Genomic DNA, 112825 nt, shown 5'->3' with positions numbered 1-112825 from the left:
ATCCTGGCAAAACTTGGTACTTTAAATAATGCCTCCTTGTACTAAATCAGTACTTATTAGTTTGTTAACCCTAAGGACTAGGGGTGGTGAAAATAAATCTTTATTTTTCAAAAAACTGAATATTCAGTTTTATAAACTGCAATAAAGACGAGATGATACCTTCTAATGTGAATATTTTAATTTCACTACAATATTGATGCTGTGGTGTTACTCAAAATAGAAGTCCAATAAATTAGCAGCTTACTGTTGTTAAATGGAAGATCAATAATTAAAATTTGAATCCATACCAACCTTAAACTAAAGAGCAGCTTTATCCTGTATTAGCATGATCTCTTAATAATAGGTTTATTAAAACAAATAAACATGTTACTAAATGTATATTTTGTTTAATGTCAAAATATATTGTATGAATAATAATAAAAATTAAGACCACAAAGATCCATCTTTTTTTCCACCATGATATGAGATATATACAATATCTCCCCGTTCAATTAATTAATGGAATTAACACATTCAGCCTAATTTTAATTTGTCCAGTTGAATATATTCCACATAAAACACGTACAATAAAAAAATTAAAAAAAATTTTTTTTAATCATAATTGAGAACTATTTAATTGTCAATTATAACAGCATATATCGCCTTTTCAATTCTGCAGTCGGTTTATTAAAGTACATGAGTGGCAGGAAAGAGCTGGTGACTAAGATCTGTCAAGATCCACAGAAGAAGAAAGTATCCGCCCCCCCTGTCTACTATCACGTCCTCAGTTCAGAGCTAAATTCCTTTGCTGATATAGCTGAGTCACATTCGTCTAGAATATTCTCTATAGTAACAATGAGCGGTCGTGGTAAAGGTGGAAAAGGACTCGGTAAAGGAGGCGCTAAGCGTCACCGTAAAGTCCTCCGTGACAACATCCAGGGAATCACCAAACCTGCGATCCGCCGTCTGGCTCGTCGCGGTGGAGTGAAGCGTATCTCCGGTCTGATCTACGAGGAGACCCGCGGTGTGTTGAAGGTGTTCCTGGAGAACGTGATCCGTGATGCTGTGACCTACACTGAGCATGCAAAGAGGAAGACTGTGACCGCCATGGATGTGGTTTATGCTCTGAAGAGACAGGGACGCACTCTGTACGGATTTGGAGGATAAACTAACATTATTATCAACAACAAACAACGGTCCTTTTAAGGACCACCCACATCTACATAAGAGCAGTAATCCTAAATATGGATTTATAGCCATGTTCTAAAGAAATTAAATGTCTTAATAAATTGATGAAACTGAATAAATATGTACACACAATGCCATTAATAAACTATTATTACCAACAACAAATAACGGTCTTTATAATGGCCACCTAAAAGCTTTAATATTAAACAAATAACAGAACCCATAAGTTCTGGTTACATTTAAATGCATCTAAAGGTGAAAAAGTCTATACAAAAAGTAAACTTCTAATGCTTGAGAAAATCTACATTAGCTACTTTATCTCAAAATCCTAAATGATTTTAATAGTTACTGGTGTTAATTTTATGTATTTAAAAAGCCTTCTCTGACACAATTTTGCCATTACAGCGAATAAACTTCTGCCCTGAATGAACATCGATGACATTCTAATTACACGTGGTTTTTTCTCACTTGCAAAGTTTAAAGTTTGATTTATTTATCTAAATCTCAACACTTTAAAGAGCAGATCTATCACAAATATCCTGTGAAAAGTGATTCAGAAAGACTGAAATTAGGATCACATGTTTAGTTCCTCGTTTTATTCCTGTTTCTATTTTTTTTTTTTTTGTGATTCTTTGTTCTTGCTTTGAGCACGCGCTAGTCTGCGCGCCATTTTGAACAAATACAGGCTTCAGCTGAAGGAAGGAGAAACACACACACACACACACACACACATATATATTAACTGTTTACCTTCAATATGATACAGGCCAACGATTTGTAAGGAATTTAACTGCATGATAATTCATTAAATGGGCATCAATGGATAAAGTTCAATGAAAATTAGAATAGAAATAAAAATAGAAACATTTGTGTACAGGATTACAAAACCCTGAAGAAATCACACCAAATAGTCCAAAAAATAGATTTACAATAACTTCGGAGATGTTTTTATGAAATGGCAGTCATAGACTCAGTACCCTAGATGCAGGACTTAATTCATGATGGTATTGGTCATGAATGGTTTAAAAAATATATTTATTCAATTTCCTAGAAAAGAATTAAAAATCTATTTCAAATTTTGGTACTACATATATGGAATATTTTCTTATGCATTTAATTATAAATTAAGGCATCACGTAATTGACCCATAAGCTTAAAAAGGTGCCATTTGCCACTTTTTAATTTTCATAAAACTGTCTCCTCACATGTGAATAATTAAGTAAATAAGACCATGAAAGCAAAGACTGAATTTGATCTCTTGTCCTGACAAGAGTGATGGTGGTTATTCACAGTCAAGTAGGCAGGTTTAGACATTAACAATAACGTTACTTTAAGTAACACATTGCCTATCACTGTTAAACATGTTTGGGAAAGTTTCTATTTCATCATATTTATGTAGTTTTGTTTTTGTGTAAAAGAATGTGTGAGTAAGGCACAGTTTAAACAGTACAGATGTAAAAAACAAAACAAAAAAAGCCAACACCCCCTATCTCTGAGCCAGCCAATCACAGACAGAGACCAGCACAGCATGTTCTGCATAGAGGGTGTATAAGAGCAATGGTTATATGAGTGTATCTTCACATTCGTCAGTTGGGAACAACCGAGGAACAACCATGCCAGAACCCGCCAAGTCAGCGCCCAAGAAGGGCTCCAAGAAAGCAGTGAGTAAGACCGCTGCCGGTAAGGGAGGAAAGAAGAGGAGAAAGACCAGGAAGGAGAGTTACGCCATCTACGTCTACAAGGTGCTGAAACAGGTCCATCCCGACACCGGTATCTCTTCCAAGGCCATGAGCATCATGAACTCCTTTGTCAACGACATCTTTGAACGCATCGGAGGTGAAGCTTCTCGTCTGGCTCACTACAACAAACGCTCCACCATCACCTCCAGGGAGATCCAGACTGCTGTGCGTCTGCTGCTGCCCGGAGAGCTGGCCAAGCACGCTGTGTCTGAGGGCACCAAGGCTGTGACCAAGTACACCAGCTCCAAGTAAACCTGATACCCTACTAAACAACACAACGGCTCTTTTAAGAGCCACCCACTACTACTACAGAGCATTACTATCTTTTGATGATATAATGATAAATTTATAATCTACTCTTGCAATGATAGCACAAGTCCTCTTTGATGGACCATTAATGATTGTTATTTGCTGTGCTTGTTGACTAAGTGTGTGATAACCATGTTAATCAGAATCACTATAGTGATCCCAGAGGGAAATAAATTTTTCTACATTTATTACATATTTTGATTGAAAAAAATACTAAAACGTGGAAAACTAACAAAAACTCTGACTTAAGCAATGATTAAATACAAGTGTACAGAAAAATGGAAGGATGAAGTCAGCCAACTACACTGTGAAAATCAAGAAGCTGCCATGATAAACCCATTTCATGTGCAAGCCAATCACAGACAGCGACCAGCACAGCCTGCTTTGCATAGAGAGTGTATAAGATCAGTGGTTGTGAGCCGGAAGTAACAGTTGCTTCCTGAAGTCTAGAAGATAAACTAATCCACAATGAGCGGCAGAGGAAAGACCGGAGGTAAGACCAGAGCAAAGGCAAAGACCCGTTCATCCAGGGCTGGTCTTCAGTTCCCCGTGGGTCGTGTCCACAGACTGCTCCGGAAAGGCAACTATGCTCAGCGTGTCGGTGCCGGTGCCCCCGTCTATCTGGCGGCCGTGCTGGAGTATCTGACCGCTGAGATCCTGGAGCTGGCTGGAAACGCTGCCCGCGACAACAAGAAGACCCGTATCATCCCCCGTCACCTGCAGCTGGCTGTCCGCAACGATGAGGAGCTCAACAAGCTGCTGGGTGGAGTGACCATCGCTCAGGGTGGTGTGCTGCCTAACATCCAGGCTGTGTTGCTGCCCAAGAAGACTGAGAAAGCTGCCAAGGCCAAGTAAAGATCCACCATTTATTGTAACAACGCAACGGCTCTTTTAAGAGCCACCCACTCTGACAAGAAAAAGCAACTATCCTATCAGATATATTCTGCAATAATGATCATACAGCCAACAACATTGCTTTCTAACACACACTACTAAAAAAAGACGTCATGTGACCTATGTGTTCCTTTTGCTTATTATCATTCTATATTTACATCAATAATTTGACCATCTCAGTAAATGCTTTAAGGTAAAGATCATATTATTGGAGATCAATTACTTTACAGCAGGGTTTCTCAACTGGTGGGACTCTCGTTTTGCCATGAAATCCACTTTCTTTTTTTTTTTTTTAGAATTTAACCAACCACATTTAGCTTTTAAAAAATAGCAGTCAATTACGCATGTATATAACCTAAAAAAGAAAAAACTTTTCTGTGCAGCACGCCTGTCAAAATAACTTTTTAAATAAAAAATAAATGCATATTTAATGTATATTTTGGACCAGCTGACTGACCAAGAGTCACTGCTTTACAGGACAAAAAAGAAAACATCAGTTTACAGGAACTTTGGGGCCTGTGCCCCAACCTTGTAGGGGAATCTATAGACATGACATCTCTGTGATAAATAAAGGATTTTACAACTACTTTGTATTGTCTTGTTTTAACATAACAAAAAGGCAAGTCACTAATTCCCTTCTTCAAATTACACTCCGTGCTTTCTTCAGCCACGTGGCACCTCATCTACAGCCAAATACTACAATATTTATTTAAAAAGATATTTTGTATTTAATCAAACAATCTCTTTTATAGCCTCTCTTTAGGCTTGTTGCACCAAAAGGCTGGTCGTGAAAACCCATAGAAAAATATGTTAAACAGAATAGCATACATAATCTTAAGTTGTTTATAAGATGGTTACTCAAACACGCACATATGCAATTGCATTTGTTTTGTTTACTGCTGTATTAATGCAAAAAGTATGCCAGATTAATGATTTAAAATAAACACCTGTCTTTGTTGAATAATTGGATTGGTTTGGTTTACAGCTGCACTTTGTAATTTATACATAAACACACAACTATTGAACACAACTTATAATGATTGTTAGGTTTAAACATTATTTTGTGATGCAGGATCATGGTGAGAAGTGGAATGGGGCTTATTCTGCTTCAAACTGATGACTCCATTGGTTTCCTTCTATAAAACTACAAAAAACAACATTGAGGCCAGGCTTTTGTTGGGAAAATTGTGATTATTTGGCTATCTGTGTCAGAGTTGAATGGTTTGCTTACTGTATTTTGGCCTTCCTCCAAGTCTCTCCCCCGTCATTCTCCGCACACGCAACTTCCTCCTCCTCCTGGACATGCCGAGCACACATGCTCTGGTCGAGTGGGAGCTGCTGGGAACTTCAGCATCAACTCTCATAGCGCCATTTTCTGTCTCGTAAACTCTTTTCCTCTTCCTCTGAGTTCTGCCCATCACGGGTGATCTCTCATCCAAAGGTGCGCTGCTGCCACCTACCTGGCACCAGATGGTCACTACACCATGATACAAGTTAATGTGAGGAAGCTCCCCTGTGAATATCTGTCTCCTAGCAACCCCAGCCAAAAAATACAATTGACGTCTATAGAGATGAATGGCACTCAATGAGTTAAGGATGAAGTGTTTTGAAAAAGTCCAATTATGTTCACATTAGTTTCAGAATTCTGTTGAAACTTGGTGCATTTCTATAATGCCTCCTTGCACTAAACCATTACTCATTAGTTTGTTTCCACTAAGGACTAGGGCTGGTGAAAAAAATCTTTAATCATGATTTAATTATTGCCGATTAGGAATTGATTCTTAATGTTCAAAAAATCGATTATTCAATTTTATAAATTGCAATAAAGACCAGATGGTTCCTGCAAATTTGGGTATTTTAATTACACTATACAATATTGATGGTGCTGAGGTGATACTCAAAACAAAAGCCCTATAATTAATTATCTTACTTTGTCAAATGGAAGAGTAATAACAACAAATCAAGTCCACATTTCTTAATAATCAAAAATCAGTTTGTAGTAGAATTGTGAGAAATCGTGTTTCTAAATTGAGAAGAAAATAATTGTATGGAGTGCAGTTACCAGTAAAAAAAAAAAAATCCTTAAATGTACATTATATAATGCAGAAAGCTCATGGAGTGAAGTGGCATATTCACATCAAAGCTTTCTGTGAGTTAAGGCTTTCATAAGACCTAAAAACTAGTGGAAATATGATAAGCACACTTAAACTGAGATGAAAATGCAGTAAGGCATGAAAAATGAGGGGAAAAAAGTGGAAAAGGAGAAAAAAAAAGTGCCTTACTGCATTTTCACCCGTTCACATTTTTTCCCACTAATAGATATATTGCCACCAGGGGGCAGCAGAGTGTTAAAACATAAGCTCAGCCTTCGTGTTACCAGTACAGTTACACAATGAAAATTATGAAAAGATTGTGGCTTATATTCAAAACTTTCCTTCCTTCATTCAGTTTCATCAATTATTTTGCTCAAAGGGTCGCATAAAGAAATACTATATTCTACAGTAAAAAGAAAAAAACACCTAACCTTTCAGGAATGATATTCTCAAATTAAAGACAGTAGGATAAATAAGCTTTCATTTAGAATAAGTTGTGTAGAGATTTTTTTCTTCATATAAATAACGGATGGTCGGACTAGGTTCTTAAAGCTTAACAATAAAATCCTAAGTGACCTTCAGGTCATTGTGTTTTGTTATATCCAGTCATCAACAAAACCGAGCACTGTAGCAGCTTTTTTATGACCTCCACATCAGTTGTCTCAGTTTTACAGATAAGTTGCCATGCTTCAGTTAGCTCTCATGCACAGGGCATAGTGTTTCTGTACAACAATGTCATTCATTAAAACACAAAGCTGCCTCGTGAGAGCATAAACTCAAACATCCGGTAAACGAATATACACAATAAAAGAGGAAACATCCAGATACATGACGCTCTCCATAAGTAGAAACACCAAGGCAGAAAACCAAATCTTACCACACGTCAAAAGCTTTACCAGTAGAAAAAAAACACATAATATCCTAACAATAAGAACAGGGAATGGTACAGGTCATTTCATCAGTTCGTTGACGTAGATACTTTATAGGTGGCAAAAACTGGGCAAGAAAGAAGTGAAAAGTGACAAACATGGGCCAAATGACAAACAAGAAGAGGTGGTATGTAATGGAAAAAGGTTGCTTAAATGAGCAAAATGTGGTGTTATTTATTGGACAGAATTAGCTTATTTTGATGAAAAGTGGTTAAACAATCAACAAAAATTGGATAAAAGTGTCAAAAAGAACTTGTGAAAATGGACAAAAATGAGGAAAAACAGATATTTATTGGCAAAAGGAAGCTAAAGTCTGAAAAAGTTTCAATTTTTTTTAAAAAAGGAAGTTGCAAAATGACTTAGTAACAACTTTAAAATGGTTTTAATCAATTAATTTAATCAACTAAATTGGGACTCGACGGTTGCAACATCCTTAGAAAACCATCACTTTTAAAATTGCTGCTCAGCCCCTGGCTACAGAAGTAGCTTACCTCCACATGGCATTGTCATAAATGTATATCTCTAAAGTGCGTTTTTTCAGTTTTTCAATTGGATTGCTAATCTTTTTACCTCCTTATTTCTGATGCTTGATTGTAGATAATATTATATGGGCATGACTTCCTGTGTGAGAAGAGATAGCGATTGGCTAATCATATTTAGTTTTTTGCCAAAAACATGTAGTGAGTTGTTAAGCTACTATTTTTCAGTTATGTATATATCTTTAACTTGTGTAAATATGTATCCTATATTGCAGGCTCTTATTTTGAAAGGCCCAAACTAGATGTAGGCGTTCTGTTTGTGCAGCAATGCAGAGAAATGCCTTCTCTGATGAACAGACAAGGATATTTAATATAGATGATGAATTACAGAGGCTTTGAATAAAATAACAAACAGGAAATCTCTCTTTTCTCATGCAAAGACTAAATTCACTGTAATATTTGACTGTACGAGAAATGTACTCTACAAGACTATACACAGGGGTGCACATAACTTCATTTTTGTTTCAGAACAAAACACTATTCGTGTTAATGTCACTGATGGATGACTGCTATCATGTGTCTGTGCAGGTTGTTTGTGGAACCTGTGTGATGTGAAATGTTTACATGGCTTGGGCTACACTCTGCACTGGAACTGTTAATTACATTTAAAAGACTTCCAATCTTTGCTCTGTTTTCTTTTACTCATTTCCCTCACCTCCAATATGTGGGCCAATACTCTCTGTGTCCGAGTATCTCCATCTTCTTGTGTCTCTCTCCATCTTCCATGTATAGTGATCCATGTCTGTAGCCCCTCCCCTTTCCAAGACACAGACGTTGTGGCTGTGAAATAAATAAAAAGAAAATACAGCTCCCCCTCAGGAGACGACAACCGTTGTTTACTTCTATCAACCCAAAAATCTATATTTGATTTAGTGCGCATTGGTTATTTTAGCCATACATGCACACCTGCATACAACTTATGTGCATCCCTGCTTATGCATGCAAATGTAGACTTTTACATTTGTAGTCAGTTGCATAGCTAGAAATCACAGCGCTGTTTGCTAGGGTGGAATGTTAGGACTCAAGAACACACAGCTGTGTCCAAAATTAAGGCTCTCTCTCAGCTGGTGAGAGTAAACTGGTCCTGTTCAATGGGTTTCTTCACCCAGGCACCCAGGCCAGCCTTGTGAAAAGCTCTGAACAGCATTTGTTTGGCAAAGTGGTACTCCAGCGCCGCCTGCTTGGCCTCGTGGTAGCTACTGGGCCCTCCCGTTTTGATTCGAAGGATAGGGGAAAGCTAGAGACAAAGACACAGATTGAAAGACAACATTCTCTGATGTCAGGCTGATCAGAAGTGCTTAGAAAGTGACACCTAAGATAAAGCCAAGCGCTACCTTGCAGTGCAGGCGCATCCATCGGCTGTAGAGGGCATGTTTGCAAAGCCTGGAGGGTCGGCTCAGATCGTCCTTCCCTGTGGTTGCATTGATCACCTCCAAACCCTGGTCACCAACACCCCAGTTCACGCTGAAGTTTGGTGCTTTCCCTGGCTGGCGAGCCTCCGTGTTGCTTATCCCTGTTGCAGGCAAAGGAATCATGTTTTATTGAAGAATAACTTGAAATTCCAATTGCACAAAAAAATGGAATTATAAGGAGGAATTGATTTATTTAACTGTTGACAATCTTGGTGGTTTCCGAATTCCTGCCCCCAAAATCATAAAACTATCAACGTGAGAAAGTAGCTGTTATATTTCTATTGTTGTAGTCTTAAATGGGTGTTTTTGGGCCACCAAGTACATCACTGACCTTAAAAACATTTTGGACGACATTTGGAGTGTACAAAGTTGGACGTCACAAGTATTACAGTAGCCTTAACTGGCTTTATTCAGCTTTAGTCCAAGTAGTTTTTTCCTGGCATTGTAGTACCCCAAAAGTAAAAGAGTGTACCATTATGTCAAGATATTGTATCAGAAGGAAAATGTCTATCATTTACCACTGAGCAGAGGTTTGTTCAGACTAAAGGACTTTGGTAGATCCTCGATCTCAGTAATCCTCTGGTACATGGCTCTGGACAGGTGGTCGGCATGGTACAAGCTTCCCAGGATGATACTGGAGAAGTAGATAGGCTCGGTGAAGTAGCTCATCAGAGAGCCCTGGAACCCAACCACATTCCACCTGAGGGGTTAAACACTGAAGGTTAGCCATGCTCTGATCAGGGTTTTTATGGCCAATCACTAACTGGAGGCTTTAAAGTAAGTGGAGAAAGACTGTGTATGCCAATGTGCTTATACAAAGAACTTAAATGGCACGGTATTGTTATAAATTAGCTACTGTTAGGGGACTGTCTCCAATTGAGACATGCTAACTTTGTACATTAGCTACTTTCCGTAAAACTTCTCCAGGTTCTCTAACCCTCTGTAAAACCTGGGGTATTCATCAAAGTATGAGAGCGTAGACAGTTGTTCTGCACCTATCCTTGGATCTGTTATGGTTTTTGGGGCTTACCTGAAAGTGTGAGCAAACGGCAAGACCTCTGAATGGATCAAACAAACCTGGCAATCTTGTCACTGCAGGACATGGTGAGCAGCCTCTCTCCCTGAAGAACCCCGTCCCATGTTTGGATGGTATTACTGGAGCGCACGGGGATGGTTCCTTCACCAGATTCAATCTTGGTGCGCAGCTGCCCACGGGCCTTCCTGTTTGGGTGTCGGTCTCCCTGATCTGACACAGCATTGTTGATTGACAACATGTTAAACAGCATTATGATGTATGGATAGTTTATTAAGCAAAGAGTGCAAAGCTGAGCTAGCTCTTGGCCACCACACTCCATAAACTCACCCTCCACAGCGGCTTCATGAGGGGAGAAGATGCGGGCATCTCCACAGGGCGAGGTACTGATGTACAGGTGGAACTGGATGTTCTCTTTCAGCCGGAACCCGTGTTTGCTATCACTGCGCAAGAAGATGGACTTCTGCTGCTCTTCGTTGTTGTTGTCACTAAATGCAGATGATTGGTTGATAAGTGACAAGCAACATTAGCTTGATAATCTTTTTTGACTCCTGTTTAATTACCTGAGAAAGAGCTCCAGCTGAGAGTACAGGAACCTGAGGAGGGACCGACGAGCCACAATCTCAGCGTGGCAGTCATTGAGGGCCAAACCTCTGTCACTCATGTATTCACCGTTGATACATTTAGTACCAGTGGACACACATATCACCTGAGCCCCCTTCACATCTGAGCCTGGAGAGAAGAATAAAATCTTTTAGCCGCTAAACTATTGGGCCTCTGCACTATGGTTTAACAAACTATGAATTAGAGCCCAAATAACATCAACAGTAAGTTAAAAAAAATTCAGAGCATTGTGATTTTCCCATTTGCATTGATTGAATGTATACAAACACACACAAAAAACATATTATTATAGCACTAATATAACAAATTAGGGACTTGTTTCATTGGGAGAAACAACATGTGTTGTTGTGAAATTGATTTATTTTGAAAATTAAACATTAAAAATGTTTTTAGTACAGTTTGATTTCATTTTGTTTGACATTATCTTTTGGGACTCACTGCTTAACACTATGTTGCTATTATCTCCATCAAACACCTGCATTATTATTTATTTTATTTTGTAACCTATTTATTGACCGTGTTTCAGTTCCTCGTTCTGTAAACAAGTGCTAAATTTAACAAAGCAAATCTAATGTCATTTTGGTGAATTTTTGGACAGGCAATACAGGGTAGACTATCTAATGCCTGAGTAAAATGGGAGTTAAGCATCTCATTGCTAATCTAATTTAAAAAGTTTGCTTTTGAAATAATAGAAAAAATTAAATTGTGTTTGAAAGATTGAAAAATAAATGCATATTTGGGAATAGCAGAAACTTTTGGAGCCACCAAATTAGAGCAATTGTCCAAAAGTAATTGAAAAATGATTATAGCAATTTCTGCTTGCATATTTGCGGCAAAATAGGAATTGAATTGGTTATTTGAATTTCAAACATACATTAAACAGCAAAGTAATGCTTAGTGGCTAATAATTGGGTGCTAGTTAGCTAGTTAGTTAATTGCAGCACATCCTGTGCCATTAGCAGCCAATGTTTGAACACATTTATCCACTTCTGCTCATTGTTACGAGTGAGAACTGAAGCCTGTTGTCACCAAAATGAATCCTGGAGATTTGAAACAAATACCTGTTGTCATGACGACACCTGCTAAAACTTTTCTTCGAGCGTGCGGAGAGGTGAAGTTGTCCGTCAGATCACTGAACTTGTCAACAACTAGCCGGGAAACAGTGTCTGCAAGGAACTGGGAAACCAAGAAAATCTTGTGTGTGTCATAAACAACTAAGTTAACAATGCTAGCAACATAAGTTGCTTGCTAATTTGAGGGATGGACAATAATTTCTCTGCAGGGATTCATTTGTGCCTCAAAGATGCACTATCATGATATTATTTCTTTAGATTGAGTCTTTGGTTTGGTGATAAAGGTAGAGTTACCTGTGGCAGGTGAAGCTGCAGTCCATCTCTGGGGATTGGCTGCTGGGACGCGACCTGGTCCAGTTGCATGTTAAAGAGAGCAGATAATGCAGCCTGGGCGGCTCGGGCCTTGGCCAGCTTCTTATTCCTTCCAGAACCTTGGAAGTTCTGATCATCCACAATTACTGACATGACAAAGTTTTTGGCGTGGCTCTCCCCACTTTCTGACACAAATTCATACTTCAAGCCTGGACGCAGCTCATTGAGGATCATGATGGGGTTCTTTCCTCTTGTCGGAGAGAGGATGGCAGGAGACAAAGGCGGTAAAGGTGACTGGGCCAAGTTTGGGATAAGGGAGGGGATAAATGGTAACTCATGTCTAAAGGAGTTGCCATGGGAATCAAGGCAAAAAGGGTCAACTACCTGGTTGGATGGCTCAAAAGCATTAAAGAGCATGTCTGGAAAGTCAGCTTGGTCTGACGTGAAGTCTGTGTGGACAGACAGAGTCCGGCCCATGACCATGTGGGCTTCAGATGCATTGGGGAACTGAACAAATGAGCGTAGTGCCTTCTCTGCCACGTCCAGCTTTGCTTTCTTCTTCGTTGAGCCCAAACCCTCAAAGAACTGCCCGTTGACCTCAACAGTCATAACAAAGACAGGAGCATGAACAGGTCCAGTCTGAGAAAGCAGCTTGTACTGCAGCCCAGGCTTAATCTCATTTAGTTGCATTAGGGCATTCTTGGGTAGGGTCGGCCCAGGGGCTTTCTTTCTCTTCTTGGGCTTGTAGCTGGTCTGCGTGTGCCCATTATTGCCTTCTTCTAAGGGACGTTTCCTCCCTCGCCCGGCACTCCAGTTGGGGGGCTGTGGAGCATGAGCTGCAATACCCTTTTGGGAGAAGAGGTGATCCAAGTTGCGATTTTCCTTAATATCTGTGCTGCATGAACCTGCGGTGCCCAGAAAGAGTAACTCACATGCCTTCGTTGCAGGATCTTGTAAATGTAAAATTTAAATAGTCCATTATCTCTCTTTGCAACTGAACAAGTGATGTGTGTTGACTCTATAAATACACATCTACTTCTCAAAGTACTATTGAGACATTTTGGAAAAACTTACAATTGTTGATATAATGTAAAATTGCTGATAATGCATTTCACCTTATAAGAACACATCACAGGGTCCTGTTCACAAAGCTGATGAAACTGAGGGTAAATTTTCATTTATAGCATCCTCCAGCAAAAGCCTGATAGGTTACTCCTTTAGGGTGCTCAGGACACAAAACACTCCTTTGAAATGCAGGTTTAAAGGGGGGGGAGTGTGACAAAGGGTGTCCGTTTTTTCAAAGTGAGCCTAAGGGAAAATGCAAGAGGTTAAGTGTGATTTTCTTAACAAGGCACAAATCTTAGATGGATTACCATGATAATGTTTGCCATGTGATAGCAGTGTGGTTCTTTGATTAGCTTACGGCTATACCAGGTGCGCTTTTAAGACTTCCTTAGACAGTAAAGAGTTACTTTGTACAAGAGTTCAAAAACCCTCCAGGAAAGTAGCAATATTGACACACAGTTGCTGCCAGTTGAACAAACCGTTCCCCTTGCCGTTACTGCAGAGATTTCAAAACAAGTTCAATGATGACCAAGTAGTAAGATTTACAAGAGTTACAATAAACAATCAACATGTTTTTTTGTTCTTTTTTAAATCTTTCAGTAACAACGAATGGGTCTGATGTCAGTGGGAGTGGTAAAAGCCAACCCTTTCAAAAAGGCGCTGGGTCAGAACACCTGACTGTTTTGTGAGTTGCAGAATAGCTTTACAAATGTCTGTGGTATATTTCTGTATTTTTAATATATTTTTAATGTTTACCAAATCTGAGTTAAAAGACTTTTGGAAATCCACAAGTTTTCATTTAAAATTATATCTCTAAAGTTTATCTCTATACTTAATTTAAGTTGTTCGTAATTACAAGTTGAACACCTGAAAGATGTGTACCATTTTAAAGGGTCAAAAGCATTGTCAGTACACTTATCAGTGGAGGTTAAAGCACATCAATGTATACTGCACACAGTGGGTGAGTGCCCCAGCATCTTAAGAAGTTTGGGCCAAGTATCATTAAAATGTAATTACTGTAGGCGGAACAATCCAAAATACACTTGCAAAGTCTTGAAGGAACACATTTAACACAACAATTAATTGTTGAAAAATACAACATGCTGAAGTGTTTCAACAACTCACACACATCATTGTGTGGTTTATATTTGAAAGCAGAAAGTGACTCACTCATGCTGTCTCTGCAGTAACCCTTCAAACCGAGCAGATTTCCCTCCAGACCTGAAAAAAAAGTGTGTGAACGTGGTTAAACTCTAGAGTCATGGCACATTTCATTCATTGAAAAAAACTCTCTGGAAAATCTTGGCGTCAGCATGTGTGCTTTGATGTGGATAGGTTGGCTTTGAAGATGATGCCACAGGGTGTAGCCTCGCCTGTACCCATGGAACTTATTGTGAAAGCTTAAAAAAAGAAAATGTCTGCGTATGCTTTAAGAGAATTGAGACACCTGTTTGACTTTACAAAACATGTATTTGTTTATTTGTATTTGATCGACCTATATATCTTTTTACACACATATGTATAGCTTTTTTCTGCGCGGGTGTGTATAATTATTATTATTAGTGTTGTTTTCATTCATTATTATTGTTTCTTTAAATGCCGCTCTTTGCCTTTCTAACTGCCCCTTGGGGATAAATAAAGTTTTTTCTGATTCAGATTCTGATATAACACAGGAAGTGTTAATTATAACCAGGTAGTAGTGTCTCTAAGAAACTGCTACAAGTTTATCCTTCTGAGACCTTCTTTGGCACATTGGACATCAACCTTTTCTTGATTCCAATGCTTTAAAATCCAATATTAAACGGTGATAACCAGGTACATTGAACCAGGGAAGGAAGTTTAACATTGGATTTAAAGGAGTTCTTCTTTTAGTCAGTGATTTGATGCTATATAGTTTAAAAAAAAAAAAGGGTGAACTGACTCAATGAATACCCTGTCAAAGTCCAGTTAACCGTCCTCATCTATTGCTAGGTCCACTTTGTTACATAACTGCAAAAAACTCTTAATACTGGTCAATTACAACCATTAGCACCATGATCTAAAGATACATAGTTAAACTCTTTGTACAAGCTATGAATATTTTAAAAACAAAAAATAACTCTCAGAGAGAGAAAATCAATCTGAAAACTCTGGGGATGTTTGATGTTTAAGCTGAAACATGCTAAACCAATGAATCTCATTTAGTGGGCAGATAATGGGCTCTCACTGGGAGGGAAATAAGAGATGCAGAGGCAGAAATGAGACTTCAGAGACACAGACAGGAACCAGAGGCCGAGCCTATAGAGATAAATGATTTCTGGGGTTTTCTTTGCACTGCACACAAACTTATTAGCAACCAACTGTCAAAGAGCTATGTTAGTGTCCTAATGCAGAGAGATCAATCTACATGATAAGCTCTTAGTGAGATGGAGAAAAATGACTTGCCCTAAACATGTGACCAAAATAAAAAGCAATAAATAACAGCCAATTGGGCATCCTAAGGTGTATGGGAGGGAGTTATGTCCACCTTCTATAGGTATTCTTACATACCTTTTTTTCCCATTTTGTCAGGCCACAGAATTTGTCACAACATCTGCTACAACTTCTATGAGAATAAGGGGGCTCACTGTTTCTCTCAAACCGGTCGATTTCTTCTCTTCCTGGCTGTTCTACAAGACTGTTTCTGTATCAGGCTGCCTTTTGATGGTCTAAGTTTAAAATGCAACTTGTGTAATTTCTATCTCATGATCAAGAACCTGTATATCTTAAAGACCCGTTAGTGCCCTATCGTCTGGGCAGAACACGCCGCTCTCAGTTTGCTCGTCTATTGGAAGTTCCAAACGTGTCTAGAAGTAGAACAGGAGGCAGTACGGGAGGCTGCTACTCTCTCCACCTTTAAGGCTAAACTCAAAACCTACTTATTCGCAAAAGCATATATCGTATAATATCGTTAACCTAACCACTAACAACAAAACCCTAAACATAAAAATAGGAAATAAAAATTCAGATTATATAGTACAACCAATATTACATTCAAACACAATCCACCATCTACACATAACAGACACTGTCCAGAAAGACACAGTCGTAGTTAATTCCTGATTCTTTCTGTCCACTAACCCTAATTTGTTTTATACCCACTGCTGCAGTTTGATTTGTTTCAATAAATTGCTTGATTTGAGGAAATCTCAATTGCATTCTTTTATTTAAATGTCCAGTTGAGTATTGCATGAACTTTACATTCCCATAAATAAATCAAAATAAAAAATACAAACCTTACCCCCAATTTCCACTGGCTGCGGCTCCGCTGCGTTACGTCACCGCCGCTGATAGGTCTCACTTTAGTCTAATAGTGTGTGCTGCAGCAGGGCAGGTTATGTTTCTATCTTGGGGAAAAAAAATAACACAGGCTAATGTTTGAAACTCAATGTGTGAACGTGTGTGCTTACAAGTAGGCATTAAACAATGAACAAAGTCCTTGTAGAATACAGAATAAATAACTTTACACAAACTAAAAATAGATTTACAAACCAACTAATTATAAATAAACATTTATTTAAAAAAGGGCTTTAGGTTTTCTACTGCAAAGGGCCAAAGCCTGCCTCTATCTGCTCCAGAATCAACACCTGCATGGAAGATTCAAAATAATATTAGTTCTTAGTGATAGTTTCATTTATCCATAAACAAATTTAAATTCAAGTAAATAGTGTATAATGATATTTCAGGATGGACCAACAGACAACATTGTTCATGTTGATGTTTGCAAAGAATGAATAAATCTTACTGGATTTGTTCTGAGATGATGACGAGCTGACCTACAGATGAAACAATGGCTCCAAATCCACGACAACAACTCTGAAATGAGCAAAAAACGTTCTTACCATATTTTTCAGTAATAATATTACCGGTACGTGGCTACTGTGTAAAAACTAGGGAAGTTCCGAATACAAGTCAATTAAATATTACTGCAACTGCTGTCAGGATTGTTATGGTTTCATAGCTTACCAGCGGCTAACTGGCTTGTCTGCACCACTTTAGATGTAACGTTTATAATATTGATGATGGAATTTTGTAGCAAGCGTATCGTAGTAGACTAACAACAGGGTGAAATAAAACTTACAAGTAACGGAGTTCTACAGGACGAGTTCCTCGGTGGCAGAAGTTCTGTTCGGTCAGCGGGGCTCCGTCCACTTCCCCTGAGTCTCCCCTTTTGAATAGTAAAAGTTGGTCCTTTATCCCACCAAATAGCCTGAACCCATTTTCACCTAGCTTCAACAATAACAGGGAAGGAGTGGAACGATAGATAAGGCTGCTTTTGGGCGTTACAAGAACAGCCCGGTACGCTACTGTTGTTTACCCGTTGTCCTGACCGCAACAGGAAGTAGGTTTCCGCAACGACTGCGTATTTCCGGTACAAAGTAGGTAAAAAGTGAAAAAGGTCTATTGAGCAAAGACAAATGGTGACATTTTTAAGGGAAGAGGTAACCTTCAACTACCATTACAGCGTTTACAACCTCTACTTCTGCCATGATCACGAGTCTCATTTATGATTCTCCCTCCTCTCGTTTGATGCTTTTATCGGACGAGCCACTCGAATGAACGAGTCCCAGGAGTGTGGTTGGATCCTCAGCACAGAGCCCGTTCGATCGGCTGTCGCTGTCTCTTACTGTATTGGAAAATGTCTGTCCCGATGGAAACGGTCGTGACCTGGGGGACACTTTGCTGACAGGGGGTGAAACTGGAGACCCACACATTATTGGCCATTGGGTCACCGCTCGTTGTAGCCGGCTTTATTGACACTACGATGAAAGCAAAGGTGGAGGAACCCCACGAGGGACACAGCACTGCATCGAAGGGTCGAATAAGTATAACCTTTGACCCATATATGCAAAGAAAATATTCCATCCTAACATGTAATCCTGGTTACACATACAGATAGATAGCTGCAGTGACAAGGACAATAGAGAAGCATTACTGCATAGCAGGGCTTGCCGTTAGCTGTTTACAAATGTAACTAGTAGTTTTTTAGTTAGTGAATCTGAATGGACTAAAATCTATGACAAGGCATTCCTTCCATGTATCCTATGATATATTTACATGCTCGTGGAAAACATTAAAATAATAATGTAAATATGATGAAACTGTGATAAACTGGGGTTAGTTGGTTGTTTTTATTCTTATTTTTCATATTTAAGTTTAGTTTAAATCAGTTTTCAGTGTTTTTTTTTTTTTATGTTTATGTTCAGTTGGTTTATTTAGAGTCTTGTCACCATTCAGGTTGTGAGTGTAACTCCCACTGGTGTTATTTTACAGTAGTTTTTTTTTTTTTTTGTTTGATTTGTTGGTTTGGTTTGGGTAAAACGATGTTACTGTTCAATTACTATTGCATCAACACATCATCAGGAGAGTAAAAGTTAAGTAACTTTCCCCTCGCTCTTGTCTGCAATCAGGTGTTCCCCAAATCCTCATTACCTTCCTTTACTATTTAAAGGAGTATTTGTACACAGAGTGGTCTGTGGATCATTGGCTATTGTGAAGCCTCTCCAAACAACCTGTCTGCATCTGTGTGTTGCAGAATTACACCACAAGTTCTGCCTTCTCCTCTATGCGACAGCAACTCACCACGCCACAGAAACGACCCACTCAGATCACATTGTATGCTATTAAAAATTACGCCAATCACCTTGTTGAAATAGCGCCTTTTCAGATAAACATTCATTCAGAAATTCAATGAAAGAAAGAATGCATTTAAAAAAAAAAACAACTAATGCACACATTTCCCTTCATTTGTACATTTCTGAACTATACTGATTAAATGCTGAGAGTGGATTTGAAGACTATCTTCACCTTGGATACAATCATGAACCTTCTTTTGTATTCAAAATCGATTGAAAATGGGGAAAAATTTGAAAGACTGGAGATTGTATAGACAGGTTCCATAAACGCGACACACACTCTTGAACCACAGTTTCTTTTGATGAAGGTCATTGTTAATTGACACTAGAAGCACTTGACTATCGTTACATGCCCGAATCTGACCTTTGTTGTGAAAGGTCTTTGTGTTCTACGACACAACAGTCAGAATGTCACCTTGTCCTTCTGAAACAGCAGCATTAGTACCCAGAAATTCAAGCAATCGCTCCCCCCCCCGCCCTTTTCCAGTATGTCTCCGGCTGGACCGCACCATGACGTGATGACACGTGCGCGGACAATGACATGCCTTTAAAGAGACAACACTCGAAATAAGATTTAAAACTGTTTAGCGGCGAAAACGGCCTCTATAGCCAAACCAGGCAGCTGAAAGAAACCACTACCTTTTGTGACCACAGCGACATTAAAGTCAGTCTGACCCCTATGGACCAGAACACTGACAACACACCCACATTTTGGATGGCTTGTAAGGATGGATTAATAGGAGGTAAAATGTGGCTTCTCTCTGCAGTGGTTGTATAATCTGCCTGACAGCATCATCAGTTAACCTCAGTCGTATCTCACTCCGCACTGGTAAAATATATCGCCAGGCACTTAAACTAAAGCCAGCTGTGGCTCAAGGTCACATCAGTGGCCATAACTGACCTACGGAAGCCTCATAACCACACAAGAATGCAATACTCGATACCTAAGACAACTGTTTCATATCACACTATTTTTCTTCAGGAATGGGGAGCGAATCACAAAAACACAGATACACAGAATGGTTAACAATATAGACACACCCAGCTTGAGTGGGTGTAACATTCATTCAACTCAAAATTCTGCTAATAATCTTCACAGGATGATTAATGCATGTATTAATCTCGGGCGACTTAATTTTGCGTGATTTCACTGTGTGTTTTCGGGCGCACTTATGTATTGTATAAATAAAATATTAATATGTATAATTTAACTGCATTAACCACTAGACTGACTTATTGAAACGATAAGTCGGTGGCTCTACATTTTATTTCTACATTATATTATGTAAACACAAAGTGGTGCAATTTAATTATCTGCATCCACAATGTTATAGGCTAATGGGAAACAAAAAATGCGGGAGAAGAATGCAAAAGAAATTAATAACGTGGTGCAAACAATGATGAACTGATTGTAATTTAAAAAAACTGCCACAAAATGGTAGTGGAAATGGAAAGTAAATTAGATAAAAGTAAAATCTCATTAAATGATGTCAATGAGATAAATAGTTGAAGGGTACTTGCAAATGGGAATGAAAACAACTTTTACAGATAAAAAAAAAATCGTCAGTTGCCATGGAAACAGAACAAACTCCCGTTTAGCGGCTGAGGAGGAGTAATAACATCAAAGAAATTGGCTTTGAAGTTGATCAACTAATGAGGAGACCCTCTCAAAGGGAACCAATTGGAAGTCAGAAGTTATAAATAGAGTTGCTAAGAACATCTCATTAAGGGCATCGGAGCGACCTTTACAGACTGTGTTTGAAAAGCAAGGAGGAGGTTCTCTGAGGCCAAAGGACCATCCATTGGAGGGTGGCTCTCTTTTGGATAGATTGTGGGTGTGGGGGCAACTCGAGCATTGCGTGTGGTCAAAAGTCTTTGTTACAGTTTTCCAAAATTTATTAAAAAAAATACAATTCTTAATATAATGTACATAATATAGTAAGTAAGTAAGTAATATTTATTTATATAGCACCTTTTACAGACAGGAGTCACAAAGTGCTTCACAATACATACAGTGCATACAATACAATACAAATTACAGTTACAGTCACAAAAATATGATGGTCATAAAACAACCCTTTATCACTGAAATTTTAAAATGCTTTCTGAAACAAATAGGTTTTCAGTTGGCTCTTAAAAGCATCAACGGAATCAAGCAAACGCAAGGAAAATGGAAGATTGTTATATATATATATATATATATATATATATATATAAATATACAAATATTTTAAGTGCCACAAAACACAGTGACTGTACAAAATAGATATGAATTCATTTGTTGTTCTTTTAAAAATACTAGCATAAGTTTTCAGTGAAATGGTCAATAACTTTTGAGACTTTAGGTTGGTTCTTCTTCTGTTGCACAATTCTTCTTCACAGTGTTAATTGTGAAGCAAAACGATGCATCGACGCTTATTTTTGTAGTCAACGTTTCCAATTATGTTACTTATCATTTTTGCATTATTGTTTATGTTACACACATTGAGGGTGGCATGAATCTCGAGGCAGTCTATACATTCAGTTCTCTTTTTTCTTTTGGCAAAAATCTCTCCTTTAGTGTAAATGCCAAATGATTACAGTGGGGGAAAAAACCCTTCCTGGTCTAACATTAGTACAACGAATGGAGGCAATTTTCTAATACATGTGAACATTCAGTTGTAATAAACGAGTGTGGACAGAATAGCCGTATATAAATTTGAGCATAAATATACTCCGAGTAATAAAAGATTACTGCGCCAGGCCTTACAGCTCCCATTAACACGGCTCAGTGTTTTCCCAGCTTCATCAAAGCAGCAACCCATGAAATATTAAAGCCAGTTCCACATCGCACTGTACACTGGGCTGGGCCTGACCTCGTGCACGAGAGGAAAGGAAGCCATGGCGGTGGGAGAGAAGACAGGAAAAACAAGGATTAGCGCTGACTCGGTAAAGGATTGAGGGAATACTCACATAGCGTATAGTCTCAGAAGTGAGAAAAACATAAAACAGGATTTTGTTTCTGGACTTGAATGTCATTTTACTTTTATCATCATCATCATATTGAGACTTCTTTCATTTAAAAATCTTTCACTCTCAGCAACCGAAGTGACAAAACCAGATTTCTTCTTCATGGTGTAGCCTTTAGCTGTTTAAGATATACGTGGCTAAACTAGGAAAGAACTAACTTATGTATGTGATATTCTTGATCTTTAATTGTGATTTCTTTTTTTTAAGGTAATGAAATTTTATTTGTTTTGAAGCCCCTCAAGCATGTGTTGCAAAATCTAAGACGTGGAGGAGCGTAGTAAATGCTACATTGTCTGTCGGTTAATCACAGAATAATTCGATTGCACTCTTTCGGCACTTTTCAACAGTTTTAAAGTAAAATTATATATTATTATTGCCAAACAAGAACATTTTCTACATAGGTTTCCAGCAGGAAATTATCAAAGAGAAGAAGAAAAAAAAGTCCTTCTATTGCTGAAGCGGCTAAACACACATACAACTTGTATTTTGGCCTTCATCCAATTAAGATTTAAACATTTTTCTTGCTGATTTTCAAAAACAACTGTTAAAATAACCATGTCATGATCTGGTGGTATAGGGTACATATATCAATATGGAACATGCATTCTGCCATCCTTCCATTCGCCTTTCTATGTTTATTTCTGTGCATGTGGGCTGGACAGCGTAAATTCAGCCTGAGGAGATTTGAGCCAAGCCATGCAGAGGCCAAAAGTAAATGAAGCACTAATAAATGTGTACTGTACATTCTGCTGCAGACCTTGGAGATATTACTGGAAAACTAGCCGTATGCAAAGAGCTCATGCTATTTAATATAATCCCACTGCATTCAGAAAGCGTCTGTAGTCAGAAAAGGCCAACACGAGTTTTCTTTTAGAATGGACAATTGATATATGAAGTTTTAACTTACTTAATTAACTATTTTATTAAGTATTACTAGGGATGGGACATGATTTTGTGCAACGAGTTCTTGTGATATTGAAACGTCACAAAATTTCTTGTCGAGGGTTGTATCGTTGTATCGCAAAGGGTAAGGAGGGGGGTAAAAAAATATTTTATTTTATATTTTATCATATTTTTAATATTCAGATTAACCTTGGAAACTCATACTGAGTTCAGAGTTAAAATAAGCATGCCGATTTGCAATTTTTTTTTTACTATTTGTTAAATGTATTGATCTTGTGAGACTCATATCGCGTATCGTATCGTCCCACCCTTAGTTATTACTGTTTGCACATGATCTCGTAAGGTTGCACTGTCGTAAAATAAGAAATTTAGATGTGACTATTAATTGACTGGACATACTGTGACAATAGCATTTCCCCATCAGAATTTTTGTCAAAATAAAAGCCCAGAATATTATGTTGTATATTGAACCATAAGCTTGATCTGACCCTGGGCTTCAAGATTTGCTGATTTAGCAGTTTGATATTGACAATCAGGCTATCGTTGACGACATAGCATTATAGTGATAAATTTATTCATAATGATGATAATGATAACAAGGTTCGATTAAAAAAAAATTAATTGACAGACCATGCTACAGAGGAGAAATTTGGTTTGCTAAAGCAATAAGAAGAGTAAAAGAAAAAAAGCATTTTTCGCAACATTTTTTACATTTCGCCAATGACAATTAAGAGATAATAGTTTTTCTGACTTTTCAAATTGATCCAAAAATCAAGTATATTGATCTGGATTCCCTCCAAAATTTAATGGGATCTTCCATGGCATAAGGTCTATTTGGGCAAAATGACTTTGGATGTAATCCTGCCAAAAGGTAAATAAAATAAATAAATAAATAAGCACCAGCGTAGGAAATAAATTAATACTATAATAACAATAATAATATTAATGATCGTGTAACAAAAACACCTGGAACAACTTATGGGCAGTATTCGGAATAGTTACACATAGACAAACAAAAATATTAATAACATATGATAAAATAATAATGTTGATGATGACGTTGAAAAGAAGACTGCTGATGCTGCAAATAATGTGTTGATTGTGTGTGTGTGTGTGTGTGTGTGTGTGTGTGTGTGTGTGTGTGTGTGTGTGTGTGTGTGTGTGTGTGTGTGTGTGTGTGTGTGTGTGTGTGCGTGTGTGTGTGTGCGTGTGCGTGTGTGTGTGTGTGTGTGTGTTCCTCTGATGTGTAAACGAACCGAGTGGTCGCCAGTACTCACCGTTCACGCGCTGCGCTTCGCGGACTGACTGGAATGCACGCACCGAGCGCCGCAGATGACAGACACCGCTGCACTCTGTCCTTTTTTTTTTTTTTTTTTTTATTGCACAGTAGCGGAGGAGGCGGGCGCGGGGAGACGAGGCCACGCGCCGATTGGCCACACGCTCAAGCCCGAGCACTGCGCTGTGTGTAACGACACGGTTTCCAAGGCAACGCAAATCATGCATTACCCACATTGCTACACACAGCTGAAGGCTCGGCTGCTTAAAAATCAATCACTGACTGTGTATTCGTCTTATTCCTGGAGCTGCTACTTCTTTATTATTGGTGTCATCGATGTGAAATTAATAAATAAATGTTTAAAAAAAATTGCAAGAACGTAAAATCACCTATTGGAATAAAACAAGACTAATACAAATATTTTCTTCTTTACTAAAAAATGTGCCATAGTTTTGTCAACTATATTTTCTTTTGACTGACAATAAGACCATCATTTCTCAACTGGTGGGTCAGGACCCAAAAGTGGGTCGTGGACAGCTGGTCAAAAATAAATACATGCTTAATGTCTTAATGTCAAGAAAACATCACACTCCATGTAGTGTCCACCTAAGACAACAAATGCTGACATGGGGGGTAGGGTGGAATTGGGGAAATCAGGGAAGTCGCAGGAAAAAAAACCAACACCAATGTCAAGTAATATTACATTTTATGTCAAATATTGGTCAATCACATCATTGGGGCCAATGTAATCGTAAATCTCGACTTCTGATCAGACCTTGGTAATATCTTCCAAGCAAGCTAAATGACATAAATGCTTAATCTTTCTCTAACGTGCATAGATTTATGTATAAGTCGAGGAAAGAAGACACCGGCATGTGGGAACCAAAGTTATTTTCAAGTTTCGGATCTAATCAAGGTAGAGACGGAACAGGAGAAGTAAAGCAGTGCTACATGCTAAATGGACTTGATTTATTATCACATTTTAAATACCACCTTTTTTAGTCCAAAAGCTTGACAAAATCAGCTCTATTCACACACCAATGGGGACAGAGATGCCTTGCAAGATGCTAATCTACCATCGGGAGAAATTTAGGGTCAAGCGTAATATCCTAGACACTTCGATACATAGGTTTGAAATCAAACCCTTACCTCTTGATCAGGAGACACCTCCCTACCATCTTATCCACAGATGCCCAAAACATTCCAGACATTTCTGAAATAACTGGTTTACTGGTGCCAGGTGTGTGCCAGGTGGCAGAGGGTTAAAACGGAATGAACCTTTTATTATGTGGAAAAGAAACGGATCTGTGTGTGTTTGTGTATGGCCTCGTCCATTCACGCCACATTGTTTAAAAGGTGGAATTTGTTTTGGGTTATTTATATATAGTTCAGAACAATCACATTCGATAGCCTTTTACAGCTTTTAGATAAAAAATTTGGCCATATCTTGTTCTTTTGAAGATGGGTGACATCACAGATTCTTGATAATTTGGCAGTAATCCAGCAAGTGGTCTAAAAAATATAACAGCTAATCGAAGGATATCATCTGGAATAACATCATGGCAGCTGAGCCCGAATTTTTGTGATATTGTACATATCAAAAGATAATGTATAGGTTTAGTCAGGTAAAGTCCTTGTTAAGCAGCCATGGGTAAAGAATGGTTGGTGCTATCTTACCTCCTTCACAGGCTGGTAGTGACACACCATCATTGTTTTGGATCTGGTCGAATTCTCCTCCTCTGAATCACTAGAATATCCACTCCCTCTCAGTCTCTACTGCCGGACGTCTGGTCTCTCTCTCTTGCTCGTGAGCATGCGTCAGAAGTTGCAACAACAACCCCAGACACTGAAGAGTGGCTCCAACGTTTCTCCTGATGTCAGTAACAAATAAAAAAAAAACATGAAATAAAATGCCTCAAAGTCACAAACAGTCACAAATGGCTGCTCATAATTTTGGAAAGTACTTTCACGGTGGGGTTTTTTTTTCAATGGCTTTAGTTTAAATCACACAAAACACAATTGATGATGATGGCATGACTAGTGCTGGTACTCTCAAACGGAAAAACACTTGTTCTTGCTACCATTCAGCTTGTGGTTGTAAATACATAACATCGCATTCCTTGTTGCCGGATATCTTATACTTGAGTTGTATCTGCTTGAATGATCTGGTCCATTCAGGAGACTTGTTGCAGCACGGCCTTTTAGCTTGTTTACTTTGGGTCATCCGTTGCTGACAGCGGGTATAAAATGTGTGATGAGCCTTTGGGTTTTTGCTGCTTTTTCTTCAACGATTAAATCTGTCATTTAGCAATCTGGTCAAAGAAAACAAGAGAAAAACAGCAATGAGTCAAGACCTGTCTGAGACGACCCGGTTCATATATTTAGCAAGTGTGGGCCACTGCTAACAGCAAGATCTGATTACTTTTAATTTGACACTGTGCTCTTTTCATTGGATGCATTATTAATGAGTCCTAATAGTGCAGATCAGTGCTGTAGCTTGTATTGATTAGGTTTATCATAGCGCTAATTATAGCTTAGCATGCAGAGGAATGAAATGAACGGTTTAACACTTGGTTGCCGGCATCTTCTGATACATTGTTTAGAATAAATTATCCTTGACAAAAGATCCTAGCGATAAAGCACTTCAAAACCTGTCAATAGCAAGAATTCAAAGTAATTTGAACAACACCAGGATTGTAAATAATAGTTTTGTACATCATTTCTGATTGGAATGGAAGAGCACATGAATGCACTTTAGTTAATATTGTCTTTAGAGTCATTTATCTCAACGTTAAGCCTCAAAAACAGATTATATAATTTCATTTGTGAGAAGTGTCATTTTGAAGATCTTAGCCAATCGGCATTTGAATATAGTGAAGTTATCACGTCAGGAAAACTCTTTGCATTTCCGCTCAAGTTAGAAATTATTATTATTTTTAAAAAATTAAATCTTCAGGAATTGGAGTGGATTAGAGCTGTCGTCCAGCACTTTTGGACAGAAATAATATGGTTAAAACTTGTGAACTTGGAAGCCAAACTAACACCAAAGTGAAACTGCGGCAAAATGCGCAAAACTTTGGATTTTACATACATCACATTTAAGCACATTTACTCAAGCAACACGTATGGCTACCCAACAACTACGGTTATCAATGAGGCCTATTGGTAAAAATAATAGATAACTTGGGTTGTGCAGGAATTTTATAGCTTTTAAAAACATGACTGTTTATTGCTTTCGGTGTGACATTTTCTCGGAATGCATTTTGTCGACAAGATGCTTATTGACATGTTTCAGAGGAGAAGCGACTGTTTCACCACACGCAGCAAAAGGAAACAAGTAAGAAAAAACACACTTTATAATTTAAAAAAGCTCTGGGTTTGATTTATTGGTGAACAGAAGTAATCCAAGGTACACTCATTATCATCATCAAGTTCCTCAGGTTCAGTCCTTAACAAAAGATGGATTGTTAACTGGGTCCTTCCTCTTCCTCCTGCCTCATCCTTTTCCTCAGCTGCTCCCCGATCTCAGCGAGTGGGTTCATCTTAGCCGAGAGCGTCTTAACCGTGTCGCAGAACCGACTGCTCTCGGTTTCTCTGTGAGAAGAGTGAAAATGGGTTCTTTGTGGTTTTGACAAATGAAGGACCATAATTATAACCTGAAATGCAGCTTACAGGAGTTTGCGCTTCTGGGCCTGTTTCATCTGACTGAAATCTGCCGGCTCGGCTCTCTTCATTGGTCTGCATAGAGAAGAGAAAAAGGTACAGTACATACTGTAACTGTTGAAGGTCGGAACAGCTTGTGAAACCAACCGGGTGGGAAGGCCGTTAGCTGCTGATCATCCTTGAGGACGTCTCTGTTCATTCCCTTAGCTTTGCTCTTTTATTATAACCAGAGTCGGTCCTAAAGAAATTATCATTGGCTTATTGAAAATGATCATTTATGAATACATTTAAAATCAGGCTTTAACCTTTTGTTGCATTTATTTATCTTCCATTAGAGTGGCTTTACATACATGTTAGTTTACCCTCAAGGTTGAAGTGTTTCATTAGAGTCGATGTTTGACACTGCGGATCCTTTCGACAGTAGCGGAGCCGCCATCATGGCCATCATGTTCATAGAGGGAAAAAATTAATTATTTTGGTTTGTAATAGAATACAGTATCGGCTTTTGTGTTCCTTAACTGTCCATAGTTGGCAGTGTGGGGCCCCTAAAAGATACACCGCTTAGGGCCCCGAGATGTGTGTAATCACCTCAGAGTTTGAGGATAGCAATGAACGGTTTGGTTCTAGGAAGTCTTGCTTCTTTCTGCTCAGTCAGAACCAATGCAATAAAAATGACTGTTTTCTGGTTGAAGCACAAACCCAACGTTGGCACGCTGCCACACTTGATATTTGCGGTCGCCTCGGCACTTACGCTTTGTTCTTCCGACTCCTGTGGCGACCAGCAGTGGATGTGACGGCAGGAGAAATGAGCTGAAAGAGCTCCGGCAGAGCGTCGGCGAGTGGCCTCATGTCACCGACGACCGGGGTGGCCTGTCTTCGAGCCTCGGCTGCCTGGCGCTCTTTGTTCTGCTTGATGATGCTGATCTCTGAGAGAAAATGGCAGAAACTCCTGATCATTGTCGGATCCCGATTCCCTACCGCCTGAATTTAGATCTAACCGCACATCAGATGCCCGAAAATATGTATTGGTTTAAAGTTCCTGTAAAGAGTCAGCCTTTGGAGCCAGGCTCAGGTTTCAGCAGGACAGAGACGCGTAGCCATTAGCACCTAATTATGTGTCTGGAGACGATGAGTTGAGTTACTGAGAATTGATTAGCCTAGCACATGGCTACTGTTACAGTTTTTTTCCGATAGCAAGGAGCTACAGCAGTCGTACGCCCCAAGTCACACAGAACTCGTCCCACAATAACCTATCCCCACTCAGAAATCTGAATCTATTGGTTTTGTCTAGACATGATTAGCGGTTTGCTGATATCGATATGTTAATTTATCGTCCAGCACTTAATTTTTTATCTTAACCGATACCGATATTCTTAGGTCACATTGCCATTAAAATTCAATAAAAATGGTCAATTATAACAATACAAAACTGAAAACCGTGTTACACTTAAATACAGTACAGTTCTATATTAAATATGAAATTAAATATTAAAATATTAAATTAAAAAATTTAAACCTACATTTTCATTGATTAGGAAGCCTAACAAGCTAATGAATAAAAAGGAAATAAATTAGATGATAGATATTTACAAAATATGAAAATAAATAAATTGGCAAAAAACAAAGCTAAACTGATATCGATGTCAACCTATACTACATTTTATGGCCAGATTACAGTAAAAAAAAAAAAAAATATATATATATATATATATATCAAATATTAAAAAGCTATAAATGGATTGATACGCAGACATGGAACAGTGAGGAAGAGTAGGCGTTTGTAGAAAACAGTTAGAACAGTTAACGTGTGTTTATCATGGAGGATACGCAGACAAGTCGTACATTTCATGACCTATAATCAAGGAAGTACGGTACATTGATATGAACTCATTTTTCCTGCAGTTAAAACCATTACACAACAGAGTCCAGCTGTAAATTTAGTATCAATATACGTAATTACAGTCAAGTACAATCTGTATAAATGTGAGTAACTCAGACCCAAAATGACCCAGTAGTGATAATCTGGGACATTTCAGTAGAACAGATGTTGAACAGTCTAAGGAATGAGAGTACTAAACATCTGCAGTAAAACCTGCATCGTCCTGTTATGAGCGTGTTGACAAAAACTCACTGTTAAGCCATCTCTCCCTCCTCTCCTTCATCTTCTCTCTCTTCGTCTTGGTTCTTTTGTCCTCAGGGTCTGTGGGACGCGCACACACGTACACACGCAATTTAGTTTTGTAGCATAAACACCATTTAGTCATGAAATACCAGATCCTCCACTCACAGTCACCTGCCTGTTGTTGGTCTGAGCGTGTTTTGTTCCTTTAACTATGTAAAACACTCTGAGTTGTATGTTCTTTGTCTGAAAAGTGCTTTATAAATAAAATGTATTATGATTATTTGAGCAATGCTAGCTTCTCTGTTAGATTTGCCAACATTGTCCTTCATCAGAGGTGTTTTAAAACAGTTTTTTCAAATGCTGGGTCGTGACCAGTTTGGAGCGAGCGAGTATTTACACTGGACTAAAGTGAGAGAGACTCACCATTACTTTATCGTTGGGTCAATCGCCATCTTTCCCCGTTTAGATGACTTTACTGGCTATTAAACTTCACAAAACTGTACCAATTTTAATAATTAGGGTTTATAGACTTAACTACTGTTAATCGTAGCTTTAATATAATTTAGTGACCGTGAATACCACTTTTTTCTGTCCATTTTCTGCGATCACACAAAATCAGAGACCCTACAAAGGCTGAGGGCTGATTAGGCAGATTACGCCCCACCTCAGGATCCTTATCTTCTGAATCCACACACTCTAAAGATCTTGGCAAGCCTTTATCTGCACCGCAGAAGTAGATGACAGCAGTGTTTCTGCTGCTGTTTGCAATGAGTGAACAGCAAAGATAGGCATCGGCTGCTGACAACGAATGTGGGCAGGGGCGCAGAAACCTAATCGCCCGTGATGAGACTTGGTGGGGGTGTCTGCGGAATGGAAGGTTGTCTTACCCCCATCCCTGTCCCACTGGGAGACTCAGCTTTCCTTTGTTAGGAGATGAAATAGATAGCAGTGATTAGCGTTTGGGTGGAGATGACACCCTCAGCCCTACATCCAACACCTTTTTTCAACATCCTTTCTTCGTTTTGACTTTGACGATAAATTATAAAAGTGCACACCCTGAACGAGGAACCTCACGGAATGAACGCATTAAGTCTTGTTGGGTTTTTACATAGAGACAGGATTTGTTAATGTAAGTAAATAAGTTTTCTATTTTGGTGATACAGAAAATTACAATATGGATATATTGTAATTTTATGGCTCATTTTGGATTAAAATACTTGTTTAAGGAGTCGCTGCTTTCGTTACTTCTAAGAACCCAGACCTTCCTCTAAACAAGCCACATTAAAAAACACACTCACACGTGCTGTCCCTTAGAGAAGAAAAAGACTAAATACAAAGCGTAAAAAATTAAAAAAAAAAAAAAAATACTCCAAACATACTCCAATAACACACAAAATGAAAAAAAAACTACTTTAAAAATTCATAAAATGTCTTAAAAGAAATGACACAAAACCCTTTGTTCTTTTTTGTATTATTAATCTTTAGAATGGTCATTATTCTAAATACTGAGACTACATTCTAATAATAATAAAATAATAAAATCACCTTTGTTGTGGCCCACAGGGTGATTAGAGTTGCCCATCCCTGCTTTAAAGTATGAATGATCAGAATCACTGATCCAGTGTTCTGATTAATCCTTTATTACGACGTAAACAAAGCTGAATTTAATGTCTTAATTCATCCAAGCTGGGATATTCAGAACTGTGTGAAGTAATTCAAACAAATGTGAACATTCTTTTCCTTACATACTGTAGGCCATGAAAGCATCAGTTAGTAGGAACAATGTGTGTACATGTAATCCACTGCTTACGCAGCCTCTGATGCAGCTAAACCTTGATTTCATGCATGAACTAAATTTACACCTTTCTATAAATAGCAGCAAAGGAGTTTGACGTGCTTCTTAGCAACCGGGCCTCACATCATCCCTCGCACGTCTTCAGACACAGACAGCATCGTATCAGTCCAGGAGATGAAGCAGCGTTAGATTTCTGTCTCAGAGCTCAAAAAACTGGGACAGAAGTGTGTGTTAAGAAGCCCAGAGAAAGTTCTGTGTCTAAGAACCTAAAGATACAATTCATGCACCATCTACTGGCCAAGGCTGGTACCACATCAACAAAGAGTGAGCCAGTGTGGTCCAATTTGACTTCTGATGGAGCAGAAAAATGATAATTAATTACAGTACCTTTGATTTTCCGTTTCAAATTCTCCCAAAGTCCATTTTTTTCTCCCCTTCTTGTTTTATCGTCTTTCCCGAATTTCACGTTAATTATCGACAAAATTGAACATCATATTTCACAAATCTGTTTGTTTATAAAATCAGTAGAAATCTCTCAAGTATGAAAAATGTAAGCGAATTTTAATCGTGATCATGATTTTAGTTGCCACGGTTAAATTAAACTGATTGTCGGCAATATTTACATTTAAAATACAGACTCTGCACTTTATAACATTCAGTTAACCTTTGGGAAAAATCTTGGGCTAATTTTTTTTAGTTACATTTCCATTTTAAAGCTCAAATTTACACTGCAAACCGTTCACATATTGTTTGTTCAAAAGCAGTGTAATAAAAACACAGATTTCCCCCTAATATGATAAATAATTGTGACTATAATCATGGTGACAATACTGATCAAAAATAGTCATGATTATAATTTTGGCCATAATCGTGCAGCCCTAGTTGTGAGGGTGTATTCCTTTTCATTGAACTTGTTTCATTTTGGATGTTAATTCCGCAATTTCTGTCCATTTTCCATAAATGTAAAATGGCCCTAGTGGGTATTCTTACTCATCTCCAATAGTCTCTCTCCAGTTATTTAACCATACACACTGTACACTCTGTGACCAATGGACTGTGGGTCTTTTTACTTCTATTTTATTTATTTATTTTTGACTGAATTAAATGGAATTTACAATATCACACAGAATATACCCTCGCATGGCATGTTTTGGGACCATTTCAGGCATTTCCACACTATTTTTCGCAGTAAAACGAGAGGCCTCAGAGGCGATGGTGTCAAATTTCACGCAAAATCTGGTAACACTCCTGTAGCAAAGCCATATAGAATTAACAACAATAGATAACTGGGGGGAAAGAATATATAATTTGACACCTTTTGTCTCACAATGTTCGTCTCACAAAACATAAACGAGGTGAGAAAAGCACCAACGCGTCTCCACGTACAGTAGGTACCTTTATTAGGGGGTGTTGGTGCTGGTACTTCTGGGGGTTCCTCCAATTTCAGCCTTTGGACCAAAGCCTCTGGAGTGATTTTAGTGCTGGAGAATATTCCAGAGGGAAAGGAACTCACCTGTGGTGCAAAGAAACATAAATGGATAGTTAGCAGTGAATTATGTTGACTGCAGTCTATTTCAATACAGCATGATAACACATGGACTGTAATTTAAGCTACAAAACTGTTGATCTTTTGCTTGTTTTTTATTTTACATATGAGCACAAATACTGTTTGGATTTTATTATTGGTACCTTACACCAGTGTTTCTCAAATGGGGGAACACGATGGCACTGCAGGGGCATACTTAAATAAAGGCATTAAAGATGTTAGGATTTTAAAATGTGTATTTTTGGTTTTAAAAAAAACATGATCATAAAAATAATAATGATGAAAATGAAATTAAAATCTATTTAGGAAGCACCAAATACTAGGGGTGTCCTGAGCCGATATCGATATCGGTCCGATATCAGCCTGAAAACGATTATCGGATTCAAATTTCCGATTTTTTTCCCCTTTTTTTTGCCATTCATTTTTTATTTATTTTATTCAATTGTAGAATACTGTAGATATTATGTTGATGGTTAAAATGTATGTAACCAATTGGTTAATAATAAATATTTAGTCAGTTTTTCTCATATCTACGATTGTTGACTATTGTTCTCTGAGTAACATCACTTGATCAAGCCTTTTCTAACGTTCCACACTACTAAATAAGTATATATTGCTTATTAAAAATAATAACAAACAATATATAAGTATGTATGATCGATATCAAAATGGAAAAGTTATATCAGGACATCCCTACTAAATGCTGTTTCTTTCCTATTATTTAACAAATTAGATTCTTTAAAATGTGTTATCACTCATTTGTTCCATCATTATGATCTACAGTAGTTTAAAAAAAAAAAAAAAATAGCATTCTGAGATTGGTTTAAAAAAAAAAGAATAAAAGTAATGTTTTTTTGTTTTTTTTTTCACAACTCCATCATATTTTTGGCAATATTATTTTATTCATAAATGTAAATGTTTTGTTTATTCTAAACCTGCTGTTAGGATTTCTCAAATTATTGGGATTTCTTTCTTTTTCTGTTTAATTCTTGTTTGTCAATGTTGCGTCATGTGTTTTGATCCGCTTTTGTATATTTTTTTAATGTAGCCGAATTACTTAAAACATTTGTTGTTGTTGTTGTTGTTGCTTTTTTTAAATGAATAAATATATGTGCACTTATATGTAGATTATGGGTGATATATTGAACGCATTTTATGTTGTACTTATAGAACAAAGGGCTCTTTGTGGATTGCTCACGGTACCGACCTGTGATTCGGTCCGCGGACCATCGCTTGTCTCTTCTTCCCGTGGAGGATTCACCGTCAGGGCTTTTGTGAGCTTCAGTCCGATGTCAGGCAACTCCAAACCGGGAGCTCGGCTCGGTGCCTCCAGTCTGACGGCCTCCTGATGGAGCTTCTGACGGACATGTTTGATTTTACCGACCATTTTTGCTTTTCTGAAAAAAGTTTAAGTGGAATATTCCTCACGCGGAACAGCCTGAGCCTCTCGTGCTAACGGCGGGTCTAGTTTGAGGTTGCACCACAAAAACCACACCAGACTTGCCTTCAAAATAAAAGCTGTTGACTTTTTTTTTTTTTTAAATTCTTTTTCTTTTGTTTGTTTTTCTTGTGTCATGTTTCATTCCACGGAATAAAAACAAAGTCTAAGCAATGGGGTTTGTGCATTAAAGTCAAGACAATCAATGTTTGTGTTGAATTTTAAAAGAATTGTATGATATATTATTAGCATCCGAAAGACTGATGACAAAAAATAAAAAAAATACATATAAGACAAATACTGAAAAAATAACCAGTTCCATTGTATTTAATACAAGGGTTGAAATAAAATATTTGTTTGCTTTTGCCACACTAGCATTTTTTTCTTCTAGAAATTTGATTTACTTGCAAAAAAAAACTTTTAAACATTGATTTTATACCTGCACAATGGCTAAAACAAATACAAAAATAAAAATGTGCAATTTGTTTAATGATAGCAAACAAATTATGAAAATATACAGAATGGGTTTGACAACCACTTCAGTCGGAATCCTGCAATGATCTTTAACATCGTGCAAGTGAATTAATAACTATTTAATAGTTTTGTTTATATGATTTTGGTGTATTGGTTATTTTATAAAGCAAAAAAGCAAAATGGTACCACAGTGATGTTTACCTTATATATGATATTAGATGTTACAATATTTTGATATCATCAAATATCACATAATAATAATGTATTATATTATATTATATAAACATTTTTATTTTATTTGATTTACATTTAATCATATAACAATCCGTCATCATAAACGTGTCAGTAGCATCTGATTTGTTTGATCTGGTTACAGTTACACAGTGAAACATCAATGTTTTTGATGCACTTTTTCCTAATAATAGATAAATATTGATGTAAACAAAACTACTAGACATTCTTTCATATACTGCCACGCTTAGGTCTTAAATATTGTTAAATGTGACAGAATATTTCTTGGACAAACGCTCTGGGCAGTCAGCGCTTAGATGGTTTTATTTTGAAATTCACAGCAGACGCTTACTGCATCATTTCCGATAACAGACAGGAAGCTTGGTTGTTGCTCAGGTTTAGAGGTCCGGTGGAAAACGGCGCTAGAAAAACATTCTGCTTTTTGTCCTCATCTAATGTATATATGGAACACATATACAAATACAAAACAGAGGCGATTTATTTATACACGAAAAAATAAAATTATTCAGTACATTTATTTATTTCTCCCTTTTTCTTTTTTTTTTTTTTAATAGCTCTACCAAAACATACGTAAAGTATGGTGTGTATATAGGAATAACATAAACAACACATGATATTATCTTAAAAACAATCATCTTTGAAATTGATATGATCTTTGATAACATTGTAACACAAACGGCACAATTTTGCAACATAATATTTCCTAATAACCTTTGAGCTTTGTATCACAGAAGCTGGTAGGAATAGGATTAGCTTTGGGGAATTTGAATTATCAATCGAACGGTTCATAACAATTACGTACTAATTATACTAGTATCTTTCAACAAACTGCTGCTGATATTTATCATATTTTAAAAGTAAACTGTCCCGTGATTTATCCAAAACACTTGTTGTAAGAGGTCTAGGATGACTTTGTTCTGCAATAGGGGGTAAAAAATAAATAAATTTAAAAAACTGAGCCTCATAGGATTATTTTCCGAATGAACCTTTATTTACAATTCTTATTCTATGTATTTGTTACACAGGAAGTTGCACCCACAATCAGGGAACACTGGTTCCACTGATGATGTGGATGACCTGGAAACAGCTCCTATTTTACTAAAATTCATGTAAACAAAAGAAACTATTGGTGAGATTTTTACTCCAACTTCTAAACAGAATATAACTCATCAGTAGTTGTAATCAGACGCCGTTATTTTCCACTTCGTTAACATAACGTCACGTAAAATTGAAATATTCCCACGATCTACTTCCTGTTTGTTTCAGCATGATAAAAAAACAAGAAACTCATTCTAAAAAAAAAAAGCTTTGGGAAGTTAAACAATACATCAAATTATATTGACTAAAGCATGACCAGGGGTCCAGATGTTAGCGTTGATTCACGGGTAAAATTTAAGCTTAAACATAGACAAATAAAAATACTGACGGAACAATCAAGCCTACGTCTTGACTGAAGCATACGGTGGCACGTTCTCATCCGAGCATTTCAACCTGAAATAACTCGTTGGACTAAAAAAATAAAACCACGACACCTTTGGCCAAACATGCACTCACAATAAATACAGGAACATTTAAAAGCTTTTATAAAAGAAAAAGGTAACGCTTTGCTGTTTATTCCAGCTCGCTGATCCTAATGTGGACAAACAAAGAGGCGGGGGGAATACTGGTCCCATCTTTGGACAGGAGGTGAATGTGACGATAACCTGAGAACAGAAAAAGCAAACGTAAGTAGTGCATTACTTTCCAAGCTACAATTAAGTTTATTTCAACAGAGGGCGCCAGTCATAATAATCATTGAGTCATAGAAAAGACAAAGGGTGCTGACTCAGCAAAAAAGAACCATCGGTTTCCTCCTGCAACTGTGCCTGCAGCCATCTGCGAGTAAAGCTGTGACGGTTAAAACCTGCCTGTTAAACCACACAGCAGTCAGCTCTAGCATTGTTAAGTCACAGTGTGTATGCAAAATTGGTGTTTTTACGTATTCATTAGAGGCAAGTTTACACGTTAAATAGATAGCTGGTGTTATTTTGACTGTTAGCGCGCGCTAGCTCACATTTTTACACATGCAAACGTTTAAAAAATCAGCCTCTGAAAGTAAAGATCATGTACAGTATAGGTTCTAAACTGGTCTGGTATCAGGACTGAACGTCCTTTCTAATTATTTCTAAACTATTTTCTAATGACGAAACTCAAAATATTTTATTTTTTATTTAATTAGTGAATAAATAATTGTGCTTTTAAAATAAATATCAACAATTTGTCTACACAACCACCAAATGAAAACTGGTGTACACACAATAATAATAATAATAATAATAATAATAATGCATTGGATTTATATACCACTTTTTCTTAGACATTCAAAGTGCTTTACATTGCATTATTCTTTTACTTTCACTCCACAGACAGTGGTGGTAAGCTACTTTTGTTGCCCTGGGGCTTTACTTTGTAAATTACCCCCAACCAATGAGTCTCTTGCTGGTCCCTCATTATAAATGTATTTCATCTACGCCACTGAACAGAAAAATGTCCGTTTTCACCTGTTTATATCCTACCTTGCTGCATACAGCTGAGGGGCAGCGTGTACTGGCCCACAAAGTCATTTTTAGACGTCTTGTCATAGTCCTCCACCACAATGCGCACCATGGCCAGCTCCGGCGAGTGGATGGTGAAGCGCAGCATGTCGTACCACACGGGATTGAACCCTACAAAAAGACACAATAACTCACTGGTAAAGACAATTAGAATCTGAGCTAGTTGTGATGTGAAGTTTGTGTTTTACCATTGTTCTCAATGTATCTGGTCTCCTGCTTGGCTTGGTCCAGAGGAACTCCATGGATTTCCACTCTAACCAGAGGATCCACAATGGAGTCCTCTTTGATGTTGACTTTAGGCAGCTGTTGGCCGCTAATCACCTTTATTGAGCACAATTTAAAAAAAAAAAAAAACCAGAACATCAGTCATTTCCTTACATTAAACCAAGGGTTCTCAATTTTGGGGTTGCAAAGACGCTGGGAGGGGGTCGCCAGATGCCTTTTGTTTATTTTTTACCCTATTTCTCCAACTACACCAAACTTGCCATATTTAAACCTATTTTCACAAGTTTTTCTTGTCATTTTTTTGTTCCTTTTAATGCATTTTTGGTACATTACTCCCATTTCTGCCACTTTTCCATTTAATTTCAATGCTTTTTCTACACATTCTTTCCACTTTCAAGACATTTTCACCTAATGTCACGTATGTTGACCCATTATTATCACTTTTATCCTCTTTTCAGGAAATTTTCACCAAATTCAGGATTTGTCATGCCCATTCTTTGCCAGTTTAAACTGATTGTTCCTATTTTCTCTGTTGACACTTTTTGAGTCCGTTTTTGTCCACTTCAATTTGCAACTTTTAATCAATTTGAGTGTTTTTCAAAAACCCATTTCACACCTTTTCCACCATTTTTGGTCACTTTTAATCAATTTTTTTTCTGATTAAAACAAGGATTTACATCTACATTTTACAATGGCTCGAATAATAATAAACTTCCTGTATAACAGTGGATAATGTTCAGATGAATAAATAAATGTTCACGTCTGTGTTTAACCACCTTCCCCGGTCTCTGGAACCTTACTTTGGGGGTCGTGTGCTGAAAAGTATGAGAACCACTGCATTAAACGATGACAATATGCATGAATCCTGCTCTGCACCTGTACGGTGAGGACGACCGGCTGGTAACCGTCCCGTCGCTGAGGTGTCTCAGGGTTGAACCTTTTCTCAGGTTCTCTCATGAAGCTAGGCTTTAAAACGTAGCCACAGCGGCCGTTCTGACTGAACAGCCCATCATTCAGATCCATTCCCTCTCCCGCCGTCTGGAAGTTCAATGCAACTGTATGCAGAAGTAACACACATTATCGTTATCACTCCTAATTTCATCCACTCGTACTTTTTTTGTATTTTTTTTTTTTTCAATGATTAAAAACTAGCTTGACTTAAATGCTAACAATGCGCAATGACGACAACTTGCAAAATTCTCGTCAAGTCATAAAAAGTAATCGAAAATTAGCTCAAAGACAATAAAAATTAAAAACAAAGGTTGGGGTCATTTATAATTGAAATCACATAATTGATAAACAATTACAATAATGGTGTCATTTTAATTGTAATTTTAAAAATCTCTTGCTGTCATAATCATAATTAAATTGTCAGTGAGTTTACATAATTGATTTTTTGTTCTATAAAAATTGTCAAATACAATTTAACGCAAAACTGCGGAACCGTATTACAGTTCTACACATACTGTATGTAGTTAACAATTATTAAAATGTGTTTCATATCAAGCTTTCCCACATTTTACCATTTTCAAAAAATTGAAATCGACAGCTATACTGACACAAAAAAGGCTCCGACGCACACACCAGAAATATTAAAACCTATATTTTCATTGATTAGGAAGCCTGACAAGGTAACCAATAGATTAGTGTTTTTTTTTACAGCTTATTTAGGACCAATTATTATAAGAGATGCTAACAAAAAGCTAACACAAGAGGAAGTTAACTTTTTCAAGCTCAGTAATTGTGAACTTTTGTAATCGCATGTAATTGTTATTGATTTTCTGAGTATAAAAAAAAACCCTGGGTTCGACACCCCTTTACCCTCTGAAGCTACATAGCCAAGCTAGCAAAACGTAAGCATCTGTAATGCATGTAAATAGACAGACGTAGGCTATTATTAGCCCTAAAAGCTCATTGGAAATGAAAGATTAAACCAAAAATAATGAAAAAGTCTACTCATAAATTCCCACTAATTTTACTTCTGAAGGTGAGTAAAAGGATAAGACATGAGAGCATGGATGCTAAAGCTAAGGTGTTTTGATGAGCCACAGTTGTGTTTCCATTGGTATAAACCAATAGAAATTGATTTGTATAACTAATCAACATGTTTTAACCCCTCGATTATTTTTTGTCTCAAGGAATGGTTGTAATTCACTGGTGAGTCGTCTGACAGTCAACGGTGTTAATGACGTGTCAACTGAAAAGCTTTTTTTAACTTGTGCAGTAGATTATTTAGAAGTCATGGGGTTAATGAGGAATGAGAGAACAAGCAAAAATAATAATTTAATGACTACGGCTGAAATGATTTAACTTGAACATATTTCACATTTAGTCACCGATTTGGCAGCCAGCGTTCCACATCTCCTGAGGGTTGAAGTTAGACGAGTCTGTCCTAAACCCCGTGGGGTAAACTCTGGTCAGCTGCCTCGAGTTGTGATGGACAAACTCAGCACCTGAAAAAAAGGATGATGGCATGAAACTAAGGCTAAGCTTTTTAATAATGCACATCAAAAAAACACAACTGAAATCCGACCGACTGACTCACGGTGGACTCACCAGCCTCTCGCAGGTGTTTCCGAGCCTTGGACTCTGTAAAGGAGGCCACCTCGTAGAACTTGGAGTGGATGCGTGAGTGTTTGAAGCTGCTGAAATGAACGCTTTTGCAGTAAACCACACAGTCTGACAGTTCCTTTGAGAGACGCTGCTTGGATCTCTGTGGAAGTCAGAATGTGGAATAATAAATAAGTGGTGTACAACGCGGTCGCAAGACAGAAAGACCATCTTCGTGTAAATAAATAAATAAAATTGGACGTCTCCTGAGTTTCCAAAAATGTCACTGTATGGTTTTATCAACGAGCAAGTGTCATCAATATACGCTACAAGTTCATGGATATAGTCATTTAAAAGAATATGCTAACAAGTCTAACAAAAAGTATTTTGTATGATGGCTGAGAAGGGAAAAAAGGTTTTTCAAACTGCACAACAAATTTACATTTTTGAAAACAAATTTACATAAATAGCTAAAAAAAATAGAAAGTGTCTGTTCGTACGGTTGCCGTACGGACAACCCCCGGTGCTATTGGTACGTTTACCGAAGTACACGTACTTAGGGTTACGGTTAGGTTATATAACCTTATATCGCAACAATTATTAGGGTTAGGGTTACGATTAGGTTTAGTCTTAGTCACATGACCTAAACTGCCCAATGAGGGGCGCTGCGTACATAATGTCGGTATATTGATACAGCAACCATACGGATAGTTACTGCCAAAAAAATACAAGTAGCAAAACACTTTTACAAATGCTGAAACAGATTTACAATAGCACATTTGTCAATTTCTTTTGACCTTTTGTAAAAATGTTCATTTGTTAATTTGTTGCGTGAAATCATATAAAAAAGGGAGGGTCTGAGACGCTGGAAGTAGTTGCAGAAAGCTGTAAAGTTGCCATTGTGAATCTCTTTCAACATTTGTAAAAGTGTTTTGCTATTGTCATTTTCTTTTAGCTAATTATGTAAATTTGTTTTCAAAATTATGAACTTGTTGTGGAATTGGAAGAAGTGTTTTGCTAATTGTATTTCTTTTAGATATTTTTTTTTTGGTAAATCCATCAGAGTTTGATGGTAACGCAGTCAGCGAGAATGGACCAGACTATTGTTTACATTCCGTAGGTAGTTTGCAGTGAGTCAACTTTCTCTTTCACATGCTTTGCACAAACCATTAAACTCAACATGAACAAAAGTTATAGCAGTAGAGCACAAGTGTCAAACTCATGGCCCGTGGGCCAAATCCGGCCCTTTGGAGCATCCAATTCGGCCCGTGGGAGAAAAGATGAATCGTGTATCTTACAAAATCTATTAATTTTCCTGAAATTATTGCATAATATTTCCATTAATTAAAAAGAAATTGGTCACAAAATCTAAGAAATTTAAAGTGAAGACCCTGTTGGAACTGCATATCTGTCATTTATGGCTTGGATATTGCCAGTTTCTACATATTTTGTATTTTATATACGTATTGTAGAAGTGTAAATTAGGGCACAATAATATGGAAATTACTCGTTTGACACCCCTGCATTAGAGGATGAACCCACAGCACTTTACACTGTATTTGGTTCATTTCCAGTATTTGTGCCAAAACCCTACAAGACCCTTGTTTGCTTTTTTTTGATCTGCGTCAGAGTCCGTGGATGTGGATCAAAGAAGTAAAACAGGGACTAAAGAGGGAGAACTGGGAGACTACACTGGGAAAAAGTGATATTTGACCAGTCAAAGCAAAAGTGCTGCCTGAGGTGAACCTCCAGGTGAACGCCTGCCAGCCTCCATGTGAAAGCTGATCTGGTCACGTGCCACTCGGAGTGTCGAGCACCTTCCCCCGTCTGCCAGCTTTTTAGACATTTAAACCATCTACTTCTCATCTCTGCCCGGCTCCACATTGGGCTGCCCTCCAATAACCAAATTGAAAGGCGTCCCAGTGTGGCGTTACAAGCTTCTCATTTGCTTATCAATAATCATGACCAGGTGGCAAATTATTTCTCTTCACACTTTGTTTGATTGACTTGAATCTGCAAGAAATGTTATCATGTCAATATACAGACAATGTTAGATTAAGATTAAGATTAGATTAAGATTAAGATTAAGATTAAATTGGGCTTTCGCCTTTAATTGGCCATGTAATGTTAGTACATTATTGGAATTTGTCTTCTGCACTTAACCCATCCCTGAGGAGCAGTCGGCAGCCATTTTGCGGCGCCTGGGGAGCAGTTCGGGGTTAAGGGACTTGCTCAACATCCCACAGTGACGGCCCCGGTGAGGCTTGAACCGGCAACCCTCCGATTACAAGCCCAGCGTCCTTAACCACTTGTACTTAGGCTCTAACGCAGACATAGGCAACTGGAGGTCCGAGGGCCACATAAATCTGTGTGACCCCCAAGATGAATCCACCAAAAATTGTGATTCAAGAAATTGGAAGTAATATGATGCCCAACATAATACACAAAATAACTCCAAAAACACACAAAAGGACATCAGACACATCAGACATAATTCCCAAAAATGACAGATAAATGCACAAAATAATCCAAAATCACACAAAATTATTAAAAAAAATATACAAAAAACACAACAAACAACGACAAAAAAAATGTGTTGTTTCCTGTGTTAATGCTCAGAGTGGTCGTCATTCTTAATATAATATGGCATGAAGGTTGATAATGTGGCCATCATGATTTCATAAAACATTGACTGTACCAACAAAAACAAAAAACAAAAAAACAAATGAAATCTGAAGGTTCTTATACAACATAACCCTGCTTGGATAACTACATCTAAAGGGGGGTTATTCCAAATGGACACAACAGAAAAAATACAAATAGTAAGATGGTTGATTTTTATTTTATCCAATGAGAGAATGATGGTAAAGTGCATTGGTGTCTGGTATTTTCAAATGCTAGCTAAGAAAGGATCCTTTGATATTTAACAACACAGCTAATTATTGGTTGCAGTCGGTGCTGGACTGGTCATCTGGTATCCTCCTTTGACGGAAGCTAACCGACCTTAACCTCGACAAACTGGCACTGTGCAGCATGTTCTTATCTGATGTGAATTTCCAAAGACGAGCAACTGCACTGTTAGCTTGATTAGCAAATGAAGGTTTACGTTTCATGTAACAGACTAGGAATGAGTGTATGGTGCAAAAGATAGGGAAAATGCATCTCTCCGTTTCTCTCTTGTCCTTGCATGCTTCTGTGTCTTGCTGAGCTACAGTTGTGTAATAGATCATTACATCTAACACCCAGTGTCCACTCCATGTCCTTCTATCCTCTTTATTTTTCATGAGGGTTGAAGGGGGTTTTATGCAACCCTTCACCGCTGGCTAAAAAGGCTCCATAATTGTCTCCAAATACCTTGCACTAGTGAAACAAATGTTGCAAGTCATGAAAAACTATATCGAAATTGCTAACACACAGAGCAGTTAGCAAGAACTTTCCTGAAAATAATCAAGGACCAATCATTGCAACATCATTTAGTTAGTGATCAGGACAAGATGGGGTGAAGGGCTGATGCACACCAGAGTTTATTTTCATTTTGTTTGATTATAGTCTTGCAACTATTAAGAATTGATATTGTGTTTTCTTCTCAGCTGTTCTTCCTTTGTATGCATTAGTTTTCTGGTCAGATCCACCCTACAGAGCATGTCCCCAACAAACTGATGTTCTTTGACATATAGTGCCCCCTTTCTTAGTCTTCTTGGTCTAAGAAAGTTGTCATGGTCTATTACATGTTTTGTTCAGGTCTTGCCATATCTGGCTGTTTCTTGTCATGTCATGTTATGTCCTTTCATGTCTTGTCTTGCATCTCATAGTCATGCTCTATCTTACGTTTCTGGTCTTCTCTTACTTTGTCGTGCAATGCCTTTTCTTGACTTGTCCAGTCTTGCCTCAACATTTTAGGTTTTCTCTTTGGGTCGATGTTCAAAATGTATCAATTTGTTGAAATATTTTCATTTCTTTTTCCAACACTGTAGGGATTAGCATACTGATAGTTTCTATTTGTACAATAAGGTTGCTCAGTTTGCTGAACGTTGTCTTGGAAAATCCCCAAATATGAGCAACAAAATATGTTTTGACCGCATTGTTCAACTACAGTTGACTTGGGAGAAGTGTTAATATAATGCATTCAATCAAAATTAATGCTTTTTTTTTCGGTCATCCAATTAAGCATTTTATTCATAAATCCACTTCCGGTATTAACTCAGCACTTCATTATCAGTCTAAAAATAAACCCTGTGAGGCAGGATTATCAGACGGGGAACAATAAACTCTCTGGGTGTTTAGAAAGCTGTCCTACCTTCAGTTTGCGACGAACGCTCTCACGGTGGAGGTTATCTTCTTCTATGTCAGCTGCATCTTCTTCATCACTGACTTCGCCACTCAGCGAATCCTCCATCACTCCATTGAAGCTCTCCTCCAGATTACCAATTTTCTTTGCTTTCACCAGGATCTTCCCTTTAAGGTCCTTCCATTGAAGTCAAACAAAAATACAGAGTCAATAAAGATGAGGTTCAAACATTCAAATTGCTATTCTTAGAAAGAGATAAGCAGGTCTTACGTGGCTATAATTACAATATAGATTGAGTCTCATAAAAAAAAGAAATTCATTATCATCATTATTACCGGTATATGCTCAAAACACAGAGTGCCAATGTTGTGCGTAGATGCAGCTAAAGGTGTAGCTACTGGCCCAAGAAGCCAACTTTGGCTCTGGCCCTTAGGCATGGACTCACCTCCGGGGATGGCAGCCCAACGGCGGCTCTTCCATCCAAAGTGCTTTTCAGCAACTTGTCCCCGAGAATGCGTTTAAGGTGTTGGGCCATGACTCTCTGCTGCTCCACATTGCAGTGGTTCTCAATCGAGAGGATGACAGGATATTCGGATACCTGGATAAAGGAGAAATGAGCAAGTTCGTAATTGAACACCAGTGAAGGTTAATATAGCAGGGAACTATTATGTTGGTTGACTGAGGAACAGATAGATGGAAAAAGGTCATGAGGACACAATACTCTTGGATAGAGATTAAACTGTAACATGCACGTGAACTTGGGCGGTATTCATTTTGGCACAAGGCCAAGAACTTTGGCAAGCACACTTACTGGTGTTTTGGTATTGGGTCTTGGGTTACATTTCACAGTGATGCTCCCCTTTCTAAATATACACTAGTCTGCTGTAACACAATGAGCCCAATCATGAGAATGGGTAGGTCCCCATTTGCCTGCCAAAAGAGCCCTTCAAGGCATAGACTCAACATAGACTCAACAGTGTCCATGCTTGAGGTCAGCAGGGCCACTCTTGATTAAAAAGATCCAACATTAAACAGCCTATTACCACTCCAATGAACTCCAAGTAGCCTCATCCAACCTTGCGGCCACTGCAGACCATGAGAACCCAGCAAGAGCTGCAAATTTGTTTGTAATCTGATGCAACTATCTACCGAAACTGGGTACCAAAACGAAAGGCAAGGCAAGGCAAGGAAAGAAGATCTCCTTGGACTGTCCAAGGAGAAATCCAAGTAACACAAAGACACAGTAGACCTACAATTGCTAACAACATTAGCCCAATAAATAAGCATGCAGGCTGAGCCAGCATAAATTCCAAAGTCTCTCCCAGCACAAAGTATTTCTATCTGGTTGTTTGAAGCCAGTCTGACGTATATGCCAATGGAATTAATCATTGGTCAGACTGACAAGGATCCAGACAGAATAATTTCCAAGGTCAAATTTAATTTCAGGGTCAAAGAAAAATGCTTCACCTAATTTATTTTGCTTGATTTAAACAGTACTGTAAGTTCTGAACAGACCAAAGAGAGAGCCTTCAATTTTCTGTTACAAAAAGTATACCTATTTCCATGTCAGATTGTACGTTTCAATTTTGTTTCCGATATATCATCTTTGAAGGAATGATTTTTATTCACATACAGTACATACTATATATTTGTGGACATTTGAGACAAATAAAGAACTGTCCATGCATGTGAACTGGTCCCCAAAGAAGCTACCTAAAGCTTATGCTAGGGGGCTATAACAAACATAAAGAGGGGGTGTGGCATACGCATAATACAATACAAACATCTCATTCATACTACAAATAGTGGTAGATACAAGTTAACAAGTACAATTATGCTTAACAGTTTTCTCCGGGAACACGGAACACCAGAGACCCCACAAAGGGTTTCATTCCTAGAAATCTACAACCACAACAAGTGATGCTACCTTGAATGCGTAGTTGCCAACTGCATTAACCACATCCTTAAATAGTATCTTGGAGGTGAAGGTGTGTCCGTGATACACGATGGGCTCCCCGTTAGCACCATCCCAGCAGTCCACCTCCACACAGCGGCAGCCACGATTCAGAGCCCTGAGCACAAGACAAAGAGCTAGCTTAATCTCTCTCCTAATAATAATATTAGATGGATTTTTTTGAGTGAATTTATTTGATGAAATAGATTTGTCGGAGCCTGCTTTCATTAGGATTGGCAACTAATGAGCGACGGCAGCAGATTAATGAGAGTCAAGGTCATAGTAAATCTTTTTACCGCTAACGCATTAAATTCATTTTGAAATTATACAGGGCCAAATAAATCATTATTATCTCGCGGCACTTATATCAGGGTTATATCACCCTAACCCTAACCCATTTAAAGAGTTGCCATGTTGGGGCCATGTCAATTTTAAATAAAGGAGAGTTACCCTTTACACTTTTTCCAAACATTCTAGCCATATGTTTAATTTATTTCTATTATCTAGCAGTAAATACTTCAAATAAAGACATTTTTATCCAGTCATGTTTAAGCTTATGTCACAAGATGTATCGTCGAGGTCATACCCAAAAGGTGCAACAGTTTCTGGCTAGCACACAGGTTGATTTTAGCTTAGATAATATTTCTGTTGGTTGATATGTTGATAACATATTAGTTGTCTCCAGTGAGATTGATCTTTTAGCCATTAAGTTTTGTTCTAGCTGTAATTGTAAATCAAGCATCTTTTTTTCGGCTAAATGCAAAGGGTTACCAGGTTCATTAAGCTACCTGATGTATCCCTCCACACTGCTCTGCCCCCGGAGCTGGTCCTCCATCAGGTAGGTGTTGTGAGAGGAGGAGATGAAATAATGGCACAACGGCTGGCTCATGTCCTGGAAGATGCCCCTCCGTTGTGGGTTGAAGATGGATCCCTCAGCTGAGCCAAGATACATCAAGAAGCCGTCGAAGGTCATGGCTTTCAGCAGCTTGGCTGAAAACATAGTGAGATGATGTCAGATCCCTTTCCTTGACCATTATTACTAAATCACACTGTTTTATCAGCTATCAGAGGGATTAGAATAAACCAGTTGATGTCATCAAACCTGTGTCTGATGGTTCGTAGCGCTCAATCAGTTGCTTGGCTAGAGGCTCGACGTCATCACCTTCCAGCTGCTCTTCTCGCAGGAAGACCTCCAGATCGCTCTGGGAAAGCTTCTGAGCATCGGATGAGTACTCTTGGAAAACCCTCATCACATCGTCTCGTTGGGTCAACATCTTGTAGAAGAGGACAAACTCATCGTCTTTCAGGCTACCTGATTGCGACTCATCGGCCTTCTGAGGAGTAGAAGAGAAAATGAGTCTTTGTTAAAGCTTTATAGTCATGGAAAGACTTTCGTCAGAAGCTCTTACCGTGAAAAGGCGATGAGCGTGATGCTCATTCATATCCACGTTCATCATCTTTAGCAGGTCTTGCACCTCTTTGAAGTTCATCCGGCCGTCGTTGTTCTTGTCTGCCTTCTTGAACCAGTCACCGATCCATCTGGTCTGTAGCTCAGAAAAGACTTTTCTATACCTTAGGCTTGTGCTTGGATAGTTTAATTATGCTTTCAAATGAGCGTAAAAATAAAGGATACTGGTCCAGTTTCTCTCTTTCCCCCATGTTCTCCAGGTTCTCAATCAGCTTCTTTAAGCCTCTGATCCAGGACTGGGCCTCATCGGCGGAATCAGCCACCAGGTCTAAGTTGGCCCTGCGTCCTCTGAACACCAGCGTGAAGCAGCGGTTGGCAGGGAACTCGTCTGCGATGCTAAGCAGCACCTCGCTCTGGTGGCCTTCTCGTATGGCCTCCACGTCGCTTACAGAAACTGAACACACAGCTTGAACACTGAGTCATTATGTCAAAAATGTTGAATAATTTAACTCTACACTTGGCTTTCTTACATGTGGAGTGGGCATTTCCAGCCTTTTTGGATTTATACCAGATGGTCATGCAGTCATCTTGGAGTTTGAAGTAACGCTGCTTTTTCCAAGTACGGGATTTGATTTTCCTCATCACTGTCCCAACTACCATTGACTGGAGGTTGTCATCCTCCTGAATGCCTGGAAAGAAGACAACGGCCATACTCTTCCTATAATGTTTAGTTGATTTTTTAGGTCAGGAGAACAATAAAATTGACTTACGGAGGCCCTTCACTGAGAAAGCCATGTGTGGTCGTCTCACACAGACATCTATACAGAGCAACACAACATCTATTATTAGTAAAACAACCCATTCTATAAATATACACCAGAACATCCACAATGCAAATATCTACTGCTTTGTCCTGTATCTGACACCACAAAATGGTTGCAAATTAGTATTAGGCTACGGTTTGTCCAGCTAAATAAAATCTTAAGGTTAGCAACAATGCTAACATGTGAAAGTAACACCCGCATAGCAAACAGTTAAGATATGATTTCATTGAAATAGTAACTAAACCCCAAGGTTTGGCCTGACGTGTGTGATGCGTCTAGGCTGGAAATCAACAATATGTCCTGCTCCTGGAGCAGTTAAGACACGCCCAGTCAATACTATAAAATCTCCAAAGAACAATATATGCTACGCTAACTAGCAACTCAAAAGTCACTATTCCTCTCTATTCACAATTCTCTCAATCCAATCTACTCGCCACAGTCTGCAGAGTAGACAGTTGATAGTTTTTATAGAAGGGGCGGGGCCAAACAGTTCTGTTTCATGACGTAAGAAGCCACCAAAACATAATTCTCAGCCGATAGCAAAAAATCAACTGTAATAGTCGGGTTTAGAGGGCAGGCACTCTTACATATTACAACACAATATGCCAAAGTACTTTGACTAAATTGTCAAGAGTTGGGCAATAATCAATCAAAAACTCTACTTCATGACCAAACACGTTTGTTTTCAGGAGGAAAAAATGATTTTGGGGTTTAGTTACTTAATAATTAGACTGTAGATTGATGCTCAACACGTTTGGCAGAGCCGTTTCTTGCTGTATGTGGTCGTCAATATCATCCATCCTTCCCCCTTTTCCTGGCCACCCACTAGGAGGCTTTAAAGTTATATCAGGTTTTTGCTTTATTAGTTTGTTTTTGCCTTGTAAGACCTTGTTTTTGAAGTTTGTTCTCAACATTGAACATGATGCTATATTGAAGTACTGTAGCCTGTTTTCATGCTTCATTAAAAGCAAATTAGCTTTATCTTGAATAATTTGAAGGTAAACTGAAGTCCAGAGGAGATTGGGCACATTCTGTTCAGATCAGATACATTTGATTAAACCATATGAAGCCCATCAGTCTAATCGTATGAACGGGCGTTTTCAGAAGCCTTGCACTCACTGTTCAGTCCATGTCCGGTGCTTTAAGCCCACTAATCTTCCCAAAGCCCTGTTGTTGCCACTGGCGAGATGAATAAACCAATGGAAACATCTAGTCCTTTTTCAAATCATGCACTTCTTACACACACACACGCACACACACACACACATCGTAGTGTCATCGTAGAGTAAAAGAAAAATTGGCGTAAGGTTATTCAATGTTGATGGCCATTCTTTTTCTTTGTTTCATACCAAAAAAAAGCAATTTTCTTCTTCAATGTTGTCATAACTCAGCGTTTACAAGAATAAAACAAGTGTATAGCCTAGCATTTATAGCAATAACAAGAATAATACAAGAAGAAATATAGATAGACTAGTAAAGTTATTATGTTAGCTACAGATTGATTATTAGATGTATTTAAGATTGTAACAGTACAGTATTATACAAGATCTTATTAAAGAGCTTGCATTTAAAGTTCACTACAATACCTATTCATCTAATTTTGCACTTGAATCCCAAATCATAATTATAAGTTTGCTTTGTGAAAGAATAATGGTTCTTTTTTAATTCAATATTGAACAATAAAAAAAGTTGTTTTATTCTTTTTGTTTTTACAAAATGTGAAGGTTGCTGTTTATAATCTCGCTTGTTATCATTCTAGTGATAATGTATCACAAAATGTGTGGATATATTATAACCTATTTAGTGTCAAGCTATTCATTACAAAATCATGTGAGCATCTAATACATATTACAAAAAAAAAAAAAAAAAAAAAAAAAAAAAAAATACATATTACAGACCAAATGTGTTGTTATCATAGTATAATAGTAATAAGCTGAAAAGAACTGTTATACATCATTGGATCATTACAGAGATGAAAAGATATAGCATGTTGTAAAAAACACAGCAGATGTTTGAATTGCAGCTTAAAAAGGAGAAAATTTGACAAAAATATCCAAAACAAACAACTAAACAGTAATTTGACAGAGAAATGTTGGTCCACATTGTTATGCAAAAACAACATCATGCATTGTTTATTCCAAGTACCCACAAAAATTGCAGATATTCTCAGTTCTGTCCAAATGGGTGAGTCAGTTTGTGCAGGTGATGGTGTGCTGTGGGTCTGACCTGTTGAAGGTTCATCTCTGGGTTGTGGTCGTTGCTGCAGGGCTGGATCAGAGCGTTGTTGCTGCTGCTCTGCATGCCACGGTGCACTGATGAAAGCAGCTAAAGCCACCTGCACCCCCTCCTTCCCTTCCCTTCCCTCTGGATGTGTCACCCTCAGGCTGTATTACAGATTAGAAAGAGTTTAGTTGGAAGCAAAAAAAACCACACAAAAAAAAAAAACCAGAATGATTGCGTAGGCTTAGGTGTGATGTTTCTAGTCCACATGTGGCCCCTGGAAGCCCAAACCAAGCTTTATTTCACCCTCAGCTCTCACACTCCATGCTCAGGTTCTCTGCTATCAATAATCCACGGCCTCGTCTCAGGTTCCTGCTTCAGGTTACACAAACCCTGGGCTCCCTTACTATGACCCAAACCCCTGTTAGAACTGCATTACCCAGCAGCCACCTCGTGTACACCATGTAGAAGCTGTTATTAAGTTAGTGATTTCTCAACATGTGGCTCTTTATGTCTTGATTTATTTATTATTCGACCCAGAAAACCTTAAAAAGGGAAAACTTTTGAACCCCTTTTTACTTATTTCCATTTTGCAACTTCCTTTGTCCCATTTTTTGACACTTTTCTTTTAGATATAGCTAACTTTTGCCAACAAATATAACACTTATTCTATTTTTTTTTGTCCATTTTTGCTGGTTCTTTTTGACACTTTTGTTCTTTCTTAAAAAATTTTGGCCACATTTCATCCAAATAAGCTAAGTTTTGCCCAATAAATACAACTTGTTTCATTTTTCCCTACATTTCGCCTCCTTTTGTTCCACATTTTTGCCTTTTTCACTATTGATGTCTACATTTTACCCTTTTACCACTAATGTTTGCCACATTTTGCCCATTTTAAGCTACCCTTTGCCATCACATGCCATGGATCCTCTTTATTTGCCCATGTTTTGGCCTCTCTTGACTGCTTTTGGCCCATTTTAGTCAATTTACACTTTTTTCTTGCCAATTCTAGATAACTGACTAATTGTAATTGACATGAGCATTCTATAAAACCTGTTATTTACAATTTATTTAAATGCAATATGAATAGCTGTAATTGAGAACATATTAGTAATTGACTTTCAGGGGAAAAAATACTAATCGTAATTGAAGAAGCAATTATAATTGAATAATTATAATTAACGTTAAATTGATTTGACTATATTAAATACATTAATAAAAAACTTTGCAGAAGCATTCTTTTTTGGAAAACACACATTTTATTAGACTCTCAAACGTAACATTTAAACTGAAAACCGACCTGAATCACACAGAACAACTGAAAATCATCAAAGCGAAAGCAAACGTGTCGAACAGACTCACGTATTTACAGTTTATGGCTAATGCTGCCACTCACTTTGAGACGTTAGCAACACGACGAGCATTTGTAAACCAGATGTATCTTTCTTTACTTAAAAACAAACAGATGACGGCTGAGAGAGGAAAATAAAGACACACGACGCGCTAAAACAAATCTCACAGTACAATTGTGCAACTGCAAGAAATAAAAACAATGCATTTCCTCAACCACAAAAAATACATGAAAATATTTTCTAAAATATGAAGGAGACATCAGTGCAGTAAAATGTGACGACTTCTTTGTTTTATGCTGAAAAATAATAATAATAATAATCTGTATTTTACCTGTAATAGTACTGTGAGTCAATCTGTATGACTACAAGTGGTTAGCAGTTGGCTAGCATTGACTTGGCGCTAGATGAGCTACATTAGCAACAGCTAATGGTGCTACGTGAGCTACATTAGCTACAGCTATGTTCGAAAAGTGTCTCACCCAACCATTCCACAACTGCATGGACCCTGATGTGTAGAATATCTTTATTATATTGCGTTAAAATGGCAATTTTATTTCTTAGCATCAAAATGCTACTGTGTAGTTTAGTAGTAGCTAGCTCTATGAGGGCGTAAGCTAGCATGACAACAACAACAACAAGTTTAACTGAATATGACACATTTACACGTGATAATAAAGTTCTAGCCATTCATTGGTGTACATGATATGTGCGTGTTTGCTAATAAACATCATAATACCTATTCAAAAGCTCCTTCTTGGATTCACATCCAGTTACAAGCGGTCACACACTTAGCTAACTTATGACGTGACAGAGCAGCTATAGATACAGAGATTAGCCGTTTTTTTAAGCAAAAATGCTAACAAAACATCAAGGAAATGAACTTGATAATCCCAGAATTGATACATGACTATATCTTTAGTCATTTTTGTAGCCACTACTGCAAGTTTTTTTTAATATAAATTCAGGCACAAACGTGACAATGTTTGCGAGTTTATGTTTTCCATCAATGTCTTCTTCCATTCCATAAGCTATGATTATTGGCCTACATCCAAAGAGTTAACAAAATACCGTCCAGCATTAAACGAAAAAAAAAAATGAAGATAATGTACATTATTCAAGCGTAGCTTCTGTTGAAGAAGTGAGAAACGAAGGCAGCAAAGTAGCAGGAGTCCCTGAGGACGTCTAGTTGTTTTGAAGAAGGTTGCTGAGAACTGTGAACAGAAATACGTTAACATACAGTATATGATCAGAGACTTTGTTTGACCAAATTCAAATTTTCAAAGTAAAAGCCTTGTTGTACCTTGAGGCTCGGAGTGAGTCCCTCGTTGGCCTTTTTCTGGATCTTCACCTGAAGTGAAGATTACAACTCAATTACGACATTTTTTCTAAATACAATTAAAATGAACAATATTTTCTCACCCTTGAACGTCAATTACAATTACTTTCTCTATTACTAAAATTCAATCACGATTAAACGATTTCTGAGCCTTTAATAAAAAAAAATATATGTAAAACCATAAAATGTAACGTTCCTCTTGTGTTAGCATCTCTTATGATAATGGCTCAGTTAGACCCATGTGTTAAACCAGCTGTAGAATGCACTAAAATATATTTCTCTCTTGGTTATCTTGTTAGGCTTCCTAATCAATTACAATATTGGTATTCATATTTTTGTTGTGGGCATCTGAGTTTTTTATTTGTCAGTATACCCCTAGATTTATTTATGTTTTTCTTTAAGGGTAAAATGATCTTCTAAAGAAAAGAAAGGTAAACATGATCTGAAATATATTGACAGTTTTTTTTAGAATGTTTATGCCATTTACTGCTACTCTATACAAAGTCAAACACACTGACCTCCCTGCAGCTTGAAGCACAGCTTTTTCTTCTGGTAGGCGATGTAGCTGGAAGCCGCTCCCAGAATAGCTACACCAACGGCGCTGACGATTCCCGCGATCTTCCCCGGCTCCGCTTTAGCTGCAGGCGACACGCAACCAACCAATCACATCAATGCATTTCAGATTTTCAAACTGTGTCAAAAATACACAAAAACAACTCCTAAAACACAAAATCATAGTGAAACAACACAAATTGACTCCGGAAAACACACATAATGAGGGAAAATTATATAAAACCACAGCAAAATACACAGAATGACAGAAAAATATAGAAAAGAACAACATAAACTACACGAGAATGACTCCAAAAACACAAAATCAAAACAAAAATACAAAAATGTACTGCAAAAACACACAAAACAACAAAAGGACAAACAAATAGTAGAAAAAAACCACAAAAGATGTCGACTAAAATAGATAAAAACACACACAAAAAAACAGAAACACACAAAATGAGAGATAAATATGCAGAAAAACAACAAAATACACAAAATAAATTATAAGAAACACAAAACAACAAAAATAGAGAAAACCCCTTTGTTCTTTCCTGTTTTATTGCATTTAAAGCCATTTTTCCTCTTATTCCGACTGTAAAGATTACTTTCAGTTGATCTGTTTTTGTTATTTGGGTTGAGAATCATCTAAAAAGTCAATTTATAACTACTGTGACCACAGACTCACAGCAATGTTCCACTGTTATTTTTAGCAGCGTATGCGTGATGTGTTGACATATTTATGTCACTGTAAACATAGTCATGCTTTTGATAATCTGCTGTTACTGTGTCTGTCTACATGTGAATAATGTGTTCATAAAAATCAAGGCCTAACAAAGAAGCAGCATTTCATTTTAAACATTCCCAGTCACATGACCAGATTTAGCCACAAGGTGGCACTATAACATGCTAAAACTGGAACGCTCACAATGAGATCAAAGTTAAACATATTTTTGATTTAATAAATATGCCATCAAATAACAATAATATATTTAAAACACTATTTTTTTAAATAAAATTATATTTACCTAATTAATTAAACTAATTTACAATATATTTATTTAATTTAGAATTTATTTATTTAATTGAGAATTTATTGATTTAATAGAGAATTTTTTTATTTTAATTTACAATTTATTTATTCAATTTATAATTTATTACATTTACGATGTATTTATTAAATTTACAATTCATTTATTTAAGTTACAATTTATTTATTTAATTTGCAATTTATTAAATTTAAAAAGAAGAATAAAAAAAAGCAGAGAAAGGAGCAATTTTTTAAATATGAAACATTGAAATTAGCACAAAAATAACCCTAAAAATTAAAGCACTACATAAAAGCCAGACTGAATAATCAGGGTTTTTTTTTTAGCTTGCGTTATTATTGTTAGTAAGTAATAAAATGTTGAAAAACGCAGTGACATTGGAATGAAGGGGAGCGGCGCGACTGTAAAAGCTGATGTGGACACGCCCAGTGCTGTGAGACAGGGTGTGAAGCCCTAGTTATTCAGCATAGTGGGTGGTGGTGGTGTGTCATGTCATGTGACTGAAAGGAGAAGCCTTTCACGAGGGGGGAATTCCCATTTCTTAACAATAAGCTTTACATCTGTCTATAGAACACAGGCATGAATATTACACAAATAATAAATACGTGTTCTTTCTCCAGCTGCAATATATCGACAAGTGTCGCCACTTCAGGTTTTTTCTTCCTATAAAGGACAGCACGTGTGAGTGAGTTCTGTAGCGTGGCTTGTTTCGGGAGGGAAGAAGAGAATAGATACTTTTTCATGTTTTTATAAAGTGGTGAGTGAGAAAGTAGTGAATCCTAAAACTACCGTAATATTTAAGCACTAAAATGAGCTTTGCATAAAGCTACTGCACATCCATATGAATAACATTGTCTTATTTCATCTCAACCCCCCGAGGGGGGGCACTCTGGGCCCTCCCCTCGAGGGGTTGGGTGGGTCGGGGGTGAGGGCGGGATGCTGGCGGGGGGCCTTGGGGTTGGGGTCGGTGGCGGGATGCACTAGGTGCTCGGCTCCTTCTGGCTTTCTCGGATGTGTGTGTGAGGGGCGGTGGCTGCTTCTTAGCCTGGGATCTAGGGGGCAGCTGTGAGGGGTGGCCTGGGGCTCCTCGGCCCCAACTCTTTCTGCTGGCCTGGCTGCACCTGCGGGCCCGGGGCGGCTCCTGGGTTTGTAGTAGCGGTTTTTGCACTTATACTGGTCTACGATGCACTGGTACGCCTTGGGATGTGGGATAAAACTCATACTGGGCTTAACTTTAGACACATTAATCCCAAATACCTGCTTTAGGTATTACCACTCACTCATTCCCCCTGTTCACAGCCACCACCATTATAGCTAAGCTTCACACTTGTCACCAGACTGGCTTGATTACACAACATAATAAGCACAATATGTTCTACAACTTCACATCTCACCCTCACTGTAAAATAATCTATTCTTCCCCACCCTTTATATTTCCTACCTTGTCTCTCTCCCTGCTCCCTTCCTCCTCCTCCTCCCCCTCCACCTAGGTGTAACACTGCTCTCCCTTTTTACATCCTCCCTATAATAAAATGTTTCTTACACTTCCTTAGGGAGGGCTGGTGATGGTCACAATTAAGCAATAAAATACATTAATTTATTTCATAGCAATAACAAAACATACATTGCTGTCTCATAATGATTGCACTTCTTGTAGTGTTGGCCTTTGACACCATGTGCAGACAAGTGGAAAAAAAAAAAAGAACTGAAATGGGTGATAAATCAATTACGACAAGAAGACTTATTTGGTTCACCTCGCTTTATGCCTTTTCCCGTACACACATGTAACATAGCAACCATTGTAGAAATCCTTTGGAGACATTCCAGCATAAAGGAATAAAAACACCCACATTAAACAGATGAGACAGTGCAGCCTTTGAGCTGTGATACAGTACGAGAGACAGCGGCATCGTGTAGAAAGTAACAAACAGGTCCTGGTAGGTTGCACCTTTGTGTTTGGGCCTTTAAAAGCTAGCTATGCTAAGAATGTGTGCTGAAGCAACTGGCAGCGAGAGTAAAGGGCTCCTCGACATGAGTTTATTTCCTTTCTAAAGTTTGGCATTATGTTCTTAAACATAATGTTCAATGTTCTAAAATATCATCATGTAGCGAGGGGTTTAGTTTAGTTGAAGTACCACTTTGTACCACAAGATGGTGTGGTGAACTGTTTCGTTATGTCTTCTGATCTCACTGTAGTCTGCGTTTTTCCAATTCAAAATTTTAAAGTTACCTTTTCCTCCTCACTTAACCTTTTTCCGCTTCAGCGGCTTTCGCGAATATCATTACGGGCTTTAAAAAATCAAGAAACCGTACCAAACATGCCTAATATGTTGAATTAAGTTAACTATTGTTATTAATTTAATGCTTATTTGCTGTATATGCGTTGAAATCACGCAAGGTTTTGCGCAAGTTTTGACGTCTGTCCATTTGATGATGTTGCCACACATTAAGGCACCCGTTTAATGATGAAAATTTGCATGCAAATGCGCAAATTTGTCCCAAAATATGTCAGTGAGAGTTTAGTTTGTGTCATACAGCTTTTTCAATTTCAGGAGGTAAAGTAGTCATATCACGTGAGATTACATCATTTTTTGCACGAGAATTGCGATTTGTCTTTTTGTCCAGTCGTTTATGGCAAAAAATTGCGTGGAAATGAGCAAAATCTTTCCCAAAATATGTCAGCGACGGTTCAGTTTGTGTCATACAGCTTTTTCCATTTCAGGAGGTAAAGTAGTCATATCACGAATTGTTACGTCATTTTTTTTGTGCGCGAGAATTGTGATTTTGGTTTCTTTGTCCAGTTGTTTACGGTGAAAAATTGAGTGATATTTTCAGTAAATTTGCATGTGGCGGTAGATCTCGTATTGCAATTTCCGCTTGATTTTGTTTAAAAATAAAAATAATAATATACGTAATTTTGGTTTCACAAAATTATTGTTTTTTTCTGCCCGTTTTCTATTATGTCTGTGAATATGTTTCACACCCCTGCAGAGTCCACTATTAGCTGAATTGCTACTTGGGTATAAGATGCACCCATTAGCTAATGTTCCTAGCCAAACACCACATCAATATTTCTAGTCACTGCTTTGTACACCACGGAGTGTTCGTTCTACAAATAAATGTATAAATTCTAGCTAGTCAAGGTGCATATTCATTATTCATACAATAGCCGAAATAGGTAAAAAACCACAAACCGTCAAGAAACCTCAAGCATAACAATTAGCATCAAGTAACATGTAAATATTCTTTCTAAAGCAAACTACGTCCCTCCAGTTTGTCAGACTTTGACAAAAATCTTCTGTAAACCAGCAATCTGAGTTCAGACCCAGTAAACTAAACCCCCCCCCCCCAACGGAGCGCAAAGAAGCTCAAGGTATAGCCTGCAGCAGATCCAGGGCCCTCTGTAACAATGGGGCCAGGACTTGTCTCATGTTGGACAGCCACATATAGAATTCCTCAGGCATGTTAGCATTTAGCATCTTCTGGATCTGGCCCCAAGGCAGGTCTAGATCTGCAATGACACACAATTTGAAGCCGAGTTTTAGGCAGCGGAACCAAACCACGGGTACCAAATGTAAGACTACACCACCATTAACCACACACCCTTAAAGTTAATATCTATATTTCACACTCAAAAGAATAAAAACCAATTAGTGACTAACTTAGGTACTGTATGCGTCAATCAGATTACAGATGTTATTTGAGTTGAAGTATCAAGTACCTATCAAAGTAAAGCAAGCTTCTACCACGGTTCTGGTGTTCCTCAAAGCTTTGTCACTGCGACTTCCTGTTTATCATTTACATTATCACTCAGCACAATAGCATGTGTAACTTTAATATCTATTTTCACTACATCAACTACTTGTTGCATCAATGACACCCTGTTGTAGCAACAACTAGAACCTACGCCCTCAACTGGCATCTTAGTAGGAAACCAAGTAGTAGGTTTCGTATAACGCCTTCCTTCTGACTGTTGGGACTTCTATAGTTAATTTTTCACATTTGCAATATCAGACAACTCTGGCTATCTCTCATACCCGAACAGCACCAGTATCCAAGAAATCCCAGCACTAAACAAGGGAGGAGGCAGTAACAGAAGCTGTCAGTCTGTGATTAAAAGGGACGCCAACTTCAAAACACCAACAAACAACCAACCCTGTTCATTGGGTTTCATAGCAAACCTCCCCACGGTGCAAATTTATTTATATAACAGTTGTATGCAAAGATAATCTCAAGTCAAACTCATTTTGCTATGAGATGCACGTTAAAACATGCCGTGCATCGTCATAACCACTGCCAAACTGTCAAAGATTTTCCTCAAGATCACAAAATAATGTTTTGCTTATGAACTCTGTCGCTTGCTCAATGTATGATGCATGAACTCTATTTACAAACGGCATGATGAAGGTGTACGTTACTAATCTTTGGTTTAGGTAGAAATGGCTGCCTCCAGGCACCGACTATTGCCTAGCAACGCCTGTGGTTTAGTGTCTTAAAAAGCCACTTTATGCTTGTTGGTGTAAATTGGTGCAGAACTACATTATGTTCTTATCAATAAGTTCAAATAAAGGTATTTTTGGGTTTTGCAAGAACTGTTAAAATGTAAATAAAGGTTCTGATGCAACTTATTGCCCAAGTAAACTTTATGCAGAACTTTTTTACTTGCGTGCAAAAATTAGAATGATTTTTAATAACTCATGTTGTTATTATGTTGTAAAACAAAACTAAAAAACGCAACAACAGGCTGTCTCCAAATACTTAAATTCTAGAGTAAAGCGTTACACAGTTTCCGCAATAGTCAGTGTCTCTGGCAATATTTTTAAGTGGCAACATAACTATACTTTTCTGGAAATATTTGGCCCCCAAATCATGAATCTTCTCATTTATTGAACACTTTTGATATACAAAATGTACTTCCCGCACAAATTCTCCCTAAAAAAATAACTGCTGTTTTCAGGCCAATTCAGGCATCAAATGAAGCTTTTGTTTAATTTTTCAAACATTTTTAAACTAGCTAAAGAAGCGCTAAGCTAACCTAATAAGTCCATGAGTGAATGTTGTCTGCTATGCTTGCCAGATTCACCCCCTAAAAACTGTCATGCATTTACTACTACTGTGCAGAAAGTACAGATATTTGTATAAAAATGAAATGACAAATGTAAAAAGTAATTTCCAAAATAAAAAACCTACTTCAGTATTTGCCCTATGTATGTTTTCTGAACCAGAACACAGGTGGAAATATCATCACCCATGCACAAAACCCCTTAGTCAAACTTTGGCTATGCATTAAAGGAACATCAAGAAAATAGATGAAAATTTTAAAAACACAGTGAGACACGAGTCAGTCACCAAATCACTATCAAATCCAACTGGCATTGATTGCACTTTAGCTTCTTGCGGCTGCAATCCGTTCCAATTGTTGCCAAAACCCACATGTGACGTGTGGCATAACCACAAGGGTGATAATCAGACAGTTTTAAGCAACAGACGGAACATGAAAAAACACTCAGTGATATAAACAGACAGAGTGAAGCTCACTTCCTCTATAAAGGGAAACAGGAAATCCTCAACAAATGACAGAGCAGTAGTTTATCACACACACAAGAAGTAACATTACTACACCCACCGGTCGTGATAAATCCACCAGTGACGAGTGAATTTGAGAACAAAAATCTTCGTTATAGCACCGGTTAGTTTTGTTTGATAGTTATGATGACCGACTCAATGAGGCATGTGAAAACATGCAAGACAGAAGCCGTCCAGGAACACGCATTGAGTCGTATGATTGAGATTAAGGGAACATGCATTGGCTTACCTTCAGGTTGATCTGCACCACCTGTAAGGAACACAACAATTGGATCAATGTACAAGGATTACTATTACTATTACACGTTGCTGATCAGATAACCAGGATTTAAATGAAAGTCTTTGTAGCAGCTTAAAGAGTAACTAAACCCCCTGGTTTTTGCTGACCTGTCACTAGGGGGAAATTAAAAAAATGCCTTGATTATGGGCGGGGCTCCTGGAGAAATTAAGACACGCCCAGTCTATATTATAAAATCTCCAAAGAACAATATATGCTATACTAACTAGCTACTTAACACTCAGTATAGCTCTCTATTTACAATTCTCTCAATCCAATCTCCTCGCCACAGGTGCTAGTTTTTATAGGAGGGGCGGGGCCAACAGTGATGCACGATTGTCCAGTGACATCACAGAATTTCGGTGTCAGCCAATAGCAATATCAATTGTAATAGCAAGGTTTCAACCCATAGAGAGCAGTCACTCTCACATTTTACAACACAATACGCCAAATTTAGATACTTTGACTAAAATGTTAAAAGTTGGACCAGAATCAATTAACAGCACTATTTAATACCTAAAATAAATACATTTGTTTTCAGCAGAAAAAAAGTGGTTTTGGGGTTTAGTACCAAGTAAATAAAGCCGAAGCAACAAAACAATAAACAGATCCAAAATCAATAGCAAACAACTCACCACGAGTATCGTAGTCTCTGCCACCTGGATTCAGAAGAGAAAGGACAATATTTACAATCACAAAGATGCTGCCTAGTGTTTGAATTAAAGAGGAACAAACAAACTGATGTCCTACCTCCTGATTTGCCTCCATCAGGGTCGAAGTTGTCCACCAGATCGGTGTCACTGAATCCTCCACCGCCTGTAAACAAAGGACCCGGTCATTCATACAGCATGCTAATCACAGCAAAGGAGCGAAATATACCAGAGTATTTAACTCACCTCCAGGTTTTCTGCCGTCGTTCTTGTTAAAGTCTAAGTCTGAGTCGCCAAAGTGTCCACCACCTGAAAACAAACATACAAATAAATAAACACAGCAGTTGGAACAGTTTCCCAGTATGATAACCACATTTTCCAATGATACAGAGAATAATCCCTACAGTAATTTGTCTTAGAATGACCTATTTTACTGTCCTAAAGAGTGAGTATTGTAGAAATGCATTAATATTATTAACACCAAAGTCTATTGAAAAATCTTGGACTTTTAACGAGGACTGAGCTAAATGTTGCTCATTGTAAAGAGAAACGATCAACGTTTTCATCTGCAAAAGTCTCCAATAATACTTTGTGTAGTAAAAGGGAGCTGCTTACTTGTGTTTAAGCCTTTAATAAACTTTTAGAAGATTGATTATTAAGGTTGGTTGCCTAATAGATTAAAATACGGGTTTTGTTATTTTGAGTTAAAGATAAAAAAACAGCGCAACTTGCCCAAAAATTGGCCAAAAAAAAAAAAATCTTTGGAAACATTATCCAGTTATTTGAAAGCGTATTAATCAATGTGCACCTGAATAAGTGCTCCTTATTTGAGATGTTTGTAAATCAGGCAAAGAAAAAGCCCACAGGTTGTACAAATTCCGTTTTTTATTCCAATTTTCAAGTTCTGGCTGTAAATTTTGCTTGATTTCTGGAGGAACTGACTGCTATGATTTGATTGTTTATTGTAGGGCCTCCACTTGACCTTGATCATGGAACGTGACAGAAATCATGAAATTAGCTATAGGACGCGGAACGTATGAGCACCTTAATATATCAAGCCTTTCTACAGCATTTGTGACCATAAAACTGGTGACCCAATGAAAAAAGGACAGTAATGTCAAATCTCGTGCCAAACAAGCTCGCACTGAGATTATGTAGCATAAGTCCGGGAAGTTTATTAGCCACTAATGACATCTATTTAGAGAAAGCTGATGGAACGGAAATGGGAAACCTGGAATTCTGGAATCGTTTGCTATGAATTTTAGCATACCATTTCAAGTTCTGAAGCTTCAAAAACCACAAACATTTACTAGAATTGACTTAATTCCACCCTATTAAGTCTTTCTGGCATGAGTTTGGGACGTTTAGTTATCAGTAAATACATCAAATCAGGGCAATCCAATTAAAACGGAATTTGTATACCCAGAAACAGAAAATACGAGATGCTAATATTGTAAATTGTGACTTCAATGCAAGTAGAAGTCAAAATAATGAGTGCGTGATCTGAAAAACATATCTAAACTTACCTCCTCCGCTGTAGGGTGGTTTAACGGGAGGTTTGTCCGTTACAGGATCTGAGACGATAAAGAAAGAATTGTGACTTAATGAAGGGATGAATGTAAACAAATAATACATGTGTGCACTTTTGTCATTAAGATGTTACCTGGGCCAAAAGCATCGAGGAGGTCCAAGCCATCTGCAGAGAACAAATGCATTGTGGGTAAAACTGCTGCAGGAGTTACATCTAACCCCTCTCAGTGGTAATCACACCTACAGAGATGCATTAGCCGTGTTGCTACAGCTAGTAGTTCATCCGAATACACACACAATATAAACTATGGACAACTTTCCATCAACAACTGCACATAAAAATATTCTGTATTTCCACATGAAATGGGTGGAAAGTGTCATAATAATGTGTAAATGTCAGTTAAATAGACAAAATGACAAAATGTTATACAAAATGACTCCAAAAACAACAAGAATAACTACCAAAATACACAAATGACAAAAAAAACACAACACGAGAAGTGCACAGTATTACACCAAAAATACACAAAAATAACAGAAAATATATAGACTCCAGATATACTAACAAAACAACAAAAAAAAACAAAATGACTCTGAAAACCCACAGATCAATAACCAAAATACAAAAATTATGAAAAAAAAAAAAAAATAAAAAAACAAAACAACACATAAAAAACATCCAAAATCACAACAAAACACAAAATACAACAAAATCCAAGATAACAAAAACAAACCAAATAAGAGGACACATAGACATATACGAATAAATAAATAAATATTATAGCTGGAAAAAGCAAAGCTAACTGTCCTTTGATTGATGCTTAATATTGCACTTTTGCAGTAAAGACGATACACACCTCCTGTATCTTTGGGTTTCTCTGCTGGCTTGGGGGGTGTCGGCTCTGAGGGGACAAACACAAATCGATGGCGTTACAGGAGCACGATGACATTTCAGGCAAAAAAAAGAGGCCTTTTTGAAAAGGAAGTCACTCACTCGCTTCCTCATCAAGGGCGTCTGATAGATCAAAGCCAAAGTCTTGGTTTGCATGAGGGAAAGAAAACACAACAGTTGTATTAGATGATCACGCTCAGGGCAGCACAGTCAGCCAGTGGGTGGAGCTCTGACTGTACTCCCGCTGCATACTTGGGGAAACACATGCTTTGTGTTTGTGTTGCTACGGCAACGCATACAAAGTCTGCACGGCTCTGAAGAGGGTGAGTCAGGATCACGCTGTCGGTAAAAGCAGTCTTTTGCTTCACATGTTTGTAAGATTCTGGTGTGAAACTGGTTTTAGTGGGAAGTTAGACCGGATTCCAGAAGCAGATTCACAACAATTTTCAAACGGAGGCTACAAAACATTTTCAAATTTATTTATTTATTTTTTTTTCTGTTTATTTCTATTGAGGATTCATGTAGATTCCACATCAAAGGACGAATGTGTGTTGGAAACACCAATGTAAAAAAAAAAAAATAGATAATTAAAATTAAAATAATAATAATAATAAAAAAATTTATTTAAAAAATAATCAAAATAAATACATAAATATATTTTTTTTTAAAAAAAAGGAAACACCAATTTCACCAGGGCAATGTCCCCAACAAGCCTCCATTTTTATTTTTTTTATTTTAATAGAGCCTAAGCACCAAAGGCGGTATTAAGGCCCTATTGTTCCCGTACAGTTTCTAATTATTTCATTAAATTTTTTTCTTCTGACATTTTACTTGGATTTTTGAGGCCCTAATTTCATGTAATTTCGCAGGTGGGTATAGTTTGGTGAAAAAATGTATGTGGAGTTTTCTGAATTTTGGGACTCGTTAGCGCCACCTCGCGTTTCTAACTTTCCACTGGTTTGACCTAGGTGGATGGCATTCAGTAGGTATCTACATTGGACCGTAACTAGCACAAATGTAATTTGGACCTACAACCTAAATTCAACAGGAAGTCTGCAATTTTTAATTTAGCGGGGGGAAATTTGGCACTTTTTCTAGTTTGTATTACTTTTGTATTTCTTAAATCAAGCACATATTCTGACATATGTCCCTACAACTGAATTAAAGCACATGCTAATGTAAGACTGAATGCTAGAGCATTAGCTCACCAACATTAGCAAACACATCAATTGATGACATTAACTGAGTCATAGCAGCCTGTAGCTGTGCAGTTGCTTCAAATTACTTTTTGGCAGCAAAAACATGTTTATTCAACATTGGGCTAAAGCCTCCTGAGGCCGATAAAGATTGTTTATAAGTTAAACTTGGTATGTGATAAAGAAATAGGCTAAATACAAAGTATACACGCTTAGCATGAAACAAACGCTACTATTAAAAACATTTAGCATATTCCATCAGCTTTATTCTGTCAGATTTTTTGTGTAGTTTTATTGTGAAGGGTTTTGTGGACACATTGGTGATCTAGTTTGATCCTTCCAACACTTTGAGGCCATAATATTTCACATGTCCTCACTTGATCCCCATTTGTCCGTTAAACAGGATGAGTCACAGCATCTGAATCCAGTCCATTAATCCACTTCCGTTTCCCCTCCCATCCACCAAACCCACAACAAGAACGTAAATTAAAATTAAAATAAATAAAATAAACAAGGCTTCGAGGCAGAGAAGATCCATCGATCATGTTTTGTAAACGAGGACCTACAGCAGGGGCGTCAAACTCATTTTAGTCCAGGGGCCAAACATGGAGCAGTTTAATCTCAAGTGGGCCACAGATTTAATGTGGGAAAATGAGTAATTTCAACATCATTGTGCCCTAGTTTACACTTCTACGTATACATAAAATACAAAATGTATAATATAAGTTGAGCAATATTGAAAGATTGAGTTTTTTAATAGTTTAACAATAAAAATGACTGCAATCGTGCAAAATATAAGCACCGGGGAAAACTGTGAGCCCCTGCAAATATTATTGACTTTAATTTACACAACGATTCATGTTTTCTGTGTCATTTTTACTTTAACCAGCGGGCCGAATTGAATGCTCCATAAGGGCCGGATTTGGCCCCCGGGCCTTGAGTTTGACACTGATCACCAAGAGGAATCGTTGCAGGCCTAATAATCAAAATAAGTAGGAAAAATAAATGCTTTTCGAGATGGCCTATAATTAATAAACGTGGAATACGCTTTAAAAAACATAAAAATAGCATAGCATGATAAAAAGGGCTTAATATACTGCAAATGTAACCAGAATGTTCCCTTAAAGCCGACATGTCATGGCTTTAAATGGAAGTGAACACACCCCACATGATCATGGAAAAACTGTTGAAGAACATGAGTTCTATCGCTTAAAGTGATCATATATAGTGTAAATTAGCTTAAACGCGACTTGCTAACAGGAGTTCGTCCTTTAGCACATATCACGGTAGCTACAGTTTATTATAAAAACTGGTAGAAAAGCAGGCTCACCTTGAGTTAAAGTTCCAATAACTAAACATGTGAGTAACAGAATCCGTAGATAAACCTTCATGTTGTCTTTCCTTTGAGATATTGGAGTTAAAAGCTGGGTTCAGAGTCGGTTGTACGCAGGACCCCAGCTTGGCACGGCACGGAAAGTTCTACCCGGTGTCCTGTTTCAGCTGAAGCTGGGTGTGGCGGACTCAAAGAGGGCGTTACCGGGTTATTAAAAACGGGAATAACAAACATGGAGGCACACATTAAAAACAAGCAAGCGCCACTTTCTATTCAAAGCACTTCTGAACCAAACTCTATTTTTTTTTTTTTTTTTTTTTTTTTTTAAGATGGAAATTTATGTTTTCTTCAGCTCAACTGTCGCCGAACAAAAATAAATAAATAAAAAATAATAATAAAAAGCCAAGCAACTAAAATATATATTTACCATTATGTTTGGCGTTCATATAATGCAGGATAAAATATTATTTTTAGTGAATTTACACTTTGAATCTTGTATGTTGTTCCGACTGCGATTCAATGCAGTAAAAGTGACATTCTTTCGGGTTACTCATTTGTTTACTAGAGTTTATCATTGTATTTATAACCGAATAAATTAGAATGATGTCAACATTAGTCTTAGCTACAGGCTGAGGTCAAAAATCAATCCTGGGTTTGAGAACAGGCACTAAAGCTCTTAAATTGTACTTTATGTAAACGGGGTTCTGTGCACTGAAACACTAGAACAGTAGCGGCGGTTCTACCAAACTGGCAACCCTCCAACTGACACCAACCTGTGTTTATTCACTATGTAACAGAACCACCACTCCATTGATTTTATAAGAACTCAATTAGAATAAAGATAAACGAGCTCAATGTTTTAAATGAATTAAAAATAAATAAATAAATAATCCTAAAATCAAGAAAACACATTTTTAATAATGTATTTAAATGTGGAACTTTATATTTAAGTTTTTGTAAAGGAAACAATAAAAACTTGAAACATTTATGTTTCTGTTTATTTAATTGTGTGTTTACTTTTGGACCTGAATTGTGGAGCAGGTTTCTAATTAAAGGAGTTACTAAAACATGATTATTCATTAAAAACAACAACCACAAATTCAGTAAATGCATTTCATTCAGAAGATTTTATGGAATTAAATCTACTGAAACCCTTAAGTTTAACATATTTAGACTCAACATCGTCCCTTTATATGACTTCTTTGAATTGTGCTGTGTTATTTATGTTCGTAATATGACTTTTTTCACTTTTAGTTTAGTTTATTATTTTGTGGACAATCCCTATTAACAAAAAAAGGAGCCACTTTAGCCTTTGTGGCTAATTTCTAGCTGTAGTCCCCGGCCAGTTGTGAATCGACCACCTAAAGTGCATGATTAAAAAAATGAAAACAATAAGTTACATTACATTTATGAGGCATACAGACATACACAATTGGAGCAAGCATCAATTTGGCTCGGTTTGCGTACATGGCACACTTTTTGATCTACTCCAAAATGACAGGAAAACCCCCTCAGTTACAAAGCTATGTGTTTTTGATGCAATATAACTCAGGTTGTACAGTGTGGATATGATTTTCAGCAGAAAAAGCAGAATAGAGTGAAGGTAAAGTAAGTCAGTGACTGCCTTGCAGCCCCGTTGTGAGGTCTAGCTTCTGTCATATCACTATTTCCCTTTCAATTTACATTAAATTCCATGTAGCCACGATTATGTAGTGCGAAAATTTGACATATTGGTTTGTTCAGTGCACTTGCCAGACATTCAGTCACCTGTGTTCTAGGGGATAAATAGCATTTAAATAGGTGATGTTGTCCCAAAACATGAATGTGAGGTTTTTTTGTGAAATCAGGGCTTGATTTGAATTTAAAAACCAAAAAAGTTCAGATTCAGATTGCTTTTTCCATTTTAGAACGCGTATTTTGCATTTTCCACAATCACTGGAAACAGGAGTCCCCATACATGTTCCCTCACCATCTTTGGTTGTGTTGTAGATATCATGTCTTTGTCCTTCACAATAAAGTCAGAAGTGACATTATTTGCAGGTCAAACATTTTTATTGATGATTACAGAGCCAACCAGGATTGGTCATGAATACATTTTGAAGAATTTGTTTGAGTGATTGCAGGATATTCATATCGTGATCCAATGCAGGAGAGCATTCAGCTCATCGTTATGCCTGAAAACACAAGAAAGGTTCAGTGGAAGTGAGAAGAAGGTGAGTGGTGGAGTTTTCCCTGCTTACCTTTTTCACCATCTTAGAGGCCTCCATTTGGGATTCCACACAGGACTTCCACCTCTGCATCTTTTTAATGGCTTCATCCATTTCTCCGACAATGTTATTGTCACAAATTGCTAAAAAAACAACACAAAAAGATAAGCAAAATCATTAATTTAGCCAAACACCGTGATTGAAAATGAATTTTTAGCTTCCCAACATTGATCGGACAACATTTAAAACTTGGACTAGCACACCTACAGTATCTAAATAATTTGATGTCATGGAAAAATATACAAAACAACACCAAGAATACTCAAAAATGTCTCCAAAAAGACAATATGACAACAAAATTACTCGCAACATGCACAAGACGACTATAAAAATACACAAAATGACAGAAAAATAAAAGGAATGACAACACACAATGACTAAAAAACACATTAAATGACAACATACACACACACAAAATAAGAGAAAAATACACAGGATTACAACAAAAAAGAAAAATTAACAGGAAATATACAAAACAACAATAAAAAACATTTAAAATGACAACAAAAAAAACACACAATATGATAAAAACAAATGCACAAAATGACTCACAACACACACTAAAATACCCCAGAAAACAGAATGACAACATACACACGCAAAATTTGAGAAAAAATGACAGAAAAGACATGAAACCGCAATAAAAATGTATAAAAAACACTACGAAAATACACAAAATGACCACCAAATGATTCCAAAAACACAAAACAAGCAATCACAAAATAAAAGTTGCACATCTTTGAGCACAAGGGGGCGCTAATGGTCTATGTGTGGTTCGAGATAAGAAAAACACGGTAATAAAAGAAACACAAAAGATAGTAAAACTAAAATAAATACACAATATAAAATGTAATAAACAAATATCTAAGTTATATATATATATATAAAAAAAGAACATTTGTTTTAATTAAAGATTTTATTCATAGTATTTGCCTGTATTTGTTTTGTCGGACTAATCAAAGTTGAATGTTTTTATGATGACACACAAGTCAGACTCAGCAGGGTGAAGAAAAGAGATTTTGATATTTTATAGCAGCTTTTCAATCCTTACAGAGGAGCGCTACTTACTTATCGACTATAATGTATATTTCTATTACAAGTTATGTTCTTAACCTGTGGTTCAGGGTCAAAATTGGGTCGCACATCCATTTTCAGTGAGTTGAAGGCAAACTAACAAATAAATCAGAAGTTCAGTTTTTCAAACAAATAAGTTCGATTTTCATATACTTCTTATTTGGAAATAAACAGATTTTTTTCGTACATTTATTTTATTATAATAATGATTTCTGTCATAAATTTTGGAAGGTTATTGGTACATTATAACTAGATATCCCTAATTTTTAGCTAAGGCTAATGCTAATGCTAAAGCAATTTCAAATGGAATCTGTGAAAAGCTTACCTGGAGCAAAAGCATCCTCCAGTTTGAAGCCTGTGGAAAAAAGATGCAAGAAGTGAAATTAAAAAGAGCAATAAACCAGAAAAGGTTAAGGTGGTGGGTGGTTAGCAGGGTAGAGAAGGGCTGTGTGTGAGATGTGATTCAGGGGAGGGACTGTTGCTGAGTTTTTAAACTCACCTACATCGTGTGCTGGAGTCTGTCCGAACCCTTGTGTACACAGGACGAGTTACAGTTAAAAACATAACAAAACACACACAAAGACTATTTTAACCAAAAAGTTGAAAAAAATACATTTACAGCAGTTGGTTTTAACGTATTCACGCTACCGCTACATGCTAACCACCGTAGCAGTAACTGCTCAAGATATTGCACTCACCAAAAATTCTTTCAGTCCTGTTGAGTTAGAGAAAAAAATACAGTTTTGACTCACTTTATTACTAATTTTGAACTTGCTGCTTTTAATTGTGCTAATGGTGTGAAAAATAAAGAGGGGGGGAAAGCATCTGGTTTAACCTTGGCCACATTTGCAAGACTCGCTACAACCATCATTTGGTCAAAAACAGTATTGCAGGACTGGATGAGCATTGGCATCGTGTTTACAGAACATACGGTTATAAAATAATATTGTGCATAAATGGTTCTTTTTTTTCACGAATGGTTTTTTTTTTATTAATTTCTTACTATAATAATATAATAATAATAATAATACATCTATATGTAACTACAGAGCTCTCTTCTGGTCAGTTCTGGTCCAATTGCCCTAAGCAGGCCAGATACCATTGTACACTGATAGCAGTCACCAAGGTCTCTGCCTGAGGAGGCTCCGCTCTGTTACGACGATACGCGATACAAAGCTCACGATAACGATTGAGTGAAAAAATACTATTTGATTTTATATCTCTGAAAGACAATAAATTGAACAGTGACACTATTTTAGCGCAACATTTCTGTAAATAAGTGTCAACATACCAATGTAAACGAATAAGTATCTTTATTAGTGCTTTGTGTAAACAACAAAATGGGTCTTTCTTACCAGTGATACTATTATAGTGTAATATTTCTGTAAACAATATATTGGTTCCTTCAACAAACAGTGACAAAATTCCTGTGAAGACGTACCTGCACATTTTAGTGAAAAAGCGGAAAAGGTTTAAAATCGAAAAAATATTGCGATTGATCGCCGTATCGCGATATCGTCACACTCCTAGTTATGACTACCGCTATCAGCCACTTATATAACCCTGAGAGCACTGAGCAGGAGCAGATTTACCTCTGAATCCCAGACAAGTCTGTTCCCCCCCAAACCCTTTGACTATAACGTAACTGTACCCGTAATTAAACTGTAACCGTTGACGGAATAATAACTCAAATGGGATACTTACGATTCTTTACGCCGCGCTCCAGTCGGATCGAGGCCGTTTGCTGACCGATGTCTGTTAACAACACCAAAACATATATTAAAGGATTTATCTAGCCCTAATACAGGAGATTACACCATACATCCACAGCCTGATGGGATAATAACTGTAATAACACATCATCTCAAAGCTTTAAGATGATGATTATTATTGTGAAATGTTCAAACAAACTTTGAATCATACATGCTTTTATGGAATGTGATGTTACTCAATTGCCATTTGCACATTTGTTGTTTTTCTTTTTTTCTAATTATATATGTTCACATTTTTTTTTGCACTATTACCGTATATGTTAGTATTTATATTTATTTTTGAATTTCCCTCTGGGGATTAATAAAGGTGTAGTCCACAATTTAATAAAATAAAAATAAATGAGAAAAACCCTGAAAAATAACCTCAATTAAACCAAATACAAAACAAAGAATCATATTTTTAAAGTAGGAAATAACCACAAGTTTAACTTAAATATAAGATTATTGCACTTTTGAATAGAATAAATCAAAAAATATATATTAGAAGACCCTGAAAAATAACCCTAATAAATCAAATAAAAACCATTTATAGGATTGCTTATATCTAAGGTTTGTAATGCAGGCCAATATCATCCAATACTCATTTTTTTGCTGATAACAAACCGATATCATTTATAGACTGGGACACTCTTATTAATGATCATATTTACGTTACGTATAACTGACAAATATAAGGACATTATCTGTGCTCCTCTTTTAGGGCCGTTAAAGCCTGATACACGTAATAACGACTCAAAATATACAAGACCTGAATTTTTATATTTAAAAAAAAAATAAAAAAATGTCATAAAACCCAAATGTTACAAATGGTTTAATAATGAAACAAGATGCTGAACCTGAAATGTAAAACCTATTATATTTACACATATTTACGCATTTGTGTATGATACGACTTATAACACAATATGCAAAAAGTCCTTTAATCCATTCATCATTGGACACACTATTAGGTATAAAATTAGTACACTACTAAGTTTTTTTTACATTTTTGGCTCAGCATCTTGTGACATTATTGACCAGTTATTACATTTCAGGTTTTATTAACTGGTAAATTATTCTGTTTATTGTTGTGTGTGGTGTGGTGTGTGCGTTTTTAGTCTTAAAATCAACAAAATGACATTACGAGCTCCAAAGAACAAACAACAACTCCTTCCCAATGAATGTTTAAAGCCACTGAGGAAGCTCATTGATTACTTATCTGTGTGTAAAACATGCAGTCTTACCATGACTGGGACCATACATCTGCATCAGGGTCAATCTGAAAAAGAGGAACACAGGATTAAAAAAATGCTTTCACGTGACATTTTTCGACCGATGTTCACCCTATGAATAAAATAGATCACAACACCTGCTGGGGTTTCATCGGTCGGCTCGTGTCCTGAGGAAAACAAAGCATGAGATCCAGCCTCAGAGAAGACAGCGTGCACTAGCATTGGTATGATTATTGATTAGTAGTAATATGCATTCAGCTCACCTGATTGTGCGGCCGTTCCAGTGGCGATGAGCATGAGTACTGCTATCATCAGAGCCATCATCCCTACAGTGTTTACCACAAGGACAGGAAATCAGTGTGTGTGTGTGTGTGTGTGTGTGAGTGTGCTGTGCTCCTCCTGGGACCAAACACATGCTTTTAAAGAGCCGCCCTGGGTGTGGGAACCTGTTGACAAACGTGGATTGCAAAAGTTTAGTGTAGTAACATGTCTGATCCGAGCGCATTAACAGTTCTATAGGTTTCACATGCGTCTGGGTTAGGATTAGGAAACATCACGGTGGTGTCTTCACATGTTCCTACAGACCTGACAGAAGGGCCACAAAAATGTGATTCTCTAATCCAAGGGCCACATTATTAACATTCCTGTTAGCTCTAAGAATAATGAGCAATGTGATGATTAATACAGGAAAGAACAAACTGGGTTTGGTCTTTGTTGTTGCTTTGGGAGTCGTTTTGTGCATTTTTGTGTTTTTGTTGTTGCTTTGAAAATATTTTTGTGCGTTTTTAAAAATCCATGAAGTATTTTCATGGACTTTTTGTGTGTCCGTGTAATTTCTGTTGTCATTTAGTGCATTTTTCTGTCATTTTCTGATTTTTTGTTGTTGATTTATTCGTTTTTTAAGTAATTTTTGTGTAATTTTGTTGACACTTTGGAGATAATTTGTTTTTTTTTTGTTTTTTTGTAGTTGTTTTGTGCGTTTAAGTGGTTATTCTATGTGACTGTTGTCATTTTATGCATTTTTGTTAATGATTTGTGTTTTTGTTTTGACAATCAGTTTGTGCATTTAAAAAAAAATATATATATATAAATTTTTTTTTTTTTTTTTTTGTCTTTCTGGAATTTCTGTTGTTATTTTTTGCATTTTCAGAGTCATGTGTGTTTTACATTTTTTTTTATTCATTTTCGGATTTTTGTTGTAGATTTTTTAGTTTTTGGAGTCATTATGTGTAATTGTGTTGACATGCCATGATGTGTTATTTCTGGTCATTTTGTTGATTCTTTCTGTCATTTTCAGAATTTTGTCATCAATTTTTTAGTTTTTAGAGTCATTTTGCACAATTGTGTTTTCACTTTGGAGTTGTTTCATAACAGTTTGCGGTAGTTGTTTTGTGTTTTCAGTGGTTATTCTATGTGACCATGGTCATGTTGTGCATTTTTGTTAATGATTTGTGTTTTTTTGTTGTTTTGTACATTTTGAAAATCATTTGGTGTATTTTTTTAAAACAGTTATATATATCTTTTATGGTCATTTTGTGAATTTTTAAGTCATTTTGTGTAATTCTGTTGCTACTTTGTGTGTCTTTGGAGTTGTTTTATGTAAGTGGTTATTTTATGTGACTTTTGTGCATTTCTGTTGAAGTTTTGTGCATTTTCATTTAATGTGGAGTTAATTTGTGTGTTTTTACAGTTATTTTATGTATTATGTTAGTTTTTATTTCATTCTAACTTCTTGAATTTAGAATTTTGAGAATTTGTTGTGAGGGCCGCACAAAATTGGACCACGTGGAACCCCAGGCCACCAGTTGCTCATGTCTGCTCCAGGAAAAAACATCAAGGCTGCAAAACTAAGATAGACGAAGACTAGATTCTTGTAATTATGCAGAAAACTTGTGTTTGCCGTGAAATATCGCCGCAAAGGAAATAGTTTGTTACTAAATGAAAAGGATTGTGTGATTCCAACTGATCCGTCACACGTCACCAGCACAAATGCAGCACAAATGCACTACTGATCCTCCCCATGTTTGAATGCACAACTGTGTGTCAGTAGTAGGCATGGCATGAACGTCAAAAAATAACTGACCAATTATCACCAACCTCAGGGACTTTTCAAAAAGGGTAAAACAAGTTTTACAATTCCCTGCATTTAAAGTAAATGTTATGTTAAAAACACCTGAGAAAAACAAGAATAAGTGCACAAATCACATTAAACTTCCTTTTTAAATTCGGTATTCTAATTCGCAAAGGGTGACTAAAAGATTTACAACATATCAAGTTTTCTATTTGGCAATGCAGAAAATCCCAATATTGCCTATATCAATATAGATATATTTTCTATATATTTAGGAGTTACTGCGTTTGTCATTTCTCAGAACAGCATTAAAAGCACATTTAGATGACTTTCTGGGAGCGTTCTAACCCAGATCTTCCACTAAACAAGCCGTAGTACAGAACTCACTCACACGTGCTGTCCCTTATAGGAGAAAAAGTCAAAAGTGGCACATATTATGCAACTGTTTGTTAATAAATGAATCTGTGTGGCATTTTGTATCAGCAAATTTAACCTTGAATTGTCTTTCTGGTCAGACTATATTTAAATTAAAATAATCAAGATTGATCATATATTGCCATTATGAGAATAAAAAAAAAATATTGAGAGATTTTGGTCCATATCGCCCAGCCCCAGCTGTAACATGACAAAAGGTGGAAAAATGTACGTGCTGTGAATACTTAACGGATGCATTGCATTACTTCAGCTCCAAATACCCGTATTTTAAAAAAACGTAACAATAATTATTTTGCTGATCATTTACTAAAATGAGTTTGACGACCCCTGCTGTAGGACAACAGAACATTCAGTGCTTTAATAGCAACTGTTGTAAGTAATTACAAAGATGCAATTTCTTTAAAACGCTTAGTTTAGTTCAGTTGTGCTGCTTTTATTCATTTTCAGTTTAAAAACATGTATAACATCAGTACTAACGACTCCCTTGAGCACCAGAACAAACTTTATTACGTTAACCCATGTTTTAGAGCAGCGATTCTCAACTGGTGGGTCGGGACCCAAAAGTGGGTCGCGGACCTGTACTGGGTGGGTCGCGGACAGCTGGCCAACAACAAATAAATACTTAACGTTTCAGATTGGACTTGTCTTTTATTTTGAAAGAAACTTTTCTATTGACAGCCATGCTGTGAAATGCATGTCGCACACGGAAATATATAGATTTATTTTTGGGTTCCTACAGCTTCAGTCAAATTGAATTCAACACTTTTTAAGACTTTTTGTCGCCATCAAGAATAATAAAAAAAATTGAATTAAAAAATAAATAAATAAATGTTACAATTTATTTGAAATGAGAGCCTAATTACAATCACAAATTCATTCTTATGTGTTAAAATTTAAGACTTTTGAAACATTGATTTAAGAAATTTTAATGACAATTAAGGCCTTATTTTTAGATTCATTAATTTAATGCCTTTTAAGACTTTTTAAGGATCCACAGTTATTTTTTTAATTAAAAAAAAAAAAAACTAAATTAGGTTGGTTGAATTCTAAAAATAAATTTAAATTTAATGACCGTGGCAAAATGTGGGTCCCAAGGGTGAGACCAGTTGAGAACCCCTGCTTTAGAGTCCACGGAGGGCGGAACCATGTGTATATAAAGCGCCGGTCTTTCAGCGAGCGGGACTTATTTTGCTGAGACACCGTGAGGGCGGAAGCTGCGGGATGTGGCTTCAGGCTGTGCTGTGGCCGCTGCTCAGACTCTACATGTGTGGGATCAAAGTTCTCATCTATCAGATGTTCAACAGGTCCTTCACACTACCAGGTCAGAACACCTACTGCCTGCTTTTACCTGTATGTCAACATTCTCTCTTTTTGAAATATTACATTTATTCTTCTGTTAAAAAAAAAAATGTGCGCACCAAACTCCGTTTAAAAAAGACGCGTTTTTTTTAAAAAACATAAATCTGCATTTTGCCATAGAAAACTGTATCAGATTAAAATTGGATTAGTGAATCCTGTTTTAACCCCTGTCCGGTCAATTCGGCACAAGTATGACAATAAAACAACACAACTTATCAATAACGGTTTATTCTATTCTGCTCAAAACGGCATCTACTGTATTTGTTTAAAGGAATGCGTTCAACAAAAACATTTACATTATAAAGCTTCAAATGGTAAAAAAAAAAATATGGTTAAAATGTTATGCATGTTTTCAGGTTTTTTTTGTTTGTTTTATTTTTTAAAAAAAAAAAAAAAAAGGTTATTACACCGCATAGATGGTAAATTTTATTATAGTAATCACTAATAATGTTAACATTTAGACAAATAACCAATCTGAGCATTTACACAGGAAAGAAAAACTGTTAAATTTGTGTATTTTTGAATTGATTTTGAGATGCTAACTTGTCTGTCATGGCTAAGGATTTCCCGATTGTGCTTTTTAAAACATTTAATTTATTTTACAGAAATATGCACAGTTTCCATATGTAAAATGCATAAAGAGGTAGAGCTTTAACAGTGAGTCCCACGGTGTAAGACTATATATTATTGATTTTTGTCTTGTAACATTTGCTACACATTGAACTACCTGTTTATTGGGCTAATGTGGTGAAAATGTGCGATATTTTCCCAAAACACATGGGTAAGTGTATATTCCATGTTGCTGAACTATTTCATTCTGTGAATTCTGCCCATTTTTCCTAAACCCATGGTATTGGTCCAGATCACTGACTGAATTTTTCAAGTACAGATTAATTTCTATGGATATAAAATTGCAGCAGCTACACTTATTTGAACAGAACTCTACACACTCCATAACTGTATATTTTAGAGTCAAATCATGTGATGGCATAGGGAACAAAGAAGACTCTGTGTGAAAGATTTGTGGTTTATACTCTGGATAATCCATTCAAGAATTCAGCACTCAAGTGCTACACAAAGTTCACATTAAATGTAATCACCATCTCTACAATAGTCCATGTGCTGTCTGAGCAGTGGAGCGTTTACGTGTACGTTTCATTTTATAGAACAAGTAAACTTTATATTTAGTTTCAAATTCTCCCAAATTCAATTTCTGTTTTTATCAGATTTCCCTAATTTCATTTAATTACTGAGATACTAAACATCTCATAATCAAGGCAGAAAAATGCTTAGTAGAGATTAAATAAATTGAAAAATTGTTGTTAAGAAATTGAAACAGTTTGCTCAAATATCTCAAGATTGGCGGGAAAAAATGTGGCATGATGGTAAGCATGCTAGAGCTAACATGAGTTGTAGAATTTACCGTCTTAACCCCTAGTATATGACTAAGACACTAGCAATGTAGAAACAACATAAAAATGCATAGCTCAAAACTTTATATTAGGGATGTAACGATTCACTCAACTCCCGATAAGATTCGATTCACGATTTATTTTACAAAATGGGACTGTAGACAAGTAATGATTGAAAAATATTCCTTTATTTTAGAAAATACTGTACTATTTCCCTTTTATTTTCATTGTCAAAATAATCCCTTGATAAACTATTCAAAACAATGCAATTTAACTAAAAACAAATCTTGAATGAAATAAATAAAGGAATAATACAAATGAAGAAGAAGCCTATTCATTTAAATTCTGGTTCTATAGTAAACAATGCAAAACTGCATAATACTTATTTTTCTTTTTAAAAGTGCAACTGAAAATGTATTTTGTGCCTTAACAACTGGACTGGTCTGCATTGTATTTACGTGAGATATTTGCTTTTACCAGCAGAGGGCGCTGGTAACCCAGTGGTCGGTTGGGATGCAGCTATTCTGTGCAGTGAAGAAGAGATGCTATTGCGAGCACACAGAGCTAATAGAAAAACGTGACTTTTACAGATATTCACGTAATATTACAGATATTCTTTCGGTGTTAAAGGGGTAAGGAATCATTTATGAACATGTTTAAGAGTAGAAGGCGGCCAGAAAGAAAGTAGTAGCAGATTCCGCCCGCCGCCTCAGCATTTGGACAAGAGTCCTCTGCTGTTTAAAAAAAAGTACTGTGATTCAAATTTTCAGAAAATCGATATGAATCGTGATACCTATGAATCGATTTTTAACTGCCTTACGATTAATCGTTACATCCCTACTTTAAATCAATAATAAAACCTGACAAAAATAAACCAAATTAGAAAAACTGAATAAATATCTACAGTAACAATCAACACAGTAATATTAGCATGTAAAAGTTAAAAAACTAAAGCAATCTTAATGGTCGACTTAAAACTTTCCTAAAGTAACCATTTTGCCGGATGGTTAGCGTGGAAAATATTTGTTGACACTAAAGGAAGTGGCTGACCAAACACTGTGCCTCCAATTTTTATCATTCTGTAATGTTTGTTTTACTATCTTTGATAGGTTCTCAGTAAGTGAAGACATCAAGGTGGACCTAAATCAATGGAGGGTAAAAGTTCAGGACCGTCTTGCGCTGGCCTCAATCTGGTGGCCCACCCTCGGGCCAAAAGCAAAGTTTGGAAATACTTTGGTTTTGACACGGATGCTGATGGCTGCATATTGCACTGGAAGCGCATATACTGCCGTGTATGTATGAGCCAAATCGCTTACTCTGGAAACACTTCCAACCTGGCTTACCATCTTGAGAAGAACCATCCTGTGGAGTTCAGCGAGTTCATTAAGAGCAACACAGTTCAGATGCGCGAGGCGTTCTCTACAGCATTTTCCAGAATTAAGACTGAGGCCCCATGTCCTCTAGCACAACAACAATCCCAGGAAACAAACTTTAGGCCACATTTAGACCATGAAAACCAGCATCACAATAATCTGACAATAGCTATCACTAACTTTATCTGTGAGGGGTTGTACCCTGTGTCTGTAGTTGAAGAGCCCACTTTTAAGGTTCTTGTGAGTACTGTAGATCCTAGTTACACTCCCCCAAGCAAAAGCGACATTACTAATAAAATGGTTCCTCAAATGTATTGCCTAACCAGGGATGTTGTTTTCAGCGAGATCTCGGGTGTTGTGAATTGCGGTGTTGCTACTGATCTGTGGCAAAGCCAAACCCAGTCCAGAACCTACATCTCCCTCTTCATACATGTTCTTCATTACAATAACTCAAGAGGCTTCTTCATGATTAACAAGTGTCTTAAAACCTTTGAACTGAAAGATGACACAGCTGAGAACATCACCCGAGCAATGTACAATGCCTTTGTAGAATGGGGGATAACTCATAAAGTCATTGGTGCAACCACTAATGACTCGATGGACATTATGAAAGCTTGCTCCCTACTGGAGCTGTCGGTGCAGATGCCTTGCCTTGGGCACACCATAAACCGTGCAATGGACGAAGCTTTTCAGCTACCACGTGTCGACTGCTTTTTAGGATCTTGCCGCAAACTGGTAGATTATTTTCAAGAATCTGCGATGTTTCTCCTGAGAGAAAAGCAAAGGCAGCATGCTCTGGATCAGTGCTCACTTATCAGTGATAGGGGCAGAACCTGGTTTGCCACACTGGCAATGTTGCAAAGACTGAAGCAACACCAGGTTGCTGTGGATGCTACTCTCTTGGAGAGTTCCAGCAGCCACCAATTCAACTTTGACTGTCCTGACTGGGCCATGTTGGATAGCTTGCTTGAAGTCCTCAAGCCTTTTAAGGCTGTTGTAAACATGATGACCTCGTGCAGATATCCAACCATCAGCATGGTGAAACCTGTGCTTCATATGCTCTTAAGCACTACCCTCAAAAGTAAAGATGGGGACCTTAAAGAAATTAGCATGACCAAGGAGGTCATCTCCAAAGTCTTATCTAGCACCTATTTACAAAATGCTCAACAAACTCAAGAGATTTCCACATTTCTCAACATTGCTGCGTTTTTAGATCCTCGGTACAAGAAGCTGCCATTCCTGAACATGCAAGAACTATCAAAGGTTGAAAGCATAGTCATCGATGAGGCTAAAACAATCCTTGAAAGGCAAATCTCCGAGCAGACATTCTCAAGTGATTTGTCTTTGATGTCTGATGAACCACCCAGGAAAAGACACGCCATGCATAAAGAGCCAACAGAAGATAATCCATTGGCTGCCATTTTTTTTCAGCCAGATTCTGACCAAGGTCAAGAGGGGCTTCATGCTCAAATAGCAGAAGAGCTGAGCAACTACAAGTCACAGAGGGTTCTTGGTCTGAATGAAGACCCATTGCTATGGTGGTCAAGTCACATACTCTTGTTCCCAACTCTTTCGAAGGTGTTGCAAAAGTACTGGTGTGTTCCTTCCACCAGTGTACCGTGCCACCGGCTGTTTAGCTCATCTGGTACAGCTTTGTGTGGGAAAAGAAATAGACTCTCACCAGCTCAGGTAGATCAGCAGGTCTTCCTGTATGAAAACTCTCGAAGCTACTACGACCCTGAACCCTGCGAGGATGAATTCATTAATGTTTGATTGTGTTTTTATCAAGTGTTGAGGCCTATTGGTCAAAGACTTTCCACACATTCACAAAAGCTTTGTATGACCTACTGTTACTCAGTCTACAATTTTTCAATACATGCATGTGACGTATACCATGTTATAATCAGGCCCAAAAGGTTCAGATTGATTTTTTTCATTTAAGACCGTGAATTCAGCATTTTCCGCATTCACGGAATATAGGCGTTCCTACACTTGTCATTAAAGTATGGTTGTTTATTTCTAAATCTTAATACGCTAAGCTACAGTATAGTATGTGTCATAACTCACTTTGTGTAAGGCTAAATGTTATTACTAGGCCAGAATTGTAATTTTTGTGGTATAGGATGAGTTCATTCTGGTTCAGTGCTTTAGTTCTCAGCCAAGAGTACCAAAAGAGCAATGCATCATAGCATGCCAAGTGTGAAAATGCTAAATATACTTTGTTTTCATAATCTTTTTTTTGTCATTAAGATGTATAGCAAAATAGTCACATCAACTAAATGTGGATTACAGGAATGCACACAAGTCCAAGTACACAAAAGTGGAACAATCTCTTTTTTAAGCATTCTGCTAGCAGCTGTAGCTAAATTTACATTTTCACTTTCAATGTGTTTATGCACTGAACACGTCATAATGTATTTGTAAAGTATTGAATGAAACAGTTGTAAATAAACTGGAAAAAATTGTGTCGTCGTCTCCATTTCAGTGAAGATGTTGATAATCTGCATGACTTCTACAAAGCGTTTTATTAAATGAAAGATGCTGTTCGTCTTAGCATTCAACTACTGATTTCAAAGGAATCAGTAGTTGAAGGAATGAATGAATGTGGGCTGTATATATGTCTACATTAACTACAACTATCATCAGGATTTACAATAATTACCAATGGAATTATAAATACAGGCGAGAACAAAGGGTTTATTTATTTATTTTGCTGGGGGTTGTCATCATTTTGTGTTTTTTTTTCCTTCTGTCTTTGTATTTTTGTTATTTCCTATGTTTTTTGTGCATTTTTCTTTTGCGTGCTTTTGGACTCATTTGGTTTTATTTTTTGTCATTTAATATATTTGCTTTCGAGGCGGCACAAAATTATGTGCGACTTAAAACATTCAAACAGCAAAGTCTAAAAAAACACAAATGGCATTAGTAACCAATCCTGCCTCTCAGTTAAGGGTTTTGATTTGCCTTAGTTTGATTTTCTGCTTGAGTATTAGGGTCTTTGAGACTGTATTGAGGACTTTAAACTTTGCCACTGGAAACATTACCCAATTAAATGTTCTCATGTGGTGCTGTCTCTTCCTACACAGTCTTACCCAAGCAAAATGGAAGGGTTGCCATTGTGACTGGGGGCACCAGAGGAATGGGTTTTGAAACTGCGAGACATCTGGCAAGCATCGGCATGCATGTAATCATAGGTAGGATACTGATCCAGCTAATGCCCTTGCACATTTCTTCAACACAGGTATAACTATTTTTATGTTATTTGTCTTGTATGAATGAAGTTAGTCTACTATACTTTTGGAAAGATCTACAGTTTGTGATCAATTGGTCACCGTCATGTTTCAAAGTTTGAAATACAAGCATTTATCTTTGGCAAGTCACTTGACACAACAACCATAGGTGTTTAAAAAATGAATAGTTTTCTATATTAAATCTGACCTGATAGTAAATTGAGGTTAAATGGTTACACAAGGCAGTAGCAGATGTAGGCTACGCGTGAATATAAGATGGATACCTTCCCAAGAAGCCTTTCTGTCATCTCAGCCGGAAATGAAAAAGAAGAGGGAGCTGTAGCAGTGGAAAAGATCAACGAAGGTGGAAAGGGGAAAGGTAAGTGTCCACACTGAGTCTTCAATTAAAAATCTAACATTTTCACTACTTACTTTTCTTAAATCACTCACAGCTCACCCGTGATTTTTCAAAGTTTAAGGAATAGAAGGAGAAGCTTTAGAGGACTGAAGCCTCGTAGGTGTTTAACTTTCTATATCTAATATTAACCAAAAATAAGGCTACAGCTTTGGGAACACTTTGTTCCAGCATAACTTCTTGCCACTGCAGTTGTGGCAAATAGCAATGCATTAACTATGGACAGTTGTAATGAAGGACGCCAAGTCCTGAAACATTGAATGTCACAACAGACATTGTTTTAAAGCCACTATGGGACTCCACATCCCACAATGGAATACACAAAACTTTTCAGAAAATGGTGTGTTTAACTCTTCACAAGACAACATTTTCTTATCAGTTGTAATATTGGGGCATTTGTCCAAGCTGCACTAACACATTTTAATGCCCGTCCCAGCTGAGTTCATCTACTTGGACCTGACGTCCCTCAAGTCCACACGACAGTTCGTCCATACCTTCAAATCCAAAGCTTTGCCTCTCCACGTTCTGGTCAACAACGGTAGGCTACAAAAAACTCAATGTGAAACAAGAGTTGGGTTGAGTTTCTACAGACACTGTTTCTTCATCCTGTAGCTGGGACCATGATGGTTCCTGAGAAGACGACAGAAGATGGCTTTGAGTTTCACTTCTGTCTTAACTATTTGGGCCACTTCCTGTTGACCAACCTGCTTCTGGACCTGCTGAAAAGGTCTGGGAGACAAGGCGGCTGCTCAAGAATCATTAACATGTCGTCGGCCACACATTACGCTGGAGTTGTACACTTGGATGATCTGAACAGGAGGTACAAGACATAAATGGATAACTGTGTCGCTAGGGTCAGAATCAGAATCAGAATCATCTTTTATTCGCCAAGTGTATGTTGTACACACGAGGAATTTGACTCGGTCAACTGTGCTCTCTCCAATAGTGAAAACAAAGGGATCCTCAACCCACATTACAAACAGCTTATACACTATTACTTTATATGTAACTTAGCTGCATAAGCAAGAAAAAACACTTTAAATGCACAGTTTGACAAACGGATGTTGTGACTACGTAAAGTGCTCCAATTACACAACTACATCTAATTTTATGAGGTTATAAGTGTACGGTAACTTCCCTGTTATAAAGTATCTACCTTGTTCAGCTGAAAGGCATGTGTAGATCTGTAGCAAGATGACTGAAAGTGGCATCCAAATGCTGCGCCCACCGTCATTTTTTAAAGGTAGATTTCTTTCCTGGTAAGCGTAACATCAAATTGAGAAGATCATAAGTGAATGCTGATTGGCTAAAATCTCCAAAATGGTAATGCCCCCATGGAAAAAGAGGCGAAAAGTTGATGTGAATTGCTCCAAAGACATTCTTGACACCAATTATTCATCTTTAGACCAATTATCTAAAGTGCATGAATGTGATATGTTAAATACGAAGCTAATCTAAACTTGATCACGTGCCCAGGAAACTATACAGCTCCCACGGTGCCTACGCCCAGAGCAAGGTGGCCCTGGTCCTTTTCACCTACTATCTACAGGAGCAGCTGACGACGGGCGGCTTCAACGTCACTGTTACTGCTGTGGACCCTGGGATGGTGGACACGGCGCTGTACGACAACCTGTGGGCCCTCGCCCGGGCACTCAAAAAACCTGTGGCCAAGATACTGTTTAGGGTAAGACACAGGGGTCAAAAAAAAAAAAAAAAGCCGATACTATGTAAATGGGTGTCGGTATAATTATTTTTTTTTTTATTTAAAGAGTATCATAACACTAGTTTTTATACTGCAATTATTTTAATAAACTTCTTGTAACAAATTGTACCCATCTGCTCCTGTGACTAGCACCCCCTTTTGGACAGAGAATGTAACTACATGATATATGTAGCTGTTGTTCAACTAACAGCTTCAATCACTCAAACTTTCTCATATTTAAGTGTCATTCTCTGTGTGTGTTGGCAGAGCCCCGCAGAAGGTGCATCTATATCCGTCTACGCTGCCGCAGCCTCTGAGATGGAGGGTGTTGGCGGGTGCTACCTGTACAACGGGGAGAAAAAGCAGTCGTCCGACCTGTCCTATGACAGCGACCTGCAGGCGGTGCTGTGGAAGAAGAGTTGCCAGCTCGTAGGACTTCAGGCCACCTGAGATATTCAACCAACCAAAGCCACACAGCCTTAACTCTCATTTCAAGTGGTTCTTATCAAACATTTTGTGTAAGTGTAACTCCTGTGAGTCCAATGAGGTAAAAATAATTTACAGCCATTGAACGTGGACCGTCACAAACTGCTGAAACTTATGTAACACACCTGAAAATGTTTTTATGAAGCATTCAGTATTTTGTTGCACTGATTACTTTAATGTGATGTAGTTTACTTGGGTATTTATAACAATTTGGTCCTTAAAAAAAAAAATAAAAAATAAAAAATCAGTGAAGGACGTGTTAAAACACAACCTCTCCCCTTCTATAATCCAATTATTTGCACAGACCTCTTAAAATATTACTAAAATAAAAATATATTAGTAGTTTTAAACTTATAAATCTAATCCTAATATAAAGCAAAAGAATATATATATACATATATTTGACTTTTTGTTTGGATTTGTTCAAATTAGAGACAGTATTTATTTAGTAAAACAGGGCCACATTTTTAAATGCACACATTCAATACGTACACGTCTACATTTCAAAAGTTAGTTAAAATGTGAAAAAGCTAATATTGCACAAGTTTCATGGCATTAAATGAAAACGAGTTATTTCAAAACACCAACAAAAACTAAGTCACGCATCAAAACCCTAGGAAAAAAAAAAAGCTATGATAAACATTGTATACTCATTTTGTGCACAGTAATGAAATGCAATTAACAAGTTAGCTTAATTTGCCTTTATTTCAAAATGTGATCAAAGACTGTATGTACGTGTTAAAGAATAAAACTGCAGAAAAATGTTGTGGAATGTCAGTAATTTTTTAAAGATAATGTGAGGAGTGAACAGGTGCCAAATGTTATCACTGAGATGGGAACAGAAATATGATGTATGAACTATGTCGAGTCATGACTTGTGTTCAGACAGCAGCCATGGGAAACATTACCCAGAATGCATTGCAAAAAAAAAAAAGGTTTCTTACACTGATGCACCCATTTATAATCTGCCGTGTGAACCTTATATGTACAATGGTGCTCAACTAGAATGGCTTAAGGACCTAAAAAGTTCCCAAAATTTAAGTATCACTACCGCTAATGTATGCTCATCACCAAAACAACCTTTAAAAAACACAGCCTATACAATATATGGGCAATTGGTGGCCCTCAGTGTAATTTTGTATGACTTTCCAAAGTAAATGCACAAAATGACTTCAAAAACGACAACATAAATACACATAATTACTCCAAAAATCATAAAATGAAAAACACAAAAGTATTCTAAGAAACCAAAAAAAATTTACAAATCAACAGAAATACACTAAACAGGAAAATACACAAGATGACTTCAAAACCAACAAGACAGAGGTACACAAAAAGGACATAAAAGTATACAAAAACACGCAAATTTTCTCCAAGACAACAGAAATATCCAAAATTATTAACCAGAACATATTAAATTACAGAAAAATCCCTAAATAGACAAGAAAAACGCACAAAACGACTCCAAAACCAACACAAGACTCCAGAATAACAACAAAAATACACAATGAGAGAAAAACATACACAATGTCAAAATCTGAGGAAGAAAAACAAACTACACTTTACCAAAACTACCAAATAAAGTGTTCTATTAAGAGAAGAGCAGTACTGCCATCTAGTGGATAACACCCTGTATGCATTTCCCACGAATAAGAATAGACACAAAGCTGATGTCTGATGTGGTTACGCTCGGTTTTATATTTAAACACAAAAGCAAACGTCACCATTCTGGAGGTTTGGAAATTAATTAACAACTTCTTTTATGTTTTAGTTGACATAGCGTAGCTGTGCTTCAGGTGAAAAACAGTTAGGAATAAAGAATTGAGTCACTGCACTGTCCAGTTTTGTTTATGCATGTATTTCACAGCTGTTTTCACAAATAAAATCCAGCATTTCATCATAAAAAAAGAAATAGAATAGAAAAAATACAGTAAATGTACAGATTACAAACTGCGCGTCATCATATAACAAAGGCAAGTGGAATACAAAACAGTATAATACAGAAATATTTCATCAGTAACAGGTTATTTGCACATATATAAATTGTCTGCTTGCTTTATAAGTCCATGAATTGTAAACAGCCAAAGTAATTTGACAACTGCAGTGTTTCTCTAGAAGTGTGCTTACAATTAAGCTTTCAGAAAATAAAAATAAAACATTTTGACGGCATAATGATAATGAATACTTGATTACTTCAAGGGTTTAAAACGGACACAACAACGCTGATCAATGACGACGCCGTTTACGATGATGTCATCAGTAGTTACGTGTTTTGGCTCATTGTTGTTGCGTGAATTATACACTCTGGTGTCACTCCCCCATGATCATGTGATCCAGATTACAGAGCCAAGAAGCTTTAGTGACAGCTGGGAGCGGGAGAAAATCAGTAGTGCCACGACCTATGCTGATTGGCTTATCATTCAACGACAGGTGAAATCAATAACATTTATTGGCAGCAAGTGAACATGATCGCGCTTAAAGCAAAAATAATTTCATTTATAATAATAAACTTTATTCCTATTGCACTTTTCAAAAGACATAAGTTAGACTCTCCAATAAAAAGTTATTTTAAAAAATTGTCAACTGCCAGTCATCCTCAAAGGTGATTGCTTTGATGCAACCCTACGAGTTATTTCATAAGATGATCTCATTTGATGCTTTCCTGTTTAGTGAACTTGTAGCGCTACAGCAAAGCAATCACCTCCGAGGATGACTGGCAGTTGACAGTCAAAACATGCCAGGAGATAAACATTTCCTGAATAAACGAAACCCATACATATATATTAAAAAAAAAGACAACAAATTAACTTGCTGGAATATGGACAAATTCCAATTTTTAAAAGAGGACCAATAATGACTGAAAATGACAAAAATGTAACAATTTTCATGTAACAAATGAAAGCCCATCTCATTGTGCCCTTTAAAAAACCAACTGTCACAACTTGTTAATGCTGGTGGAAAATTTGACCCACACCATAAAAAAATATCGCTTGTACTCATTTATCCAAGTAGTTTGTACTTTGATCCTGAAAAAGTCCCAACATGAGTAACTAGCTACACGTCACCCAAACCAATGCGTCTTGGGTCGAGACAAAAACGAGTGCCTCTTTGCCCTCTCGCCTTCTTTTTTCTCTCCAAACGAGGTGCTATGGACCAATTGCGACGTCCTCTGTCGAATCCTCTGAAACTTGGGCTTCATTATGCTGAGAGATGACTTCCTCCTCAGGAGAACCTCCCTGGGTCCACCTTCCCTGTCTGCAGGAACACAGTCCTCTGAGTTGAGCATCCAGGTAGGTTTCAGGTTGGCCTGGAGGATCTGGGCCAACTTCCAACGAGGGGTATCTTTGTGGTGCGAGTCGTCGGTTTCTTGGGTTTCGTACGCTCCAACGATATCTCGTATGTCCAGGCTGGCGCTATTGGTGAGGTACTGGCAGGCCTTCTTTCCGCTGTAGTCTCTGATCTCCACATCAGCGTTGAAGGCACCGACCAATAGCTTCACCACTTCCATGTGGCCGTGCATGGCGGCGATGTGCAGCGGCGTGTAGCCCGTGTTGGAGCGGACGTCGACGCTGATTGGAACGTGATGCTGTTTGGCGAAGTTCACGATCATGGCGATGAGTTCAGGTTTGCCGTGCTTGGCGGCCCAGTGCAGGCAGGTGAACCCGGTGACGAAGTCCTTTCTCAAGACAAGACTCGGTTCAGTGACCAAGAGGCGTTGCAGACTGCTCCACTCGCTATCCGAGGAGCACAACATCCACTCGTGTTCCACTGGGTCCAGGGTCACCAAGGTCCTGTCCTCCTCCAAGGTGGAGGACACCAATGAGGAGACGTCGCTGTCACACCTGGTGAGACGCTTCACATCAGCAGAGCTATTCATCATTACCTCGATGAAGTGTTTGCGGCTTTCCCTGGGGGAGATTCTCCCGCTGCCAGACAAATGGTCTGTGTCAAGGCAAACCTCATTGATATTCTCTTCGTCTTCACCTGGTTCTGAGATGACAATCTCAAAGGTTCCTCTGGGGAACCCTGACACACTGCCTGACCCTGTAGTCCCAGCATTGCTGAGCCCTGTGGATCCAGTGGCTGCAGGTTGGGGCATGTTGAACACAGTTCCATCATCAGGGAGTGGCGACGCCTGGATAACTGTGATTTGTGGAATGACGCGTGGCTTGCCTTGTCTGCAACTTCCTATGTTCCCCATTTGGGTTCGGTTGTCGTCCACTTTACTCTGCTCGTTCCGGTTCTCGGGAAGTTGGAGGAAAACATGCGGAACACACCTCTGTCTGTCACTTCCGGTCTCTGACACAGGTGGTGGTGGTGTTACGTCACTACCTGCGCTCTCCGCCTGTTCTGTAGAAACGTGCTCCGTCTCAGGTGCCGTTTCACAAAGAGGATTAATTAGAAACTTTTTCCTCAGACACACATATTTCGTCCCACTCTTTACAAAAGCGACACGGTCCACGCAGCTTTTAAACTGTGCCCGAACTGCCGCCCTGAGCTCTGGCTCCGCAGGAAAAACAGTTTTAAAGTGCTCGAGTAGAACAGAACTCATCACTTTACCTCCGTTCATCCTCAGAAAGTCCACTATGTGCTCCTCGGTGAACTCCATGACTGCTCCCGGGTGTAGTGAGTCAAAAGTGGAGCAGGTAACGGGTGAAGACCTGTTAAACTGTTGCTCAACACAGAGCTGGACGAACTAGAGTTGCTCCCGCTGCTGATGACACTGGGAAGAGCTGCTCTCAACTACAGCTCTAGGTCCATCTGTCGCCATAGCAACCCGCTGTTAGAACCCAGCTCACTGGGCCAAACCGCAATTAGGGAGGAGTTGTAGATGTGGCTACAATTATCTTTTTTTTTTTTAATTATTATTATTTCAGTTTTAATAACTATATTTAAACTATACAGATTAGAATGAGCATGAATGCGACAGTATTTGACTCTTCTGTGTTTCTTGTGCCTAATTGTTGACATATCTCTGGTCATCCGCTTGGCTACTTTTGGCATTTTGTCCCCAGCACAGCAACACGCTTTCCTGTCTCGACGCAACAGTTGAAAGCTTTCAGGGCCTGCCTGGCGCATCTCAAACCGGGAAAAAATGTTCGATTCAGATTATGTCTCCGGATATTCGGGCTGATGGCATCTGCCATCCTCGGAATGTGTCTCGGTCGCCTCCACATCAGAGAATTCCAGCTGTGGGTGGCATCACGCGGGCTGAATCCCTGGACAAGCCAGAGTGTGTCGCAAACTGGCGACCCCCGGCTTTCCTGACGCACGGTGTGCCGGTGGGCACCACGGATGCCAGCCTGACGGACTGGGGTGGGGTGCACGGGGGCAGATCTGAACCTCCAGTGCGGGCGTTCTCCCTCTGTGTGTCAGTGACACACAAGTTATGTAGCCTGTAACATTAGCCTTTATTTTGTTATATACTGTGCCACATATGTTGCTGCTCAGTTTCACTATTTTGTAGATCTACAGATGTTCTCTGTGGTGCTTGTTAGAATAACTCAGTGCTTATGATGTTACTGGGAGGCTAGCATTTAGTTTTTGAAAATATTCTTTTAATTTTAAGACGGACAGAATTTCCTACTTGTTCTCTTTTTTGTCTTGATACAATGAAACTTAACGAAGCTTTTTTTTGTTTTCCCACTCAAAATATAGACTAATTTGAATAAATTCAGTTGCCATCAGCTTGCTTTGTGTAGTTTGCAAGCAGTTCACAAAAAGATCCTTTAAGTCACTTGTGTCAAACTCATGGCCCAGGGGCCAAATCCGACCCTTTGGCACATCCAATTCGGCCCGCAGGGGAACGTAAAAATGACAGAGAAAACATGAATCATTGTGAGAATGAAACTCAACATTTGCAGGTGCTCGCAGTTTCCCCGGCGCTTATATCACGATTGCAGTCACTTTTAATGTTAAACAGTAGGAAAAAAACTCAAAATTCTTACAAAATCCTTCAATTTACCTCAAATGATGACATAATATTTCCCCTAATTAAATAGAAATAGATATTATAGGTAATTTTAGGAGAGGAATACCATGCTTTATGTTGACAAATCAAAACCTGTGTACATCAGAATGCCGACTTGGCTTTATTCAAAATGCTAACACATCACAAAGACACAAAGAACCCAAAAATTAGACCAAACAGAAGTCCAAATGTCTATCACATAATAAACACATATACTGTTAGTATTGTAGAAAATCTTCTCAAGTCCATTTATTTACCGTTTGATCTCAGCTCAGTGTTTGCTTCAAACACTTTAGAGTTGGGACGATGTCGTCCAGCCGAGTCACACCTGGAACACAATAACATGACCTTCAAGACAATAATCACACAACCTTTGTACACATTTAAAATCAATACATTTAAGTTTTAAAATTGTGCTTTTGACACAAAGAACTCAATCTTCAGAAATGTATCTTAAATTTTTACACTAAGGGTTGAAGATGCTTAAGGGTCAAATTCAGCCCACAGGCCTCGAGTTTGACACGTGCAATAGAGTCAACAGTAACATGTTCCAACAGAAATGAAACACTCGGGGGTGACAAAGGCTCAGCGAAGCTTTTCTGACAGGATTCGTCACAATTGAGGTGTGTCGGACTCACCGAGTGTGTGAAGAATGTCTGTAACCAGAGCCTGGAAAGCAGGGAAGAACTCCTCATGTTGTCTCACTTTGACAATGATGCTGGAAAACAGGATGCATGGCTTAGAAACAGCAGGAATGCATCAATTTGGACTTAATTATTACATTATCACTAGACCAACAGCAGTATGTGGGGAAAATGCCATAACAGATGGATTCAACAACTTATTTAAACATTAACAAGTCTATAATAGGCTTAGCACATTGCCCACCCTTTAAATAAAATATCTGCTGTTTTAGTTTTTAGTGGTTATTTTGTGATTTATTGGTGTATTTCTTATTTTTGAATAATAAATTAATACAATTCAAACAAATACAACCACTTTATAGAGTTGGTGACAAAAGTAAAGTGTCTGTGTCTATCACAGGCATGAAGTTATAGAATACACTTCCAAAAAATATCAGAAACTGTGGCAATTTCCCAACCTTCAAAGAAATTCTCAAAAATTGGTTGAAAATAAAGCAGTCATTTACACATAGAAAACATTGTACTTTATTCTTGGGCTCTTTTAACGCCTGACTGTTGTTGTTTATTGTTTTTTTTATTGTAAATAGTATATGTGGTATCATGTTTCGTGTTGTCAGTCAGTTTAATGTGTGTCTCATGGTGTCATGTTGCTTAACTGTATGTTAAATGTTATTGTTAAACTGTATGTTATATCACATTTAGGACCACAAATAAAATTTAGCTAATTCGCTAACTGCATATTGTGTAGCTGCTTTTTGAACTATAATTTTTGTGTTTTGTTTTTGGAGCCAAACACAACACTGTATGAAGTGTATCGAGGTGAAACCTTTGGATGTCGGTGTCTCTCAGCAGATGGTGGAGCTCTGGTGTTTGTTCATTGGACGCAACCAGCCTGGTCACATGGTTCACCACCTGGGCTGGAGCAGCTTGGCTGTCTGACACACAACACCACACACTGACTCAGCTATTTCTCTTGTTCTGGTGGTGGAACAAGGACCAGCAGGAGGGGGGGGGCTACCTAATTCCAGGACCTCTCGGAGGTTTCTCATGGCGTTGGTCATCTCGCCGAGCCGGGTGTAGACCTCGTTCATGCGTGGGTAGACCCCGTTCAGGGAGGGCACGTCAAAGAGCTTCTGGAAGTGGGAGACGAAGGAGCTGAGGGTGTGGCGCGTGGGGCTCCGCAGCGCCTGCAGAGGAGGATGAGGAGACTGTAAACATCAACCGACTGTAAACATCAACCGACAGCAAAATAATAGGTGACAGCAGAGCTCAGAGGGAGAGGAGGAAAGGAGTTTATGAGACAGAAAATGGCACTACGTACAGGTTGACATCCCCAGCAGCGCACACTCGACCAGAGCATGTGTGGAACTCATGGATAGTGTGGCGATGGTGAGATAAAACCATAAAAAAATGGGGAACACAGTGACACACTGCATGTCGGGGGAAGAAGAGGAAGTTATGTGGGTGCAGACTGACGAGAGAGAAAGTTGGAGGAACGCCAAAATACAGTAAGAAATCCATTCAACTCTGACATAGATAGCAAAATAATAATAATTTTGCCATCAAAAGCCTGGTCTCAGTGTTTATATATATATATATATATAGATATATATATAAGGAAACAATGTTCAGATGTTAGAGTTGTCACTAAAGCAAAAAATAGCTTTAAAGTCACTGACAGGGTTTTTTTTTTTTTTAGAAAAAATTTTTTTCTCAGCTTTTCGCTCTCAAACTGAAGATTTGTGTAAAACTTGCTCTATTCAACGGCTGATTACAAAAGAACGAAACGAGCCAGAAACAAATGTTTTTTTTTTCATGACAGTAGAGGCTTCAATCTGGTGCCAGATTTCAGATAGTCATAGTAGAAAATATTCTGTGGGTCTTTAAAATCAGTCAAAATGCTCAAAAACGGCTGGCACTGAGGGGGGTAGAAATTCTGAAAATGGCTGGCACTGAATGAGTTGAGCGATCCTAGATACCTTGTCGTCATCAGCGAGGGTGTTCTCCAACATAGTGTCCACCAGCAGCATCATGTCCTCCACCCTCTGCGTCCCAGTGTTCAGTGGCTGCCAGGGCATCAGTCTAACAGACAGCTCCTCTAAACTGCTATGAAGAGCCTAAAACACATGGAGGCAAAGCACGTTGTCGCCATCGTCTCCACACAGCTTGCATGGTCAGGGTTTACCTTCAGCAGGTGGAGCTGCTGGGACCACGTCTCAAGTGTGGGCAGCAAAGCCTGGAAACCTGCCAGATCAGAAGCGTTGGGGGAGGGTTTCTGTCTGTGCAGCGGCAGAGGAGCGTTGGGATTGGTCACCACGGCTTTGATCTCCTCCAACAGCTGGAAAGAAGAAGAGAAAACATCAGGTGTAAGATTTATTTCTGATTGGTGGACAGCACACGAAGAAAGACCAAATTATTATAAATGCACTCTGCTGCATGAATAATCCTCCCTTCAAAATAAAAGCACAGGATCTTTTTTTCAGCTTTTGCTTTGATCAAAAACAAATGCAGTGCAAGTAGTAAATGAAAGTTAGGGAGAATCAAACATTGTCACTTCATTTCTCCCACATAAAACCAGAGTATTGCACACAGACTTGTCAAATATAATACAAAATGTCACGCTACAAAATCTCTTAGTCGTGTTTGATCCCACAAGCTTCGGCAAGATTTGTGCCAACGGTTCTGACCTCTGAAGTACAGAACAATAAAATATTTATGAGATTTAACCTGATTTGGTTTGTCAGTAAAAATGAATGCATAAAATTAGGGAGAGCCAACAGAACAGAAATAGCTAAACCCTAAATGAAATTTTGGGAACATTTCACACAAATAATTGGATTTTCCACATGTTCATTAAAAACTGGAGGTGGGACGAGTTCATGATATGATACACAAAGTTGATTTCACTAGATGAATATGACATTTTGAGAAAAAATAAAACATATCATTTTAAATATTATATTTATTAAATGAAAATTAATTTGAATTTCAAGTTCCAAACTAAATTAAAAAAGTAAAATAGACTAAAATAAGACTATTTCTGCAAAAACTCAATTAAGTTAATGTCTGCTCATTATCATCATGACATCCTTTTAAAAAGTCCATTGTACTACACACCATAGACTGTTTATGGTCCACACACACTTCCTTTGCTGACCAGTGGGGGCAGTAACATGCATCTGCTGCATCTAGTCTACTAGAAGAATAATGACAACGAAGGGTAGAGAGATATCTTAATATTGTGAGATCTAATCCCACCTCTATTAATAACGACAATCTTTATGGAGGAAATTCAACAGTTTTGTACTCAGACATATTTTTTTACCAACAGACATAATCAGATCAATAGTGTAAAGCAATGGGACGTGAATGTCAGTACAACACCAAAGAGGATGATGGGAAATGTTGCAGAGATGCATACATGGAGGTAGAGAGCACACAGCCTTGTTGTTGAGGTGTTGTCACCGATGTTGTCACTTTGGGATAAATGTTCTTCTCTAGACGTTCTGCAGAGACAGTTTAGCTTAAGATCAGACATGCAATGAAGCAATTGTACTGGTAGACGGTGTGGTCTCCTACCTGGTGCGGCTGTGTTTACTTGGTTCCTCCAGACGACGCAGTTTGTATTTGTAGAGCTTCGCCTCTTTAAGCGTCGGCCTGCACACAGAAACAATCACAGCCTGTCCTAATGAGCAGCAGTAGGAACATCAAATAAAAGTGAAGGGAGACCAACCTGCTGTCCAGCTCTTCCTTCAGACGCCCCACCTCCCTCTTCAGCTCCTCCACCTGCTGCTGCTGCTTCTGAATTCCCTTTAAAGACACGTAACGGTGGGGACAAAAGAAGCTGCGGTTTTTGGGGTTCATTCATAAAGTCAGCAAAATGATGGTCCATTGTTCTCTGAATCTTTGATAACCACATTTATTTAGTTATTTATCTTAATCATTTCCACTGTTATCCAGGAAATGTATTATTAATTGTACCATAACATATAGTCATCTTAAAGGTGTAAATCTTTGTTTTAATCAGAAATAAAATGGGTTAAAAGTGACAATGGTGTTGAAAAGGGATTTTAAAAACCACCAAAGTTGGTTGCAAATTAGAGTGGCCAAAAAAATAATATGATATTGGTTTAAAAGTGGCAGAAATGGGGGGAAGGGGGTTGAGGTAATGTAATTTAAACAGTAGGAACAATTAGTTTAAACTGGCAAATAACAGGAATGACAAATTGTGAATGGGGTTAAATTGGCAAAAATAAGCATGAAATATAGTGAAAAGAGGTTAAAAGTGACAATAATGGGTCATCCTATGCAACGCTATGTGGGAGAAGTAGTGAAAATGTCTTAAAAGTGGAAAAAATGTGCAGAAAAGGTATTGCAATTTGATGGAGAAGTGGCAGAAATGGGAATAATGTCGCAAAAATGCAGTAAAAACAGCAAAAATGTGGCAAGAACAAGTAATGAAAATAGGTTAAAATACGGAGAGTTTGGCCTACTTTCAGAAAAAGGGAAAAAAAACAAGCAAAAATTAACTGAAATTGTCCAAAAAATATTTTTAGTTTCTTGAAGGCATCTGGCAATCCCCTCCCAGTGTCTTGCGGCCCCAAAGTTGAGAACCCCCGCCTAGAGAACAGATGAAAAGTGAGCTCACATTGCTGAACATCTTCTTTCGAGCATCTCTGACGCTTTCCAGTTCTCCTTTAGCAGCTCTGACATGGACACAGAGTCACAGACACATTAAAAACCTTGACTTTGGATGAATATTACATAGGATTAAACAGTGGTATTACCTCAGCTCATCCTGTAACTGAGTCAGTTTGATCTCGTAGAAGTCGACCACCTCCATCACTCTGCAGATACAACAAGTAGATCCATGTGTGTTATGTCCAATTCTCTGAGCACTCAGCGAGCTGTGTTTCTGTTCTTACTGCTGATCTGTCGCTGACATCTTCTGGCAGCTTCTGCCCAAAACCTCCCGGAACATCTGGTCCTGCTGAGCCAGTCGTTTCTCCTCCTCTTTGACGGTGAAGTAGAGTTTCTTCTGAAGCTGAGTGTGTTCCTCCTGCTGCGTGGACAGCTGCTGCTCCAGGGACTGACATTGGTTCTGCCAGAGAACAAACAACAAAGATGTGACTTTTCTCTCCTACGTAGCGTGGAGGTGGAAGACATCTTCCCCTCACTACTACTACACCCGTGCTTGTCGTTTGTCCTGCAGCAGCTGCTGCATGGTGCTGTGCTGTTGAACAGCCGTGCCCAGGTAACGCTCCTCCAGGACCTGGACGCGGGTCTTCACCTGATCCAGCAGACGCTCCAGCTCTGAGATCCTCTGAGACTGGACAGCTGATCTGCTCATGTGCTGCTGGGCCTCCTCTCTAAAAACACAACCATTCCACCTTAAAAAAAAAAACTCTGATCTCCAGAGTTTTATTCATGACATGAGTTAAGATATGCTTTAATACGTTTATATTAAGTGCTGGATTTTACCACCTGATGTGAAATTGTTTCTTTATTCACACACGGCTGAGGTAAAACGCCATTTGAACACATTGCAGTGATTGAACTTTCGTGTTCATTTTGTTGACAAAGGGCTATGTTCGAAACTGTATCCTAACGTACTAATACTAAGTATGACGTCATAATTAGTATGCAGTACGTTCACAGTAGACAGTATGAAAAGATTGTACACTATATGGGGACATTTTTAAGTATGCACGGTGTACACACGAGTCACCCTCAACCGTCCCATGATGCATTGTGTGCGGGATGTAAAATGGCCAAGAAAGAAAATTTATTTTTTTGGAAGGTGTCCAATCAAAACTACTTTGATCCAATAGGAAGTAAGCCGATTGTGTTTGTGGACGTAATGTGGTCTATTGCATCAATTAATTATTAATTAATGTGTTTCGACCAGCGTAGGGGGCCCTTTTTTGTTGTCTTTTTCCTTTTTCTAATCTGTACCATTGTAATATTTGTTGCACTTGGACTTCCAGGCGTGCACGGGTTGTTTTAACTCTTTTTTTAATCTGCGCAAAGAAACGCATACATCGGCCGCACCGTCTATTTAATACAGGCGATTTGCTCGGATGCTCATGGCTTTACCTGAGGACCCCCGCAGCCACTTAGCTAGTTGCCTGTGTGCATCCTCCACTTGGTAACCATAATCACTGACAATATAAACTGTATGCTTCAACCAGACGTAGCGTGTAGCATCACATGAAACTGCTTGTCATGTTTATAACTCGAACAGATCATTCTACATGCACATGCACGGATATGATTCAAAAAATTAAAAACTTGAGCTTTGCTTCACAAAGAGGGTTGTAAATTTCAAAATTTTCTGGATGTGCCCGGACCCCCCTACAACAACTGCACCGGCAGTGCTAGCTCGTGCACCTAGCAGTGAAAAATTCCCGGTGAGAACCCTGTATAAGTACACTCACTAATTGAAAAATATACACACATCATAGGCTTACTCAGGCGATGAGCCTCGGTCACATGATCCTAATGAGATTAAATGACAGGACAGGTGGTCTGCTCAACAGTGCTTCTACATTATTTATCAAAGGTAGCAATGGAGTGTGTGTGTGTGTGTTGGTAGTCTTTTCAATAAATAGCAAGTGATGAAGTTTCAAACAAGTCCCAATCTAAGTCGTTCATAACGTCATAATGCTAGCATGCTACGCTGTCTGTCACCTGTACATAAATAGAAAGCACATTTAAAGATTACTCACAATTCAAAGCTTTATCCACTAGATGGTGCTGCTGATAAACTGAACAATCCACAGATAGGTCGCCCCACTGTATAAGTCACTTCTTTCATTTAAAAAACGAACATATATTCTGAAAAACTGCAATCATTTTCATCCTACAATTGGATAATACGCTAATATTACATTTAACTGATTGATTCGGACAGCTTCAGTCTATCCATCCCTAGTTGGACTTACTTGAGTTTGTTGTTGGACCTGTTGAGCTCCTGGATGAGAGTCTGCCTCCGGTCCGAGTCTGTCAGCATCGTCCTCAGCATGGTCCTCACGTCCCCACATGACTTTTTATCCAGTAGAACCAACTCTAAGGTGGAGTTAAAACACAGGATGACGTGTATGAGTATTTGTCTTTAGCAATAAAAAAATATGTTGAGCTGCTAACCTGATGTGTATTAAAAATAAATGTCAACTTTTTCCCTATCAATTCAAATACTTGTTTCTTCTTTTTCAAAAGTAAATGAATTAAATTAAGACCAATATTTAATACTTTCTATTCAACTAATTCTCACCTCATCTGCTTTTGGTTCCACAAGTCAAACCACTTATGATCAACTACAGACTGGGGCAACTGCTGGTTAGGAGTGTGACAATATCTCGATACTGCGATATATCATGATATTTTTCCGCACGATCAATTATCGATATGCTCCCGCTAAGTATTGATTTTTTTTTTCAAAACCTTTACTGCTTTTTCACTAAAATGTGCAGGTACGTCTTCACAAAAAATTTGTCACTGTTTGTTGAAGGAACCAATATATTGTTCACTGGAATATTGCACTATAATAGTATCACTGGTAAGAAAAACCCTATTTTTTGTTTACACAAAGCACTATTGGAGATACTTATTCATTTACATTGGTATGTTGACACTTATTTACAGAAATGTTGCACTAAAATAGTGTCACTCTTCATAGGACACTTTTTTCAATTTATTGTCTTTCAGAGATATAAAATAAAAATGGTATTTTTTCACTTAATCATTTTTTTTTTTCTTGTTATGTCAGATTATTGTAGATTTCTGACCAATATATCGACAATCGCAGTATGGTCACATCGTGAGATAATCGTTTTCGTGAGCTTTGTATCGCATATCGTATCGTGAGGTACCCAGAGGTTCCCACCCCTACTGCTGGCATGACTAATTCTGTGTCCAAAGTTAACATTAAAAAAAAAAACCTCTATAAACACGCAAAATGACAGACAAATTTACACAAATAAATACAAAGTGACTCGAAAAACATGCAAAATGACAAAATTTGACAAATAAAAACACAGTGACACCAAAATCACACAAATTGACAAAAATAAACACAAGGTGAATCCAAAAACAAACAAACAAAATAAAATAACACACAAAATGACAGAAAAATCTGGTACTAAAAGTGTTAGATTCCCCACCTAATAATAACATGATCTACACTATGTCATTGACCTCACCTAGGGCTGTTAGACGTTATTATAATAAGCCCACTAAAGTATGACAAAGTAAATAGATTATATACACTTGGATGTGCCTTACCACAGTGGTTCCTATTCTCAACAGGATCTGCAAAACGCACTGGTTTGAATCCATGATGTTGCAGAAGCTTGTTCACATCATCCCATTCCACCTGCTCTTCCTAGTGCACACACACACACACACTATTAAACATATACATATATACATACATGGTACTTGTATCTCTACCTGGAACTGCCTGCAGGTCCACAGATAAACATAGGCTTTCTGTTTAGACCCATTGGTCGTCTTGTCCATGTCTAATGTCCTCACAACCAGCAATGACAGGACACACTACGGCTCACAGCCATTGGGGAGTGACATGGCATCACATTTCTGCTGCCCTAACTACCCAGCCTACACTAAGGAACAGTAACTCTTACCTCCTCCATTGTTTTCTGTATCAGTCCCTTGATTTCAATGACAGCTTTCGACGATGCATTCGGGTTTTCACCCGATATTTGCGCAGGGAGCTTAATAAAACAGCAACATTTTAAACTTTTTAAGCAGGAAAAGTTAGAAACATGTAAGTTTTGAGGAGAAAAGTCACTATTGTCGGCTTTACGGTAGTTAACGTGCGTTGCTAGGCATTAGCATTAGGCTAGCTCCACCGCTCCGTCATTCAAACGGCTGCGCATTGACGTGACGTCATCGTACTCTTCCAATGAAAATGTATTATCTCGTCACATGACTTTGCTGAAATAAAAACAAGTCCAGACAGACAGGTAAACAACCTGAAAAAAAGAGAAAAGATTATTCCTTTTAAAAATGTATTAATTATGTTTATCATTGTAGTTATGTATTTAACTAGAAAAAAACATGTTTTTTTTTTTTTTTTTTGCTGTTTTTTAAAATTTATTTAAATGTCTTTAAATATTTAATGTAAAAAAAAGTTTGCCTTGCCATAAACATAGACACAACATATTTTTTAACAAGTCAAAATAGAGGATGCTCACAAATACTATTGTGTATTATTTTTCATATTTTTGCCAGTACATATACATATATATATATTATTTTTACCAACTTTCTTTTAATGAAAAAGTTTAATATGTTTTCTTTGATTTCAATTTTTAAACAGACAAATAAAAGTTTTGCATTTTTTCATTTACAAGCAATGGATGCTACATTTCCCATAAACATGACTATGGTCTTATATCTGAAAAGTTATGCCTTACAACAAAACTAAAAATATGTCATTATCTCTCATATCATAACCTCTTGTTTCAGTATTGAGAACTTTTTTTCCATAGTTTTACCCTTGCACATTCCCAAACAGGTTCTGGAAATGCAGTTTGTGTAGGTATTATTTAATCTTGTTTTAGTTTTTTTTTGTTTTTGCATGCCATTGATATGCTTAAAGTTAAACCCACTTCATTTCACTGCGTTAGCAAACCAGAATATAGTGAAGGTCGAAATTGTTGCACAACTCTTGGCTGGAGTCCCATTCTATTAGTTGAATGACCATGTGAGCACACAGAGGAGAATACACAAACCGACTTTCCAATCTGTACCCTAGCCGTTAGGGGAAAAAAGAAGAAGAAAAAAAAAACGTACATCTCAGCGTCAGAGGGATCCTCATCCTCTGAGTATTTTAGGAAGACCTCCAGTGTCAGCTAATGCAGAGATGCCACTGCTATCTGGACAACTAAGATTGACTCTCCCTTGCAGACTCTGAATACTGATCTGATCAGTGGATACGTGACAGCTTCTGGATTTATCTAAGAACCTAATACCTCTAAAATGTCAGGTTGGTGACTTTACTTCATTGAAATTGCCTGAATTTCAACCAGAACATGGTGATCCAGCAATGATAGATCTACTCAGATTGTTGCACTTTATGCAACAAATGATCAGTATCTGAAGTAACTACGGTACTTTAGCAGTTAAATGTGTGTTTAGTCTATCCTTCAATAATCAAAATGCAAGAATGAGGCTTGGCTGTTCACGATTCCGTCACTGTCTCACTACTTTATTTTTCCTGAACTATTTTGAGAGAGTCTGCAGTACAGTGATGAAGATGCTTTAACGTAGGTTTAGCACAATGGTGCTTCTTGACTTGAACCAGCTTTGTTGTAGTCATCAATGCTACAACAGAACAGAGGTTTGAGGAGGTGGTGCAAAGTTTTACCATTGTCTAAGAATCCTTCTTTGACAATATTGATCACCCCCTGGCTAAAACCCTGGTTTCCATTATTAAAGCAAGAAATAGATGTGAAAAGTTGATTGAAAAAAATTCAAACAAAAATTGAATATATGGCATGTGATCTTCTCATCCATCTGATTGTTTATCAACCTATGTAAACAAATACATACAAGTAGCCCTAATGTGATAAAAGAGCTACTAATGGGGTGACCGTGGCACAGGTAGTTGTAAGGTTGTCTTTTGACCTAGAGGTTGGGGGTTCAGTTCCATTCTATACCTGTCAAAGTGTCCTTGGGCAAGACACTGAAGCCTAAGTGGCTCCCAATGCTTGGCTAGCGTCATGCATGGCAGCTCGGTCCCAGTGGTGTGTGAATGAGTTGATATTGTGAAGTTCTTTGGGACTACCTTGGTGGTTATAAAGTGCGATATACTGTAAATCATGTCCATTTAGCGTTAGAGTCTTGAGGTCATGCTTTTGGAGTGATGTACATTCAAATCCAGAGGGAAGTCTGTTTCAGAAACTTGATGGACAGTGGTCAGCAAAGACAAGGTGTCAAAGGGTAGTTTGTGCAGTCTCCTTTAGGGCTAGCAGGGTTTCTCCCACTGTACAAAACCACATCATGTAGGTTCACTTGAGTCTCTAGATTAAAAATAATAGGTAGATCATGCAGGCGGTTCTTGTTGTTAGTCACAAACCAGTCCGTGCAAACAAAATCAGACTAAATCACAAAAAAGTCGCCAACACCATTGAAAACATCAAAGTACTCATGCTGGCTTTCTAGTAGACTGGCGACCCAAAAGTGTAAACCCATTACATTATAAGTGAGGTTCCAGTGCAAGGCAACCTTGTTCCAGATCAGCTGGTACAGAAGATGAATTAATAAACGGTCAACTTGTTGCATCTGTGTTGTCTCCTCAGCTGGCGAGGCCTTTGTAACCCTGGCAACCACAGAATCCTACTGCATAGGAGCCAAAGTGGTCGGCAAAAGTCTGCGGCGGCATGGGACCACTCGGGACATTGTCATCTTGGTGACACCGAACATCTCTCAGCGGACTAGGTGTGCTTTCATCACTCAACTTCCTACAACATATCATTGACTTATTTGAGTATTTAACCTACCTCGTCCTGAAGGGGCTAGCATTATCTGAACCTGACATATAGTTGCTACGGTAAGTAATTTATACGAAAGTCAAAGAAAAATCTGTAACCATCCTCCGACAGGTTGGCCCTGCAGAGCATTTTTGACAAAGTCATCCTTGTGGATCTGATGGACAGTAAGGATCCTGACCATCTGGCCTTGACGGGACGACCTGAGCTGGGGATCACCTTCACTAAAATCCGATGCTGGACCCTGACCCAGTATAGCAAATGTGTCTTCCTGGATGCAGATACACTTGTAAGTCCACTAAAGGCAGGAGTCCATAATCACAAGATATAAATAAGTTTCATGTTTTTATGTTTGTTTTTTTAGAATAAGTTTGTTTACAGCATTTATGAGATATGTATAAGTCTCCTTGGAGATGTTCAGATTACCTAAATCCAGACCCTTTGAGCAATTTTGAAACATGTTTCTAAATAATTTACTTGAGTCAACAGTGAATGGGTATGTTCTTGACCGATCGACTAATGTTCAAGGCTTAGTTATGTCATACATGTTATTCACTAAAATCAATGCTAGCACCCTTTACTTGCAACATGCTATGGGACATAATGTCATAGTCCATGTATGATCAGCTCACATGTACCTATTTTTGCTGAGACAGCCATGTTTGAGTAGCGAGCTGTGTAAATACGGAGGTCCCAAGGTTAATCCAGCACTGACGCGCATACTTAGGCACACACATGGCTGTCAGATCTAAGGTGGGGCAGGACACACGTCTGCATTTTAATCACTTCATCTAAAGTATGGGGTGCTAATGTGCTCCCATGAGATTTGTTGAATGGCATTTGGTAATTTCCTACGAAACCACAAGTTTTGACCTGTGTATCATGGAGCTTTGGTAAAATAGGACTATATTAGTCAACAATAGGGTAATCTTCACTGATTGTCAGTCCGTCTGTCTGTCATTCTCTCGACCTACCTACCTAGCTATACCTACATGTCCACCGGTAACAGACTGTCTCGCAACTGACCTACAAACCAATTGACTGACCAACTGAGTGACCGACTTACCAACCAACCAACTAACAGACTGACTTACAAATGGACTGACGAATCAACCAACTTACTGACCTACAAACAAATTTACCGACCAACTGACTGACCAATCTGCCAACCAACCAACCAACCAACCAATGTACTTCCTTGTGGCAATACATGTACCAGTGTAACCTACTTTTTTACACTAAGCGTGATTAATAACTGTTCTCGGTCAACTAAAGGTTAACCATTATCGGATGCCTTCTCTCAGGTTCTCTGTAACGTGGATGAGCTGTTTGAGAGGGACGAGTTATCAGCTGCATCAGATCCAGGTTGGCCCGACTGCTTTAACTCGGGGGTGTTTGTTTTCAACCCGTCCCTCCAAACTCATGCCATGCTCATGGATCATGCAATCAAACAGGGAAGCTTTGATGGTGAGATGTGACTTTTTGCATTTGATCAGTGGTAAATAATGGCAGCTCCGTCCGAAAATCACCTATTAGCACAGTCCGTATTCTTTTTATGCTTGATGTTTCATCATTAACTGGTAAAACCAGATAAGTAAACATCAAAACACCAAAGTCTTGGATGGTATCAATTTAGTTAGCTTCTTAGCTAACCTTTATTTTTATTTTATGGCTTTAAAAATGAAAAATTAACCTGGCGATTTGGTATGAGTGTGATGTAAGTAAAAGAAGTTCATATTTCTAGATGAACCTTTTTGCAAGCTTAAAAGAAGGTTTGTAAAAACAAAGGTGTATTGTTTGTTTATTTAACTTGTTTTTCTTTTCCTCTATTATTGTAGTTTTAAGCTTCACTTTCACTTCTGTAAAGAATAAATCACTATGAACACATAATGGTGAGGGATGATAAATTACAACTTCATCACAAACAGGGTTTGAACATGGATTATATTTGTATATATGTTTGCAATAAAGTTCTGTATGTGTTCAAATCTCGATGTGAACATAAAAACCCCAATTACAACCAAAATTACTCCTAAATTAAGTCCGAGACCCTTATACAAAGGTTTTATAAGTCGTCCGTTTTTCGGGCTGTCGTTATGAAGCATCGAGTAGGATTCGTTTGGCAAACTGCAGCAACTGTCTGAACATTAGCACAACTTTAGCACGCTAACTAGCAAATTCTCTTAACAATGAATTGGCTACTGATCTTACAACATTCTGGTGTAATTAGCCACTCGAGCTACATATAGTCTGTTCTTATTGCTGCAAGAGAGTTTTGTACTAGTTAAAGCTAATACTAATTAAGGTAACATTAACATTGTATGGTTAAAAGCAGACTGGACACAGAAGAATTTGCGAGCATGTAACGTCCATTGGTCATAATCAATTTGCCAATTATGTGGGTTTTAAAAGATAATTCTTGACCTGTGTTTGATTAGCAGAAAGTAAAGAGGGTATCTTCTTCCTATTCTGTGGCTGTCAGGCGGGGATCAGGGATTGTTGAATTCATTCTTCAGCAACTGGTCGGTGGAAGACATCAGAAAACACCTGCCGTTCATCTACAACCTCACCGTCAGCTCCGTCTACACCTACCTACCTGCTTTCAAACAGTGAGTTTATCTGCCAGGGAAGTCTCTGTCTTGAAAGAAAACGTATGTGCACAAACTTCACTACCGTCTAAAGTATTGATAATTTCAACATGTAGGACTCATTTTGTTGTTCTTGTAGTTTTGGCCATGAAGCAAAGATTGTGCATTTTTTGGGAGCAGTAAAACCATGGAACCTGCCAAAGGAAGGCAGCGGTTCTAATGCAATGGACCAGTTTGTACCTCAGTGGTGGAGGGAATACCAAGGTTACTCAGCATCCGAGGGGCATCCAACACCAGGAATCCAGCTCAATGATGGAGCGGACAAGCCACCGCAGGTACTCACTACAATGATGTTTGGTGATTATTTCCTACCTTCGATTGAAGGGTTTCCAAAGAATCCTAAGAATTAGCATCATTGTCCCGACACTTGCCAGATTTTTGTCTATTTGCAGATTCAGGAAGACAAACCTGCAAAGGCCTCTTTCAGAGAGAAAGCTGACGATGCAAACCAACCACAGGAAAAACTGCCTGAAACACACAAGGTATGAAACTAAAACACAAGTGAAAGTCTTACAACTAGCGTCAGTCGACAACACTCATTATCTTGCAATATTGTCTTTTTCTGAGTCTTTATTCTATAGATGTGTCTATGTGTTTATCATTGAAGGATATTTACCTGGTGGACATCTTCCATTTGGCTGTCAAAAAATCACCTGAAAATGTAATAACATGCATTTAAAAAATATGTTTTGTATATCTAAAAAATCGTATTGATAGATATTCATGATCTGAAGTTTGGATCGGGAGCCAAAAATCGCGTTGGGACATCACTAATTAAAACATTCTAATGCTATATTGCCTTGTGCAATCCACTGTAATTTAGTTACAGTATATTAACTGCCATCAAAGCTACTTATTTAGCTTTAAGATAAGGCTAAATAAATAGTCGTGAGAATGATTTACCAATGATTCTAATAAATAGCTAAATAAATGTCTGGATTAGCATAGCCTGATAACTTTTTACTGGGACGGGTTGAAAATAAAACATTTAATGAACAAAAAACAACTCAAGACCGTTTTGTATTCATTTAAATGAGATGCATCATGTTTGGGCCATTCACGTAAAAAGTTCCGTAGGTAAACTACTCTTATGTTCGTAGGAGGAGGAATCTGCACAGAGAACAACGCTCCCAGTGGATTCAAAGGAAACCCTCAATGGACCTAACAAAGAGACCCTTCATCAGCCCACAGCAGAACAACTTGTGTGTAAACCTTTGTTGGCTTCATTTGATACTCACAGTTCCCATTGTATTACCGGTATCATCTTTCTTTTTACCATAAAAGGAAGCAGAGAAGGAGCAAATGGAGCATCGTCGGAGGTGGGAGATGGGAGAGATGGACTACATGGGTCGAGACGCCTTCCAGAACATCCAGAAGATGCTGGACCGCTTCCTAGATTAGAGAAACAAAGGATCCAACCTGTCATTTATTTGTTTTCAACAACTGTAACATCATATCTGAACTCTACTCTAAATATCAGCTCTGCCCTTAGTTTATTCTTGGAAGCTCTACTGTAGATGTTATGGGCACAACTTCCTGTGGGATAGAAGAGGTACAAGTTAGCGGGAAATTAATAATGAGGCCGTTTCTTTGTAAATTTAATTGGTTGGTGGTCATTCTTAACAATATAAGTTCTGTTTTATTGTTTAAAACAAAAACAGAGGTAGATTTAAGCTGGTGATTATATGTGTAAACCCCATATCCAGAGCTCTTGTTTTGAAAGGTCAGTGGTGATCAAGAGATTTGAGTTGTGTCTAAACAAAGCTTATTTGGTTGTTTTGATTTTGTCTATTTATTGCACAGGAAGTTGCACCCATTTACAGGAAGTAGCTGTCCCAGCAATAAGGTGGATAATAGAGGTGTAATCAAGCACTGTCAATAAAGTCATCAGGTGTTTTCTCTATGATTCTGAAGTTTGTACAAACATCACCTCACACAAAAAGGAAGTTTGATTTCAAGCTCGTCTGATGCTTTTATTTACTGAAAGCAAAGCAGAAGCTACAGGGTCAGTTATTCTAAGTGTTGATTTCAAAATGAAATCATTATTGTGCTCTAGTTTACACTTCAACGTATAAATAAGTGATCAAATATGTACGGCACTGATTATATCAAATCAATAAGCGACGCGTATCAGTGGCTGCAGGATCTCCACTTTCAATTTATTTGATTTTGTGACCCATTTCTATGTAATTTGGGGACATTTTGTGAAATAATTTGAAGAAAATTGCAGGATTTTGGAAAAACGAGAGTTCTTTTAACAATTTCAGATTAAAAATGACTTCATGACGATCATGTGATATAAGCATGAGGTAAAATGTGAGTCCTGCTAATGATGTGGAGTTTCACTGAATGTGTGTGTTCATTTGGAGTTATCTATAAATGCATTAGTTGGCAATGATTCATCGTTTCGCTGATTTTTTTTTTTTGCTTTCTGCTGCGGACCGAATTGGATGCTCTAAAGGGCCGGATTTGGCCCCCGGGCTACTTTTTACATGCACTTGAGAATTGTATACTATATATGCAGACATAGTTTGTCTAGCTGTTTGCCAGCAGGGGGCACTGTTGCCTTTTCTCCAGAGGTCATCCAAAGCGGTAGATGTCTATGTGCTTTCCCAGAATGCAAAGGTGCACATTGCATGTCATTTTCATGGCAATTCCTTCTGTAATGTGTGTGACTGATGAAAGACAGTCTGATGAATGCTAAATCAGGCACAATTTCTGTGGAAAGAAAGAGAAGCTTTATGGTGAACATTTCCCAGCCCTGCCCTATTACTGCCTTTATCAATAAAAGAAAGCTTCAGATATTAGGCTGTGAAGGTGTTCTTAAATATGAAATAGTGATGGTGTTCTAAAGGTAGGGCAATTTAGTTTATCAGATTATACAGTATACTAAAACCATGATAAAACTGTTAGTGATACTAAACATGTGGCTCTTTATGTCTTATTTTTAATTATTATTCCCCCTGAAAACCTTAAAATGGTGAAACTCTTTAACCCCTTTTAATGTTTGCTTTTTTTTGGGCATTTTGCAACTTCCTTTGATGCATTTTTTAACCTTTTCCAAAAAAAAAAAAAATGACATTTTTATGTTTTTTCAGATTTTAGCTTCCTTTGGTCAATAAATATCCTTTTTTCTTAATTTTTGTCCATTTTTGCCACTCTTAACTGCTTTTGGCTAATTTTAGTCACAGAGTAACTGACATCATCTTTTTAGATGGGGTATGGTCATGATTACAAAATCAGTCACAGTTTATGTGTTACCAATAAACAAGAGATTGGCAAATAATTCAAAAGTCACCTAAAAAAGTACTTTCCTTATAATAATAATAATGCATTGTATTTTATATTGTGCTTTTTCCTAGACACTCAAAGCGCTCTACATTGATGTGCATTATTCTTTCACTCCACACTCAATGGTGGTAAGCTACTATTGTAGCCACAGCTGCCCTGGGGCAGACTGACAGGAGCGAGGCGGCCATAGTGCGCTATCGGTCCCTCCGACCACCACCAACACTCACTCACAACACCACATTTGTACAAGGCAATGTGGGTAAAGTGCCTTGCCCAAGGACACCACGACGATGACTTCGCTAGAGCGTGATTTGAACCATCAATCGTACTCCGCGAATTACCAGCTAGGCCAAAACTTAATGGGAACAGTTTGTTTCAACCAGATTGGATGTAGCCGTGTAGATTCACATTCTAGTGATTCCCAGGAGAAAAATAATCTATCTTGTAATAACTATACAATATTGTACATGATAGCAGGAAACCAAAGTACAGTAGGTACATTACTTCTAGCATCAACCAAAGGTTTCACTCTAGGTATCAAAAAACCCTGAAGTTGTGTCATTAGTACTTGATTAAAACTTAAGTCCCGCCTTGTATGTTTATGGGTTTGGCATAAACCACTTGATTTTAATCTCTTTTTAAACTCATTTTAGATCAGGGGACACACATGACCCAGTTTGATCAAACAAGATAAAAATATCCCTAAAATGCCTTTAATAGGCATTTCCTTTAAATGATTTGAATTCTCGCTCATTCTCCATCGTGACCTCCCACAGAATTTCACCACTCAAACCAGTCTACTTGCTTTCCCAGAACAAGACAGACACCCTTGTCAGGACCGATATCAAGCACATATTTCAAAGAAATCCAAAGTGAGTACCAGGGTTTGATCAAATAATCAGAGAACGAGTGCACTTCATGCTCAGAATGTTGACACACCTGGGTCTGGTTCTCTTTTTGTCTGAATTCATTTGTTTGTTTCAATCTAAAGTGCTTTCCTTTGCTTTAAATCTGTTTAGACGAGCAGATTGTCCTGATGACGCTCCCATCTGGAACTTGAGTGCGCAAGGTTTCTGCTAGATGAAGTGTCTGTGATTGCTGATTGTGTGGGTGAGCACGGTTGGGGGGAGATGATGTGTGTGCAGGTGTGGGTTCCTGCCAGTCCTTCCCAGGAGTTGTTAAAGCTGCACTGGGACTAGATCTGCACTTCAGATGCTTGAGGAGGGGAATCTGATAACTGTCTGAGTATCCTAAGCACCTCCATATGCTTTATTTTGCACAGGGTTGTCCACTCATAATGCCTGGTGCGTGGTCCTCGTAATTTTTGGATTCAAATTCAAAGCTGCTTTCTTAATTAGATCAACCAGACTGGCAATTTTTCTGACCAGTCTAATTGGGGATTTGCAGAGATAACAGGAGACAGCTGTGGATGTGGAGCTTGTTCATGAAAAGGAGTGGATGAGTGGATTTGGCTCTGGTTGTGTTGACTGAAAATGAAGCCACAAGTACGAAAAGTCATCATTGGCCATCCTAAAAAACACTAACTTGAATCTTCAATCTTTTGCATGTAAAGCAGGTATCAAACTCATTTTAGTTCAGGGGCCAAATACAGATGAGTTTGATCTTAAGGCGCCGCAAAGGTGGGGGATCGAACTATTTCAACATTAGTGCTACTAATTAATGCATTCCCATGTATAAATGATATTAAAGTATGTAGCATATAAGGCACCGGTGATATCCAAGCAATAGGTGATAGGTACTGTATATATTTATTTAGGTTGGGGAAATTTTGTCAAATATTTTGAGGATTGAGCAGGATTTTGAAAAAATTACGTTTCGCTATGGAAACACTTTTTCCGCAAATACACGTCACATGACCTCACGTACCTGGTCACATGACCACTTCTCTTCGACAAAACATGGTGCGGGACGTACATGTAGCCAGAAGTGGAGACCGGGACATTTCTTAGCATTAAACTTAAGTCATTACTGTTACATTAGACAGTAAAACATCAAAGGAATACAGAGTTTCATAAGCAGGTTTGGAGCGTCCATGTTCCTGCAGCGAAGTCCTGAGGGATGAGATTACACGGGAGTTACGAGGCTCCTGCCAAAAACAGCCTTCAATGGAAACACGTTCAAAGTGCAATTATGGTTTGTTGACATTTAGAAATTTTATTTTGTGAAAATCTGTGATGGAAACCCAGCTACTGTTAATTTTCATGGCAGCTCTGTGACTCACTGAGGTGCTAGTCGTTCTCTGAGTAGCCTGAAAAACATGCTATCCATCAGCTGTAGAAGTGCTAAATTGGGGCTTGATGAAAAGTGGATGGGCTCAGGTCTGACTCTGAGAGTGTTTGAAGAGAGCGGCCCTTCTCCTGTCAGTTTGATAGACATGATGTCCATGCGTACTGATCGCTGTAGCAGTCGGACAATTTCTTCACAGCTTTTGTTTCCACATACCATCAATCATTTGCAGCACCATGTGAGAACCTCAGGTCGTTCCCATGTTACAGTCAGAGAGCAAGGACGATACGCCCAATAATCCCAGAAGCAGAGGCTCTTTCTCCCAATTCCCTGCGATGCCAGTTTCTCCAGTAAATCACTTAAAGTCAGAGAAAACCCAAATAAAGCGTTGTATTGTTCTATGCAAACGCAGCCACACAGGAAAGATTGGCAGGTGGGTACAAGCTGTGAGGTCACGGTGAATCAAGCAATGATGGCTTCTATTTCTCTGTGAATGACTCACTCCAATTTATCTGACAAAATCTAGACTAAGGCTGAATCCAATGTTTTTGGAAAAATATTAAA

At 37.9% G+C, this 112825-nt stretch overlaps 12 protein-coding genes across 18 annotated transcripts; 6 read left to right on the top strand and 6 right to left on the bottom strand.

The window, feature by feature from the left end:
* Positions 1-824: 824 nt before the first annotated feature.
* LOC114478513 (histone H4) lies at positions 825-1317 on the top strand. Its single transcript, XM_028471624.1, has one exon. It carries the CDS (start codon positions 835-837, stop codon positions 1144-1146), a length of 312 nt encoding a protein of 103 aa, XP_028327425.1. The 5' UTR covers positions 825-834; the 3' UTR covers positions 1147-1317.
* Positions 1318-2762: 1445 nt separating this feature from the next.
* Positions 2763-3461, top strand: LOC114478496 (histone H2B 1/2). Its single transcript, XM_028471603.1, has one exon. It carries the CDS (start codon positions 2781-2783, stop codon positions 3156-3158), a length of 378 nt encoding a protein of 125 aa, XP_028327404.1. The 5' UTR covers positions 2763-2780; the 3' UTR covers positions 3159-3461.
* Positions 3462-3600: 139 nt separating this feature from the next.
* LOC114478487 (histone H2A-like) lies at positions 3601-4228 on the top strand. The gene has a single exon (XM_028471592.1). It carries the CDS (start codon positions 3684-3686, stop codon positions 4068-4070), a length of 387 nt encoding a protein of 128 aa, XP_028327393.1. The 5' UTR covers positions 3601-3683; the 3' UTR covers positions 4071-4228.
* A 2941-nt stretch (positions 4229-7169) lies between these two features.
* Positions 7170-27261, bottom strand: adarb1a (adenosine deaminase RNA specific B1a). 5 transcript variants are annotated; one of them, XM_028471350.1, is made up of 12 exons: positions 24033-24113; positions 16953-17023; positions 16449-16554; positions 14360-14410; positions 12107-13029; positions 11801-11915; positions 10679-10847; positions 10446-10603; positions 10160-10328; positions 9601-9782; positions 9005-9183; positions 7170-8907 (listed from the first exon to the last, which is right to left on the bottom strand). In XM_028471350.1, the coding sequence occupies exons 4-12, from the start codon at positions 14361-14363 to the stop codon at positions 8731-8733; spliced, it is 2076 nt and encodes a 691-aa protein (XP_028327151.1). In that variant the 5' UTR covers positions 14364-14410; positions 16449-16554; positions 16953-17023; positions 24033-24113; the 3' UTR covers positions 7170-8730. The 5 variants fall into 5 exon arrangements, with proteins under 5 accessions (XP_028327151.1, XP_028327127.1, XP_028327142.1 ...); XM_028471326.1 differs by lacking the exon at positions 24033-24113 and adding an exon at positions 25709-27261 and having other exon boundaries at positions 10160-10603; XM_028471341.1 differs by lacking the exon at positions 24033-24113 and adding an exon at positions 25709-27261 and having other exon boundaries at positions 10160-10603; positions 16449-16550.
* Positions 27262-27388: 127 nt separating this feature from the next.
* On the bottom strand, positions 27389-34626 carry slx9 (SLX9 ribosome biogenesis factor). The gene is made up of 6 exons (XM_028471518.1): positions 34365-34626; positions 33007-33124; positions 29826-29894; positions 28446-28620; positions 27704-27769; positions 27389-27625 (listed from the first exon to the last, which is right to left on the bottom strand). The coding sequence occupies exons 1-6, from the start codon at positions 34542-34544 to the stop codon at positions 27499-27501; spliced, it is 735 nt and encodes a 244-aa protein (XP_028327319.1). The 5' UTR covers positions 34545-34626; the 3' UTR covers positions 27389-27498.
* Positions 34627-35864: 1238 nt separating this feature from the next.
* On the bottom strand, positions 35865-51464 carry LOC114475390 (1-phosphatidylinositol 4,5-bisphosphate phosphodiesterase delta-4-like). Of its 2 annotated transcripts, XM_028466163.1 has the most exons (16): positions 51391-51464; positions 49111-49158; positions 48871-49029; positions 48566-48794; positions 48342-48471; positions 48035-48266; positions 47721-47922; positions 46906-47050; positions 45424-45576; positions 44988-45155; positions 40697-40853; positions 40477-40593; positions 39017-39195; positions 38104-38236; positions 37877-38026; positions 35865-37024 (listed from the first exon to the last, which is right to left on the bottom strand). In XM_028466163.1, the coding sequence occupies exons 2-16, from the start codon at positions 49133-49135 to the stop codon at positions 36933-36935; spliced, it is 2271 nt and encodes a 756-aa protein (XP_028321964.1). In that variant the 5' UTR covers positions 49136-49158; positions 51391-51464; the 3' UTR covers positions 35865-36932. The 2 variants fall into 2 exon arrangements, with proteins under 2 accessions (XP_028321964.1, XP_028321956.1); XM_028466155.1 differs by lacking the exon at positions 51391-51464 and having other exon boundaries at positions 49111-49268.
* Positions 51465-53245: 1781 nt separating this feature from the next.
* Positions 53246-67330, bottom strand: cd99 (CD99 molecule). Of its 2 annotated transcripts, XM_028468265.1 has the most exons (12): positions 67135-67328; positions 64711-64752; positions 64574-64618; positions 63850-63882; positions 63713-63760; positions 62433-62495; positions 62287-62352; positions 62172-62195; positions 61489-61509; positions 54591-54710; positions 54037-54084; positions 53246-53947 (listed from the first exon to the last, which is right to left on the bottom strand). In XM_028468265.1, the coding sequence occupies exons 1-12, from the start codon at positions 67193-67195 to the stop codon at positions 53919-53921; spliced, it is 600 nt and encodes a 199-aa protein (XP_028324066.1). In that variant the 5' UTR covers positions 67196-67328; the 3' UTR covers positions 53246-53918. The 2 variants fall into 2 exon arrangements, with proteins under 2 accessions (XP_028324066.1, XP_028324076.1); XM_028468275.1 differs by lacking the exons at positions 53246-53947; positions 54037-54084; positions 54591-54710 and adding an exon at positions 57418-59184 and having other exon boundaries at positions 67135-67330.
* A 9831-nt stretch (positions 67331-77161) lies between these two features.
* Positions 77162-82576, top strand: LOC114476327 (zinc finger BED domain-containing protein 1-like). Its single transcript, XM_028467705.1, has 2 exons — positions 77162-77288; positions 79848-82576. Exon 2 carries the CDS (start codon positions 79887-79889, stop codon positions 81882-81884), a length of 1998 nt encoding a protein of 665 aa, XP_028323506.1. The 5' UTR covers positions 77162-77288; positions 79848-79886; the 3' UTR covers positions 81885-82576.
* Positions 77171-86026, top strand: dhrsx (dehydrogenase/reductase (SDR family) X-linked). The gene is made up of 7 exons (XM_028467738.1): positions 77171-77288; positions 83198-83305; positions 83655-83720; positions 84193-84294; positions 84369-84576; positions 85233-85440; positions 85726-86026. The coding sequence occupies exons 1-7, from the start codon at positions 77189-77191 to the stop codon at positions 85906-85908; spliced, it is 975 nt and encodes a 324-aa protein (XP_028323539.1). The 5' UTR covers positions 77171-77188; the 3' UTR covers positions 85909-86026.
* A 1760-nt stretch (positions 86027-87786) lies between these two features.
* On the bottom strand, positions 87787-90614 carry LOC114476329 (ankyrin repeat domain-containing protein SOWAHC-like). Its single transcript, XM_028467722.1, has one exon. The coding sequence runs from the start codon at positions 90551-90553 to the stop codon at positions 89006-89008; it is 1548 nt and encodes a 515-aa protein (XP_028323523.1). The 5' UTR covers positions 90554-90614; the 3' UTR covers positions 87787-89005.
* A 1521-nt stretch (positions 90615-92135) lies between these two features.
* On the bottom strand, positions 92136-101462 carry cep70 (centrosomal protein 70). The gene is made up of 16 exons (XM_028467272.1): positions 101205-101462; positions 100843-100942; positions 99504-99627; positions 97748-97928; positions 97485-97660; positions 97347-97406; positions 97208-97265; positions 96293-96369; positions 96139-96216; positions 95981-96065; positions 94745-94897; positions 94539-94676; positions 93578-93746; positions 93386-93494; positions 92554-92633; positions 92136-92243 (listed from the first exon to the last, which is right to left on the bottom strand). Exons 1-16 carry the CDS (start codon positions 101211-101213, stop codon positions 92182-92184), a joined length of 1659 nt encoding a protein of 552 aa, XP_028323073.1. The 5' UTR covers positions 101214-101462; the 3' UTR covers positions 92136-92181.
* Positions 101463-102493: 1031 nt separating this feature from the next.
* Positions 102494-108187, top strand: gyg2 (glycogenin 2). The gene is made up of 9 exons (XM_028467283.1): positions 102494-102571; positions 103887-104025; positions 104190-104364; positions 105380-105542; positions 106558-106684; positions 106803-106998; positions 107116-107205; positions 107824-107925; positions 108008-108187. The coding sequence occupies exons 1-9, from the start codon at positions 102565-102567 to the stop codon at positions 108122-108124; spliced, it is 1116 nt and encodes a 371-aa protein (XP_028323084.1). The 5' UTR covers positions 102494-102564; the 3' UTR covers positions 108125-108187.
* The last annotated feature ends 4638 nt before the right edge of the window (positions 108188-112825 follow it).

This window comes from Gouania willdenowi, chromosome 2 (genome assembly GCF_900634775.1).
Source record: "Gouania willdenowi chromosome 2, fGouWil2.1, whole genome shotgun sequence".
Lineage (NCBI taxonomy): Eukaryota > Metazoa > Chordata > Actinopteri > Blenniiformes > Gobiesocidae > Gouania > Gouania willdenowi.
The sequence above is the reverse complement of the archived record's forward strand: the minus strand, read 5'-3'. Positions and strand labels throughout refer to the sequence as shown.

What these genes read in the sequence shown, in the direction of transcription:
- slx9 (XM_028471518.1), bottom strand. Translation starts at nt 34,544, where the DNA reads ATGGTCGGTAAAATCAAACATGTCCGTCAGAAGCTCCATCAGGAGGCC. An exon ending in ACCAACACCCCCTAATAAAG is followed by an intron (nt 29,895 to 33,006) that starts GTACCTACTGTA and finishes CGCGTCCCACAG; the next exon opens with ACCCTGAGGACAAAAGAACC. An exon ending in GAGGGAGAGATGGCTTAACA is followed by an intron (nt 28,621 to 29,825) that starts GTGAGTTTTTGT and finishes ATTTTCTCTCAG; the next exon opens with AGATCAGCATCATCAAGCAG.
- LOC114476329 (XM_028467722.1), bottom strand. Translation starts at nt 90,553, where the DNA reads ATGGAGTTCACCGAGGAGCACATAGTGGACTTTCTGAGGATGAACGGA.
- cd99 (XM_028468265.1), bottom strand. Translation starts at nt 67,195, where the DNA reads ATGAAGGTTTATCTACGGATTCTGTTACTCACATGTTTAGTTATTGGA. An exon ending in CCTCGATGCTTTTGGCCCAG is followed by an intron (nt 63,761 to 63,849) that starts GTAACATCTTAA and finishes TTATCGTCTCAG; the next exon opens with ATCCTGTAACGGACAAACCT. An exon ending in ACCACCCTACAGCGGAGGAG is followed by an intron (nt 62,496 to 63,712) that starts GTAAGTTTAGAT and finishes GTTTGTTTTCAG; the next exon opens with GTGGTGGACACTTTGGCGAC.
- cep70 (XM_028467272.1), bottom strand. An exon ending in TGTGTGCTCTCTACCTCCAT is followed by an intron (nt 94,898 to 95,980) that starts GTATGCATCTCT and finishes TCTTCTTTCCAG; the next exon opens with CTGTTGGAGGAGATCAAAGC. An exon ending in CCCTCGCTGATGACGACAAG is followed by an intron (nt 93,747 to 94,538) that starts GTATCTAGGATC and finishes CCTCCTCTGCAG; the next exon opens with GCGCTGCGGAGCCCCACGCG.
- LOC114478487 (XM_028471592.1), top strand. Translation starts at nt 3,684, where the DNA reads ATGAGCGGCAGAGGAAAGACCGGAGGTAAGACCAGAGCAAAGGCAAAG.
- LOC114478496 (XM_028471603.1), top strand. Translation starts at nt 2,781, where the DNA reads ATGCCAGAACCCGCCAAGTCAGCGCCCAAGAAGGGCTCCAAGAAAGCA.
- dhrsx (XM_028467738.1), top strand. Translation starts at nt 77,189, where the DNA reads ATGTGGCTTCAGGCTGTGCTGTGGCCGCTGCTCAGACTCTACATGTGT. An exon ending in CGGCATGCATGTAATCATAG is followed by an intron (nt 83,306 to 83,654) that starts GTAGGATACTGA and finishes CTGTCATCTCAG; the next exon opens with CCGGAAATGAAAAAGAAGAG. An exon ending in TGGCCAAGATACTGTTTAGG is followed by an intron (nt 85,441 to 85,725) that starts GTAAGACACAGG and finishes GTGTGTTGGCAG; the next exon opens with AGCCCCGCAGAAGGTGCATC.
- LOC114476327 (XM_028467705.1), top strand. Translation starts at nt 79,887, where the DNA reads ATGGAGGGTAAAAGTTCAGGACCGTCTTGCGCTGGCCTCAATCTGGTG.
- adarb1a (XM_028471326.1), bottom strand. An exon ending in TGCAGCTTCACCTGCCACAG is followed by an intron (nt 11,916 to 12,106) that starts GTAACTCTACCT and finishes TTGGTTTCCCAG; the next exon opens with TTCCTTGCAGACACTGTTTC. An exon ending in GAACAAACCTCTGCTCAGTG is followed by an intron (nt 9,184 to 9,600) that starts GTAAATGATAGA and finishes TGCCTGCAACAG; the next exon opens with GGATAAGCAACACGGAGGCT.
- LOC114478513 (XM_028471624.1), top strand. Translation starts at nt 835, where the DNA reads ATGAGCGGTCGTGGTAAAGGTGGAAAAGGACTCGGTAAAGGAGGCGCT.
- gyg2 (XM_028467283.1), top strand. An exon ending in TCCTGGATGCAGATACACTT is followed by an intron (nt 104,365 to 105,379) that starts GTAAGTCCACTA and finishes GCCTTCTCTCAG; the next exon opens with GTTCTCTGTAACGTGGATGA. An exon ending in AGCCCACAGCAGAACAACTT is followed by an intron (nt 107,926 to 108,007) that starts GTGTGTAAACCT and finishes TTACCATAAAAG; the next exon opens with GAAGCAGAGAAGGAGCAAAT.
- LOC114475390 (XM_028466155.1), bottom strand. Translation starts at nt 49,225, where the DNA reads ATGTTCTGGTGTATATTTATAGAATGGGTTGTTTTACTAATAATAGAT. An exon ending in TTTCTCAGTGAAGGGCCTCC is followed by an intron (nt 49,030 to 49,110) that starts GTAAGTCAATTT and finishes TCTTCTTTCCAG; the next exon opens with GCATTCAGGAGGATGACAAC. An exon ending in ACGCTCATCGCCTTTTCACG is followed by an intron (nt 48,267 to 48,341) that starts GTAAGAGCTTCT and finishes TCTACTCCTCAG; the next exon opens with AAGGCCGATGAGTCGCAATC.